This window comes from Platalea leucorodia (genome assembly GCF_965183815.1).
Source record: "Platalea leucorodia genome assembly, chromosome: 8".
In the NCBI taxonomy this organism is placed as follows: domain Eukaryota; kingdom Metazoa; phylum Chordata; class Aves; order Pelecaniformes; family Threskiornithidae; genus Platalea; species Platalea leucorodia.
Window position 1 is genome coordinate 22,403,991 of NC_138830.1, and position 117,102 is coordinate 22,521,092.

The 117,102-nt window shown below is 39.7% G+C and overlaps 1 protein-coding gene across 2 annotated transcripts; it reads right to left on the bottom strand.

Moving 5' to 3' along the window:
• Positions 1-5,952: 5,952 nt before the first annotated feature.
• On the bottom strand, positions 5,953-61,769 carry PXYLP1 (2-phosphoxylose phosphatase 1; the record flags this gene model as incomplete). Of its 2 annotated transcripts, XM_082320505.1 has the most annotated exons (6): positions 5,953-6,922; positions 9,537-9,676; positions 20,098-20,224; positions 21,150-21,311; positions 44,351-44,482; positions 61,684-61,769. In XM_082320505.1, the coding sequence occupies 5 exons, from the start codon at positions 44,427-44,429 to the stop codon at positions 5,991-5,993; spliced, it is 1,440 nt and encodes a 479-aa protein (XP_082176631.1). In that variant the 3' UTR covers positions 5,953-5,990. The 2 variants fall into 2 exon arrangements, with proteins under 2 accessions (XP_082176631.1, XP_082176632.1); XM_082320506.1 differs by lacking the exons at positions 44,351-44,482; positions 61,684-61,769 and adding an exon at positions 26,709-26,802.
• Positions 61,770-117,102: the final 55,333 nt, after the last annotated feature.

A 117,102-nucleotide genomic window follows, 5' to 3' on the forward strand; every position in this document is an offset into this window, starting at 1 on the left:
GCACCTGCTCCAGGGAAGATGTGTGCAGGAATTTTCAAGAGAGGCCACTTTTTATATTTCTGTTATCTATTTTTCTTCTTTTATCCTGCATGTCCTCTTTTGCAAGGGCCTTCAACAGCAACAACTTTAGCTTGTAAACTTTTCCTCCCCACATTCTCCAATGAACATTTTTCAAAGGCCTCTTAAAGACTGACAAACAGATATATATATATATTTTTTTTTTTCCCTCTACCATAAAGACTATTCTTGGAATGAGATCTGGACTGCTTTACATTTCGCCATCACTCTTTTTCACTCTTCTTTTTTACTTTCAATAGAAGAAAAACTTCTAATGATGATTTTTGTCAGGGGATCCTAAAGGAATAGCTTAGAAGTAGTTCTAAATCACTTTTGAAAATGGCTGTCCAGGACTTTTGGAAACAAAGGACTTAATGGTATTTGTTTTCCATTTGAAGGAACTTCGCAAAGTTCAGAGCCTGTCATATCTCAACTACTTGAATAATGACATACCACACACATGTGGCATAGCTTCTTTCATGTCGAAAAGGGGAAGAAACCAAACCACAAGACAAGCAAACTACCCGAGACCGAACCAGCAAACTGCCAGGGAAATAAATACTCTGTTTTATAATTCCATATACTAACTTCAAAAATTGCTCTGCTGAAAAGAGGAGGACTGAATTTGGTACAGAGGATACTACAGAGCTGTAGTCACCTGGAGAATACACCTGTGTACAACAATATAAACGACTTGCTTCAAAATAACCATTATAGTCGTCATCATTATTCCTACTTCACCCCACAAGGTTTTGAGCGTCTTAGAATCATAGTTTTGAGTATCTTCTATGAATAAACAACCATTCACTTAAACCATGGAAAAGGAGGCCTCTTTTTCAGACTGCAGGATGAAACCCATCTAACAACTTACCTGGTTTTAACTCTACTTTTCCACAGCGATGCAATTTCAGAGCAAAGACATATTTTTTCCCAGTTTAGTCCACGCAAACCCATTGTTGTACAACGGAAAACCGCCACGAGAGGGCATTCTATCCTTTTTTGTCGTCGAATCTCTTGCTCTCAGACAGCATTTTCAAAGAAAACCTTTCTGTACTACTTTGCACCCGAAGATTTTGCATTTAGATGCCTTCTCAGCCCCTCCCAAATACAAAAATAGGATATGACAGCTCAAACCAAGCCATTTGACATCCATAATGTTTAAGGAGCATTTGAAACTAAAGCTATTATACCTATCAGAACTTAAAGGAATGGGGGGGAGGGGAAGAGAAACTGCACATCAGCACAACACTGAAAAATAAGCTGGATTTTTTTGAGGAAACACTAGACACATTTCACTCACGCTACAAGTACCCAACATGTTTAAACATCTGTTTCTAAATACTGTGTTTAGCACACAAACAACACATCCCACTCCTACATCAATTTCAAGGCAACAAGATCTCAAACAGCATTCCTTAAAGCAGAAGCTTTTACTTCTGCTCTATCATTTGATTAAACTGTGGAACTGCACAAGTCAATGCTTCCCAGTTGGTAGGTCTAATTCATCCCTATAGAAAGAGTATTCATCAATTCCAGGATAAATAAATTCCCACCAATTCCTCTTTCTGTTGTTCAGGTAGTTAAATTTATGATCTTAGTCCAAACATAAATCCACTTGCAATTGCAAAGTGAATCATAAATTAGGTCAAACTTTAAAACCTAATAATTAATCAAGTTTGATAATGCAGTTTGCTTATCATTTGGTCTCCATAGCCAAGTCAGAGGTTTGTGAGAAGGATCTCAGCCCTGCAGCTCTTTCTTTTAGCAGTTCCTGTGGCACTGGAGATAGATCAAGTCTTTCATTGCTGAAGACCCTCTGAGTATGTGGCTTAGAAGAGATGAGAATATCCTAATGAACCACACATATACAGAAGAATAATTAGCTTTTGGGTTTTTTTTTTTAACCTGAGAGACTTGGTAATGCCCATCCACTGACCCTCAGACATACAGGTAAGCAGGTGCTAGCAACATGGTAAGTTAGTTCTTGCTCACACTGACTGCTATAGGAAAAAAGGAAAATGATTTATGACATTAGCACAAAAACGTGAAAAGACTGAAAAAGATACATTTTGCTGTAACTGATCTGCATCCTCAGCCATCTGAACAATATGAAGAAAATTTTGAAAATTTTGCTCTAGATTTTCCTTAAATTTCCCAATCCATGTTTCTTACCACTGCCCTGACCCTAGAGGAAGGCCATTTTGACTGAAACAGCTATTGATGCTTTTTATCATGCCCAGTACAAGAGAGATGGAGCTACTGGAGAGTCCCCACTGAACGGCCATGATGATTAAGGGACTGGAGTGTCTCTTATATGAGGAAAGGCTGAGAAAGCTGGGACTGTTTAGCCCGGAGAAGAGAAAGCTCAGGAGGAATCTCATCAACATGTATGAATATCTGAAGGAAGGGTGTGAAGAAGAGGGATCTTTTCAGTGGTGCCCAGTGACAGGACAAGAGGCAGCGGGCACAAACTGAAACACAGGAGGTTCCACCTGAACATAAGGTGAGGGTGACTGAGTACGGGCACAGGTTGCCAAGGGAGCTTGTGGAGTCTCCACCCTTGGAGATATTCAAAAGCTGTCTGGACAGCAGAAATACTGCAATATTATAAAGGTATTAATTCTTGTTGGAGTTCTGGAAAAGTTCCATTGCCAGCAAAGCATACATATGTTTAAAATAAGCGAACCATAAGAACACACCGCAACGATCTGCATTTCCCCTAGAAACAGGAAAAGTTACTTACCTGTTAATTTTCATGTAACCTTATTTCTTCTTTAAAGGAAGGACAAAAGCATGCAGGAAGAGCAACAACTGGAAACGGTCAAAATAACGTAGGTGCCTTTTCACTATACTGCACACACATGGCCCTGATTGTAAAAACTGTTATAGACTGGAAGCCAGAAGACAAACTGACAAAGACAAGACATCCACAACTATTAAGTGCATTGTTTCTTTCACCTTGTTACATTCTGTTATGGCCACACACCTCTCTTCTTACTCATTTCTCTATGCAAAACGGTTACATTCAGCCTGTGCTCCTCCATTTATATACTGTATATTTGTTTGTAAGTCACTCAGCACCACACTAACTTGCTTAAAAACATTATGTTAAGAATCATTCCTTTATTCAGAGACCGTGCAGTAAGGAGAGACAGCAGGGGGAGTGCTTGGCATGAAAAAGGCTGGAAAGAGCATGAAGTATTCCTACACCCACTTTTCCACCCTCCTTAAACACAACAGAAGTTTACAGGTAACTGTAAAGCAAAGGCTGAGGAAGAGAACACGGAAATGAGGAATGAAATACCAGTTCCCATACCTCTCTAAGCCTAAAGAGAACTATGGCTAGAGGATAGCAATACTTCATATTCACCATTATCACCATTATTAGGGACACCCTTCAACATAGCAGCATTGATTGAGATTAGGCATCCAAAAAGGACAAATATTTGACATCTGGGGCAATCTGAGGAACTGCAGCTACTAACAGAATCTGATCTTTCTGCATCTGTCTCACTTTATTCTTGATGTATGAGTATACAGATGAACATGTTTCCTGACACCCAAGGTAACTGATTTACCTAGGGCGATAACCCCAAGGTCTCCTTGAGACTTCAAGTAGAGTGCTTATTAGTTGACCAGCAACCAAAGGTCCATAAAAATCAGTGCATTTTTGCTGCTCTACAAAAAAGTTAAGCTAGAAGTTTGGAAAACAGCTGCAATATCCATTAATATCTGGGATCTCAATGCTTCTTTGAGACCAACAAATGAGAAATCCGTTCAAATTCACACCTCCTCCAATTCATGGCTGCGTCTCAAAACCCCTACAACAGACAAAGGGTATCTTTCTGCACAAGGACATCAAAACAAAATACTTCTATGGTCTGTCTTCAGAAGAAGATGCAAAGTTGGATTCTATTCCTAGCACAGGCTTTTGAAGACACCAAGGCTGGCATTTGCAGAAGCTGTTAAGGGTTCAAAGTTTCTAAATAACACACTTGAAACCAATGATATATGCCTATGGTAATGTTTTCTGCACTTCAGCATCATTCCTGCAAATGGTCACCAAACAGCATCAAAGCTCCAACAGATAATACTCTGAAGAGCTATAGCTGCCTTTTGCGGATAGCTCAACAGCTTTTTGGAGTATTTGGTACTTACATTGGACAAAAGGTCCAGTTCACATAATTTATACAAAGGGAGCTCAACTTTCAGATTCTCTCTTCCTGTTTGTCCTCCAGCACACAAACATGTATGATGACTAACAGAGCTAGTCTCTTAAGACAGAAAGAAAACCTTTCCAGAAGTTACACATTCTAATGTGGTACAAAATCCCCAAATTTTCTATGATGATTTCTGTTTCAGTATTCATGAAATTTTTACCTGCTCCTTCTCAGACTGGGAACCAGAACATATTAAGTGCAGAAGTTACTAATGCAATGAGCAGCTTAACAATACACACTTACCTTGTTACTGCAAACAGCTACGGAAGTCAGAATAAACATAACACACAAGTTTACAAAGAGTCTCCAAATTTTATTTAAAGAAACATGTTCAAATGCAGCATTGAAAACAGAGAGAGTGGAATGCCAATAGTCAGAGACTTATGCTGAGTTATGTTTTCTTTGATAAACTAGCACCATTGAATCACAAGTCACAGACTAAATTATTTCTAGAGGTGTAAAACACCTCCACCATTATAAAATCTCTGAGTTCTATTAACAATTGTTCTCAATTTACTACTCCTAAAGAGATGAAAGCAGTTTGAAGTACAACTTTTCGTATCTACTCATTGTTCAAGTTACCCATAAAAGACAGTTTATTCTTAAGTCTAAACATCCTGACCAAGGGGAAAAAATGTCTAAAAGTCAGCTTCACAAGTCTTTACAAACTAAACAAGTAAGAAAGATCTACTGTGTTATAAATATACACAGTACAATATGTACAAGTCTGATCTTACAAAATAAGAGCTTCCCAGTCCATAAAAATACTAACTCAACTACAAAATTTTCTTAGTGTTTAGTCAAGCTGTCTCAAGCAGTCACTATATCAAATTCCTAAAACACTGACTTGTTCCATAGCACAGCAGCTTGAACATGTTCACAATGAGAAAGAGCCCAACACTTCACCATAAAACTGATTTCTAATCCTAATTTCCCACTCAAGTTCAGTGGCAATGTTAGTGTTTGCTATCTATTATAATGTCACAAGACCTTTACATATTTCTAGACTGTGTTCGAACTATTCAAAGTGCTGAAAGTGCAATCAAAGAATAGAGTTTTGTATCCATTTTCCAGTACACCCTTCTCTGGCACTGGCAACAATAGCCAAGTATTTATCGGTCTGTGAGGTCAAAAAGGCACACGCCCATTTGTACACGCTCAGGTAGGTATGCACAGAAACACACATGCACTTTGCTTTAAAGGCCTGCCCCTAAATATCAAAATGCTTCTTTTTGAGTAGGGAGCTTCAAGAATTCCTTACAAATGGTTTAATGCAGATGCCTGGAATTCATAAATACCTTGATAAAAACTGCTTAAAATGACTGAGATGGTGGTGAAAAAAATGGGTTTGGCTTTAAACTTATGGTATCCAATTATTGCTCTGGAATACAGAGAAACAAAGTCTATGCTCTCTCACTCTTTATCAAGCGACATCCAGGTTACAGTAACCTATGTGATTTATCATTTCATTACAGTTAACACAGCATATGTGAGCATACACATATACATAACACTCCCTCAGTATTTGTTCTTCTGTTGGAGACCATCTGCAGTTTGAATGAAAATAAAACTATTTGAAGAATGTTTCAAGCAATATCCTTTTGTACTTACACATAAAAGTACAAGAAATAACAAAACTGAACTGTGCCTCAACAAGAATACAGACTTCCACCGATACGCAAGTTAACATTGCTTTCTTTTCACTTTCCTTCCCTACAGTGGTCTTCTACGACATGCATCATAATAACTAGTGCTGTTAAAAGCTAAGAACATATCCCTCTTGGCAAAGTTAACAAATTTTTCTAGTGGGCACATTGGCTTGTTGGAACGTTTATAATAATCCTTGCAAAACGAGGTCTGGAATGTGACATCAGCGCCGTTATACAGGATGCGGATAAAGTGTTCTTTGGGTCTCTTCCCATCCTGCCACAGCTCAAAAACTAATCTGGCAGCAAATCTTGGAAATCTGGCCTCTGTAATGCCCAAGGCACTAAGAACAGGTGACAACGTGACATCATGTGCAGAGTAAAGAACAAATACTTCTTCTTTCTTGCCTTCTGCAATACGCTGCAGGCGATTAACAGTCTGGTTGAGGAGAGGATGAGTAGCCAATAGTGCATACAAGAAATAAAGTTTCTTTTCCTGTCTTTCTCTCTCATCCTCCAACTGGTGTCTTTTGATTACTTTGAAGTGTTCCATACCAATGCAGCCACTTTTGGTACATGGAAAACTGACATTGTGGCAAAAATAGCACAAGAGAGAGTCTATTGGGTTAGAAGCTCTCAACTGCCTGGTGGGAATACCTACAATCTTCGCCATATCCACATATATTTTCTCCAAATCATTGTTTTTCACCCGTAAACTGTACTGTCTGCGCTGTTCCTCTTCTAGGTAGTGGTTTCGCATAGGACAGTCGCAGCTTCCAGAGCAAAAAATGGTGCTCCACTGATGCCTCATGTTAATTTTCTTCCAGTCAAAATCTGGCAAGAAAGCATAGAGCAGCGCCAACGCACTCTGCAGGGTTCGACTTTTTCCTGTTGTCTCCAAGTAGAGCTGTTTTGCTGTCCAGTCACTCAGAAGCAGTTTATGTTTTTTTATATAAATTTCTCTTAACAGTTGTCCATTTCGCAAGTGTTGTACAACCCCTGGAAGACATTTTTTTAAAGAAGTTAAAACACATGATTAGAATCTTCTTAGTTTTGGAGAAAAAATAAAATACATAGCTAGCAGTCTTACTGATAAATGGACAATTAGTTAACAGGTGATGAAATTCAAAACTGTACTTCACCTATGCTTGACTATTAGGAAAATTGCATGAAATACGAGGTGCTTGCTATTCTTCAGTATCTCTCAGATTCTAGGAGCTAAACTGAGATATAGATAGAAAAAGCTAGTTCCATAAAATTTGTTTAAAGCCTTAGTGGTTTAATGTTTGATCTGTGGACTAGAGACACAGACTGAATGTGTCTAACATGATTATAAAAGTAAGGTGGTTATGGAGGTGGATCCAGACTGCATCTGAGTCAGGTTTCCAGACAGGCGGTGAATGCTGTGCTCCCTGCAAATTTATAGCAGCCAGTAAAAATACCAGCAGTCAGGAAATGAATACACAGAATGTAAACCAGTGTGTAAATTCACAAAACAGAGTGGTGAGGTGTGGCAATCGCATCAAACCTCATTCTCCATCTTCCTTCAGGAAGTATTCAACCTGCTCGGTAATTCTTACGCTAATGCTTTGCCTTTATCCAGCTGGAAAGGAAGAAGGTGCGTATCCTTCTCACACGCCAAAACCTTTACTCCAGCATCCACCTTGCATGTGTTATCCTCTCACAGCAAAGCAACAGGCATGAACCCTTTATGCACTAGAACATCTATATAACCTGCTACAGGCAACAGGAGTCCCAAATAGTAACTCAGTTACAAGCTGCATGTAATGATCAATCCAGTTTCATACCAACGTGCTGTGTTAGGAAGAGTTCCTTGCTAACCTGACCAGATTTCTCCTGAGGTCACTTGGCAAGACTTGACGCTGGCCTAACACAAATATTGCTTCTGATGGGATCCTAGAACATATGAGGATTTGACAGGCAATTTTTGGACTAAAAAATACAGGAGATTCCTGGAAAGACAGTTGTCAAAAGGAAAATGGTGCTAACTCCCCAAATCTTTAGCACTATGTTCATTCTCTCTAGTGAGTCTCCAAACCTGCTGACTACCCAGATCCACTGTGATAGGCTCATTCAGTCATTGGTATTTAAGATAAAAAGAGCAACACAGCTAAAAGCAATGTGTGGCAATAAAATAGAATGGATCAATGTCAAAATTTGAAAAGACACAGGACAAGAGAAAAGTATGATTAATGTGAATTTTCAACTTAAATTAATGAATGTTGATAAGAAAAATCCACATGTGACCAGTCCTTTTCACAAACACACTTCTACTCAGTTGCACAACAGTATGTTTCCACATGTTTGTGGGAAAGCACTTCTGTATTTTCACTTTTGGTGCACTGATACAAATACATGCAGAAAAATAAGCGCAGAAAACAAACACGCTGTCTTCAGTTCACAGCAGTTCAGCTGGCTATTCTGGGTGGAGAACACAATTCCAAGAGCTGTGGAGTCTGTGAAAATCTGTTTCTTACAAAGTGGCAACTTCCTTCTATACTTGTGTCTTCTTACCTTTTGTTCCTTTCATATTTTCTATTGCCTGCTGACAGCAGTCCCAGATCCTTCCCAACGGCCCTTTTATCACTGCTCTGATCCAGCACTACCTCCACTTTCCCTCTCCAATCTCAAACCCTTTGTCTCTTTCTAATATTCCCAGTGCCCACAGCACCACAATACTCCTATGTCTCTGCTTGCTTTCTTCTACATACTCAAATCCCTGACTGCAACACTCCCAGTTACTTCCCATCTCCTCTACCCTTTTGGCATAAACTAAAGAATATGTTCACTAGCAGAGTTCAGCAGCCTTTCTCTCAGTGGTAGTATTGATGAAGTCTCAAAGCTTCATTTTTTTAAAGAAGTTGTTTGTAATTTCATTTCTGATAATTTCATCTTTTCTCCCAATAACTAGCTCAGTAGAAGTGATAGATGGAGTAAGAAAATAAACTTCATTTTCCTGTGGCGAAAATACACATAAGTAAATATGCCAGAAAACATGCTTTGTTATTACAAAGCGGGGGGCGGGGGCGGGAAGAAAGCGCTAGCTGTTTAAAAGTTTTTCAATTTCCGTAATACAAGCATCAAATGCGTCTGTTACATCTGAATCTCTTGCAGGGGACCCAGTAGTTGCATCACAGGTGAAAACGGGCAGCTAAGTGATTGTTCTTCAGTTCCAGGGCCATTCTGAATTACAAACCACTCAGTAATAGAGTACCTGATCTTCCTCAGGAGGGATTGAGCAATGCCATTGTTCACAAGGGTGACAAAGCAATTTTGTGGTGTGGAGCAACCTCAAGAAAAGGTGCTCTGACTTGTTACAAATAAAGTTCAAAGAGATGTCAAGGGTGATCAATGTGTAACAGAATGCAAGCAAGCTATAGGATAAAGCATGGTTTCTAAAACTGTCACCACTTTTACAGTAGAGAGCCTAATACTTTATTCATATCCCAGCATAACCTAGGCAATGACCAACATTATAAGCTTCCCATAAAAAAAGCACTTATTTCAATATAAAGAAAAATAGAAGACCCTTTTCAAGCAGACTTGTATTTAACAGAGCAGAGGAAAAGACAGAGCTGCTATGGAAACTTACCTGTCTGTGTAAGCTCTCCCATTTCACACAAAGAATGACTAGGGTAACGAGGCAGGCTGCTTAGGGAACCATCCATTTGGGCTGCAGACCCTTTGGACATATGTTTAATGAAAGCTTCAAGCTGAGGATGAGAAGGTTTCCTAGAGAGGTAAACCACAATGTGAAAACTTCCAAAAGCATATGGGAAAACAGCTCAAGAGAGTCAAGTATTCTAAGTATGCCAGCTCAGAAATTTCATGGTGTGAGATTATTTCCTACTGAGACAACATCTGCTCTTACTCAGGACATCTGCAAGTATGCAAAAGAAATCTAACTACTTACTAACTACCAAAGAGCTATAGAGAGACTGATGTCTTGTCATGTTAAAATTATGATACCTTTTGGTAAGGCTTTTGGAAAGATTTTTTTGGTTTTTTTGAAGGCAGTTACTAATATTGTTGTGAATTTAAAAAAAAAAATCCTTACCCAAAAAAATACTCTCCAGTTTCTGAAGTACCATTGCACTTTAACACCACAGCCAAAGGCACTACCAATCTATAAACGGGTTCAAATAACTAGTGTTTTAAGTAGATGATCTAGAAGGAATTCTCAAGTTTTGTAATGTACAATGCTGATTACAATCTCAGCCTTTATTTCCAATTACTTCAGGCTTCAAATCAAATAGCACATGTAGCGTCAATTAAGTGGTACCCAGAAAGTAGTATCTAGTGGCCCCATTAAAATTGGAAGTCATTGTTTTGGATATTGTACTATTATACAGCAAGAAAGAATCCAACACTGCCAGACACTTAAACAGATAAGATACCCCCACAATGCAAGTTATGAATACAACTGGAAAAGAGATATACACAAAAAAGTCTAGGTTAACTTACTGAAACAGAATTCAAGTCACTGAAAGAATGCTTAGATCTCCTAAACTGTTCTGCAAATTTCAAATACACTACAGAGTCAGTTCACTGTTGTACTGCTGTGCTGAAAACTACATATACAAAACAGTCCACAAACAATGTAATCAAAAGGGATTTAAACCTCTAAAAAAAAAAAAAAAAATCTATGATCACACTTCTACAACAGAAATACATTACATAGGGATTTCTTTGTCAAATGTCAATGTTCAACAAATGTCACACACTTTTGTGCAGAACTAAATCAGAAACTGTTTGGCAACCCAAGTCTGCCCCAGATGGTTCTCATTTTAATGGGACTTTCAGCCTGAAGACGGTAAATATTTTTTAAATGTTGCTCACTATAAACACACACACACACACACACACACACATATATATAAAGAAGATAAATTTGGTAACAGAGAGCTTTTACCGAAGTCTGGGGTTTGTGTTTATTGTTCATATTTACACTTTGCTAGAATGATAAACTGTTTTGATACAAAAACCTCAGGTCTAAAAAAAACTTTCAGAGGGAAAAACCTCAGGTCTAAAAAAAACCACAAGAGGGAGCAGTAACACTACTAAAGTATGAATAAGTGTCTGGAATCAGAGTTTACTAGGACAAAGACACTCATGCTTACATACAAGACCCAACTGAGAAATTCTCTTAAATGAGAAAGCACCTTTTGCAGTCATGCTCACAGCATGCGTACACAGGATGCCTCATAAGAATCAGTGCCTCTTTCAATAGAAAGGTAGCTCATTGTCCTATCATTTTGTAAAACTTGAATTTTCCAGTATTTACCTTAAAAAAAAAAAATCTTGGTAGGAAAAAGTTACAATAAATTATGGTACAACTGCCAGTAAGGAAAAAAGCAAAGTGAGACAAAAGCAAAATGAGAGAAAAATATCACCAGATTTTTTCATTTTTACTTCAAATTGAAAGGAAAACCCGCCAATTTATGACATTCTAAATCCACAGCTGCTTCTGTATGATTTTAACAACACAAATGAAGACTAATATTTGAGAAGCAGAGGTACATAAAAGAGGCTTTGTTCCTTTCTAAAGCGGTGGAGGCTTCCTGTTGTACTAAGCGTACATTAGAAAGCTTAATCCAGCTTCAGATGTGAATTTCAAACAGAACTTTTTGTAGATTTCATTATTTTTACAGTCCAGCAGTGTAATCTAAAAATGGAAGAATTAAGTTGAGAAAATTAAATTAAACCCATAAGCAAATAGCTTTTTAAGCTTATTACAGATGTAGCAGGCTGAACTACCAATTTTCTAAACTTTGCACTTTAAAAATTCTAAACACAAATAAATTGTCAATCATAATTTTCCTTAAACCCTGTTTACTTAATTAGCAAGTTTTGCAAATACATGTGCAAGAAAACTAAAAGAACTGCATTACCCATTCTGCTTCTTTTGCTCCTTTGCTTACAAAAACCTAAATTCTAACGGAATTAAACCTGTATTGATAAAACTGTCAGCAATCACTTGTGGGAAGGAAGAAGGAAAGCAAAAAGAAAAGTATTTATCAGTGCTTTGCAAAAAGATTTATCTAAAAAATTGCAGGCAAGATAAACTAACATCCAAGATAGAATGATAACATGTATGATAACTGATAAAATTATATGCCAATATATTAATATAGCTGTTCATATCCATATGTAGATGCAAGTTACTTAACTTTGGATTACATTATTTTTAAATTGAGCACAAGTTAAGCACATACTTGCAGAAGTGAATTATGAAATATGACTGTTAGATGTATTTCTGAATATAAATTCAAAGCTTACTACTTGTTAAATATATTCCAGAGGAAGAAAAAAATAAAAATCAAACAATAGAAATAAGAGCCATTCCGCCTGAAGGGGACATCTCAGGCTACAATATACTTCTATCCTGAATATAATCCTCATGTATGCAACCAAATTCTGAACATACCAGCAATTCTCCTGATTAACCCCGTACAACTGAGCACATAAAAACTTATTTTTCTCAACAGCAAAATTTACAGCACCACTCAGGCTACTAGCTAACAAATGATTCCCCCTCCCCGCCCCAAGATTTCTCTTTTATTTAGAATATGAATCCTCCTGTTGAATTGGCCAATTTACAGATGCCGCAGGAGATGGAGTTTCTAGGCAACACAGCTAAGACTGCTGGGGCTGTTTGAGCAGGAAGCAAAGAAAATTACTCAGTTGTAATGTTGAAAAGACTGAAATATCCTTAAAATTTCATTTCCATAAAAGTAACCAGAAAACAAAAATGGGCTAAAGAGATATCCTTCTGTAATCTGCTGGACATTACGACGGTAAGCTACTACACTTGGGAAATGTATTAATACAATAAATATTTCAAATTTTGTCAGAACATGGAATGGCTTTTCACCTAACACCACTAGTAATAGCCATACTTTTTCCTATGTTTGAACATTTATTTCCCATTTTTAATGTCTGTTAATTTGCCTTTTAATGATTTTATTTTTGTAAAATAAAATAAATTTTATCTGTAACAAAACTGAGGACATTTCTGTTCCCCTCAAACAATGAATTCAGCTTGTCTTTCTGTTATTTACAAACTAAACACTGGGATAATAGATCCCAGATTTAATAGTGTAGTTTTCATGCACTAGCATTAAAATGGACCAATATTTAAATCCTTATTCAACATTTAAATAAGGCCTTAAAAAGCTTTAATACCAAAATGTCATCTCTTTATTGCTACACTGTAACCAGTGGACATGGAAATAAAACATACTGTGCAACTATTTGAACTATATGTGTATTTCTGCCAGCAACTGAGTTGACATCCTTCAATAAAAATTTCCTTTTTCCTTGAGGAGTTCAGATATGAAAATGTAGAAGTTTTGTGGTTTTTTTTTTTTTTTTTTTTTAATGAGAAGCAAACACTAACTTACTGGTTGTTCTGAATTAGCACAAAGTGCGAAATATAGTACCAGAGTGAGCATATGCATACCTCAGAAAATCTGCTGATAGATTCTAGATAGCTTAGCTATAACAGCACAATATACTGTGCCAGAAACATGCATGAAAATACATTTATTGCATCTATTATATATGTGCAAAATTATGAAATGTAACTCATGCAGCTCAACATCAAGCTGAAACATATTATACAGCAAAGCCTCAAATCTCGCATAGCAGCACAGAAACTTTGTTATACCCATGAGATTAACTGAATTCAAGACTTCAAGGTCATGAAGTTCCTGAATGGGAACTGCTATGGGAGACAGTGGGGCTTTCTGCTCGTGGGTAAAAGTGATGCTCAGACTGTTTGACTGCATGGAAGCCTCTTTTGGTAAAAGGTTAGCTCTTTGAGCTAGTTGCCTTTGTTTAAAAAATAAAATAACAACAACAACAACAATAATAATAATAAAGAATCACAGCATGAAGACCATTGCTAGACTCGACAGTTAATTCACAGAGCAAGACGAAAATCGTCCTTGCTTCTCAGGGCTACTTGTCTCAGGACCACTCAGGAAAATATTGCCATTGATTTATATTGTCTATTCGCAAAACATTTTCTTCCCTAGTGATCCTTGTGAGCAGAAACTGCTTTTATTAAAGAATTAAATAGAAATCAGATCTAGAGCAGGGTTTTGTTCCTCCTTTAGACCTAAGCTGCAAATCAGAGCCAACAAGGTCAATTTTGGTAAAAATTCCCCACCTCTCAATCCTTACGTTTATTAATTTTAGGACTACTTTTGATGAAAATTAATTCCTTGATAGGAACAGGCTGAGATTCTTTTAACATTCTTTCCTATCCAAGCTATTGGACCACTGAACTATTGCCTTATTTCTACTGTGTATACTGTAAAATGAAGTACAGTGTAAGCTTTGTTTCTTCAACAAACCTGATGGTCAAAAAAACCACAACATTCAGTCTGTCCTCCAACACATTAAACTGAATACTCTTTTGAACCACCTACAAATATCAGACTACATATCTATAAAAATTGCCAAGTTAATCTAATTAAGATGAAGTACAGTATTTAAGAACAGATGTGGAACGACATTATCTTGACAAGACTACATGCAACTAGAGTTTATTAAATAATTTACATGTTCATAAAAATTCAAGAGTGCCATAAATCTTCACCACCATATAGGATGCTACAGACAAAAAAAATACGTTGGTCAAGGTTATGATTAAAAGAGAAACTGCAATAGAAGAAATACTTTAATTATTGAGATCAATTATTAAGAGTCATTTATTTAAAAGCTAAAACTGAATCAAGCAGAAAACTAACAGCAGATTACGGATGTTTTGCAGAATTAAGAAGGGGTAAACTTTTTATTCATCTTACCTCTGTTACTGCACAGTGCTGTCCTCTGACAGCACTATAGAGTCCTGCAGGAGATCTATATGCCTCAGGAAAGAACTTGTGGAGGTGAACATTGATACAAATGAGATATTGATTATTTTTTTTTTTTCTTCCCAAACGGCATTTATCTATGCAAATGTCACTTTTGTTAGCAAATGCAGAATTTGCAAAAGCCGAGAGCAATAACTTCTCACAGGGAGCTGCAGAACCCTCAGGGTGTCAGTTGGTGAGTAAATGTGACAACGCCAGGCACACACCAAGCTTCTGACAAATGAGCATTACCTTTTTGTAATCGTATTATACCAGATTCTGTGTGCTAACTGTACCAAAAGCAAGTCCCTTTTCTCTTCACTTAAAATGCAAAAAAATGATTTTATAATTTCAAGCAAAAATAACCTGTGCGTTCTGCGAAGTTCAAGTAGACAGAAGTATTAGATCAAAGGACCATACTGTTTCCTTTTTAGAAGGCAAATGAATGGAAAGAACCACTAAAAACAACAATAGATTATTGTAGTCTACAAAAGAGATCCTTAAGACAGCATTAGTACTGTTGGGGCTTATTTATTCATAAAGGTCTTACAGTTTTTACATTTTTATAACGAACTCTATAGTGATCCAGTCTACTTCACTGCTCTCTGTGTCTTTAGAGAAGTCAGAAGAGGCCTCAGGAGCCCTTTTTTCACCTAATTCTGGTCTGGATCATGTTTTGACCTCACTCCTAGGCAAATTCACACCTCCTTTAGCTCACAGTATGATACTTGCCTCTCCCACACTTTTCTCTCTCATTTTTCTGGCAGTTTCAAGATGTGCATATTGAACCTAAAATTCAAATATTTGTTACGAAGCTTCTTATGATTAACATCAACACCTCTCAAAATGCCTTAAAGCATATGCTAATTAACCTAGCGTACTATCAAATTATAGCAGTCTTCTGAAATCATTTTAGCATCTTCCAAAAAGCATTTCTTCTCTATCGCATACAAATTCAATGAAGAAACATTGCATATTCTTTTACTTTTGACACTATAAATGTAAAATACAAAGGGAAAAAGAAGCGGGAGATTAATTTATCCCCCACCTTAAGCAAACACTACAATGAAAGGATTTTCATAACATCATTCAATTAATTTTCTTGAGGTAAAAAGTATATATTATTCAGTTCCCTTTGGAAATTTGCATCCAGAACAATGAAAATAGTAATAATAATATTAATTGAAGTTTTAGATGGAAGAAATCTCCAAAGCATTTAATCCATTTGCTTATATTCACTCCATGCTTATATGTCACAATCCATAATTCACAAAACCGGAGCGTGACCTCAAGGCTATTTTGCATACCCATTAGAAGTCCATGGGGCTGGAGCATAATCTGCTTAATTAATGAATTCCATCAGCTGAATGCCAAGTCAAATAAAGAACAGACTGAATATGAGCAGCATACTTATTGGAAACTAAAGTCCAGAAAGCTTAAACGAGCCAGACTTTCAATCAGACATATCAACTTAATTACACAGCATCAAGAAACCTTCAGTTCAAAGGTAGCAATTATATACCTTGTAATATTCTCAATATAAATACGTTTACAATCAAGCACCGAATTTACATCACAAAGGAATATAAGCCTGACAGCCAAATGCCGCAAATAGATTCCTGATGTTAAAGTAATAAATGTTCCATTCAAAACAACAGCAGAAACAGTAACAATTCTGGCTTTATTCAGAAAGGTCAGCTTTAACACATCTAGACAGAATGGTACAGAGCCAACTCCTTTAATCTTTCTGCTGCCCTTTCAAAGTTGGCCAGGAGATTCTATTTTAAATAAACTTCGTTCTCAAGGAGACAAGGTCGTTTTGGTTCTCCACTCATTTTTAGTGGCTGTAAATGGTAGTGGCTGTGTCATCTACACATGGATGTTCTAATGCTTCATAAATCAGTTACAGCCAAGGGTATCTACACTGCTGGTCTCCTCACATCATGACACTACGCCCTCTTAACTGCTTGACTTGGCCATTCTGTTGGCAGTGTCAAAAGTTGCACTACTTGCATGCCTTTTATGGATAGTTTTCCTCACTCCAGGGCCTTCATGTTGTATTCCTTGCCTGAAACTGAAGTGGAAATAGCTATAAAAGCTTCTCTGACAAATACAAAACTAAGGTCTCCTGTGTAATATTGAGAAATACAACTACTCATCCAACTTTGTCACTTGCAGTTAACACCTTTGCATAAAGTTTTCTTACATACATTCTAACATGACAGATACTGAGCAAGATCAGGACATCAGAGCCTTTAAGAACCCCAGAAAGAATCTGGATCATATTTCTTTACTTAGTATTCCATGCTGAAAATAATCTCACCCCTTTAAGGTCATTAAAAATGTTATCACAGATATTAGCAAATTATTCATTTTTCATCTTGTTAGAGAAATTAATTGCCCACTCAACACTATGGCAGAGATATCTGGAGTTTGGTCTCCTGTTGGCAACCTCAGGGCTGTATATCTAATTTCAGAAAGCCAGCTGGCTTGCAGCAGCCAAAGAACACTGTTGGGGTTGGGCACCTCTCAAAGAATTCAAACTTCTCTTGGAGGATGTTAGATAAGACCACTGAATGCCACTTCTTGACAAAACAAGCATTTTGTTGGAAGTTGAAGTATGAATAAAGAAAAGAAGCAGCCAACATGATGAAGTTGTGTTTGTTGGTTTTTTTTAAATTGTATTATGTAAAAGGTCCCAGACCACTATCACTTATAAAAGTTACTCAGTATAGTCAGAAAATCAGATTTTTTGGATTGTATTCATAGGCAGGCATTCCAAAAGAGTAGTCTCCTTTCAAAAAAGGAGGATGTGGTTTTGTTCAATGTCTGATTTTGATACTTGTACCAAGCAGCTAAGAAAGAGGTAAGTGCATATATACACTTTAAAACCAGTGAAATGAGAAACTATCTGAATCTTCTAAATTCCAATGCCATGTTAGCTATAAAAAGCAGATTCCTCATGTCTATTTTGCTTCCCATTTTACTCTTTAAAAATGTATACATACATTTTTGTATGTATACTTGTATACATTGGAGACAAAAGTGTATATATGTGGAATATTGTATTCTTCTGTTTAGAGGAAAAAAAATTGTAAATTTTCCTCTGTTTAGATCTTCATACAAAATGTAGGCACATAGATAGGGTAGCCTGAATATAACTTAAGAGCTGCTGAGTCTGTTTCCTATGAACAGGTAGACACACAGATGGGCTAAAACTGATGACGGTTTCAAACTTTTGTAGGGTTACCCCAGCCACCATAACAGTAGCTTGATTCAGCAATAATGGTTACTTTCCAATTACTCATACCAGAATAGCCTTACAACACTGACTACAACTGAAGAGAGCTTTACAAGCTTTGCAAATTTCAGGACATCTGCTAATAACAAGGGCAACTTCTTTTATGCAGCCAGATATCTGAAAGGGAAAGCAACATATTTCAGCTTTCTTCAGCGAAAGATCCAATTTGCTGATCATTTTCTGCCAGCCTTTGTGTCCACTACCACATGTATCTAGTTAGCAAGCCTCTTTAATCAAGCTTCCCATCGCCTTTACAAGCATGAGATGAAGCCATACTTAATAATTAGTTTCAGGTATTCTTTCATATCACTTCAGCATGTTTTAGCAACATTCCTACTGTGCAATATTCCTACTGCGTTTGGTTTTTCATATACTTGAGCCAGAAATTGACGCAGGACCAGATATGAAAATTGGTTCGCTTTTCTAAATGGAACTGCCATAGGCTAGCTAATCACAAACCTAAGCGGGTACCATAATCCATCTTCTCCTTCAGAGAGATTCTTTTGTTAAAAGCCCACTGAGGAAAAGCTGAAAGGACAGAGTATTTCAGATATAAAAGATAAAATTATAAATGCTGCTGATGACAGGAAGCTACTAAAATTTTAAGGAACACGGCCCATGAATCTATCAAAACAAGAAACACGCATTTGATATATCTAAGTCAGAAATGCACTTTCACTGTGCCATTAACACTTTCAGCATGACAGAGTAAAGCCACTTCTGAATAATTCTACACCAGAAAAGCGAGAACATCATCTCTTTGAAGACAGATTCTATGCTATTCTGGAAAAAGGTATTTATGGTATATCTGCACTGCTGTGTATATCAGTAGATCAGGAGACCTAATATGCCTCTTTTCCTGAGTAATGCTATGCAGGTACACAAAGCAGATGCAGCCCCCACTCACTGAAATCTCCACACCTGACGCTGTTGAGTTGGGCAGCAGTATAAAGCTGTAGATTTGCCTAGAGGTTTTGCTAACACATCTGATACAGTTAAAAGAAAAATATCAAGAAAAACTAATTATTCGGTCAGTTCACTGGAAAGTCCTCTATTGGAAAAAAAAAATACCACATATCCTACTTAAAAGGAGAAAAAAACATATGTAATCAAGCAAGTTAGGACAAAGGTTGGTGATTTACATCACCACTGTTTATTTCTACGCCATACTTCATCTTTATCAATGAATCAACTCTAAACAAGAAAGAAAGGTTCTTCCACACGGAAGAGAAGCAATTCAAACTATATCTACAGCTCAAACTGGTTCAGGTATGAAGACAAGCATCAGCAAGCTACAAAGACATGATGGTAGACAGAAACACAGTATATTGAAACAGAAAGGTAAATGATGTTTTAATGGCAGTCAGACATAAATCACTTATGTATGACAGCCCTAAACAGCGAGTGGTAACTACACGAAAACAGTAGTTTTCAAGTAGCAAACAGTGCACTCCCTGTTTAACTTGTATTTTAATATTTAAATGTAACCCCCCCATTTTTTCCTTAAAAGTACTTTGATACAAATCATTAATTTAAGAAAACTCTGATAACCTATATTTCTGAAAAATAGAAAATAAAACACAAATATTAATTTTCCTACAACAGTGACCAACTGAGATCTTTTCGTATTCACACAAAAGGAAGCATGCTTAGCTGAAATGGAAGGGACATCCTCACACGCTGCACTTACATTTTCAAAATGTGTAGAAGCTTATCTAAGAGGAATGGTAACGTAAATATTCAATTAAATAGCTTTTGCTTTTTACAGAAATGCCAAGAATTTCTTCTGAACTGGTAGCAAGTAATTGTTCCTGTTTCAAAGGAAATATTGTACACCACTGATAGAGCGTTGGTTTTTTTAAATCCACCACAATACACAAACATCAGAAATCACAACATACTTCAAGCTGCACAAGTTTTTTCCTGAAGAGGAACAAAATAATTATCAAGCAAAACGCGCACTTAGTAATGATAAAAGCCAAGAATTTTACCTGCTAGGCAGCAACATACAGTCAATGTCAGGTCTCTTTGTCTTGGGAATGGCATATAGCGGATACCTATCGCCATGTCGAATCAACACTTGAACTGATACTAGCTTAAAATAATGAGGTGCATTACCTAAAGCGAAGGGGATAAAAAAAAAGAGGAAAAAAATGTGAAAAGTTAAGTGAATGTTACCTAAATCTTTCCCCTGCATACTTTTTCCTTTAAGAAAAAAAGCAGGTATAATTGGCTTGATAGATTTGGTGTTGCAATGAAAGAAAATCTCCATAAGAAATGATAACTTACTGTCCCAAGAAAGATTTCACTTTAAGTTGCATGACAACTTATACAAGACTCAGGTTCTTAGCACATTCTTCATAGTATATCTAAAGTCCAAAAACCATACAAGAAATTCTTCAAACACTGATCTCTGCCAACGCAATATGGCTACTCTACTCTTATGATGCCTCTCTTCCAGATCCCTATCATAATGACAGATTTTGCAGCATGCCTAATTTGGAGCTTTTTGATACACTAATTTGTGATTTATTTTATATGCATTAGGGGGATATGCTAATGAGGGAATTCATTCAGGTTAACTTGCTGCTGCAGCCACTATAAAGAACGCAAATATGTCTTCTAACTGACTATGTCTAATCGTTTGGAGTTCCAAAATGAATTACTTCTGATGGTGGGGTTTTTTTCAGAATTCCAAGTCAACTGTGTTTGAGATGTTAGTAATACAATTTGCAATGCAGCTGACTTAGAATAAGCATTATAATTCAAATATTAAATATCTATATCACTTTCAATTTTAGGCCTCTAGTTGATCATTGACTAGAAGCAGAATGACTTCCAAAAATCAAGACAACAGAGAGGATACAAAGGGAAGGAAAGAAGAACAGCATATTTTGAAAGATTTAACATAATTCAGCAAACAGCTGGTGTTTGCTGTACCTTCTCCAAGCACCAAAGGTCTGACAATGCACAAAGTTATTGTTTCCAATGGCAGCACGTAGAAGCAAGCAACCAAAACGTCATTTGCATTCACAAAGCTTACCTTCCATGCTGCGTTCAGCAATGGTGGGAATATTGCAGTAAATATGAGCTTCATAAACAGGATCTATTGCAGGAGGCTCAGTCAGCAAGTCAGGCATTATTCTCTTTCGGCTTTTAGGATTCAAACCATCTTCCCTGATGGGGTTTACCGGGATTAAATGCACTGAAAGATACAAAACACACAGCACATACCTTTAGGAGGCTTTAAGGACATATAGGACTATGACTTTTTTTTTTTTTAAAGTAATTATGCACAAAGACCATGGTTTACCTGAAAGGATGCTACTCTACAGTTTAGATCTTTGTTGTGAATTTTTCATGATTTACATAGTCAAGAAGGCAAGCCCAGAGAGCTCTTTAGCAAAGTCAATGCTTGGCTAAGAGCGCAGAAACACATCCGGATGTACAACAACTCTGCCTTTTGCACTCTTCTTGGAGCTGCTTTTTCTGTCAGTCTCTCATGAAGCTCTAAGAGCATGAATAGGAAGAAAAGGCCCATAACAGGCCCAACTGTCTCTCATCATTGTAACTTAAAAACTGACATTGAAGGACATCAGCAAAAGACACAGCACAGTTATGATGATGGTACTACAAACCATTGGGAAAACAAAGCAGTCAAGATTGAATGGGCTGGATTGTCCATCATTTTCCTTACTAATCCCTGCCCTTACATGGCTACCTTGCCAGCCTTAAACAGTCTGACTTATCTAAAGAAAATGCACACAAAATGTATTTGTTGATATGTAACTGAGACTATCACAAAAATGTTAAATACAAAGAAATGCAATTAATGCTTACACACAGCAGGGAAATTAACAGAAATACCACCACTAGTCTTCCGACATGTAGAAACACGCTGAAGCATATCTGAATTTAAGGCCAGAGTTGTACTGACAGTGTCTTTTTACCTTGTCTTGATGTGAAAGCACTAGTTATTTTGTGAGCCTTACAAGACTACACTTGTAATAACGAATGTCCACATTTTTTTTTCTATTAGTATTTTCTGATATTTGAACAGGGGCAGATTTAGAGGTGAAAATGAGGAGGAAAAGTGTTCATAATTTTACCCCTGTTAGTCTTCTGTGGTGAGAGAAAAAAAGAAAAAAGAAAGAAAGAAAGGAGAACAAATTTCAAAGCAGAATTTTACTAATTCTTCTGGGTCAGTTCCTCAGTTGCATCTTGACTCTCAGTCCTAATTTTAGAGGAGAATTTGTTCTGCAATAGAGAGTTGTGCGGACAAAGAAAACCAATGAAGACAGCAAACTGAAGTGAAACACACAAAGATTTTAAGAGCACGTAGCCATTAATACAACACAGACTCTTCATTCTTACACTACAATACACTACTATAAATATTTTTATGTGGTTTCTCTTTGCGTGCCAAAACCAGAATGCAAGCATTTTCCATACCCTTGCTAGTGCTGTTGACATGGCTAATACCCGCAAAGTGCAGTGACTTTAAACTTTTCCTTAAGCTGTTTCAGATTTTGCATACAACTGCCCACAGGACAGTGCTGGGCAAGGATATAAAACCGTAATTTTGACTTTGGTCACTTAAACTGCAGGGCTCAGCTGCCATTCCTGCATTTATTTATCAGATTCATTTTTTAGCTCCTTCCACGTTATTGTGAGACACTGCAAACCACTGACCAAGAAACTCTAGCAGTAACACAAAGCCTTGGCAATATCTATCAGAGGCTTATAACTCTGGCTTGAAGAGCGCTTGCAGCAAATTTGTATTTGGGGTATAAATCCCAAACCTAAGAATGTGTTACAACAGTTGCTGGCCTTTGCAAATAAACAGCATTACAAGACAGTAGTTGCCTAAAGAGTATAAATGGGAAATTACAGCAGTTATATTGGTCAAGTTTCCTAGCCAGAAAAGGCTAGGAGCAACAACTCTCAGCTTTCTGTTATTTTCTCTAGAGCAACCCACAACATTGCTACGGCTCACTTAATGAATGTCACAAAAACATACAGAGTTGGCTTAAGTACTCATGGAGGTAATGTAACTCAATTCAGCTTTGACCCATGAGTGTTTCAGAAGACAGGGGAAACCATACCCCAATAGCAACAGCCACGAACTCTGGTGCTAAAATTTGGTTGGGAGATTTAAAGGCAAAATAAGGAACCTAATTTTTTATCCAAGGCAGTTTTAACTACAAAAAAATGAACAGATCACATTTTTGCACTGAGACTATTAACTACAGCAGTCAACAGATGCATACATTATCTTATTAGGATCACGTCCCTACGATTCATGGGACCAAATATTTTGTTTGCAGATAGCAAATCTCATTTCTAATCAAACCAGTTGAATAAATACTTTAACACTGCCAAATTTAAGAATAAGGAAAAGCACTAAATCTTAAAGAGAAGAATCTACTCTATTTAAAATATCAAAAATAAAACTGAATATTAAAAATAGCACCTACAGAATTATCAGATCACCCGTTTGAAGTTTAAAAAGCCACTGACAAAACACCCTTAAAGGAGATTCTTAAATCAACACAGCACTTATGGGTGCAACATAAGACTATTTTGTGGACTAGAAATGGACTCAGAGATTAGCACCAACAATAGTTCATGTCACCAATTTAAAAAAGATTTTATTAAAAAACTATCCTTTTCTAAATCCTGCTAACTACATTTATTAATTACTTAGTAAAACCTGGTAGATATTGCCCTTATTGTATAGTGAATAAGCTTGGCTTATACCAGGGAAGAAGGGACACAACATTCCCCCACTAAACTACTACCACCCTGTCCACGTCCAAGTATCTCAGATTAGGGATTGGGCTAAAGGAGCTTCTAACTTTGAACCCACCTGGAGCATAACCATGTTGTCTGGATTTCTGAACATGTTTGAGCCACCTGATCTAGTGAAGAATGTCCCTGTCCACGGCAGGGGAATTCATCTAGATTATTTTTAAAAGGTCCCTTCCAACACAAACCATTCTATGATTCAATTTAAATGATTCAAATTGTTTGTAGGTTTGGCAAAGAAAATAATCAAGAAGGTCAAAAAACTCCAGTCACCTAAATAAGAACTATCATAACAAATGGTATTTACTTTTAGCACACTGGAATAACACGTATTGGGGGAAACAAAAATTTAAAAAATCAACAAAACTACCTATGCAAATAAAAAAAAAAAAAAACAACAAAAAAACCCCAAACCAAACCAAAACAAAAAACATATGATCTGGGCACCAGTCTAGGCAGTCCACTGGAAATTTCCACCAAATGTATACACGTAAAAATAGCAAGTATTTCAGAATAGGGGGAAAACAAGACCAAGGAGAGATGAATTCCCATTGGAAAGCTGCCTTCTGTTTGCTCAGCCTTATCAGCACAGTGACCCTGAAGAGCTCACCCAGCATGGCTGGTCCTCCTCTCCCCTTGTTAAAGCTCCTCACAAGCTGGAACAATCCTGCAGTTTCCATGCTTTGGGATGAGGACCCCAAGTGACGCAGCCCCCCTTCCTACTTCTGCCTGGTCCGAACAATGACAGAGGTAACTTCCATACTGACAGCTAAAGTCTCAGCTATCTCTCAAGTGCTTTCTCATCTTCTGCCATTCCCTGGACATCGTTAGTGATTTACATTTATGATGTTTTCTTCTTTCTCCCTCCTTTTTCACGTCAAGGACTTGGGCTTCATGCTCCCTCGCTGTCTTCATTTATCCTGCTTCCTAGCTGCCAAGTCCTCCTCTGCACACCTCATCCTCTCCAGCTCCCTACTGCACGGAAGGCTCGATTTGTTCCTCCATTTTGGTACCCCTTATACTACATCGAGCAGTTATTTAAAGCTCTTTGAAGAGCTGACTGTCTCTCTGTATCCAAGTATTAACGTACTGAAAGTCCTCCTCTGCAGTGTCAATCCCACCTTTGTCTCCCAAGTGGGGTTTCTGGTCCCTATGTAACCAGGAAACCTACAAGTAGTATTGGACTGACACAGCTCAGAGGAGGAAAAAAAGAAAAAGAAGAAAAAAAAAAAGTCGTCCCTCATATGGAGTTGAAATTCATCTTTTTACCAAACTCTATTCTGCTCTTTCAGCTGTAAACCATTATAAGATCTGAATTCTATTATGCAGTTTTCACACAACTTTTTATAGTTTAGCACTATTTTATATGACTTGTTCTACTAGTTCACAGTAACATGCACTTGCCCAAACCAGAAGTCTGCCAACGTGTATATAGTCATACTTAAATCTTTGATTAAGGGAGTTTTTGAACAGGATCTTTACACTGTTGTGCCTTTCGAAGCTTGTGTTTTACTACAAAAGGAACACAACAATGTAAACCAGAAATGAAACAGATGATTTTGATGCATATCCCACAGCCAGGGCAGTTAATAAAACATATCTGAAACATATTTGGTGATCTAACTGGAAACTTTGCCAACACTGAAACGATACAGAATATGTACATATTATTACAGAGGTAGTTTGACAACAAAAAGAGAAAGAAAATACATTTTATTTCCCAATATTCATAAACTTATTTTTAAAAACTAATGCAGCTACATAGAAACTACTTTGAAACATTAATTTTGAAAAAGTTCTATCTAGGAAAAAAAGTAGAAGGCTTACAGAAACAATAAAATGAAAGAGACCTCAATGCAACTCTGCTCGGTGTCCCACCAAGTTAAAATTGTTTGAAATACAAAGTAAAACTAAACACATGGGCTGGTATCAGACAAAAGTAAGACCTGATAGAACAGTCAAACAGCAACTGCTGTCCTGTCAGAGACAGGGGGGACTGCTCACACGGTAACTTAGCTAAATACTGCTGCAGAATCATGCCAAGAATTTTTGCAGCTCCAAACCGAGATATGATTTTGTTTAAGCGAACAAAATCAAGAGGAAATAAAATCCAAACTCTGATACTAAGTTTAATTAAACAAAAAACCTCCAGTAATTTTTATTTTAAATGAAACCACTTACCCTACAGAACCTGAAGACAAAATTTTAAATGAAGTTAACAGTTTGACTAAGAAATGTCTTTACGAGCAAAACCAATGGCGCCTGAAATATTATGATGTATGGTTTTATTCTCAGTGTACATTAAATATGACCTATTTAAGGATCAAGAAGCTAATTCATCTGACTTCCATACCTCCCCAGTTCCTCAATGTCACAAAATATACCAAAAAAGACAAATATTAGACAAGTAGTTTCTAAGTGAGAGAGACAATCATTCAGAAGTGCTTTCGGTAAAATCATAGTAACAATTACTACATAGCAACAAATCCCCTCTGGAAGTATGTCAAGTTTATCAAATCAACTATTGTACTCAGAAGCCCAAGCAGGGAGCCAGTCTGATATGAATTAGGGCTACAAAACTGACATGAATTTGACAGAATTCAGTACAGCAGAAAAAGAAACACAAAGTAAAGTGCAATTCATATAGAAGAAACACCAAATTAAATGCTAAATCACTCCATTACCGGTTTCTTTCCCTCCTGCAGTCCTAGTTTCAGCTGGAAAAACAAAAGGTATCACCACTGTTTACCAAGAAGAAAAAGATTTATCCATGAAAAAAATCACTAACATTTACCTAAAACCAGAAAGATAGGCAAGAAAACCATTTTCCATTTCTGTTTTCCCTTGTAGCTCCAACTAGTCTGAGAAGCAGCAGCACAAGTAGCCATGTTAGTCTCAATTTTCTGACTAAGCCAAGACCTGAAGTTTTCACCTTTTATAAAACAGGAGGTTCTTTCAGCCCCATGCAAACATACTGTTTAAAACAGTCACATGGAAATGAAGCCACACAGCAGAAATGAAAAAAAAAAAAAAAAAAACAAAAACCAACCCACTGTAAGTAACCTTATGCTAATGGCTAAAGAAAAGTAAATGCGCATGTCAGAGAGCACAAAAAGTTATTTATCCCTCCTCCACCTTTCACGTCCCCAGCCCTTTCTGCTCCTAGCAGGGCACTAGCAAGGCTGCCTAGCACAGAGGAGAACACTCAGGCTTCTGAAATTCTGGTGATGAATGTAGACTTCTCTTCTAGTTGCTCTCTCTGAAAAAAAAGGAAGCTAGAAAAGAAGTGTAGGGAAGAACAACCAGAAAGAGGAAGGAATGCTTCAAAACAGATGAGATGGGGGAAAAGGTGAAGATGCGTGCAGCAAGAAAAACAACCTGGAAAAAAGCAGCTAAGGTGCACACGGGCTGAAGAACATGTAGTGCAACACCGAAGGCGGGCGCCGTCAGTCGGGAAGCGAGGCAGCCTGGTGCCGCGCTGCAGGAGATCCTGCCAGCGTCCTGCCACCCCGGGCTGGATCCCTCCTGTCCTGCCCTCAGCCTGAGGAACACCTCCCTAGGGCCGCTTTCAGAGCTCCACTTGGGATTGCAAATGCATATTTGGACTTCATTGAAGTTCAAACGCGCCTGTGTGACACACAAACCACCTTTTTCATCTTTTTCTTTTGTACAGCTAAATAAAGGCTTTGCAAGTCTCAAATTTAAGATCGGTATTAACAGTGAAGGCCTTCATCCATAATGCACAATGCCACAACCGCTAATGTGCTGTATTTGAATGCTAAGTAATCACACAAACAAAAAAGGCTTATTAGCCTCACACTGGTCAAACTATCAAGTACTATTAAGAAAAACAACCATAAAAAAAAAAATCTTTAAAAAGGCTTTCTAAGCCTATGAACATAAGCTTCTAAGCTTCAGATTTTATATTTATATAAAAGATAAATGGAGCTACTAAACTTTTATGTAAGTTTGTCTTAGATTTTCACTGTCTTTTACTTTATTAAGAATGTGCAGTTTAATTAAACAAAAAAACTCCAGTAATTTTTATTTTAAATCAAATCACTTGCCCTACAGAACCTGATGACAAATTTTATATTTATATAAAATCTGTCCACACTGAACTTACGAAGAAGTGACAGTCCTCAGTATCTCTGCGGTCTCTATCCCTTACCCATCCACATCTGAGCGTACTTTCACCACATCCCTGTTTCGCCTTGCATTTGCCCTTCCATTTTCTCCACTTCTGCTGTGTCTTCTGCCTGTTCAGGAGCAAGTGGAGCAGGGGGCCCCTGAAGCACAGATGTATTCTCTACAGAAAGCTCCATATGCAACTGCTGCTCTTTCTACTGCAGAGCAGGCTCCAAGCTTCAAGTTTTTCTTCCTACAGTGCTGCTAACTTCGCTGAGCACCACTCCAAAGAAAAAAAGAGTGAAGGGAGCTATGGGGTAGGTGGGTAACAGAAAGAACAGCGGGGGCTGGGGGACACACACTTAAATTTAACCTAGAATAGCAACAACAAAAAGCTCTGCCTTGACAAATCCCTGACAAGCTAAAGAAGGTTCCTTGAACTGTAATTTCTCCGCAATACTTCAACCTAGCAATAGTATGTTTCAAGGACACATAGGTACAGCTTTCAGATTGGAACTGTGGTGGGGCAGCAGAAGTAAACACTTCCCTTCTTATACACTTACAAATGTTATCAAACCAAAGGTCTGAAAATGGATGACCCAAAGTACAGATTCATCAACCTCATTACAGAAGCAGACAGGAATTTCCAACCTCATGGTATCCACTGAGCAGTCAAATGGGAGCAAACAGCGAACAGAGCACAGATCCCTTCCTCTGAGTTTCCAAGAATTTGCAAACATTCAGCACTAGTGGTGAGTTATGGTCCGAGAAGTGCCCAGACACATATACCTATTTGACACACATTCAAGGTTTTGGATTGCTGCTGCTGTTCGTCCTTCTGTAAGACAGATCATAGTAATTTAGAGAATCTTCAAGGAGTCTGTTGACTTACAGCACAAGCCTATTGCCAGCACCCTACGTTTCAAGTTCTAAGACAGACTCTAAAAAATATTCAGGAAAAGTATTTATAAGTGTAGTAAGCAAGTAGCAGGTATCATTGAATAAACATTCTTTTCAAGCCTGTGCTTCTAATGAAAAGCACTGAAAAATGCTTGCTATGGCAGCCTTGAATACATGCACTTCCTACTGCAGAACCCCAGATTTCTGCAATAGCCTTCATTACAGCATATTTTGACACCAGAAGTTAAAGCCCACTAGAAGAGTTCTATTGATCCTATCAGGTAAACACAGACATATCCCTTCCTACAGCAAAAATATCAATTACTTTTGAAGACAATGAGGAACCCTGCAGCAGACTTGTGGAACAGAACATCGTATTTTGAATTCTTACGTATAAACATTAACCTGCCAAGAGAAATTGATTAAATTCACAAAGTTGGTTGGTTGTTTTTTTTTTTTTTCCATTTTGATGCACTGATTCTTGCAGGGTAAATTTCTGCATTACCTGGGAACATTAAAAAAAATATTAGAATATTAGAAAAGTGCTGCTTTTAAAATTCTGTTCTTTAGTGCTATGTTTGTATTTCGTCATGCTCCTTAAACTACATCGTCTGTTTCAAAGTGATGACACAGTAGTTATAGTCCCATTTCCTTCCCAAATTATTTCTTGTGATCTAATAAAGACAAGAGGTGGATTTCCCTTTTCTTTTATTCTTGCAGACCCAGTTATCACGGAGCCTGAAGCACCAGTTCCCTCGCTGCCCGCCCTCCACCCAGAGAACCCAGCCACAGTCAGTCTTCAACCCCAAACACGGTGGGGACAGGAGCAGGGCAGGCTAGATGAGGAACCACTCTCCTCCAACTGGAAAAATGCTCATGGGAAATTTTAGTTAAGATTTAGGATAAACAGATATTGGTTTTTTTCATGGCCAAAGAGAGAACTTCAGCATTACCTCAACTGTTCTTCAGCAAAAAAGTATTCTGCAGCCCCTGGCAGGAAAGCTCAGCCCATGGTCACATATGCTGCATGACACAGTTTTTAGAACTGTCATATTAGTATAACATTTTGTCTATGAGAGGAGTGGTGTCATTCAAATTAAGGTACATCAGTAATGACTGTTCCCCAAAACTTCACCTGAAGCCTTCCTTCTTATTTTAATTACCCAAGACAAAAGCAGCAGCCAGTCACGGTCCCCACTTGGGCAGAGTCTCCCTAAGGAAGCACAGCACGCACCCCAGAACGGCAAAACCTAGACAGCAGCTTGCACGATTCTGCATTGCCCACAGGAGTGGGCACATTATTACTGTGCTAACATTACTCAGCTTCAGCATTAAGTTATCAGCATTAAGTTGACCACTACAAAACATCAGCCCAAGCCACATTTGCTGTCAATAAATACTTAAAAGTAAAGGCGGTTCAACTATCTTTTGAAGACTGCCAAAGACAACAGTAGAGGAAAAACTGCAGCAGACAATACAACTAACGAGCAACAGCTATAGCAACTTGCTATTTTTCAGCTCACAGTGAAAATAAAACAAACACTCTTTCTGTTTTGCCTGCAACACTTCCTCTGATACTGTTTGTAACCCGAGGAAAATCACCTGTCCAAGGCTGAGATGGACAGATCTACTGCAAATAAGAAATTTAAAGAAATGCTGCCCGAAGTTTTCTGTTTTCCATTATTTTTTTCTAGTTCCTTAAGCTTTGATTAATTTTTTTTTGCAATAACTTTTCTGTACTACAGGGCATTTTTTCCCCTAGAAGTCTGAGCCACTTTTAATTATTTAAGTAAATAAAAATGCTGTTTCTCTGTTTAAAAGTGCAGGAAAAAAGTTTAGAAGCATCCTCAGGACAACTGCCAAAAGTAGCTTTCTGTCCACAGAGCCACAGCTAGCAGGTATTGAGCCAGGGCCTTATTCCTTATCAGATGCAGGGGAAAAGGCCAGATTGCCTTGTCTGTGTATTCATGTTCAAAAATAAGTAGAGCAACTACACATGACCACCATGCATGGTGGCTCTACCAGCTTTAAACAACTCACGCCAGGATTTCTGAGAACAAATCTCTTATTTCCAGCTGCATTAGCTGCATGCTTTGCTGATTTTTTACAGCGTCCCGATCTGACTTACACAAGGAAAATAAATATGTTAAGAAAAATCTTTTTTGCACCAAAGTACAACATGGCAGGCCTTGTAGTGTTATGTTTTTGAGACCAAATTTAATCAGACACGTTAAATTATGCAATGGGTCCTTGCATTTATTGAGTCCAGATGTGGCTCTGAAAAGAGCTTTATAGTTTTAGGAGGTGTGTCCCCCCAATTGTTTTTCAATTGACAATTCAGAAGGGCATATGGCACTGCTTAAATAGCTTCCAGGATTTTCAGCTTGAGAACAATAACACAGCAATGCTGCCTGCAAGTCCGAGCCTTTTCAAGTTCTAGAGAAGACAGTTATTTTCTACTTTTCCTCCCAAAGTGAAAAATTACTCTCTATATATTATTCTATTTTCCTGCTCCACTGAGACACTACATTGTTTAACATGGAAAAGATTTATATTTCCATCAATTAAATACACTCCTTCCTTTAAAATAAATATATATCCATCATAAAGCTTTTCCTTACCAGCTTCTCACTAATTACCTCACTGCTTGGCTCTCCAGTCGATTTGAAGGCACCAGGGGAGGTTCCTACTAGACATCTAGACAAGCAGACAGATTTCCTGCTCTATAAATACATTACTCAAGTCAGATACTACTTGTGCTCCCAGTTATTTAGTGGCAAGATGCAAGAAAAAAAGCCTCACCACTGGTTATGATGAAGCAGTTATGTTGCCTACCCCAGGCTCGTTAGGATTCACAATGAGAAGTGTTACATAAACTGCACCACGGTGCTATAAATGAAGTCATTCCTACCGATGTATCTGCGTGGCTGCCACGTCTCATCAGGCTGTGTCATGACTTTGACTATATCAAATCAGTATCCTGAAGGCTACCAAACAAGGCTTAAGTATACAAAGAATAAGTAGGGGGTTTTTTATGGCGTGAAAGCATGATTTTTATAAATACAGTACATCCAGCCATTGTTACTTATCTACCAAGATTCATGAGCACTACAATAAGATTTTAAAGCTCTGTCCTGCTTCTGTCTACAGACCTCAGCAACTGGTAAATGAACTGATCCAGCTGAATTGTCCTGGAACAGATTTTCAAAACAGCTTTTATCAGCTGTGTTCGGAAACTGTTGGCGACTCCTCCCATTTCCATAGTATTGTCTCAAAATAAAGGTCAACATGCAAAGGTAGCTGCAGGACACAATACACTGAATGCTACTGCCATAATTTGCCTGTGGGTGGTGACCTTTGTTTTTTCTTTTTGTCCTGTATATTTTTTGGATCTCACAAATACTGGAGTGGGAAGCTGTGCAGCAGTGTTTACATCATGACTGAAAAAAAGACACTTGGCAGATTCCACTTGCGAGCTGACCACAAACATAGAGGCCAACTACACAAAGTGTTCGACAGAGTAGAAGAAAACATGGCAAAAACTATATTGTCAGGAACATGGACTGCAAATCCTCTGACTTCTGTGATCTTTTCATCTACAGCAGCTGAGAATGAGAAAAAATATGCCCCATACAGTAGAGTTCAAGACAGTTCAATGGTTGCTCCTGTTCTGTTCTCCAGCAATCTGCCGCTAACACTTTACATCTTTGACAAGGGCTCTCTGCTGCTGAAACATGTATGCTCCCCTGTGCTTATTCTTAAGGAATTCACTAACTCTTGCTACTAAGTTCTAGCTTCTCAAATGGATTTGAAGAGGAAGTGTGCACAATTGTTTTCTATTGTCCTACATAAAATGGTTTTTTCCCCCCTTGAAAAGACCAAATGATAGGAGCATATCGTCATCTAGAGCTTCCAGTGCATGTTGTTGCCTCTTTTCCTTAGGGCTCTCCTTAGACAGCATCCCAAAATACTCGGAATAGCTTCTGAAACTCAAGTCGACTTTTATCAGGGCATGTACTAGAACATCCAGCTATTGAAATAGAAATCACAAAATACATAGGTAAAAAACCAAAGAAATAAAAGGACTTAAAAGCACAGCCCTTACTCAGCCCACTACATCTTTACAAGCATTGCTCCCCTGGTTTCAGAACACCAAGTCAGCGGCCTTTTGGGCTGCAACAAATTCTGTACAGCTGTTCACTAGATAAAGCATCTTTCTGTCACCTCTCAACAGAGCTGCTTTCTGCACTTCTCGGAAGTATCTCTGTGTCTGCACATCTGGGTCAGATAGAGGAATCTCTCTTTCTCTCAAAGGGCTACCACCCAAAAGGCAGGAAAACCCACCATGCCTACAGTTCAGCCATAGCCTCTGCAAAGGCACAGGATGCAAACCGGTTACTATGTTAATGTCATCAGTCAAACACAATCCACAGACATCTGGCACTTCCCTGCATCCGTGACCTTCCAAGATCGAAAGCCTTACACATTCAAATCAATATTTTAACTACTGCATTAAATTAGCACCTTTCTGTTTGACATCTAATCCCAACTGTTTTCTGCCGACGAACTGACCTGCTCAGGGAAGCGATCTCAACACCATATGCCACTGCTTACCCAAGCCAAGCCAGCTCACTTGTTTGTTCTCGTCAATACCAGGGCACAGAAAGCTGCCATGGATTTGCTAGCAGCAAACCCCAAACCAACATATTTAATACAGTAGAGCCTGACAGATTTTTGTGCTGGAGAAGCCAGTATTGAATAAAGCTGTTAGTCTCAGAAATTCAGAAGAGTCTTCTCTGGATCAGAGAACCATTGATGTCTTTGGGACATTTGCCGTAAACCAGCTTAGAGGAAGATGGTGAATCATATTTCTTGTCTTCATCCAGTATTAACATGCACAGTTGGTAAGCCCAAAATTGCACCAGGTACCTAGGGTTTCCAGCTCTTTTAATCCAATCATCTCACAAAGAAAATCATAAAGGGAGATCACTTGTACTTTCCAAGACTTCATATTTCACTACAGCAAGTCCACAAAAGCCTCAGTCTTTTAAATACAAAACTACTTAGACCCCACCTCATTAACAAGTAAACCACAATGCCATTTAATATGTGCAAGTACTGCTTTTCTCTCAGTGAGTGAGCTTTGAAAATTTAAAAGGGAAGTAACTTCAGGAACAGAGATGACTTTAAAAAAAAAGTAATAAAAAACACAGTTCAGGTCAGTACACAACTAAGCTAAGGAAGAATCCTAGGAACAATTTTTTTTGCTTTGAAAGACAGACATGCCAATCCAAAACACACCTGCAGTTATCTGTAAGGCATGAAAAAGGAACAGCAGAGAACTGAATTAATGAGCTTTTGTTGAGTTGATAAGGGTAACACAACTGAATTTTTAAACAACAAAAAAGAATTTGCTAATAAATAAATAAATCACCTTATCTACCACAACAGAATAAACTAATCATTTAGGTTGGAAGGGACCTCTGCTAAAACCACCTGCAACTTAGAATGATAGTACACAGACTAAAGCTTGGTTATGACAAGGCAGCTCTTAAAAGAAAAAAAAAAAAAAAAGTCCAAATTTCTTCACTGTCCTATGTCTTAATTAGGAAATTAGCCATCATCAAGTTGATACTCATGAAAGTACAAACGGCCCTTTTCTGAGAAAAGATTAATGGACATAAAAAGGCAAGCAACTACTGGCTCGTAGAAGGAAAAAAGAAGGAAGAAAAAGTGGCATAGGAACAAGAGGTATACTCCATACTTAAAAAAAAAAAAAATCAGATAATTTCTTAAAGCTCTACAGGAAATCTGAGCTACTTATTCAATGTACTATTGTCTGCCACTGCAATGCCAGACAGCCCTAAGCAATGGTTCCAAAAAAACCACTACTGATTTTGTAACAGACATAAACAACCTCACAGGACTGTAAAATGACTGCAATATCTGAAGACGTAGGAAAAAAAAAATTGAGTCACCAGAAGAAAACATTGCTCAATCATCTTCTATTAGTTCCCCCAAAAGTCTTCACTGCGCTCCCACAGACTTTCATGCAAGGAAACTAGCTATGCCCATGGTTATTACAGTTCAACTGCAACAGAGCTTCTAGCAGTTACATTGGTACATCACTGATTTGCAAAAAAAAAAAATGAGTAGTCCAGGTCACTAAGGAATACACCCACTCCTCAGGGAGTCTCTTGGTCTAGAGATAATTCCACCTTTTGGGCCTCCACAAGAACAAGATATGAGAGGAGGGCCGTTGCCTGAAGAGCGCTTTAGGAGGAGCAAAGGCCTGACTCATGTCTCCACAGAACAAACCTATAGGTTTCTCTCACACAGTCACAATGAACAAAATGATCTTAAAGGTCTTTTCCAACCTAAACGATTCTATGATTCTATGAAAATTTATATCCTTCCTCATTTCATATTTTACCCTCATTTACTCTTAAAGCCCCATTCCGGTGATAAACCCAAGTATCTTAAGATAGCAGGACTCCGTGGTATGTAGAAAGACAAAGCTATTCCCCATGTCCTTGAAAGAAATGCAGGTCACATTTGTTTAAATAACATACAGCTACATATAAGTCATCTTCTGGTGGAACCTAGTTGTGGCATTATTTGCAATTAGTGCAAGAGCCCAGTTTGGCAGGAACAGGAAGGATTTAACTACAGCACAGGTATTTCAACAAAGATAGCTTAACTACTAGCAACGGAACAGAGTTCATCCCAGGTTAAATGTACGGAGAGGGAATGAAGATCAATGCATTAGTCTAGGTAAAGACTGACAGAAATATTAATTACTGTAAGCATAACATTTTTTTTCTCCTACTGATAATATTAATTTTCCTTTGTTGTTTACTATCCATTCAAAACTCAAACAATTAAGGACAGGTACACACCTATGAGACTGTCCCTACAAAAAGTTGCTGACCCTTTCACATGTTTAAAATAATTGCAATATGTATCACTATAATTATTAGAAGACTGAAGCACAGATTTCAACACTTTCAAGATTTCTTGCAGGTATTTGGACCGAGATTTGAGTTGGATTTTGAGAGAAATTATGTTAAAATGCTTATTATTTTCCAGTCTTGTTTCCTTCCCTCTAGGATTTAACCTAACACTGTAGTAAGGATTTGCAGGAGCCTAACTAATAACTTCTGCTAGTTTTTGTGAAGTATTAGGCTTTATTTCAAGTAGCCTTCAACCATATGTTTTAACAGCTCATATCAATCTCTGCTTAAATGCAGCTCAACTAACCATCATGGATGAAGCCAAAAATATATATTTAAAGAAGATTTATGAAGTTCTGTAGCCTGCCAAGTAATGTCTACTGGTCAAATCCTGTCTGAAGCAACTTAACCTGACCTATATTTAAAGGAGATATTTAAAAATGATTGCTCTATTTCTGTGGGAGAAAATAAGACTGTCCCATAGTATCATTCTCAAGTATTCATCGCGTGTCCTCCCCCTTCAAGGGTTCATTTCTGGACTGGTACATTATACCACCACTTCTGAGAATCACAAAAAAGTTATTTAAATCTCCAGTTACAACATAAAAAGCATCTTTAACAAAAATCTGTATATTTACACTTAGTTTTCTTCATTCATTACTAAAACGTACACAGCCTTGGATATATTATTTGTGGGTTGTTTTTCCCTTTAATCTTAAATTTAGATTAAATTAGTACTTTCAAAAAAACCCAGGGAGACTTCTCATTAGTGGAAAATCTGCCATGCTTCTGAGCTTGAAGGCAAAATTCAGGAAGGGAGATATCTGATCTCCTTTTAATTTCGTATGCTGGTAACACATGACAAAAACAAGTTCTCTGCATCAAGAATTCTAAAGTTGTGGCTTTTTAAATATAGTTAGTTGTATAAATCAGCAAAATGCAATACTCTAATTTTTCCTTCCACTGAAGAAATTATATTCTTAAAATACAAAACGTGAGTAGTTATTGTTTGTTGGTAAGGAACAGTAAGAGACGGTAAGGAATTCACCTTAAAGAGATGGTAAGGATATGTAGAAACAGCTTGTATTATCTTTTTACTGAATACCTTGGGTTTTTTCCCCCTTCTCCTTTAGAAACGAAGTTCTGAAAAAACAACTCACCCATTTTTTCCACAGACTTCACATACCCCAGCTCCCCTCGGCATCCCACTGGCAGTCTCTGGGCAAGGGGCTGCGGGTGCAGCTCACACCCCCATTCTGGTGCAGTGTGGAGAGAGGGGGTGGTGGCAGCTCTGCAGTGCCACAGCTACAGCTTCACAAGTTGTGGAAGCGCATCCTGCTTTGCAAATGGAAAGGCTGAACAGGGATGCTACACCCCCTCAGCTTCCACCTCTATTCACACCTGCAAGTCCCCACTGAGCGTTTGGCACTGGCACACGCTCCCCCAGAGCCTCCTCCCCAGACCATCCGAGCACCCACTGCACCACAGCTTGTCTTGCAGTAGGAGCCAAAGCAAGCAGTGGCAAGGATACCGAGCTAAGTGCCAAACGCTTCAGCATTGCTCTTGCACAGCTGTATTGGGCCACCAAGCAGGGATGCAAACAGCAGCAATCCCACCAGAGGGGCTGGGATTATTCAAGCACACAGGCTTCTAAGAGGGGCTGTGCAGCCACACAGCAATCGCCTCCTACGGGCAACATCCTGGTGGGACTGCATATAGTGCCCACGCTGTCCTCATAAAATAAGAGCTGCCCGCAGCACTCCAGCCAATAAAATAAAACTCTACTACTTTTCCTTGTGGAGAATCCAGATTTCTGTTTCCTATGACTCATCTGTAAAACCAAAACCTCCAGTGCAAAAGAAGATGACAGAAAGTAGAGGGAAATTATTACTGGAAAAGCAACTTGTCATCTCCAGACATGCTGAAACACCAGCACCCAAGCCTGAACAATTGCGGCAGAGAAAATATTTAAAAGAAAAAAACCCAAACAAAACAAAACTCCCCACACTTTACACAGGAACCAACACCCTGCCAGGGTAGCTGCCGACATCCTAAAAAGCAGTGGCAGATACCAAAATTCTTTTTATTGAAAGACAGGCCTGAGGCACTGACCAAAGTATCAAAGTATTCAGGGAAACAGACTTCAAACCAGAAGAGAAGCTCCACATGCAGGTGCTGCCTGAGAGCCAGGGACTTCGCGATTCTGCAAGAGCCTGAAAGAGGCAGGCTGAAACGGAAAGTCCGTAATTTATGCCTGCACAGGGTTAAATAGCTAATAAAAACAGAGGCTTTCCCACTATGGTTTTAGTCCTCCTCTGTTGACTGTTACTTTCCTTAAGCTTTCAGTAAATGGAAACAAAAATAAAAAAGAAAGTAAACCAAAGGTATTTACTTTGCTGGGAAAAAAAAAAAGTATTTACATGTATTCGATTAAAAAATAGAAATCCACAGTCATTGTCAAGTAAACTTCACAGAGATTACATATGGCATCTTAACAGCTAGCTTTTGAATTTCCCTCCGGTTTGGTGTATTCAAGGTAATTCAAAGATAAATAGTTGAGATATCCTAAGGACACCCACCTTCAGGCTTCCACAGTCAGTTACAGGTGTTCTAATATACTGCAGAGTCTGTGCTTGCCCCGTAATTGGGTTCTCATGTACCACACCAATCTTAAGGGGGAAAAAAGAAAGCAGCTCTTCAGGCATACTTGCAAGCTCCGGTTCCTGAGTTGACCTAAGGGACCAATGGACCAATGGAATTAACATTGACAGGGTCCTAAACTATGCTTTTTTCCCTCAGTGTGAGGCTGCAGGACCACAGCCAGATTCTGACACGTCCCTTACAACACACTTGAATCTAGTCGTGCTGCCATCCTCAGTCTCTGTACTATAGGAACTCCCCCAGCCACTGCGTTTACAATCCCTTTGCACTGCTCTGGGCATTTTACACAGCACAGAGTAGGAAGGAGGACCTCAACCACTGCAACCTTTTCCTCTGGCAAAAAAGAATAAAGTATCCCAACTTGCATTCACTCTATTTGTACAGAAGTAAACCGCCCAGTTTTAGTCAACAGCATTACAGATAATATTTACAGAGACAAAAATACAGCCCACAATCTAGCGCAGGTCATTTTTCCATTCTGCAGTTTTTCTGACAAAGCAAAACACTGAAGTCTCTTAAGAGAAAAACAACATTTTAGAACAGTCTAACTGAAAAGTCTATCAAAACCAGTTTTCCTTTTGTCTCTAGTAATGAAGTTTTAAATTGTTTTAGAACCATGACTATTTACAAAGAGGGGGAAAATAAAAACATGTGTGAAGCGATAAATATTACAAGGAAAATACTTCTCTAGTCTTGTCCGTAGATCTGGCCCAAAACATAAAACAAGAGGGAACCAATGACAATTCCCAATAAAACTTTAAGCTGCCAGTCATATTTGGTTTGGAAGTCAACCAGTCACCCTACCAAATGGACTTCCCAAACAAAAACTCTCATCACTGTAACTAGCCACCAGAGACATCATAGTAAGCTTTCAGTCAGGAGCGGAATGTTTTTGGAGTTTCAACTTTTAACACTGTCATTTTTCTATATTATTTAAAAATTAAAACATGTACGAAATTTGCAGACACTTGCCATTGAAGAGAGTTTCCCTTCATTGCTGATCTGGTCCAGGTTTCACACTGTACAGTTTATTAAAGGCCAAAATGAATTTGAGAACACATCTAGCTCCCAGTCTTTTGCTTCAAAGTCCAGGCCAGACAATTATATGAAAGATGCCTAGAACTATTAAGACTAGTGCTTTTTCATGAAGTATAAATTTGTTTTTGAAAATCTTCTATGTCCCTACTAGAACCAATAAACAACCCTGGCAAAACTATGAATAGGTTTTGGAATACTCTAGTGAAGCTTTCAAACATGTCTCAAATGTCATTCTTCTATCACCTACCACCAAATATGTTCAGAAACAAAAACTGAGGAGTTATTTATGTAAAAAAATAGCCATAGCTTGAAAACAGTAGCACTTCTTGAAGAAAGTTTCCTTGCCCTACTGCTCCAAGTGAAATACCCAGGGAGCTGGCTAGCACCCCAGGCAGCCAAGCCTGGCACCCGATGCAGTGGGAACCAGCATCCGAAAAGACTGAACTCAGACCCCGTGCCTTTTGCTCACGTACGAGGGCATAAAGAACACAACTGTTCAAGTCCCTCATTGCCCAAAACCTATGTGACAGAGGACTCTGGCAGTAGGAAGGAAGGTATCTTATGGGATCCACAGCAACTACATCACCTTGAAGAATGACTATTATAGTTTAAAAAAAAAAAAAAAAAAAAAAAGTCTTTTCTCCAACTGCTTGGCAAAGTGCAGTCTGCTTATATGACTCCCTCTCCTCAGGACAAGGAAATGAAGATATTTCAGCTGTACCAACAAGAAATGTCAGAGCTGGCATTTGATCCAGCAAGCCAATCAGGCACACAACACTTGACAAACGTGAACTGACTGCTCCACAGAGCTGCCTTCTGTATCTCTGGTACCATGGCATTGCAGACACAAGGCAGAGGGTAGCTTCTGCTCTTGTAAAAGTGATCCTTGCCAACCGGTCCGTGTCTATCCACTGCAACTGTTGGTGGGACAGAATATTTTTAAGCACTCAGAGCTGTTAGTTGCCATCAAGAGAGATTTTGGGGGAAACTTTCTCAATGATTTAGCCTGCAAGTTAAGCAGTATTAGTATCTGTGTAGAGCACCAGTCCGGGGGGGGGGGGGGGGGGGAACAAAAAACAAAAAACCCAAAACACAGGAAAGCAGACTAATTTAGATCAGAACTCAGAAACCACAATAAAAGCGAGAGGGACCAAGAACAAACATCAAAACAGGACAAAGTTTTCTATCAATCCTGGGTCCATCCCCAGCCTACCAATACTGAAGACTCTGAGGTCCAATACTGATTGTTTTCCCCAGCATTTCTTTCCTTGTGTCTAAACCCGAGATGTGACAACTGTTAGCTCTGAAACAATTGCCTTGGGACTTTGTCTTACAAGGAAGGACGGACTTGCATTAGGACTGCTGATTCTTACAACACCCATCACCTCCATTTCATCATGGCTGTAGAAATCACTGCTCGTAAAGGAGTTCCAGACCCTTCACAGCACAGTCTATTAAAGTAAACCGGCATCAATTTCTGCTTGACTGGGCTGCAAACTACTGCAAGTGATTCCTGAACCCTCACAGCTCCAGCATGGGACAGACTGTAATCTTCTCAGCCATCCCAGTGTGGGCTGGTTTTAATATTGAGTCAGAATCTACAGAAAAACAGCTGAACTTGGCCTTCATTACGGCCTTCACTTCAGAGTCAGCTACAACTCGCAAGTCTGGCTCCAAATTGCCACTGTTCCAGGTGTGGACAAGAGGGGATAAAATATCAAGCATTTACAGGAGTGATGCTATGCCCTAAGGTAGAAGTTTAAAAAGGAAGATAGGTACCATTTATGTAATTATGCATTTATTGTTACTGTTTCACTTTTCTGAACAAATTTAGCACAGAAAGGAAGAGACATTTTCAACATTTACTGCTTAGAAAAGCAGTAGTATGTTTTAAAGTGACCAGCCCTCCTCCGCAAAGCTGTGCGCTGCTTGCTAACAGAGAATCACAATCTCACAACAGCAGAAAACATCTGTTTCCACTCCAAATGCTTCAGGAGGTAACTCCCTTCAATTAAAAAAAAAAAAAAATAATAAAAAAAATCAGTGGCATGGGCATTTTCCTGAGTTTAAATGTAAAAACTCTCATTTTCATTCCATCTGACACAAATTATAAAGCCGTATAACCAAAATTTTTCTCCAGGCAGCTCAGAAGGGATCAAAATTTGGAAACCAAGTTTTACAGCTTGATGAAAAAGAAAAGAAGGACCTTGCTTTCAGAAAAGAAGTTTTATACATGAAACAAGACTACATTACTATCACTTTGTGCAACAGTGAAAATCAAATCGTGAGGGATGCATGTCTCTGAACTGTGTCATGTCTTAAGAATAACAGATTCAGTGCAAGGAAGGACCTTCAACATGGCAATAGGAAACAAATAGTAAATACAGATCTACCGCGTACATAGTGCTACAACAAACAGACTCTGTATTTGAATCCGCAGTTAAAGAAAGCTCATCCCTAAAAATACACGCAATAATTGGAATTTTGCTGGTTTTCCAAAAAACAATAAACTCCAGACTACTCAAAAGGAGACTAGAAGACCATTCGCTACGTCCCACGGAGCTGGACACTTAAATTTTCTGTCCTTCAATGTTCTACCACAGTGAAGTGCTCCATATCATGCAGTATCAGAGGGGCTGACAGACATTTTCTGAAAGATGTTCTGAAATTTCTCAGGTGAGGGTTACTGCCTTATTGAGTCAGCACGTCACCATGTGCTAGTAGTTGGTCCACTTTTATCAAAACAGCAATTTTATGTATTCATATTAGTCATGGAGACTGACCAAATATTCTGCTCTAAGACAGTACTGAAACTATGCTTCCATTAATATCGTATCACAAGTATTTCCCTAAATATTTGCATGCTCATTTCATTAAAAGCTCAAGTTCGGAATCAAGTGCTTCCTTAGTTTAACATTAAACTAGTCAGGAACTATAATTTGGAGAAGACTAAAAATTTACAGCTATGTTTAATTTGAAAGCAGCTCACCAAGCACTTGTAGGTTCTAATATAACTTAGCAGGTATTTGGTTGTTTTGGGGTTGGAGGGGAAATACTGGTTTTGGCTTTAAGACTTTGCCTTGGTTTTTAAACTCTCCAAATTCCATCTGGTTTCCAAAGCGTTACATGGTGATAGAAGAAGGGACTTTTGTCTTTGCTTTGAGGATGGTCTTTCTTCCAAGTTTGAATTAACCTCTCTACAAGCTGAAGCTGGTAGAAGTTAAAATATCAGGTTACCTGCATGCCACAAACTACTGGGTTCCTGCTAGCCAGTACTGCAGTTCTCATTATGTAAAAATCTCTATATGTATTTTGGTATTGGCACTAAGCTTCATGATGGCTGCTTGCTGTAGCTTAAGTGCTTTTTAAAGCACCCCTCAAACATCTTTATCTCCTGGAATTCCTCTTGCACAAATGTTATCTTCTAATTAAGTGGAAAATAACTTCCTCTTTTGATGAAATGTGATTCATTCTCCTATATGCCTACCTCCTCATCTCTAAATAAAGCTCATATTTGTTAATAATTCAGTTTCATATTTCAGCTGAAGTTCCTCTAGGACCTTCATCCTCTACACAATTCATAACCAATCATATAACATCAAGGGCAGACCCATAAAGAGCCTAAAGGGCAAAACAAGCTGCAATCAGACCCACTGGCATGTACCCATAGGAGGCTGAAAAGGCAATTCGGAGCCACAGATCCCTGTATTACATGCACATCAGTTTAAACACACAAAACATAACAACATAAAACCACAAAGTTTCTTTCCCTTTCCCCACCCCCCACTCCCCCTCTTTTTTCTTTTTTGTTTTTCTTTTTAAGTTGTCCATCATATGCAAAAGACATGCTAAATCTAAACTAATCCTCGGGGGGGGGGGGGGGGCAGGGGGGTGGTGGGCAGAGGTTTACACTGTGCAAAAAAAAAAATAATAAAAAACCAAACATAGACCAGAAGGACCACACTCTTTACATTAAAACATGATGCAAGACAACAACAACAATGAATGTTATCCTGTACTATGGATAGGCATTTTTCCTTGCCTTCTAACAGCAACTAATTACATCAGCATGTATTAGTATATATTAGATTTACATCACTTTACCTAGCAAATGTTATGATTCATGAACTAGGCGATAAGCAGTCATAAGGCACAACGCTCATTTGTCAACATTCACTAACCTGCATTCAGCACCACGTTCCTGCTTATTCGTCAGTAAATGACGGCCCTCTGGTGACCCATGATTAATTGATCTGACGCACAACATAATTTATCTTTTCTTAAACAAACCGGTCACTTGTGATGAGCCAATTCAACTGTTTAAAGTTTCCTAATATGAGGGTACAAATAAGGAGAAGTTCCAACACTCAACCCTCTCACAGTACTTTTCTCAATCCCGCCTGGTCTGATGAAATGTAAAATAGGAATTGCAGCAGGTTTTACTCAAATGTGTTTTGTCTACTTTCACGGAAGAATGCAATCACATTCAATTACTTAATTGCACTACAAAATTAAGATTTTTTTTTTTCTAAGATAGCCTGATTTGAAAAGTCTATAGTATAGATTCCTGTATGGTGCACAAAATTATTTTTATTCTTACATTTATTTTCCAATTTTTGAAGAAAAAAAAAAAAAACACAACAAAACAACAAATATTTAAACACAGAAAGAATGCTTAAACAACATGTAAGCATGGCCATTTTTAAACACACCTATAGACCACTATATATAGAAAACAAAAGGGGAGGACACTTACAGAATTGTAGACTGAGGCTCAAAAAGGCTAACAAGGCTGCCAAAGCCAGCAAGAACAGAAAACGGTTTCGGAAAAGCATTATTATTCGTTCAGCTTTCTTTTCATGGTTTCATCTTCATACATCAATGGTTCCTGCAAACAACAAAACATTGGCAAATATATTTCAAATGTGGAAGCATCAGCTATAGCCAAGAAAATTCAAATACCCTTTTGACAGTGTCAAGTTATTTATTAAAGACAAGCACATGAGGCAATTCAAATCGGCAACAACAGTATCAATAAGTTGTCTTCACCCTAGTTATGAGATTAACTATATTTCCACAAGACAGAACTTTCAAGTAAATAAAAAAAAAATTGCCATTTCCCATAAAATTAAGTTTTCTCCTGCTAACACAAGGTTAATGTTCATGTCATAACATTATCAACAGTTCTTTAACAAAAGTCCCTTGCCCCTGTGCAAAGCAAATCACAACATGAATATTATTATTTAAGGGGTCTCAAGAGCAATTTGGTAGATCATCCCTAGAAACAAAATAATCCTGTCACATGTTAAAAAGGTACACACACACACACACACTTTCAAATATAGGCTGAAAATTAGTTTCTCTAACTGGTAGCCCTTTTACTGATACAAAGTTCACAATTCTTATTTAAGAGAACTAAGAGTAAGAAAAATTACCAATACCACTAAGCAGAAAATGGGAAAGTATATTGACTCAAGATTAACACCTGGAATAATTCTGTGTAACAATATTTTTAAAAAACTGTTTTGACAAGAATCAGAACAATATATTTCAAATCAATAGTATTTAATACAACTTCAAAACTCAAATAACTCATTGCAAAAGTTAAAAAAAGACAAAAAAAATCAGCCCTCTCCTGAAAATACCCAAACAAGAAGCATGCGCTTTTAGTAGAAAACACACTTTTCCTTGCAAAATGACATCTCAAAGTGCACAGAATTTGCTGAAGTGCCCTGTTTTCACAGATGTCCATTTTCCACTGGAAGATGGCTCTATATAAGGGATGGGGGGGGTTGTTCTCACACATGCACTTTTTTTTTTTTTTTTTTAAAAACAACCAGCTGCTCTTATGTGCCAGAGAAGCCTTTTCCTAGCACTGACAGCGTGTTGCAGGAAATTGGTTAGTCTTGAAAGAAATCTTCTGAGATTCCCAGATCCTTTGAACTGAGCTCTGTTTATGACAGCACATCCAAGCATGTTGACAGAAAAGTACTTTTTTCCCCCACCAATGTTTCTTTTTGCCCCAGCACTTACGTGCTCACAGAAAGAGATCTCTCTTGCTTCTTTCCTGCTTTTGAGAATGAGAAGGCTGACATATACGTGCAATTGATACATATTTGTTTATCAAAACTCTTTTGCACTCCAAAAACTAACCATCTTAGCAAGATTTTCATCTCTGTCTCTGAGTGCTGATAAACCATGTAAAAATCACAATCTCAAAATTCAGAATTTTTTTCCCCCAATTAATTTTCTCATCATTATTTGAAAATGTCTCATGAATCACTGAATTTCTTATTTTATCTATTGTGGTTATTCTTAAGAAGAGTTATGGGATCTACAAGTTGGCCCAAGGTGACCTCCATAGTACAAAGCAATGGGACCCAGAGCATAAGTGGGGATCTTCCAGAAACGAAGGCAGTGGGGCTTGCAGTAAGTGAAATGTATTATGCATGTATGCTTTGCAGGACTGAGGTCTTTCCATCTCATTTTACTTGGAGAATTACCTTTACAGTTTCTGGAAACTCTGGAAAAATGGAAAGAAGTGGAGATTCTGAGAAGCAAGAAGCCAGAGCTATTACAGTATTTTTCCAAAATGCCAATAGCACCATTAATGGCATATGCAAGCAATAATTATAAAATAAAGCTTAAAAAAAAAAAAAAAAAAACAAAAAAAAGAGAGAGAGAGAAGGAACGATCTTAACAGTCTCAGTTTCACAAAATCATAGCTTATCCTGGAACATGTTAATGAAAGGTATGCTGAAACTAAACTGAACTAAACCACTGAAACCAAACAAAGCTGCCAAGGGTAGAAGGTATAAGGATTAGTGTATACAAAACACCAGGAGAGAATAAAGCAGTTAAACCAAACAGATGGAAGAACAGAAGGGGAACCACAGGAAAAAGCAAAATTAGACTTAGCAGGGAGGAGAAGGTAAAATCTATTAAGAAGCTCTCAGGAACAAGAGGTCTTGTGCACAGTCTACACTCATTAATACTGTTGCTGCATAAAAAAAAGTTGCCACAAAAAAGGAAAAATTACAAGACTGGAAAAAAGGAGATCATACACACCTCATATTAGCAAAATGTTTTAGAGAAAAAGCTTAATTAGCTTTAAACCTGAATTGCAAGATCAGAAGTTTTAAAACATTTCATTTTAAATGCAATATTCAAGAAATTATAAGTAAGGTGGAAAGATTTTTCTTTTAAATATACTTTAGCCTGTTAACAAATTAAAAGTTGCTGTGTTACAACTTATGAGGAATAAGAACAGCTCCTGTTAGGTAACTGTTAAATAAAAGTCTGTCAATACAATTTGTCATCAGCTCCTACTTGCGATCAAGCTGCCAGGAATCAGGTGAACGTATGTAAGACCGAGCACTGAAGCGTCTCCTCCTCCGTGCTGGCACACAAGGTATTTCCAGGGAAAAGCAGCACTCAGTCAGCACGTATTAAGTGAAGACAGCACAATAAGCATTGTGAGCACTCACTGAAGTGAGCATTTGTAAGCTAAAAAAGATAAAACTGAGCCGGGGGGGGTGGGGGGGGGTTGGGGATAAAAAGCTAACCAACCTTATCTCCCCACAAAACTATTTTTATATGCAGACGGATCAAAAACTAAACCACACAGAAAAACACATTTTGGGTCTTCAGAATATACTACCACATAGCAAGAGGCTGCAGCATTGCAGAGCATCTGCTGCGAACGTGACATTTAGAGAATATTGATCTTTACTCTGCACACGGGCCAGAGTGCAGGTCATGCCCCAGCCTCAGCATGCTGCAAGCTCTCCGTGCTCAAAGGTCAATTCTATCAACAACTGACAACACCGCCTCACTAGTCTCCAGGTATGGGCCTTCGTTCTTTGCTTTGGAGATAAGTACTTATTTATTGCTTTGAAAGGTGAGTAAGCACCATATCGCCGCAGAGGGGGTGCAACTCTGCACGGGGAGCAGGAGTGTTCTGGCAGCAGCTTCTGACGTGTGCCAGAAAAGCAGTGATTTATGCTCATCCCTGAGAACAGGTCTTTTGCTCAAGATCAAAGCGGTCTCAAGTTGCGCCAGGGGAGGTTTAGATTGGATATTAGAAAAAAATTCTTCACTGAAAGAAGCACTGGACCAGGCTGCCCAGGGAGGTGGTTGAGTCCCCATCCCTGGTGGTATTTAAAGGCGTGTAGATGTGGCACTTCAGCACATGGTTTAGTGGTGGACTTGGCAGTGTTAGATTTATGGTTGGAGTCAATGATCTCAAAGGTCTTTTCCAACCTAAATGATTCTACAATGCTATGATTCTATGAATGCAGGACTTGATACAAGATGACCTACAGAACCCCAAACTTATTTCGGCAACGCTAATTATAAGCATGACACACGTAAGCAGCCTAGATATTCCGAAGGATAATAAAGCATCCTTTATCAAAATGCAGATAATTAAAAGGCTACTTCTGAGCCACCTTTTGCTGCGTACCTACCTACCCACAGAATTTATCTTTTTCTTTTAACCATGATCCAAAAGTCCCAACTCATCAAAACATGCCAGAATGACTCACAGCATTTAGAGCACCCTCAGCTCTTACCTAATCTCACAAGACGGTGCCAACTCATGCTAGTGTAAGGTGCTAGGCTACTGCATGCTCACACAAGGGTAAAAACAGTCTTACAATTGAAGGCCAGGCCAGGGAGTCAGGAAACTAGCCAAGCCTCTGCTAGGCTCTTGGAAAAATTTGGTCAAGTCACATTCTCTGTTTTAGGCCATTTCACTGGAAAAGTTAGTAACTACCTAGAAATGCTGGGAGAGCAGCATGTCTGCTAAGAGCCTAGACTAAGCACACAGCTCCCAGCAGACGAGCCAGCATGACTAACCTGCTTTTTGCTCAGCACTAGCTGGTTATTGCTAGCTAGTGCTCCACATGGAACCTCCCCCCCAGCACACCCTTCTCCTGTGCAAAATATAAAGATGACATTTTTTGCAGGGTTGACTAGCTAAACTATTTCTTTTGATTATTTTAAGTCAGGCCCTGAAAATAACTTGACATCAATGCTTTCAAAGTGCTTGTGAGGTTAGACATGACACTAAACCACCACCGCCAAACTTATGTGCCACTTGACTGATAGTTACATCCTCTAAATCACCCGTATCCATCTAGAATACAAACCTACTATCTAGCATGAGGCATAAGCACATTATTACACTGACTCACCATGACAGCTTAAATGAATTTACTTGATTAAAATAGCATGTCTCCATAAATAATCAATAGTACTCTTCAAAGTCTGCCTCAATAAAATTACTGTATTTATCTGATGTGGTACATCAAAATGACATTGCCTACTGAAATACAAGCGAGCAGAAGTGGTTGCAATGAAACAGCAAAGAGAAATGGTGACTTTGCCCAAAAAGGAAGGTAGCATTAAGTCTGTACCTAACTGTATGTCAAAGACAGATAGAGGTATATTTTGTAGCAAGCTTATACAGCCTAGGAGGGAGAGCAAAAAGCCTATAAACAACATAAGGTTGATTTGGAGTAATATTCATAGATAGTTTTAGAAGAAGTCACAGGAGAACGCAGGGACCCACTTACTAGTCTGATGTCTCTACACTGTGGAAGCGAGTTTTTAATTGTAATTGCTTTTTGATGCATCTTTTATCTTTCATCTACATCTGCAGGCTTATTTCCTGACAAAACCTGTTTTGAAGACATCTGAAATGAAGGCGACAGCTCCTGATACAGTTATAATGAAGACTTCTGCCTTTACTTTAATTTTAACTCATGATGCTCCATCAATTATTCCCCAGCCTTTTGGCAGCAGACTACCAGGCAGTACATTTTTCATCTACTAAAACCCACAAGTCCAGCATCCAGACATTCTCAGACAGCTGAAGAACTTTATACTCTTGAATTGGAAATTGCAGAAAATAGTTGTCTCAGCAAGTGGCGCAAGCCAAACCTTTTCTTTGGTGCTTCAAAGGATTTGCTTTTTTTCCTGCAGGAATGAAAAATAGTGGCTGGGATCTTGTGGTTATGACCAAATCAACCAGTGCTACAAAGATCTATGGCAAGCACCAGAACAGAGAAGAAACGGGAACACTCAGCAGAACCAATTCTCCAGCCAGCACAACCTGCTTAGTTAACTCATGCTTCTAATCGTCACGTTGAGGAAACCCTCACAAAACCCCTGCAGCTGACGGTAACATCAGCAATTTAAACTGGACATATGATTCCTGCAACACTGAAGTTGCATTTTGCGTAGCAACACAAAGTAACAAAGCTAGGATCTGCAATATTGTTAATCATAATTCTTCATTTTCCCATTGGAAAGAAACAAGCATTCAATTTTTTTTTTTAAAAGCGTTTATGAGAAATAGGTCACATCACTTGGTGTAAAGAACTGCATTTCTAAGAAAGTAAAACCAGCTCATCATTGAAAAAACTAAATAAAACCTCCTCAGTAATGTTACTCATGTTAGCCCACCCCATGACTTAAGCTGTAAGTTAGTAACCACAGGAAACACAGAACTTGACTGAAAGTACAAACAGGTCAGCAGCCTCATAAAAAAAAGTAAGTGAAGATAAGGGAAGCCATGGTAAAAAAAGGCAACATGTACCACTCCAGGGTAATCATGCAAGGAAACAGCAGGAAGCAGCACCTATCCAATATAGCATAGCTACATGTTGATGTGTAAAAATTAATAGCTACTTATAATTTTATTTTCAAATTAGTTAACATTTTAGCAGCAAGCATCTGATTAAAAAAAAAAAACTAACAGCTAAGTTGCTAAAGTTTAATATACTTTAGTATTTAGAACATTAAAATATCTACATCTAAATTTCTCTTTTCTCCTATTCCAAGTTTCTTCCTTGTCTAGTCAGCTCCAGAGTCCTCATACTGGCACAGCTGGTCTTGAGATGTGCAAAAGCTATTGAAAATGGCACAGTTTGCCCAGTCTGTCAAAGCAACCAACACAAGCTCTCACTTCATTAAAGCTAAAGGATCAAACAGAGCTCTTACTCAAACAATTTTGTCCCTCTACAGCACTCATTATTGTCACTGTGCTGCAAATCTACCACTGGATTTAATAAATAAAGAGTTGCTTAGCATTCAGAAGTGAAGGGACCATTAGCCTTACTGAAATCTGACCACACCTTGAAGATAATCTGCTGTTCTCAAAATAAAAGGTCCACTTGACTCTGAGATCTTAGCTTTTAAATCTCAAGGTGCACAAGCAGACAACATGGTGAACATTTTAAACATCTCTTTCTCCTCACCAGCTTTCAGGTTTGAGCAGGACTGTCACACAGTTTTATGCTGGAAATTCTGGGAAAGCAGTCTTCAGCTTACAACTTTGGCTTATATCCTTCAAAGGACAGTTTCCAGCTTTTCAATTCTGTCCTACTCAGATCACCATTATGAGTTGCCTTCTTTCAGAGATCAGCAGCTAAGAGAAGCAAGCAGAACAAGTTTTTACATAGTTTAGGTTTGCATTTGATTTTTGTCAGTCCAAGTCCTTTAGAATATATTGCTTTTATTTAAATTAGAACCTACAAGTCTATGATTTTGGGCAATAAACACAGTCATGCAGAGACATCTATATTCAAGTTATGTTTAGGGCATTAATGTAGTTAATGTAATGTAACATTATAACATTACAACTACCCTTTATGTGTTTCCCAGCATTGGAAGTTGACTTATTTTGCAGCCAGAGATCTCCTGGTTTCTGGAATTTCCATAGACTTAATATCAGTTTTCTGATGAAATTATGCCCATGTTTTCTTGAACAAAGATAACTGGGAAAAAAAAGTGTAGGCACTGTTAAAAAGCATAAAAAGATCATTAAGTTTTTGATTCTTTTATCTTTTTCACACTGCTGGTTTTGGCTGGGATAGAGTTAATTTTCTTCATAGTAGCTGGGGCTGTTTTGGATTTGGGCTGGAAACAGTGTTGCTAATACAGGGATGTTTTAGTTACTGCTGAGCAGGGCTTGCACAGAGTCAAGGCCTTTTCTGCCTCCCACCCGACCAGCGAGGAGGCTGGGGGTGCACAAGAAGCTGGGGGGGGACACAGCCGGGACAGCTGACCCCAACTGACCAAAGGGCTATGCCATACCATACGGCGTCATGCTCAGCATATAAAGCTGGGGGAAGAAGGAGGAAGGGGAAGATGCTTGGAGTGATGGCGTTTGTCTTCCCAAGTAACCGTTACGTGTGATGGAGCCCTGCTTTCCTGGGGATGGCTGAACACCTGCCTGCCCATGGGAAGCGGTGAATGATTCCTTGTTTTGCTTCGCTTGCACGTGTGGCTTTTGCTTTACCTATTAAACTGTCTTTATCCCAACACACAAGTTTTCTCACTTTTACCTTTCTGATTCTCTCCCCCATCCCACTGTGGGGGGGTGAGTGAGCGGCTGCGTGGGGCTTAGTTGCCGGCTGGCGTTGAACCATGACACGCACTTCCACACAACACCATTAAGGTGTGTCGGCTTACCTCCCCTGTACTCTGACCACTAATCACCTTGCAAGGAACCACTTCTAAAACCAAATGCCTCTGACAATTCAAACGAGTTTTTGGAAGAAATACCATAATTGTGACTTGTAAATAGGCTTTTTATTCAGTAACATTGCAAAATCACACTTAAAAACACTTGAACACCAAAACAGTATTTACTTTTTTTTAAGACCAAGCACAATAATTTTTGACATGTAGTCACTAAAGGGTATCAGTACTGCAGTTATTTTTACATAATCAATAGTTCCTAGGACCATTAATACGAAAAAAAAATAAGTAAATGCATGAACCAACTTAGAGATGATGGAAACTATAGTGCCAAAATGTAAGGTACTGTAAACATCTAATTCCTTTGGGATGATGCCATTGCCGTAGACCACTCTTTTCCTTCTCCAGTCTCTCTGCTGTTCCTAAAATTATCAGTATATGCGAGAGAAGTTCTGAACAGCTGCAATCCAAATATAATTTCTATTTCCTGCACATCCTTCCCTTAAAAATAAATAAAAACATTTTAAATTGAGTCTCCTTTCCCTGTCTTCCCAGAACACTTACCCCTTTAGAGATTCAACTTGGAGACAGTTTGCTGCCTTCATGCCCAGGCTCTGGCAGCATCCTGACGGCAGAGGCATTTTTCCTCCTACCAGCTTCACTAGCCTATTTATAAAGAACACCAAGTGTTCCCATCAGCCAGGACACAGAGATGACATGCCCCTGCCTGCAGGAACTTACAAGAGTCTAAATTAGCTCTGACTGTAAACAAAGAGGAAAAGCAGGATTGCACACAGAAACAATTATGGAACTTTTTTTGCAACCTGCCTGTAGTCTCCTTTATGTTCTGCTTTGTGCCAGATTTAGACATCTGTTTAGATCAGAGGACAAAGTGATGGTCAGCATCAAAATTCGTGCTCGCCAGCTCATGCATTCTCTCTCTTTTGGTTAGTACTGTTAGTCATACTTGTTAGTCACCGGTGCTCTGCCATATCACTTCCCTCCGGGAGGCTCAGAGCCGAGACAAGAACCTCTTCTGCTGAATTCTGCTCCGCATTAAGGGAAACACACAGGTAAAGCTCCAACGCTGCACCCACAGGAACCGGTGAGCTCCAGTCCTTCAGTAGGGATGTATGTTGGCAACGACTGTCTGAGTAGTGACTTCTCCAATTAGAATGCCTGCCCTTCTACAAGGCTTCTGGGTTCCAAATTACAGGTGTCATGCTGATCCTGCTTTCCATCAGCTGTAGAGAAGCATTCCTTTACTTTTAATAGGTGCCACACAGTTTTTCCCCTCATTGCTGTTTTCCAGAGGAAAACAGGATGACTTATTCTGTCCTCTACCACTGCAAGCTGTCCCCACCCTTTAATCTGGTTCCTTTTACAGAGTCTGTACCTCTACACATTTTCAAGTCCCACCTACCCAACTGATTACTTTTTTCTCACCCTTCCTAGCAGGTTTTGGATGATCTTAATTCTGTCAGTACCTGTATATTAAAAAAAAAAAAAAAAAAGAAAAACCACCACAAAAAAACCCAAAACCTACATAATCATATATACAACATATCCTTATACCAAAGGTATATATAATACACATGGTATTTCTCTTTCCTTGGTTATTCACCAAAATTGCTGTAGGTGCACAAGGTAGAAAGAAGTCTTATTCTCTTCTGGTTAGCCAAACGTTTTTATTTAAGTCTGTATTTATGTCACTCTTTGCAAGCACTAAATGTGACCCAAGGTTTAATTTTGCTATTGCTGGTTACATCCAGCATAGGATCCATAAGATTGCATCTGTAGGGCACATCCAGGGAAGGAATGGCGACAGCTGCTGTGATGCCACACAATGTATCTGGGTTATCTTGCTGGGCTTGTTTCTAAACCAGTATGCTGCCAAGCAAGCCACCAAAACATAGGAATGAAAACAGGCTAGAGCAGATTTCCGTTGTGTTTTCCTGCTCCAGAGTTTACAGAGATCAGGTGCTAAGCCCAAATATGCCCTCACTACAGCTCTTGTTACAATCAGTTAACACTGCTGTTATTTTTCAAGTTGTAACGGATGTATAATCAATCTCTACAAACATGAGAGCAAAACATGGGCCTTCATACATCCTTGTGTTTCACACCTATGCACTTTAACAGAAACAAAAATCTAAACTAAATATGCAGTACCTTTCAGTTTTTCTAATTACAAATACATAATAAAGATTTGTTATACTCCTATTAGATAAAAGAAAGAACATAAAGCCTACCAAATAACATGAAAAAGCATCACTGAAAGCTGATTAATGACCACCTCTTCTGTAGCAAACAAAAAAACTTTGGAAACAAATTGGAGTATTTTGAACAAATAGTTTTGTTTTCTGTCTGACAATAGAGAAAGTGCATGTAAATATAAAACTTTATATTTTCTAGGTCACATGCTAGTCTGCCTTTGACCACTGCTTTGAGGACAGGGTTTATACAGAAACATTTTTGCTGCGGCCTTATTCACTGCTATAGATAAAAAATTTTAGAAACGTGTCCTTGCACCTCAGTAAGATAAGAAAAGCAGCCCCATGAAAGTTCTGCTACCAACAGCATTAAAAACAAGCACGTGCTGCTGCCATGTGCATTTTTATAACATTTCAAAGAACCAAAATTTCTCTTGCTGTTCCGTTGCCAAACCTCCTTTCCCTCATCTCAGCCTATCAGGACTATTCATTTTATACTACACCGGCTACAATCCTGCTCAAATGAATAAAAAGCTGAAAAAAAAAATTTCCCAGCTCTAAGGAACCTACATATTTTAGAGTACCCAAATGAAGACTGAGAAAGATCACTTCATTCAACAGGAAGAAACCCGCAGCTCTACCACTGCTGTAAGGTCTCATAGTGCAGCAGATAGACTGAAGATGGATGTGGTTTTGAATTTGAAGCTGCACTTTGAACAGAACACGATACAGCATGGACCACTTCCTTCCAAACCACAGAGAAGCTTCACTGTTGTGTTAAGTCTGTCAATAAAACCCAGTCTATAATAAAATCTGTCAAATTACAAAGCTTTAAACAGTCTTAAATAACTTTGGATCACAAACCATTCCCCTTCTTAAAAAGTCAGACTTCATGGCATGCCCAAATCACAAGTACTGAAAAGATGACTGCAATTCCTTTGCTAGCTTAATACATCTTCTCTCATTTTCATATTCCTTTTAGGAATTGTTGAAAGTTTCCATGCTTTGGGCTTTGGTTTTCCAACTATGATGATTTTATAGGTCTCATTGGTTTACTTGTTGGAACAGCAAATGTATGACAGCATGAAATATTTCAAGGAGTAGGTGTCCTTAACTTTGGTTTCTTTTGGTCCATTTAAACCTTGAGTTCAAGAGATGCTTCCATTGAGACAAACTTCTCAATAAGTGCTTTCATCTGGCCTTGACTACCTCTTTTTGGTTGGAAATAAGGTCAGTGTCCTACAGCTGTATACATTACTCAGTAGAAATCTGAAAAAAGTTGAAGTCAGTAACAACCCATGATTCCAGCACGTCACTGTGAAGGCCCTGTGGAAACAAAGTTTTAGTATCTAGGAAAATCTGTCACAAGCCCAACTCTTCATCATCCACTTCAGGAATGTCACCATATTCCTACTCCTTTTCCTACGCAATGATAGGTCATACACGTCTCTGAACTGCAGGGAAAGTAAAAACAAAAACAAAGGAAGTTATTTTACTTCCTTAAAGGAAACCGAGCAACTCTTTTTTAACATTATTATGAAACTTGAAAGAAACCTTATGATTTTGATGGCTCCAGGCCAGAACTGAATCTTAACTGGCAGCTAAACCACTCCAGAACATACAGACAATTAAATAATTCTTAAAAAACACCACCAGAATGTGCTGTTTAAAAATTATTTTAAACTTAAAATTTTAAAATGGTATACCATATGCTCGTAATTGCATGAGTATAGATCCTAATCACACACAGACCACAGCCAGTGGGTGATCAGATAACATCACAGCTCTAAAAAGCACACAAAGGCAAAGCAGTTAATGTGTTTAAATTGTTATACGTTTTTTTTTTCAGTTAAGCTTTTACTTTTTACAGTTTTAATTGTTTGAACAATTCCCTCTCTTACTATAACACTCCCCTCTGCATGCATTTCCAATATAGACCTTTGAACATGCCTCTGAACAGGAACATTTCTATTCTATTCTTGTGCTCAAGCTATATTTTGACCCTCATCCCAAAATACTTTTTCTCCTGACTATGGCCCTGCTATGAGATCTGTTCCATCCCATCATCATATGCCAGGTCACCCAACACTTCCATATTCAACCACCTCTATACAATCACAAGGATTCAAAATTACGGGGTAAATGTACACTTCTGTTTCCTGTCTTCCAAATGGAAAACTTCTGTTTCTCTCCACAGGTTATACTGTTACCCATTGCAGCACCAACAGCTGGCAGCTCATACCGGAGAGGAGAAAAAAAAAAAAAAAAAAAAAAAAAGGAAAAAAAGACCAAACAGACTTTATTCAGCAATTTTGTCACCTTCCTGCAATCTAACCCCAGAATGGTGATTACACAGATGCATTAGCAGACAGTCAGCATTTTCTGCTGCCCTTTCTTCCCCAAAACGCTTCGTACAACTGCCAACTTGCCTGGCTGCTGGACAGCCGAATGGGGAATAACACAGGCAACATACTGGGAAAATTGCCGTGCTGCTGGCAAAAGGGCGTGCCTGGTTTTTTTCCTTGATCCTCACGGCAGCAGCACAAGCTAACCCCTAGAAACACACCATCTTACCGTTAGAGACAACCTGAACACAAAGGTGCAAGCAGGGAAGTTACTTCTTCAAAAGGAAAAATAAATATAGGTTTAGGTAAACGGCACTGGCACTAAACATGATGTCCTAGCATTTCATTTGAAAGGCTCACTGCCCACATTTTTGTTGCTTAGTTCCACAAAGTTGTTTTCACAATTTACTGGCCCAACAGAAGCTCCTCATGAAGGTACCCAAAAAGTCTTCATAGACAGAAATGCAAGCTTGTGTTCAGACTTCTACTTCAGGGGCAATCAGTAAACCAACATCATAACCATAGATGTGAGGAAGATGAACAAAGCATGAAAAACATGGCAAAGTACAAGATCCAGTGTCAGCATTGCTTTGTCCTTTTAAAATAATCATTAACAACAGAGTGCACCAGGTATTCACAGGGCCTCCCTTTTATCACCAGAGACTATCAGCATTAGGAGAACATAGTATAGTAACTTCCACTACGTAAGTAATCCTGGAATTTATCACAGCAGACGTTGAGACAAAGTTACGGTGTTTATTTTTTTATTTTCACAAGGGAGGCCATGAATCATGTGACAGCTCCCAGGGGAAAACTGACCTCATTCTTGGGCCATGAAAAAGTTTAAGGTGGCTGTAGAAACTATGGATGAAACAGCTGGAAAACAGTCAATAATTAGTATTTCCAAACCGCATTTCCGAACAATGTCTTTACCATGTGGCACAAATAAGCCTAATTATTTCAGCTTCCAAAAATCAGTTATTTTTAAGAAATATGCCAGCTATCTAGCTTTTCAATGCCCAGTTTACCTCTCTAATCAATACAGAACAGCCTGTCACTCTTCCTCTGAATCCTTTGCCTGTCATCAGAACCACTTAGTGCAGAATCACACACCATCCACCTTTGTAGCCCTCCTGGAAAACGTTCCTATTGTCATCTTGCACAATGAAAAAAATGCTCTTTTTTGCTGCTTAGGATGAACCATTACATTTATGATTCAGGCATTCTCTGAACACAGTAAAACGACATTATCTGTTTTTTTTAAAAATAATCATGAACACTGATTGCCACAGTACACCTTCCCACTCTTTATTTCTTCACTGAGCAAGAAAATGTCTCACCCAGCTGTAATCAGAGACCACCTAATACTTTTAAGGCAAACAAGAATATTAATTTTGAATTCTAACCTAAACCCAATGCCACAAAGCAAGCCACATGAGCAAAGCTCATGTGCTCCTGGGTAGACATAACTCAAGACACATGTATCCTCCACTACAATTTTTTAGACAATAAAATTTGCAAAACTTTCTGCCCTAAATGGTTTGCAAAAACAAATGCTTGCTTAAGGGGACTCCATTTGGGTTCCACCAAAGTGCAGCCAGATTTTAACAGAACATGAAGTGTGTCATGGTCTGTACGACATTTCTACTATCTTTCTGGAAAGCTGCTACATAATCCTTCAGTCATCATCATCCTGTATGTAGCTTTATGATCAACCGTTTCTATTTCTGTGTCATTTATACCGTATATTGGCCTGCATTCATTACAGAAAGCATTTTGGAAAGCATTTCAAAGAAGAAAAAAAATACGTATTTTAAAGCACAATCTTTTTATCAGCACTGCAATATTTTAGTACAATTCCAGTAAAATTACCAGGACACTAAAACCCATGCAAGTAGAAATCTTGCATGAAATCTACATTTGAAGTCTCCTCCCAGGCATTTGGCATTTATTCCCTTTTTGCCACACAATTTAAGTTTTCATTTTTATATATAATTTATCACCCAAGCTACAGTATTTTTAAATACAACCTTCTGATTGTGAATCAACGCACAGCTCGCTTACCAATTCCCTCTGCCAGCGAGTCAAGATTAAAGGCTATGTTCAAACACTTCCCAAATGCGACGCACTGCTTGAACAGTTTTGACCCAAACCACACTGTTTGTCCAACATTTGGACCATTGAGGTTCTTTTTAAGCAAATCTTTCCTCACCGTTGAGGCTGCTGTCTAGCAGCATTTGTGCGTGCTAGTCAAGTGCTTGCCAGTGCAGTTGAGCTGCCATACTGTTTTTTTCATGCATCGCATCAGTAACTATCTTGCGGACCCACCAGGAACTCCCCAAACCTTCCTGTATTACCTGTAACAAACTCAATCTTCTTCGATCCTCTCACACTTCCTTCATCAAATGATTCCTTTAACACCTAAAGCAATAGCTGCATGTTTTGTGTGCGCATCCCAATACTCCTTGAGAGAGCACCTTCATCACTTTGGTAGAGGCAGACTTGAAGACACCACCCTCTTGAACAATTAAGGTACCACCACCTCCTTTGTAGCATCCATCACAAAGCATAAATCTAATCATATCTAAATAATAAAGCATATGTTAGTAGGTGGCTTAACATTTAATTTCTGCACTCACTTGATGTATGTTTGTGAGCAACATGCATCTCACGGTGTTTTTTTGCAAATTAATTGCCAATATTTTTTTTAGTTAAAAAAGAATAAAAACCTTGGGGAGAAGAAGAGAATATGCAACTAGAATTGACCATAAATCTATATAAAAGCCACACTTAGGACCACATGAATTCATCATTCATCTTTCCAGCAATAATATACAGATACACTTAAGATACAACCCTTTTTATAACTAAAAAAAAAAAAAAATTAAAAAATAATCTGCAACTTCAGCAGAAAAAGCATCCAGAAAAATTCAACCAAAGTCTAGTTTCAAAGGTCTCCTATGAGATTATGAAAATGAACAAAGACCTACATAAGAAACCTCACAGGACGCTTAAGGTTTCTTTTGTCTAAGGAGGTTGTGAGGGAAGATACGTATGTTAAAATATACAACTCATTGTAAAACCACTGGAGAAAGCAAACTTCATGGGGGACAGTAGTTTTGCACACAGCGAAGCACCGCTTTTTGTGTGCGTTCATTCCAAGGTGCCCGCTTTTTAAACTAAAAAAAGTCCAAAAGACAAATGAAGGCTGTTAGAGACAAGCAAGTTCACAACTATGAAACTGAAACAATATAACTAAATGCCTGAAGTCTAACCAGAGGTACACCTCTCCCTAGGTACATAGGTCCAGATACATAGCTTTAGTTACACCAATACAGTTTTATAGCTCTGTTGTTGTCCGACCTTCACACGAGACCCTGCAGTTCGTCAATACTTCCTTTTTTCAGAACAGCGGACTCATTTAGTACGTATTGAATCTTACAAAAGTTAATGTTTCAGCACTACTGAGTTTACATAAAATATTTAAGAGAGTACAATTAAAAGCCATTAGAGAGAGGAGCATATGTGTTTTAACCATGTGCGCTACTTTTAGTTACCTTTTTGAGAAGATTAAAATTAAGCAGCTTTTGCTTTTCATCCCACTCACACCCTCCCACTACAAATTCTGTCTGAGCTAATCCTCCTTCTACAGACGTCAAAACAGGGCATAAGTATTACAGCTACTTACTGCCAATATGTGTTGGTTTAATATCCCATTACTATTGTAATACTGGCACAATAACTTATTATATGTGACAGCTTTTGCAGTTATTCAAGGATAAAGCCGCTTACCGTGTAGTTTTTTCATCCACATGAAACCATATCTGTAAAATTTGTAAAAGGGAAAATCTAAGGTCCGAACTAGATGCTCATCTCAAACTATAATGCCAGACAAAATAAAAGGTTTATAAGGTCATCACACACACTCTTCCCACCCTGTCATTTCCATTGTCCCAGTCTTTATGTAAAGTGATCTGCCCAGAAATTCAGGTTACGGTATTTACAAATACACTGTTTAAGCCCTTACTTCTTAGCATTTAAAAAAATAATTTCACAGATTTTTATTTTTAAAGTGCAACGTTCTGCATGCAGGCCAAGACGATCTCTGTGTCCGAACACACTTCCGATGAAAAGTCCATGCTTGTCAAAAGGTTCAGGATTATTCTTCAGGAACCTGCAGTGCAGAAATACACTAAGAAGCCTGTTCGAGGCTCCAAAAATATTTAGGTTAAAGTATATATGACGACAGGGACCGCTATCAGATACACTAAAGACAACAGGCATCAAAAAAAAAAGATAAATTCAAGTAAGTTACTCCACTCCAGCCACAGTATATCAGCCAACAATAGACGACAAAGTACCAGCGCACTGGAGAAGCACAGCAGCTCTGCAACAGTACTGTTTTATTTGCCAGCCAAGGCTGTTAGATACGAAGTCTGTCATCGCAGGGACGCTGAGGGACTGGCGAGCCCGTCTCGGGCTCCTGCCTCGCACGATGCGCGCACGCACGGACGGTCTGAAGCCGCTGGACTGCAGGGACGGCGGACACACACCGAGTTCAGCCCGGGCACCGCGCCCTGCGTGCCCGCCTGCGGGCACCATCCGAGGCGAAGTTTCCCCGCCGCGGCCTCGCGGCGGGGCTGGGCGCGGGGGCAGCTCGCCGCCGGCCGAACCCCCGCCCGCCGGGCCGGTTCAGCCCGCCCGGCCGAGACCGCCGCTGCCCGCGGCGCTTCTGCTGCCCCAGGTCTCCCCGGTGCGCGGGGCAGGCGGGACGGGAGCGGACCCTTCCCGGCCCTCGGAGCCGGGCACAGGGCAGCCGCTCCCGCCGCGCCGTAAACGCCCGGGCCGCAGCCCCTCTCTCCCCGGGCGTCGGCAGCGACCGCCCGCCGGAGCCGCCGAGTATTTAACGGGGGGAGGGAAGCACGGCAGATACGGCCGGCTCGCACCGGGGCACCAGCCCGAGCGCTCCCGGGCAGCGCACCCGGGGCGCCGTCCCACCCGCCCGGCCGGGGGGGGCACCCCCGCCCGCAGCGCCCCCTTACCTGCCCGCCGCGCTCAGCACCTCCTCCTCCTCCTCCGCCGGGGCCGGAGCCGCTGCCCGCCGCCACGCCACGGCTCCGGCTGGGCGGCCCGCCCAGCGCCCGACTCCGGCCAGCACCGCCCCGCGCCGCCCGCCGGCGCCCCCTGCCGCCCAACGCCCGCCGCGCGCGGGGGGCGCCCGCCCCGCCCGGCCCCGCCCGCCGTGACGCCCCGCGGGGCGGCGCTGGCTCCGCGGGACCCGCCCGGCCCCCGCACCCCGCCTCCCGCGGCCCGGCGGCGGGCGGGGGGGCACCGCTGCTGCCCGCGGCACCCGCGGTCCCCGGGCCGGCCGCCAAGGGGCCCGGCGGTTTCAGCCCTCCGAGGGGGACTTCTTTCATGCCCGCAGTTGCGGGCGACCAGCGAGAGGCTCCGTGACCAGCAGCGGGCAGCCGCTCCGACTGCCCCCGCATCACCGCCCCGTTTCTCAGCTGCCCGCTGCCTCCAGCGTTTGAGTTCCCTGGAGATGCGGCACAAACATCTAACGCGGCTGCTAGCGACCCCGCTCGCGAATTCTTCTCATACTTAACTTACCGGGGAGCACAGCTGGAAGTTGTCATGGCCCTTTGTAAGAAACGCCAATTTCAAGTCCTTGTCAAAGGAGAATTCCACGAATTTCAATAAAAAAGATAAAACAAACATATTCCCTTGTATAACTGATGCAAGTGAAGTCATTTTGTAACTTGCAAAGTATTTGCCAGGATTTGTTGCCAACAAAGAAGCTCCCAGCTAATCAGCCTTTCCCCTCATAGGAGCAGATTCTTCTTTATCAGCGGGAACGCTTGTTTAATCCTACAAGCTGATCTTCTTTCAAATACACCAATTTTTCATGTACCCCCAAAACAGATTCTAACATTAATTCTGCAGATTTGGGGAATGCCTTAATTCCCTTCACACACCTACTTCGACATGTCTATGCAGAACCTATGCAAATACTGGGTGATCAAAGTAGATGCACTGACACCAAGCATTTGGCACCAGCGTTTATGGCAAATGGCTGTAGGGGTTTTTTGTTGCAGTCAGGAGTCACCTCAAAGAGCATATGTGGTTCACATACTCCTGTGGTTCCACCTGCAACCCTGGATACTTCTGCCAGCTTCCAACTGCGTTGTCACGCTGCTCTCCCAGCCAAGCTACTTATCTGCGTGGCGTCTACTCTTGGGTCGTGGCAACCGGTGGTCGCTGCCCCGTAAACAGCAGCATGGAGCCAAATTTGCTTGCTTTGATACTGCCCATCCACAGAGTGAACTTGCCTAGCAAAAAGATGGGGCTTGTTTTTCTAGCTAGACTAGTACTTTTGCCTGACTGGTATGATTTCACCTGGAAATGTGCTGAGGTTCTCCATCTTCTTTCCTTTGGGGATAAGAAGTAGGAATTAATTTAGTTCTAACCAACAGACTGCACAGTGATGTGGAAAGTGGTCATCCATCTGCAGATCAGAAGACCGGGGCCTTTACCAACTGCTGCTCTTTAAAAACCATGCCCAGAGATGCTCAGCAGCATGGTGACGGGCCTGCCAACTGACAGCTACCCATCAAATACACAGACGCTGCTGGTCTTCCCTCCTACCAGCATCACATCAGATTAGAGCTAATCCATCACAACGATGATCTTATTTGTTAGAAAACCAGTGCCAACCATCTGAAAAAGAATGGTTTGCAGAAGAGCAGCAGACAAATTATGGGACCCTAGGTGTGGAACAGTGAGACTTCTGACTGCTGTTCACTAGACCACTTTAGGGCACGTTAGGATTGCATAGTGCCCGACATCGGCACAAAGAGATCCGGACTTTCCCTACCCAGAAAGCAGAATGTGTACTTTACAGAAAAATCATCTCCATATGGAAACAATGATTTACCATGATACCAAATGCTTGCCAGGGCAGTTACATTTCCACCTCTATCCAGAACAAAGTGCAATTCACAAAGGATTTGGGATTCAGGAACTGTCAATCTGTTCTCCATGTAATAAAAGGATTTAATTTTCTTCACAGAATGTTTTTGCTTTGTATTGGTTGTCTATACACACAAAAGAAATCAACTTCGTTAAAGTCATTATGATATTTATAATACAAATCATTATGATATTTATAATACAAAAGACTATGTACTCAAAAGTTGTTAATAGCCTGAAAATTTCTCTGCAGAAACCCCATACACTTGGATTTTAAAGATGAAATTGGAGGAGACAAACTGAATACTTGCAGGGCAGAGCAACTGTAACTACTGTCTTTGGAGGAGCCTTGGAGTTATGCACAGTCCCATACCACTTCACTCGATAATCTCATCAGTTGGACCTACTTTCTCCTCTACGTGCCGTTATGCATCCAATGAACTCATACTGCAAATATCATGTATCATCAGAATTTGGGCAAGTATTGTAGGGATGTCCTTACAGTAGAGTGAATTAGCTATGAACTAACAAAAATTTTGTTGCATTAACCAAACAGTAGCCACGAACATGTATGGATGCTAAAAATGTGAGCTCATTCACTAACATCCACCAGCTGCTACTGAGACAATCCACGCTTACATGTGGTCAAAACACTGTAGTGTTCCTCGGTCTGACCTCAATCCCAAGAGGTAAACTGACAACCTGAATAATAGAGGATAGGTCATGGTGAAACGCAGCCCCATCACCCAGGGAGGACAGTTCTAATTTTATAGTTTACTTAGATTGATCCTAATCCTGGTGCTGCTTTTTTTTTTTTTAAGAAAAAAAAACAGTTTCCAACTGGATTTTTTTTTTTTTTTACCCAGTTTCCAACTGGGTTTTTTTCCCCTCCCCCTCCTTCATTTCTAGTCACAGAGTCAGAGCAACTACACATCCCTCTGTTTGCCAGAGTTCTTGAATAGGAGATTCTTGGGAGAAGGTAAGGGTTGGATCAGGGCTCTCCTGCAGACAAATTCTAACACACATAGTACACAATCAGTTACATTTTACAGTATAAATTAATTCAATTCTCTGTTTAATCCAACAGCTAATACTTTTGCAAGAAATGAGAACCAGAAGTAAGCCCAAAGACTTGAATCAAAATACCAGCTAGATCCCAGCTATTGCTCCTAGAAGCGGTGACAGCAATGGAGCGCAGTACATAAGCACAAGGGAGTGGGAAGAGAGAGAAGCAAGTCACTGCTCTACAGACAAGTTTGCAGTCAGTTTTGCTCATAAAGGAGGGCTGTACATTTGAACTCCGTGAGTATTTTATACGAGGTAATATTTGAATAAGGTATTTCAGTTCTAGGGTTACTTCTTCATTCTAACAGTTTCAGGCCCTACATATTTGTAGGGGTTTTTTTTTCTTCTTTTAAGAACACAAGAGTTTCAGCGGTCTGAATCATTCTTTCAGTTCCATTGTTTGACTTTGGCTGCATTTCTCAGCTACATGCCTGAATGCTTTAGAGAGTCCTTACTCTTTATCTAGCAAAAGGTCGCTTCTGACAATACCCCATTCTTAGCAAGCACTGTTTTCAGTTTGCTAATTACTGACTGAGATGCTTTGTGTCTCAGTCCTACTGCTTTTAAGGATTTAAAGAAACTGCTGACAGTTCTGGAAGGAAACCCTTTTGAAAACAGTTATTTATGCCTGCTTTTTGCTACCACATACCTGAAGTCTGATGTCACCTCTTTCAGTTGCTTTGTGCATGTTCCTGCGTCATTCCAAGTGTCATGTGGCATATCTATCCAATGCCTGACAAAGTTAGCCCTGGTTTTATAGCTCTGAGTGCCTTGAGGACTTCTGTATATTTCAACATTATATCCCTACAGCCTCCTGGGATGCCAATATTGTTACCCATTAAATTACCCCACTCCGACTCTCACTGGATCTTTTGGAATCTTTTAATAATGCCATAACCATTGCTCTAGATATAGTGCCACAGCCACTCGCCCAGATTTCTATAACTCTTCTGTCACATTACAGCAGCTCCTGTTTTCTTCAGAGGCTGCCTATTATCTTATTCATCAGCATTTCTACATATATGACTTTACAGCATTTAAATTATCTCTACAGGGAGTCACTCAATTCAACCCGCAAACATGCTATTTTGCAGCGTATTGTGTTCATGTTCAATGTTATGTTTTCATCTCTTGCTCTCAGGCTTAACTTCCTGATAATATCATCACACTCAGCCTCATCAGTTTCAGCAGTAATCAAGCAATCAGCAATTAAAGTACATACTAGGAATATTACCACATATTTCATTATTTTTCCTCGACTCTTTCACTGGCTGATTAAACCCCAAATAATAATTACAAATTCTACATTGTTTCTAGGTGGTATTAAACAGACACAGCAGAAGATGCCTTGTCTGGCTGTACTTGCCAATATTCGCCTTTCTTCTGGATAGCATCATAAAAAAACCTGTTTATTTTTCAGGGTTCACAGAAGACTGCTGTTTGCATATGACTATGTCCTGGACTATAACCAGGTATATAATACTCCTTCATTTGCAAAATCACCTGATTCAGTTGCAGGATTTTCAAAAATAAATTAGGAGCTCTGAACAAATAGAACTTGAATAGTTAGTTCAGCCCATTACTTCCTCCTCCTTCCTTTTCCAACCCCCACTGTCATGCAGCTGGATGCTTACTAACCATGGGATTAAAATACAGGCATCTCATCCCAGCAGGTCCACATTTTATCCCAGCAGGACCCTACACAGTCACAAGAGGATTGCCAGTGCGTGGCAGAATAACAAAGACCAGTTAATCAAGTCATTCAAAGACAACGCAGTCAGCTACCTGTGAAGGTAGTTTTAGTGTTCATGGGATAGGTATCACCAAATGGCAATATTGCACATCACATTCCAATTGTGCTTTTTCTAAATGTGTAAACAGGGTGTCGTATTTTGAAGAAAAGAGCTTGTTGTCACTTCTTTATGGAGAAATTACTGCAAGCAGCAGAAACCACAAACTAAATTTGGGGCCGAAATTTTTGAAAGAGGAAGTCTGTGTGGGACCACACTCATGGAGGAATGTGTGCAATATAAATAGACTTTATGAGTATGCTAAGAAAATACCCATACCATGCATTGCTGATTTCTCCCCAACAGAAAACCAAACACCTGTTTCCACTCTGCAGAGGTTCAGCAATAGTCTTTGTAGCCAAATTTCTTCAGTATGGACATGCCAGCATAAGACACAGTATGAGAACCATAGCTCTCATTTCACTCAGTGCCACTAGAAAGGAAGCTTAAGTGGCTTCTTTTTTTGGCTTAATGCCTTATGACACATCATACACGAGTTCTGATCAAAGAGCTCCTGTTCATAATTCACACTTCAAAGCAGTTTTAACTAAGATCCTACACTCATTTGAGAGCATAAACAAGTGACTCGAACTCTAGCTTTTGTTACCATCTAAGATCTCTTTTCATGAGTATTGGTTACATTGATAATCAGTTCTTCTATTCATAGATTTTTATCCAGGTGTTATTCTGAACACCTATCTAAGTTTGAATAGCACATATGATGAGATGTGGCAGACAACTTCTTGAACAACAGCCCTAAACCAAAATTAAATGTTAAGGAACTTTGCTCTTAAATCGCTCTGCTTTGCCTCTCCAAATAGTAGTGAGCAGTGTAGGGCTATGAGATGGAAACCAATTTGGAGAGAGCACCCTACCTTTGCCACCCTAGTAGGTGCACTATTTGGCTAGCTTATTATTTCACCTATTTAAAGCTCCATTTGGTAATTTTCCACTAGGATTAGCTTCTGAAAAGAAATTCCACAAAGGGTTTAGCATAGTCCTCTGAAACACAGGTCTCAGATTGTCTGAATATGTATCATTGCTTTTATTTGCATTTCAAACAACTCAGATGAAAGTACAAATGCCCAAAGAGGCAGCAGGTGCTTAGAAAAAGCCTCAAGAACAACCCTTAAAATAACTGCATCCATACACAACTACTCTCCAGTATCATTTATGATCCCAAACAGCTCCTTCTGCCTCCCCGGAATAAGGCAAGGCATTATTACAGCACTTAATTGGTTCTAGGGGTAACCAAGTCCAGCTGCTCTGTCTAGCTAAGCAGCACAGCTGCCTTCTCTCAGTCCAGAGGAGCTGAGGAGAGGGAAAAAAATGGAAAGTACCCACCACTTCAAGAGCTCCATTCCCAGGGTCTCACAAACCTGACTAGAATCTGGATTGGAATTTTAAAGAGATCCCTTAGGAGCAGCAATCGGCTTCCTAGGCAACCAGGGTGGCCGCATTGCTGCGCTGCTTACATGGAGATAGGAGGAAGGGGGTGTGGAAATATATATATACATATATATATGTATAAAATTGCCCTTATACACTCACAGGAGGGTTTCCTAGTTCATAAATATTCTTGCTGCAAGCTGTAATTTTAGTTAAATTCAGACTCAACTTGCCAAAGTGGTAGGCAGTAATGTTATTCAGAGTGACAGCTTTTAGCCCTTCTGTTGCTGGGTGAGTTGGGACCAGATGGTTAGATGCCAGCAAAACTGGCTTTAGAGTGTCTGAACGCTTCCCTGCGCTTGAGGAACACCCAGGTACCTCGCTGGGGAAGACTTCTGACCCTTCTGGTGAGCAGAACTAAAGAGTTGTCCATGAAGCTAGGTGAATTTTAAGCACATTATATTATTTCCCTGTTGTATTTAGTTCTCAGGGAAACTGCCAACTTTAAAGGTCTAATTAGGGAAACCTACCTAGAAAAAAAGCCCTCAGCACTGACATTATCACTCCCAACTTCCTTATTAGCCCATCCTCTGACATGCTTCAAACCTGCTCATGAGGGGCCCCAGCCAGACACAAAAAGGGATGGCTATTCCTCCTTAGTCATTGTCCTTCTATTAAAATGAATGCCAAGGGCACCCATATAGCAAATCTACATCCCATACTGCTGTCCAAAATCTGAAGATGAGAAATGCCTTGGAATACTTAATGAAGACACACATAGAAGCTCATGTTGACATACAAATATTATTCATACTGTACCCTTTGTCACCAGGGAGTCAAAAAATTCATATGGAACAGGACACATCAGTCTCCTTAGCCTATAGTCAGTAACACCAGTTTGCATTAAAGCCAGCAGGTACAGCTGCATTTGGCATACTGACCTGATGTTCCATTAGGGAAGAATGTATGCATGAATACAGATAACACGGGTGGGTGTACCAGAAACAACATTTAAATAAGAATATTAACTCATTGCTACTTGAAGTATGAATAACACCAAATAATTTTGGTATCTGAGTATCTTAGCTTCCTATTTCTGTGAACAAATCCATTGGCTGAGAATAGAAGACATGTATAGTCTGGAGCCATGTCCTAGCTTAAGTAAAGATAAAGAGCACCGCAACATCCACCTTCCCAAAGTTTTAATCCTTACTACTTAAAATTAACACTGACTGATATATTGTGAATCAGCAGAAGGCTTCTTCTACACATGTACATGCACATACTGCTGTATCAGATGAGCTTCCAGTATGGACACATACAATTGCTCCAAGGCAGGAATAGTAACATACTAAGCGGATATAAAGCCAGACACTTCAATATAATTTATTTCTAACTTTATTTAATATTCGTGTCAGGAATACACCACATTTTTAGGGCTCAATTCTTCTGCATTAACATACAGAAGGCACTTCTCCAGTGTTGTAAATAAGAAAGTGGGTAGAATGTAGAGAGTGAATGAGTTGTGTAGTGTTTTCTCAGCGTGAGAGAGGAAAAGCAGTCAGTGTGGCTAAGCCAGGCTTCTCTGTTTCTACGCCCACATAGGGCGAGGATTTCAAGTATTCATTTCCTCCTCACTACTTTAAGGTTTGTCAAATGAACAAATACAGTAACCTTAAGAGTACCTCCAACCCTAGGAGAACTTGCTTTCAGACAAGGAAGAGAAAAAGCCGTATTTTAATATTTGATTCAACCTGGATGACCCCGCTGTGAACACCAGGGATGAGCAGGCAAAAGTGACAGTATTCTGAGATCTAGATAAGGAAACTGCAGTTGTAACACTGCCTGATTCCTTTCAGGTCATTTAAGCTTTTTCTATTCTTACAGATCTTCACCTAGTACATTCTGGGGAGAGAAAAAGAAAAAAAAAAAATCCCCATTCTACTCTATACCTATGAACTCTTTAGCCAGTTAATTCTTAATCCTTCCCTTGCCTTTTTTAAGGGACTAGAATACTTTGCTTTTCCATGTACAGGTTTCAGATACTGCACGGCTGAAGCTTCAGGGGTCAAAGCCAGAGCTAATTCATCAGAATTAGGTTTTGACAATATAACTGAAATAGAACAGAAACTGGGAAATAAATAGCAGCCGAAAATAAACATGCACACAGTCAGATGCATGGACTTTGAAGAAAGAATTTCTAGATCCCAATAAGCTTACTTCAATACTGAGGTGATGGGCCAGAGTGTTCTACACTGCTTAGGCAGCTCAGAACAGCTGAGAAACTATCAAGCAGGGCCCTCTCCCAGATGTGAATTCCTAAGCCCATTTCTAATATCATTTTTCCTAGGAGAAAAAGAAAAAGCGTACTAGGTCCAATCCTCGCTAGTAAAGCCTTAGACAGATCTTTATTTTTGCTAGAACATGAAATAGAATTCGCAGATCCAAGAATCATGATTTGATAAGGTGTTTACAGTTTCTTGCTGTTCAAGTTTTGTTAATGTTTTAGTAATACGTTACTACAGACTCACAGGTCATAAGTGTCCTTAGTTCCCTGAATTCTAGGGCTATTTGTTAACGTTGTCTCCATACTCCTTTTTTTAAGGCTCCCCTTCTTTCCTCTGAAAATGTAATTTAGCAGCACTTCTTACATAGGGGGATAGTTCCACTACCTTCAGCAGAGTTACTGCTGATTTAAAGCCACATAAGTGATATCAGAAAAAGACCTACTTACCTCAGGCTTCTGAAATCCTAGAGTCAAGTACCTTTGACACTGATGACTTCATTTGGTGCACACCCCATTCATACTGCTTCTAAACTGCAGCTGCCCACTGGGGGTGTGAAAGGGCCAGCTGCTCCCTATGGGGCAGGGAGCGATACCACCGCCAGCAGCCACCCGGGGCCAGCCCCACAGGACCCCAGCAAGGGGAGCAGGGCAGACCCGCAGGTGGGGACCAGGTTCAACCAACAGCCCAGATCCTCAGTTGAGTTTGTGGTGAGGAAGCAGGTCGCAGGTCAAGCCAGGAAGTAAATCCACAGGTCAGAATCAGGCCAAGTGATTGACAGGCAGGTCCATAGTGACAAGACATGCCCAAAGTCAAGCCAGAAAGTCAGCCCACAGATCAGTGGGGTCCATGGCAAGGCAGAGCTATAGCTGAACTAGAGACCAGCACCACCCCACCACCCTGAAGGTCCCAGACTGAGCTTAAATGGGCTGCTGTGCCCACGGGCAGGGGTTTGGGTGGGGGCACTGGGTGAGGCTGGTCAGGAATATTAAGGCCCATTAGCGCCCTTAGGGCCATAACACCTATTTCTTTCCCATATGAGGTTTCTTGTTTACAGTCATGCCCAGTGACACCTTCCTCACTGAATTGTGTTGTGTATTAATCACTTCTTTTAATATTCTACAAATAGCATCACTGGCTCTCAACAATCAGCTCTTAGGATATTTCCACCATCAGTTCAGACACGTGTGAAATGTGGCAAACACGGGCAAAAGAGGCAAAGGGCCAGGATACTAAGCTGAAATGCGACAGTAGGTCAGGAGAATGACGCCTTCCCACAGCTGAAGATCCAGTACATACAATGGGATGGCAACAAAATCTACTTCAGTGGGTCTGACAACTGCTTGAAAAACCCTGTAACTTTTGAAGTGCTCTGTAAAATGACAGATACTAAAAAGGCTACTTGGAGATTACCCTTTATTGCATATGTCATAAGGGGCAATGTAATACTTTTATTTTTGGTATGTTAAAGACAGCATATTTTTTTTAGGTTAAACGAACAAATAACAGACCAAGTGATGGTCCTAGAGGTCACCCCTATCTAGCATGAATACAGACTGTGTCAGCATTCAGTGTTCATGAAGAGTGCCTGCCAGTATAAATCATTTATCATTGTCACTCTGAGAACTCATGTTTGTTTGTTTGTTTTTTTCCCAGAAAATCTGTGACTTCTTTCTAATTTGTCTTGTTAGTTTTTGCATACAGCTAGCTAGCATGTTTCAAGGGCACGACAAGACCAAGAAAAGATGGGAGAGTATTGAGTCAGGAATGTTGAGAGAGACAAATGAGTTATGCACTGTGTGATGATAAAAAAAGACCATTTAATAATAGTCACTGCAGAGAATACCTAAATAACACAAATTGTATGCATGAGCATCATATTGCCCGTAATGAAAAGAATCAACCAAGCAACAGTCCAAATGCTTATTAGCTCAAGTACGTGTCTGAAAACAAACATATTCATATGAATGGAGCTGTCAGTAAGAAACTGATTAACCCCACGATCCCAAATGAAGAGCGACCCAGCTGCAGCAGTCTTAAGAGCTTCATTGTCAGATATAGGAGAGACATGAAGATTTTTACTACTGCTACCCAGAAAAAGCTGCAAGCCCCCTTAAACATGAATTAGGGATCATACCTGAGGGATCACAGGTCCTACCTAGGGATCAAGGCCTGAGGGATCCATCAAACTACTTATTTATGTATAGCATGGTAAGGAATACCTACCATGGACCTTACCAACCAGACAGACTGGCAGAGCATGAATACTCTCAGTGTGTCACTTGTTCAAAGGCCTACAAACATCTCCTGATTTCGAACCTCCTCTCCATGTATGTGCTATGGGAGGGCTGGGGTTCAGATCTGTATCCCAGCACCAAACAGTTATACACATTGTGAGCTGTAGCCCGAGTGTGGAGAAAATAGAGCAACTTGCCTCTCTCTCACTGACAGTCATTAAAGTGAGCTCTCACTGCTTTCACAGCTGCAGGAAACCAGGGGACTATTTGCCTGACAGCCTTCAAGTGAAGAGAGGTTTCTATTTTGAGACTTTCATTACCCTTCCCCACTTCCAATAGTTTGATATTCCTCTCCAGAAGCTTGAAAATAATATTAGCCACTGAAATTTATCCTTCATTTTTTTTCTCAAAAACTGATGTTCTAAAATTGAATTCAAAATTGAAATTTTGAATTTGAAACAGCATTTAAGTGATTTTTTTTTCCTGCATGAAATGGCAGTCTTAGTAGATTCTTAGAGCTTTTACAGTAGCCTATATTGGTTGTGCTTATTTTGTACGCTGATTTCAGATACACAAAGAGGACTCTGCCATCTCCCCAGTGACCTCAGTGGGGTTATTTCAGGTTTACATCAGCATGACTAAGAGGAGGAGAATTAGCCCTTTTAAAAAGTCAGATAGCAATGAATGCCTCTTGCCCACAGCCAAGTGCAAGTTTTGAATGAAGAAAGCGTTCTTACATTTAATACATATTTGAGTTCCATTGAACTGCTGCTAATATTAGGTACATGTTTAAAGACTATTTAAAAAAAACCCAACAATTTCCTTTAAATTAACACAGATACAAAGCAAGCTGCCTCTTACATTCTGCTCTCAGCTATGCTGGTGTCAGATTTACTTCACCTCCCTGCATGAGAAGGAAAACCAAGCCAGATGGGACTTATGAAGATGAGCTGAGGTGTGTCAAAGGAACAATCAAAACCAGACCGGCCAACTATGCCAGGTAACTCAGGTAAGTCCTTTTAAGGCTTTATGGCCCTTTAGGGGGGGACCATGTGCAACTGGGAAAAAGGACAACTAAAACCAGACCTACACAGGGTGCGCTATGAAACTTGTCTTTTTTTTCTGACTACCTGTACTTAAAAAAGCAAAGCCACTGTATAGGTCTCAGTCAGGTTCATGGGTTAAGCTTTCTATGAGTAAAGTGAGATTGTACTGTTTGCATGTGTTTGTTTATTTGATAACTTGCACATGAGGAGCAAATGCTGTTTCTTAACAGATTATACAACAACCTGTGTTTCTCTATGGGTACTGTCTAATGTTTAGAGGCCCCTATTCATAATGCATTGAAAGTGTGTTTTCTTTTTGATTTTTCTAATCTGGCAAATTAGAAATCACCTGCAGAGGGGAAAATATGTAACTGTAGACTTTTAGTATGTCTTCAAACTCTTCCACTAAATAATTTGTTGATTAAATGTAGTAGCCTTCAGCCTCTTAACAGCTTTCTCATTGAAAATGGTAAGTAGGCAGCAGAATTGGTAAAAGACATCTTTTCCCAAAAAATCTATCACCAGCATTCTTGGGCATATTTTTTCCCCTCTCATGTACATAATTACTTACTCTTATAACAAATGTGCAGTTCATAGTCCAGTCAGTGTAGGGTTCAATAGACTTTAGGCCCTTGTGATTCTGGCTCTCATAATACAATCTTTTAAGATCTAATTCATCACAGCACTTGTCACAGCAAGCAATATTGTGTTAAGCCCTGTTTTGTTCTCAGCCAATAGATGAGTGGGGTATTAAACCACATATAGACGAGAAAGCTAATTTAACACTCTGGATGCTTAAACAAATAAGCTTTTTAAAAGAGATGGTGATTTCATATAGCTTTCCTACTGCTGATAAATAAAAAATGACAGTTTTCCTCTCCAGTTTTAAAGCTAAACATTTCAGTTCTGAACAAAGAAGGTGGGTAAACAAGTGGCTTTGAGGACAGCAGAAAAACATTGCTATTCTTTGCAATGAATGCCCTAAAGCGTGAAAGCAGAATACTCTGCATTGTATCTATGATACTGCTGTCTCCCTAATGCACAAAGGGATGGCACATGGGCTCACACAACTTTGCAGTAAAGTAGCAGGGATCCCAATGGTGTTCCCATGGAGCTTTCATTAGAAATGGAGACTCATGGTGTGTTTAATCTCATCCCCTGAAAGACTTTGCTATGTGTCAGTTGGCAGCAGCGCATAAAGATTAGAACAGCACTCTGGCAAAGTGGGTTTAAAGTTGCACAATTTAGTGTAAACTAGCACCCACCCCTAAAAAAAAAAAATCCTAAGAGAAAAGGAAGAAGGATCAGACTTCAATCCACCAAATATAAGGAGTCTGAATTATGATGCCTCTGCCTTTCCTCGGCATATCATTATTACAGGACAAACTCCTGTTGGAGTTGCAGCCCATATGTCACATGTGATTATGTACTGTTCTTGCTGTCAAAGTCAACAGAACATAGGCACAAAGGCATTCATTAGTGAGCACCCTGATAAAACACAGATGAAACTTCAGACTCGAATGAGCCGGAACAGTAGTTGTATATTGAGGAATTTCTTGCCTGAAGAGGAAGACACAACTTCATTGTCTGCCTGCTCTAAAAATCTGAAAATGATCAGGTCAGACAGATCTGCCCACAAGGTTATTGTTTTATCTTATATGATCCCAGGTAGTGCCTCTGAAACAGCTGTTCGACAAATTTTCTCTCTAAGAAGGCAGTGTAACAAAAGACCGCGCCTAGTATCTCAGCTTTGCCTCTAATTATTTCAGTTTCTCTTTGTGTGTTTCTTTCTTCTGATACCGGTTACAGGTATAGCTGAGAAATTATTTTGTTAACCCAGAATCCTACAGGGTTAGCAAACTCCCCATACCTATGCCATCTTGCAGAATTTTATCTTCAGGTAATTTGTGAACAGATGAAGAGCAGAAATATTACTTCACACCAAATATGGATTAGTTTGACTACTTCTTGAAGTTAAAGAGTATTATAAGAGAAGAATTGAAATCAATCTTTATTCCTGTACATTTTAAACATTTTTTAACACATTGCCCAGTCTGGTGCCATACAGACTTTTAACTTGAAGGCTTTTCAAATATAAGTGATGGCAAACATGTTTCAGCTCTATAATTGCTTTCTCTTCTTTGTCAGAACTAGTAACAGAACACAAGTCCCGTATCCAATAATGCTGATATTAAAATATGCTGTAAAAAAATTTTTTTTAGGCTAGCGATTCTTGTTACTCTGGCAAGTGACTATTTCAGCATCAGCCAGTTATTCTGGCTGCGAGAATAACTCCCAAAAGTTTCCTAAGTGTCCACAGTAGTATAATATTCTCTGCTTTCAGTTTTGCTTCTTGCTTTTTGTCTGTTGGTTTTCCTTCATGAGACAACAGTATAAAGGATAATTTAGTATTACCAGTTACAAAAATATGTTGTTTTCAGTCCACTGCTGTATTTTATTTTGATTGCCTTTTCAATTATCTCCAGATGGATTCTGTTAAAATGTTTTTAATTGTACATATTTTGTTTGAAAAAAACATTGATATGTGGAATATGAGAAATCATTGTTGGAAGGAGTTCTTCAGGCTTAAGTTCTTCAGTTTTAGCCAATGTTTTGTATTTCCAACATACATACATTGTATAACCTGAATGGTGTTCCCAGAACTTTGTGCTCAAACTGAGCTCCACTGGGAAACTGCTAGTAAAGTAATCAGTACTTTTTGTAGACTGTATCTGTCTTGTCCACTGGTGATCTCATTACAAGTCTGAACAAGATACATGAATCTCTCTCAGATCTGCTGGCTTCTGGCATGTTGAGAGAGAAATCGTAAGAGCTAATTAATACCTAAGGTAATAAAATAGACTGTTCTGTGATGTAAATAAGTGAGATATACAACGGAAGTTCTGCTCACAACTTGAAGCAAGCAGATCAAAAATACAACCATGCCAAAGATCTTTTCCACTGCTTCCATCAGTTGATTTTGTTTGTTTTCTGCTGATTGATTTAAACATCTTGTACTATTAGTCTTTATCCATTATGGATATAATAGGTATTAAAAGAAATTGGTAACTTGATCAGCAGCTGTCAGGTTTCAGCAGCCATTGCGTTTACTGTTTTACTTCTGGGAAAAATAGAGGAACTGCTATGTCCTGCTTCCCAAAATTGTCAAAAGACAAGGTGAAACTCCTTATTATCGGGCATGTGTAGGCTGGCTGCAGCTGAACAGTTTAATAGCAACAGACAGAAGCAGCCATGATATGTCTCTACAGCAAAATAGGGATATCATTACATTGGCACTTACCTTGCTGGTCTGCTAATGCTTGCCATGAAGATGTGGCAGCCATCTCTGACAATAGCAAGCTCTAATATGGCTGCTATTCTGTGCCGGAGAGCATGCCACCAAATCTCTGCTGCATTCTTACTGCTGCTGGCTAAATTAAAGTTACCACGGATACAGCAATCATGCTGTGATCACTGTAATATATTTTATTGCACTCTGAGAGTATATGCAGAGAGAAATACCCCAGTACAAACAGCCCCTACGCACTGAATACTGCCCTAGACTTGATTTGCCAAAAAACAAGCTGAGTGCTTTGAACATTACCTGAAAAACTGTGTGAATATTGCCTCAGCTTTCAGTAATGTCTATAATAAAGGACACAGAGGAAAAGGTACGATCAATTAGAAGTCCTCTCTGGTAACTGCCAGTTGACACATTTACAGTGGAATCAAAACTTAAATTGCCCAAAGCACATACAGGGCTTCGACAATACCCATTTATGCTAAGTCTACCTGGCAGTCAGCAACTACTGGTGTCCCTCAGGGATCAGTGCTGGGATCAGTACTAATGTCTTCATTAGTGATTTGGGTAGTGGGACAGAGTGCACTCAGCAAGTCTGCAGACAACACAAAATTGTGAAGAGCTGTCAACATGCTGGATGGCAGGGCTGCTCATCAGAGGGACCTGAACAGGCTAGAGAAACAGCCTGACAGGAACTTTGGGGAGTACAACAAAAGCAAATGCAAACTCCTGCATCTGGGACGGAATGACCCCTTGCAACCCAGACAGGCTGGGGCCAGCTGCCTGGGAAGCATCTCTGCAGAAAAAGATCTGAAGGTCCAGGTAGACAAGTTCACATGAACCAGGAGCGTGCTCTTGGATCAAAGAAGGCTACCTTCAATCTGGGCTCTATTAATGTAGCCGGCAGGTCAAGGGAAATGATCATTCCCTCTACGAGACCTCTCATTCCCACTCATGAGACCTCTCTGGGATATAATGTCCAGTACTGGGCTCTCCAGTACAAGAAAGATATTGACATACTGGAGTGAGTCCAGTGGGTGGCCACCAAGATGGTTAGGGGGCTGGAGAACATGATATAACAGGAGAGGCAGAGAGAAGCGGGCCTGTTCAGCCTAGAAAAGACAACGCTTGCAGGGAGTCCTTACTGCTGTCTACAGCTACCTGATCGGAGGGTACAGAAAAGATGGATCCAGATTCTTCTTGGAGGTGCACAATGGTAGGACGACAGGCAACAGGTACAGATTGGAACATGGGAAAGTGATTAGATATAAAGAAAATATTTTTGCCATGAAAGTGGTCAAATGCTGGTGCAGGCTGCTGAGGAGATTGTGGAATCTCCCTCCCTCCTTGGAGATGTTTCAGACTCAACTGGACACATGTGGGCACAACCTGATCTCATTAGACCTGCTTTGAGCAGGGAGTTGGACTAGGTGACCTCTAGAGGTCCCATCCAACCCAAATTATTCTATGACGCTATGATTCCTAGGTATAGAAAGAAATGCTACAGGGAGCTGTTGACAGCTAACCTGCACATGGCAGGAAAATAACAGGAAGAAAAGCAATTTAAGCACTTATGAGCCTGTTGGTGTATCTTCAACAGGTTTTAAGACTTTAGGATACATTTTAAAGGCAAGAAATACTGAAGACCAAGTGATGAATGGACACTGAGATAATATCCCATAGCAAATTACCAGCAGCACATCCTTCAGGTCATCCTAGTATCTTCTTTGATAAGAAATTCCAGGTAGTTCAGACCTGCTGCGTTTAAATAGCACTTTACGTTGGACGTTTTTCAGTCTGAGGAAAATGTTTAGTACAATCAGTATAAGCCAGCTAGGGATCTGATTAAACTAAGGAACTGATAATTTGTGCCAAAAAGAGAAGACTGAAAATTGGTTCCTAGCTGGTCTTTTCAAGGTCTGATATTGGGACTACCTCTCTCTTTAATATTTAATTTTGCCATTGCCATTACAAAGATGCAGGAGGTAATATTTGTCAACGTCAAAGATGGGCCGTGTTATCAACATCAGAGAGGACTGAAATAACCTACAGAATGAAACGAAAGATCTTGGGGATGACAGCATAGGAACTGGATGATATTTAATTGCACAGCATGCAAAACCATGTATTTAAGGAATTGCAGCCAGCTGGAAATGATTAAGGAAAAAGATCTGGACATGCTGGCAAATCACCCGCACTCTGTGTGGTGAGTCAAAGGGGTATGATGCAGTTGCACAAGAAATACAACTCAACAAAAGGCTGTAATTTTTACTGACTCTTTTGATATTTCTAGATTTCCTCCCAGAGAGTGAACCCTGAATATTGTACAGTTTTTCAGAACCAGCTTTTGAATTTTTAGGACCTTTTGGTTTCCCATACAGAGAACAGCAGATGAAAAGTGTGTGTTTGCGCACAGAGGGAAAGCAATGGAAAAAGAGGAAAGACAGGGGAAACACTGAAGCAAAAATATAATTTTTAGGGCTTGTGATTTTCTGTTTGAATAAACAGCCATTAGTTCCAGAAATATGTCCAAAGACTACTTTTGAAAGATTTTGGAAACATCAGTTCCACCAAGTAAAGTACTGCTACAGTAAGTGATTTCAGAGGGTATGAATACAGGGATAGCAGGTGATGTCTTACCAGCTTCTCTTTTGGCAATGTTGTTATTTCTATGCTAGACCTACAGGAAAGATTCTGCATGCTTGAAGTATTCAGACAATGTTATTCATAGGCTGTGAAAGCCAGAAGTAACAATTTTCTTAAATTGAATCATATTAATAAGTTCTCTTATTTTGCTCTGATAGTTTCTTATTTTATTATTACATACATTATTAACTATGCTAGCAGCAGGACATAACAAATGCAAAATACTTGTTCAAGAACACTACTGTTTTCAGCAGGGAATAATTAAGAATACATTTCAATAACATTTAGGATTCTAATGAATAAAAGATAACTCATGCAGGCAACTGAGAGGCCTGCATAATTTTCTCCAAGGAGGTTAAAATGCATGATGAGTGCCTAATTCATAAGGAAGCACTTTTGGGTCATATATTTCAATAGCAGACAAGATGTGATCAAGGTTCAGGTAACATATAGGTTTGAAATGTCATCTTTCCTGCAGGAAGCCTTCAAAAGGATGTCAGAACTCTTCAGTGTAATTCACCTGAAAGGCAGAAAATACCTCCGAGAGGTGGAATTTTAGAGCTTCAGCACTTTGCAAACAGGATGTGTATCAAAACCAGAAACTTTACTTCTCATTCATGGAAGCAGTGATTGCATTTTCCCAGCTGGATCTGAGTTGGTAAACAAGCGCTAAGCACAACTGTGCTCCCATCTCCATAACAGCAACATAATGAAAGCAGTAAAGAATACGACCATCAGACTGGCTTTCTTTCAGACCCTCCACCATTCCTCTAATTCTCCTAATTGCCAGATGCAGCTATTTAGTTTTGTATCCCAAAATTGCCTTGCTTTTACTTCTTCTAGAAAAATAACAAAGGAGGACAAAATGTGTTTATGTGGCTCAGTCCATTCAGCCCGCCTGTCTAATTTGGTTTAAACTTTGCTGTCTGCAGCAAGTGTAGGCTGTAGCAGCATCGTCTTAATCCTCTTGGATTCCACACCACAGTACGGTAACAGCCCGACCAGAAATGACTCCTACCTCTTTATTACTCTTCATTTCAACTGGCATTCTGCATGCATTTTGGGAGCAGGGGGTGAGATTGGGGTTGTGGGGAGATAACATAACAAAGAAAGCAAGTGCAAGGGCTGTGATTGTACAGAACAGAGGCTTTAGATAACCAGGATTGAAAAGACAGGCATTGTACATGGATCCACACACAGTGCTGCCCTTACAACAGCAGATCTCAAAATTATCAGAAATTTCTAACGAACAAAGAACAAACCAGATTAGTTTGTTGGTTTGGGAGTCTTTAGATGCCTGTCTCTCAGTCACTTTGTCTGATAAAAGCAAATGCTGAAATTCAGCTCTCTTGGCATAGCCTCCTCCCTTACGCAACTCCAGCTGAACAGTTTTTCAAAATTTTCAAAAATTCCTCTTAAAGCTTGAGCCAAGCCTAGAGAATATATTTTTTTGATAGATTACAACTGTCCATCCCTACCAACTGAGAAGACAGTAGCTATGACTCCCTGTGAGGCACTCTGGAGTTTTCAGACTGGCATTAGCATCTGGGAGGTAACCAGGCACAGCCAGGCCTCCAGTGCAGACTGACGCTGTTCAGGGCTGGTGCAAGACACGCAGAGGAAATAAGAGCCTTTGTGTGGCCCATTTTATTGCCTATAGAATGAGAACAAAGAACTGCCACTTTTTGTCAGTGTTGTGCAAAATGCTTTTCAACTCATAAATCTGCTCGCCTGGCAGCCTGCTTTGTCTGTGTACATTCAGAGATTGCAACTAACTAGTTTCATTCCTATTCCAAGTTGGGATAAGCTACAACAGAGCTAGATTTAAGGCAGCTTTATCCTTCTACCTCTGTGCTGTTGCCAGGACTACAGATCACAGAGCAGGTTTTGGCTAGGTTGGTTCCTGTGACGGATGGGCACAATGAAAGCTCTTCGGTCCCTCTGGGTGCTTCTTTCCCTTTCAGCATAGCTCCCTTCCTAAAGCAAGCCCTTTCCTTTAGCCCACTACCATGTCATATGTAAGTAGGTTGTTTTCATTTGTTTTATTCCTGCCACCCCATTTGTTTCTCTTTCAACCCAATTTCTTCTTCCTGTTATGAGGGAGACTAAATTTCTGTGTCCAATTCTGCATGCTGTATTTTTCTAAAAGATTATGACTATTTCATCTATGGGCAGTGATGTGAATTCAAGCTACTGATCTCCTGGTTCCAGGGGCCTCCAGGTTTCTAGGGCTAGGTGATGCTTTTCCAAACTTTTTAAGCTTTCATGGATTTAGAGCAAAACTTGGAAACATTATCAGAGCAAATCCCACACTTAAAAGCCAGAAAGCAAGCCAAAATGGACCTAGAAGCATTAGTTTAAACCCCTCAATTGACACGTTTGTTTAAAGTCAGTATTCTAGGTGCTGCTTGGCCACAGGATATGTAATTAAAACGGTGTTTGTGACAAGGAAAGCAAAACCCTCGAGGTTGGTCTCCCTTACCCACACTCACTAACTGCAATGATTTAGCCCAAGGAGTATGTGGTGATGCTTTTACATCAGAGCTTTTGAGGGTATTTTTTAAAGAGCAAGCATGTGGTGGAGGCATATCAGGCAATTCAACATTGTAATATTGTCTGATCTCCACCAGCCAGACTCTGCAACCAGCAGCGGGAAACGGGGCATCAGCTGGCAGCTCTAAGTTCATATTCAAAAAGGCTGAGGTACATCTTGCAAGCCATCTGTGGCCTGGTCTCGGGGGGACAGAAAACACACAGGAGTGCTTTGAATTCTAATGCGTGCATTGACTTCTCAGTGCCCTCTGCACTGGCACCCTATCTCCCTTCATGCTCAAAGTCATTTACCTCATACTTGCAAATACAGCTAAGGATCTACACTAAGTCATCACAGTTCAGCTGAGGCACAGCGCTTTGTAATATCCTGACCATATAACTGCAATTTTCCCTTTTCCCCCCATTCTCTGAGCAGACAGAGTTTCTTGCTTGGAAATAAGAATCTAATGAGGACGCAGCAAGAGCCTCTTTGCTAAAAATGGAGTTAGGTAGGCACCAGATAATATTTCTCTAGTTTCTGAGAAACGCTATACAGCACAGATCTTAAGACATTAGATACCAGAGGCCAAGCAACAACTTACTTGATGGATCTGTCTTTTCATTGACCAATCTAGGGAAATCATGTAAGATTTGCCACTCACTGACCATTTCCTGGAGATGTTTTCATGGGAAATTGTTACCACTCCTGATAAATATTCTGCAAATCCCAAACAGGGAGAGGATGACAAGGGAGAAGGGTTCCACTACAAGCAGAATAATTACGTTAGACTTACTGTGGTGCAAATGAACTCAGCATTTGGCCCTAAGCCTCTGTTTTAAAGATCTAAGTCTAAATGTCTTTCTGAAAACAGCAGTTACAGTACTTTCCAGCAAATTAGGCAACATTCCAGGGGTATACTTGGGTTTACTGGAAATGATCCTTTAATTCATGGTAAATGAAGGACTAAAAATTATGATCAGGTCAAGAGACATAAGGTCTGAGGTGCACTTCAGAATGTAGATCAATAGTCAGAAAAATTCAAAATAGACTCCCAGCTAAGTGTCAGTGCAGATTTTCCTCATGAAATGAATAAAGTGCTGCTCTATTGGCAACCTCATTATTCACTACTTAGCAGATGCAGTAATGACTTTAGGCAAATGTGAATATTGAACCTGAAAGGTTCTAGTACCATGAGCAGGAAATGAGCATAAATGACAGTCGCGTTATGTCGTGGCCCCTCAGAGGGCCAACAGAGCAGAAAACAGGAACTCAGAATTTGAGCAAATTGTTCTTCTAAAGCAGAGCTGCTCTGAGAGCAGGGGGATGGAAAGTGAACCAGAAAAACCCCGTGAAGTTCCTTTCCTTGTTTACCGTGTCTTTCTTTCTTTGAGAGAGTAGGGGCCCTGTGAATGTGACCCATTTCTAGTAATGTGCAGGGGTGGATGGATCGCATAGACTCCTACTTCCCTACTACACCACTAATGGGGAAAAACATGAACCATATCTTCCCCCATAGGAATGCCAAGCTAAGCAAGGCGTAGAGTATGGGAAACACACATTGGAAGTCTGCATGAAACATACCACTGTATATAACTGCAAATTGTATTTCATCAGCCGATGACCCCTGTTTTGCTTAAGAGCCTGAATAGCTATCTAGGCAGAGCTGGGTTATTCCAAGAGACACTGTGGTGCTCACTCTGGTTCTGGCAGGTCAGAGCAGGTTCAAAGCTCCCCAAAAGAACAGATCAGACTAAATTTTGCTGGCCCAAAACCCCTTTGAGCAGCAAAACCTCAGTGCCGTGATAAAGCAGGTTTGGAGCGGCAGTGAGACAAGGCCAATGGTATCTTGTGGAACAGATATTGTCAGCAGGGTTTAGGAGGAAAGGGAAAATGACAAGGAGTCATTTGGGATCTTGGGATAAGCCTGAGGACAGCTATGAATTGCAGAGTCAGTCAGTAAGGTTTCAGACAAGAGCCCTCACATCAGCAAGCTTTGGAGGCTTTGTAGAAGGCTTTGAAAGACTTATAACTGCTTCTTCTGGAGATCCAGCTCCTTGCTCTTCATTGTCAGTTCTGTGAGGAACAACTGCTCCACCAGCAATGCCTTGAGAGAAGCTGGGGCTTACTCTGTAGGCTGAGAAAGAAACGGGGCTAGGAGGAAGATATCTGCCCATTTCCCAAAGTACTCTCTCCTTCAGCAGGGGCAAGGATTGTCTCTCTGGTTTGTGCTAATCCCAGCCTCCTTCAGTACAGGTACAGGAGACAATCTCCCACCACCCTACACTACCAGGTTGTTCGCTAGTACTTTAAACTGTTAAAGTGGTAAATTACTCAGTTTGATAACTTCTCCTGAAAAGTGGAAGCCACTCTGCTGTGTTTCAACTAAGAAAAACATTTCTGAGGAAGACGAGAGTGTAAGAAACTTCAATTCTTTTTCAAGACTTGACAAAGGAGGGAGCAGGGTCTTTGTGAGGAAGCTGGCTCTGGAAGATAGATATAGAAATGTCCTATTGCACTACGGATATTTAATGAGCTATATCACATGTGTATAAAAGAGATGTCAGAATAAATTAGATGGGGCATACTAGTACTTTTTTAAAGAAAACAAAGGCACAATTGTCCTTTTCCTTCAAGGAAAAAGAATAGACGAAGTGATAACTTGCACTTATTTGAGGCAGGTAATGAATGTCTCACCATAACAAGGTGCAGTCTGTTTAAAAGATTATGTACACGGTGCTTTTTCCTGCTCCTGAAAGCTCAGAAAAACCTAATAAAATTACAGGATGTTATGAAGTTTAAGAATAGCTATGGCTATGGTTAAGGATACTGCTGCTATTTAAAGTGCATGTGTATGATTAAAAACATTTCAGAGCTCCCAGATTCTCAGATGTCTCTGCAGGGTAAATGCCACCTTTATAATGATGAAGCAGTAGTTTGCCATCTTGAACAATTGTCTTAAGCAGTTACTCAGGAAGCCATTTCAATCAATTGGCTCTAACATTTCAATCACTACCTAAAGTTTGAATAAAGTTGTCCTTAAAACTTTCCCATAAAAGTGGTAATTTGCAAAGAATTCATAGCTTTTCGGATGTGGCTCCTAGTGCAGGCTGCACTGTAACAAGATAGCAGGCTTCAATTAATTGGTGTTTCTTGTGGTTCCTTGGACTCTAATAAGACTCGACATGATGCTTTGAGATCATCTGGGGGTCCTTACAGTTCTAATACTATCTAGTTTCTTAAATCCCTCTGGCATCTTTGAAATGAATGTGATTGGAATAAACTGAGATCTGTCTCACTATTTGTTATACTTAATTGCTGTCTGTCCTCTGAATACTCCACAAAGGGCTGGATGAAAGGGGAATGTAGTAGGCCAATCTCTTCCTTAATGAGACCGGTTTGCATAGACAGGAATGCAGAAAAGGAAGTGAGAACTGGAATTCTGTCCGTTTTCCCTACTATTTCTCTGAAGTAGAAAAATTTTTTTTAGGCGTTGACAAATCTATGGACACCTAACAGAATTCAAAAACATCAGACAAGGAAAGGTGAGGAAAACAGTGTTTTCTGAAGCCTTCTGTAATACACTGTGATTTCATTGTAAGATAAATGTTATTCACAAAACAACTCTATTTTATGTTCAATGCTGCAAGTAAAAGTACCTGTGAAGAAGCATTTCTAGAATTAAATGATGCAGCATTGAAAGGCTTAAAATGACTATTTGCTGTAAACATATATTGAAACATCTACCAGCCAGTGTTTGTAAGTTTTTCAGCTTCTGACAGGTGAATTTTTTTCACAGGGGTAAACAGTCATCTTCAAAGACAGTAGGTTTGAAGCGGTAGAGTTTTTATTTGTTCTTGGTTAGTTGGTTTTTTCATGGTGTGTTTTTTTTTTTTCCTAATGTGGTTAGGAGGATTCATGCTTCTTCCAAGGTAGCTAAAGTTTGTGAATGAAGGTCAGTTGCCAGCTTGGGGAAACAGATCTAGAAAAAGTGAAATTAGTTTGATTTAAAACCAGTCCTAGCACCTAAGTTATTCAACTTGGACCTCTGCCATGAAATTTCTTACCAGATTGTAAAGAACTGAGGCCATGGGTCCAAACACTTGAAGTTTAAAGAACTGCACTCTAATTAGGATCCAGATGTTGTGGAGAGCTCCCTTAACACTGCAGAGTTAACACAACACCAGTCTTGGAGGACAGTGCTGTTGCATAACAGCAATCCTCATGTAACACCTCCCTTGTCCATTGTGCCTGAGACAAGTTAAGGTGTTAGTGCTCCTATAGAAACACACTGAACACTAAGGAATACATAAGCAAAACTTAACTGAGCAATTCCTTTAGTCCTCTGGTACAACGAAACTACCTTTCTAGTTGTGCAACACATCCTGCCCTGTTGCTTGAAGTTGTATTGGATTCTCTCATGTGGACAGCTCATTATTTCCCTCCCATTACTCAGTGTGAGTAAAATTAAATTACAAGTATAACATTAACTGGCTAGTGAGATAAAAATCCCAGTTCTTCCAAGTGCCACAACTTGAGCCTGTTGTATTTCAAGCCTGGGAAAAAAGCAGTGAATTTCAATGGCATTAACATAGGCAGAAGGACCTGTCACAACCACCAGCACTGATTCTCAAAAGCAAATTTCCTCTGCCAAACAACTTATGTATTCTCAGACCAACAAACAAATTAAAGGGGAAACTGAAGCAGCTGAAGACCGCTCCAAATTCTGTCCGATTCTTATTTGGTTGCAAATGAAAATGCTTGTCACAGTATGGCACAGAACTGTCCTCAGAAATGTTAGATGGAGGTGTCATTTCACAATAGGTTGAGGGAGGCTGCTTTGGAAGAAGCCATCGGTTTTATGGCATCTGATTTAGTGTCATGAGAGGAATGTGTTGCAGATCTTGGCCTGTATTCAGTTTAAAATTGGAAACACAAGAACTATAACTAATTTAGCTAAGGGGAAGCTACAGTAAACTGTAAATTCTAGAAGTAGTTGTTTGTATGATGTGTGAGGGGGAACCTTGCTGTTTGCTTCAACTCTACTGAGCAGAGTGTTTCCAAAATGAAAAAAGTGCACGGGGAGGAACTCCCCCCGGCCTCCAGCTCCCTTTCTAACTGCCTATCCTTGTAAATTTTAAATGCCTTTTGAAGGTCATGGCATGGAAATTACTAAATGGGGCTGCTTATGTGGTCTCCTAAAAACCACAGTGTACATCACCATTGTTTCATCTGTGTAATTTCCTTTGCACACCGGCTACTATTCGGCTATGCTTAAAAAAAATCAAGCAACCCCACCCCATCTCTCACTGTTTCAGTGGACATCTCATCACTTGTTTATATCCTTTTTCTGTGTCTGTCTTAAATGCACAAGCAAAATATGCCGTTAATAGGAACCGGGGCAAGCTTTTCTGTTTTCAGGATGTGCTAAGTCCAGAAACACTTGGCATTTTGAAAAATCAGCTTGATAACTAAAGATCGCCTGCCCTGCCTCCCTGTGGTTAGTGCGCTCCACCGCACATCACAAGGCTGAAGAGCACAACGCGTCCTGCGAACCCCTGCCAGGTTCAAAGCAAAACCCCTCCTGCAAGGGTTGCCTGACCAGCTTTTTTAAAAGGTTGCAGTGTTATCTGCTCTGTGCAGATGGCCCATGATTTCTCTGTGGATTCTCTTTAGGGAGGGCTGGCTTAGCAGGATGCAGTGCTGGATAGAGAGAACTTGTACTGAACTAATAGCCTGTACACCTCTGGAAAAGGCAGACACCTAGCAGAGCAAACAAGCTGCCAGGCCTGTAAATGGAAATTACTTGTGTGACCGCATATGTGGTCTCCTGCAACCACTTCATGCATCGTCAATGCTCCATCTGCGCCCCTTCCTTTACACACTAGCTAGTGCTCAGCTGTGCATAAAAGAAACACACACACACACACACACACAATTTGTAAAGAGCTCTCTAGACACGGCTCCTGTCTCTGGGCTGGCATGGCCCTACCGAGGGGTTGAGTAGCGGATAGCTTGCCAGCAGCTCAGTAACTCATTTCTCTGACTTGCTTAAGGCTGAAAATATTTTGGAATAAGCAAAAGGGAATTCTATGTGCTGTGGAAGCCAAAAGCTTCATCAGTGGCAAACTCACACATCACTAATCCTGGAGTTTCTCTGATTATGAAGAGATATTTAAAAATACCAAGTAAAGTAAGACACATTCTAGTGTAAATTAGCTGAATTCTGATCTCGACTAACTGAATTAAAATTATTCTAAATTAACATATTAATTTCACAGAGTGAGGCTTTTCAAAGGAAGCTTTTATAAATCTCTTGTCTAGAATTTGGTTAAACTTCTCTTTTTCCAGTCTAAAGCGTGATTATAACACTGGTGTAGTATGCTTGTTTGCTTTCTGGAATAGGTTAAAGGGCATTTGTTATTATTAGCCTTTCCCTTTGTTTTACAACAAAGAACACTTTAACGAAATTACTATGAATACTGAAACACTTCGCTTGGACATTTTAGAACAATTTTCATTATTTGCATAAAATAATCACTTGTATTTAGAGCATTTTCAAAACTCTCTAATTCTCTTGGCTCACTGACGCTTGAATGGTAACTCGCAAAGGGTGATGACCTATGTAGCTGATTTTTCAGTGTTTAAATACTGCAGATTGGTTTTAATATTTCTGAGAGCTCTTGCAAGGTCTGAGCCTAGTCTTTCTTCTCTCCACCACTAGAGGGCGAGATGTTCTCACATAACTGCTTAGCAAAAGACTAACAAAAAATGTGTACAAGACGTTAATTATAAAAGTACATAAACTTTCCTGAAAACAAGAGAACTACACAGATAAGAATAAATACAGTCCCCAAAACTTAGGCAACACTAAATAGTTAATAGGTACAGGGGAAAAAAAAATAGTATCTTGGGAAACCACATAATCTCTTCTTTACCCTAAGATCCTATGTCTGCATTTTTCAATTATTCTAGAGTTATCAAACTAGAACAAAATTCTTCTATAACTACAAATGAATGACAATGCCCTGTGAGATGTATGTCTGTGTCTGAACTTCAGGAAAATAGTTTTAGTATACTATTTTTTGTTCTTTGGGAATGAATTAATGCCCAAAATAACAATAGATCATGAATAAACAGAACTTCTACGCATAATCTCCTATCTGTTAATGTAGTGTAATGAGTCTAAATCAGATTGCACAGATGTAAGGAGATTTTTTTCCTCTATGTTTTCATTAAGTATTTGCTTAAAGGCTACAATAAGGGTTTTCCTCCCTCCAGATTCCATTCCCCCCTCAGTATTTGGACAACCTGACTTTCACCAAGCACTGCAATCTGCAAATGACTGTCCTCTGAACAAGCACTTTAAGGTTCTAACACTTTATGAATGTCGTATTGGCTTTGATATTTGGGCACATTTTGATGGACCTGTGCTGGCACCAGCTTGCTTATTCTACAGTGCAGTCTTCCACATAGGAGCTATCAGCCAGCCGCTTGCTGTGAGATACAGGTGTCATTAGTATCGCCATTTTCATGTCTTTCCCAGAGACCGTTTTCCAGTGGATTGCCATTTTAAACTGCAGTTAAAGCACAACTCTTCCAGCAGACCCCCAGAGGAAAGGCAAGCAGGAGAACTGTTTCACACATAGGTCTAAAGCACCCTCAGGCCCAAAGTGCAACGTGGAGCCAAGAAGTACACTTAGCACTGGGGGATGCATTCTGTTGTTGGTCATGTCTTTCTCTTGCATTGATGATCCTTGCCAGATAGAATTTTTTTCAAGGACTATTATCTCACTTTCAGGGAGATAATTTAATAGTAATTCCCAGAATTAATCATACATACAGTTCCTGGGGAAAACTCTTGTCTCTGCTTTTGTAACATTCTAGATAAATACTAGATGGCACTCAAAATTGCTGCAAAAAGTAACAAGTTGCAGAAACTTTTTAAAACCAAAGAAACATTAGCTTACACAGCAATATCCTTACTGAACAGCTCTTCTACAATTTAATAGGAAATGAATGAAACATGGCATTTTTCCACTACATTGCCTCCAGTACTGACTAGTTTTAAGTTTGTTTTCAAGTGAAAAACAAACATAAAATGACAATATTTCTCTTTCTAGGACTTTATAATCTTTTCCTAGAAAGTGACTGATTGCCACAGAATGACAGGGCTTAGAAATCATAGCAAGGAGCACAGTCTGAGAGCTGCAATGGAACAGGGAGATCTGAAACACTTGACACTACTGACAACTCTCAGTGACGAATCTGCTTTCTAGCTAGAGTAAGAATCTGCTTTACCTAAAAGCAAAGCAGCTGATTCCTACCATTTGTTTACATATTTCAGCTAAATTTTCACGTGTTAATCTGAACTCTGAAGCAGAAAATGTGAATGAAAACTGAGAAGTGAAGTATAAGGATCTAAGGGTTTATTTTCAAATAACACAATTCAAAATAAATGAGAACAATCAAAAGTGCCACCCTCAAACAGTTCATCATCTGAGTCTCTCTAGTAACCAAGTAAGGTCAAGAGACTGCTTCAGTGTTTTGTATAAGTGCTTGAGGACCCAGTAAAGACATTAAAATATATACATATGCTCCTTATCCTATTTATGTAGCTAGTAGAAAAATAAAACAAATAGACTTTCTATGTAAGACCGGCAATACCATTAGTATAGGTGGTGCAATTGGGAGCAGACACTGGCTTGAAGGAACGATAGGGAAAAACATAAATAGAAATGGGGAGTGGAAAGAATGTTCTTTCCTGCCTTGCCATTCAGTGAACTGTGATGGCATTTTGTTGCCATCAACAATGGGGCTGAGAGCTTAGCAATGTGGTCTGAAGGTAAGTGATAACTGGATGAGGAACAAGGCATAAGAATACCGCAGCCAAAACAGGTCATCCATAAGTCATCCAGGATCCTGAGTATTTTTAACAGAGGTACCTACCATGTTGTAGATTAAGAAAAATTACTTTATTTGCTCAGTAATAACCCCTGAAGGCAGAATATTAAATTCTTGCAAACTTACCATCTATTTTTTGAACAGGTTTTCTTTTTGAACTCATGTAATAGAAGCTTTAAATACATACCCATATTTATAGATGCAGATACGGCAAAATCCTGTAAACCTTTTATAAGTAAAACATCTGGCTATCCTAATTAAAATAAATTTATACAGTAAAGGAACCAAACAATTAGCTGTTGGGATTCCACGTGGAACTGGGAACACACATAGTAGTGACTTCAAGTGTTTCCTCTGCAAATGCATCTCTACAAAATCAAATTGCCCATTTTTAGAGCTCTCTTCTTCCCATGCACACGCCACTGGCAATGAGGAAACACCTCTTCAGTGAAAGTTTAGTACCTATGGCAAGAAGAAGGAAGTATGCAACATCTTGTTGCTATGCTCTATATCCACCCACCAGCTATGCACATGTAAGAAGATATATTGCATACTTCATAAGAGATAGATGCAAAAACCAGCCTATCTAAAAGCAAGCTTTAAATTATAAAAGGCACATACAGTGAATAATGTTCAGACAACATTTCATCCTGAAGGCCAGAGTGTTCTCAGTCCTTTTATGGATAACTCAAAATAGAAAGAGAATAGCAGGAGCTCTTGTCACAGTATATCCTAAAAGGCCACAAACCTTTCTAGGCAGTCCCAGGTTTTCTAAAGGCACAGAAACCATGTGAGAAGTGGGCTGAAGTCACCTAGCTCACCATGAGGCACTGGACCTCTGAGGAGCTCACTTCTTGCCCTTAATTCCGGTGCACTGGAGTGAATTCACACCACTCCAAATCACTGCTGCAAATATTGTCATGGAAAGAGCCTAATGGAGTAAAAGGAAGAGTGTTACAGAAATTAGCATGCAGGCAGATTAAGAGTCCAGATTTCTAAAATTTGTTTATGCACTCTAATCGTAACTTACTTTCTAGTCTTGATTTATTTCTGGCTGTGGTTTTCTCTGGCCTTAGTTTAACTTGTCATGCTTCAGTTCACCAGTCTGTAAAGCAGGTTTTTAAAATGCACCACAGCTAGGTAATGGGCCTTTTCAGGGTTTGGTAAGCACTCAGCTACTTTGAGAAAAGGTTACTGTGTTAATTAAAAGTAGTGTTCTTGTGCATATCTTACTTGGGATATTTAAACGGTCCATTCTTTCATGGAGCTTCTACTACTATAAGAAGAAGGAGGGAACTGAAACCACCAAAATAACAGTTTCAAATAATACTGAAAACCAGAGTTACGAAATCTGGTGCTGATGTTGAAACCTGGATAAACTCGTTCATGTTCCAACTCCAGTTTTCAGGAGACAAATTGCCTCCACTGCAATTAGCATTAATGTGTGGCATTTTGGCAGTATTAAAAGATGAACAAATACTTGAGCAAAAATGTGAATTCACCTATGTTTTCACCTCAAAAAGAGTTCTCCCCAGATGAAGATAGGCCAATAAATACTTATGGATAGAAGTGAAGTAGTGAGAAATCAGTGACACAATTGGTAACTCAACACATATCACCTATCCTGGAAATTTTTCCTCCAGCGCTACCTAAAAATATTCTTCATGATCTTAAGGCTTGAGTCTTCATTGAATAGTTTCTTCATGCCTTTTCTATAATCAATGAAAAACAATACAGGGATTTTAGTCATTAGTCTGAATTTCCTTTCTTAAACTTCTACTTTCTCTGTGTCCACACGTGAAGATCTACATAGACTTTGAACACGTAAAAGTAAATCCAGAGCTGCAGATTAAGTGCAATCTTTCTCCTTTCTCCATCCTAAAAACTGGAAAAAAGGCAGCAGGAAGAATTCTAACATAAATAAATGTATAGCATCTGAAAAAATGATAGAAGAACTGTAAATACATAACACTAAAAACCTGCGTACAGTAGTCATTGGAAGGACTATCTTAGGGCCAAAGATAAGGAAACATCTACCAGTTTTTACGTAGTCAAACTGTACCATCAGTTTTTCAAGTAAAATTTCCAATATCCTTTCAAAGGAAACGTTGCTGCAGAAAACTCTCTTTCAGTAAATCATTGGTCTGTAATTGTGGAATCCTTACTGGAATCTGTGTAGGCAGAGTGGAGATGTAGCTCAAACCCTGAAAGATTAAGTTAGACATGATTAATGTCATCATATGGAACAAGTATCTTTGGAAAGTAGGAAGGGAAGCAATGACTGATCTTCCAGATTTGTATCAAGAATTGGGATGTGAAGCAAGACTTTATTTAACAGAGATACACGTTGATCTCTGCTCAATGGAAAGTGGCCTGGAACTGATACAGATGCTCCCTCATGTCTTCACTGGGCAGTCAACTTGTGTGAAAGAGTGAGTTAGAACGTTGAGTTAGAATCAAGTTTTAGGTGTGGGCAATATAGGGTAGGAGGAGGACTGGATTGAGATGAAGTCCTATTTAGTCCGACTTAGTACAGTTTTCCATTTAAATTGTTTTCCTGTAGTAATAATAAAGGAAAAATAAAACACATCTGTGACAATAAGATGTATGTTACTCCCATGAGAGAGTCAAACAATTTTCAGAAGTAGCTAAACAACAGGCACTGATAAGAACAACCAGGATTTCTTTCTCTTTACAAAGCAGTGTTTCTAGAATAATTCCCCTACTAATGCTTTTGTGAGTGGTGCTCTGAACAAACTGGTCTTAAAGGGTTCTTGCTTGTTCAGATGGCCTACGCTGAGCTTCTCTGGCCACAAGATTGAGTGGATCTTTTAATGAAACAGTTGTTATAATTCACTGACAGATTTCTCAGTAACTGCTGGTAGTAAGCTCCTTTCTAGTGTATTACTTATACCTAGATCAGGGAGATAATTGATCCACAGCTCCATCAAGACAGACTGTGCAAACAGAGATGACTTGCAGCTTTAGTTGTCCAGGGTCCGGTTCTTTACACTAAGCGTACTGGATGCTACTGCAACACCACAAAACAGTCATAAACCTAGACATCCTGTTTATGTGGGATATACTTTCACCAAAAAGCATCTACTACCTTCCAGATACCTCATCAGATGGACTGTCCTGAAGGGAAATAGTGAGATAGAAAACGTGTCTCACCACTGGCACTTATAAGGAAGCAGTCACTTCAAGTACAGCAACAACGCAGCTGCTATTTCATCTCCTCCTGCCAATTCATAGAATCATAGAATGGTTTGCGTTGGAAGGGACCTTAAAGATCATCTGGTTCCAACCCCCTGCCATGGGCAGAGACACCTTCCACTAGACCAGATTGCTCAAAGCCCCATCCAACCTGGCCTTGAACACTTCCAGGGACAGGGCATCCACAGCTTCTCTGGGCAACCTGTTCCAGTGCCTCACCACCCTCATGCTAAAGAACTTCTTCCTTATATCTAATCTAAAACTACCAGGATAAACCAGTAGACCAGGTTTCTCAAAGCGAGTCCCATGGTCTAAGTAGCTGAACCCCTGGCTGTGGCACCAGTCCTGTAACCACTTGTTGATTTGCTGGATTCGACTGACCCTTTCAAACCCCTTCCCTTTGACGGGGAGGTTTGATGAAGAAACTATCTGCACTCCAGAGTCCCTTATCACTGCTCCCAGGGCTCTGTAATCCTTCTTGATACTCCTCAGACCGCTCCTGGCTGTATCATTAGTGCCCACGTGAAACAACAGCAGCAGGTAGTAGTCAGTGGACCATACAAGGCTTGGTAGTTTCTTGGTGACATCCCTGATACGAGCCCCCGGAAAGCAGCACACCTCAAGAGAGAGTGCATCAGGTCAGCAAATGGGTGCCTCTGTACCTCTCAGAAGAGAGTTGACTACTACTATCACCCATCACCTTTTCTTAGTTGCACTGGTTGTTATACGGGGAGCAGATCAGGCTGCTTTACTCCACTCCAGCATCTCTCCTGATATATCCGGTCTTTCCTCTTCGGTCTGCAGAGCAGTGAAGCGGTTCTGCAAGGGCACCTCAGGCTTTGGGCAAAGTCTCTTCCTCTCACCGGTCCTTGCTGTTGCAAGCTTCCATTCTTCCGCATTACTGCCCCCCCACCCTTCTGTGTGTGCTGGTGGGGAGGGAAGCTTTTGGCTGTTTGGCTATGGGCTGTGGGTCCACTGCAGACTGTGCTTGGAACCAGCTACCTAATCCCTTCTAAGCTTCCCTGTCTCCTGCAGCTCAGCCACCTGATGCAGGAGGTCCTCCACCTGGGCACACCTTTTGCAGGCAGGTCTGCCTCCTGTCCCTGCCCCAGGAGAAAGGTCTAGGCACTTCCTGCAGTCTGAGGTCTGCACTGTGGCCTCTCCCTTCAGCAGCTGCGTCTGCGTGGAGGCACTGGTCACTGCTGGGGCAGATGGTGTAGACCCCCCCAACCGGAGCTGTAGCCTTTGTTCTCAGATGAGTGCCCACCATTCTGCCTTGAGGATCAGGTCCCTAGTGCTCTCCAGGCTGCTTTTTATTAATATGGGGATGGTTGCTGTTGCTTGGCCGACGCCCAGGCTTCATCAGTGTGCCCCGTGAGAGCTGCCAGCTCCTGGTGGGCCTCTCCGCACTCCTGGCATTTCCCTGCCTCAGGAAAACCCCCTGTGCAACGAGATCTGCCACTCCGCTGTGGATCAGACCGGCTCCAGAGCAGCTCACCTCGGCGACAATTACTGATATAAGGGCTTATAATACACAAGGCATAACTGCTGCCTAATTCAATCTGAGTAAATCTTTAGATGCATTTTTGCTTCCTGTATCTGAATCTGAGGAAATAAAGCTGTGTGCTCAATTGCTTTTCTAGGACTCCGATTTCTGAATGGAATATAAAGAGGAATAAGGTGGAAAATATTTTGCTTAAAAAAAAAAATCATCATCTTGCTGCTATATAAATCCTTGCTTTGCCCACATCTTAAGTACGGCATGCAGTTCTGGTCTCTGCATCCCAAAGACATAGATGAATTAAGAGAAGGTAAACAAAAGGGAAACCAAACAGATCAGAAGGATGTGCAGTACTGTTTCCTAGATGTGCATAATTTCCTAGAGCTACATTGTTCATCGACAGTTTTTACAACCAACAGCCCTCTGTTCTTTAACAAGGCAGGGAGGATTGTTTACCACTTTACTTGATAAAAGGAAAGTATTCCCACAAGCATAAGATTGACTTTATATTTTAACTTTGCTAATTCTTTCCTTTTCTCCATCCTATTTGTTTTTACGTGGTTTTCCTAATGTAGCATATCTCCAAGAATGGTGACTGATAAATGTCTGCCTGTGAGTGATTCAAACTAGTGTGGTTGCTTCCTGAAAATCAGATTTTCCTATTAGCTTAAATCAATTAAAAAGAGCAGAGGGTTCTAAAACTCTTCCCATTCAGTCTCCCTGAAAGTATTTTCTCTTCTGGGAAAGCTGGAGTACAGGCCTCAAACTTTACTTCCTCCATGTTTCTTTGTGGAGAAATTCAAGTAAAATGAATGGAAGTTGTCTATATACAATTCTTCCAAACATGCAAAATAAACAGAAATCTTAGATTGTTTGTTCTAATCCACATAATCTAGTATACCTTCATAGGGGGGGTAACAAAAATGTTGGAGTAATGTGATTTTTTTTTTTCCCCTGAACCAACAGTGTCCCTTTTGTTTCTATTTTCAAATAAATGACAGTATTTAGTATTAATGACTCAGATCAAAAAAGGACAGAAGAATACAACTGGTTGGACTGAGAGCCACTCCCATGGAAGTGATACTGAGTGTCATGGATTTGATTTTGAATAGACTTGCTCTCACTTTCTCTAGAGCATGCATTTTGCATGTTTCCGCATATTTGAGGAAATCTGACTCTGCTTTCAAGAAGCTGGATATAAGAAATCAGAAATTCACCTGCACAGAAGTAGACACTGTCTAGATAAGTGTGAGATCCAGTTCCAAGACTTTCTCAATGCCTCGCACTTGCAGCACTACCAGCTGCAGTTTTCATTCTTCCATACTGCACCCAAGTGTACAGTTTTCCTCAGAGCTGGCATGAACTCTTCACTGATGTTTTTCACAGAAAGGAACTGTTCTGCCAAAGTTATAACCTTTCTTAAAGACACATCTATTTTACTTAAAGAAAAAAAAAAATTACAGGAAAGTTTCTGAGATCCAAGATAGGCCTGATTACCTCTGAAGGTCACATAACTGATTTCTTTGAGCCAAAAGTGGTGGCTACAATAAATTAAAATATCTGTAAGGTTTTAGGGTCTGTATCAATGAAGCAGGAAAACAAAATGCTGGAAAGTTGTCAAGTGAATTGTCCAGATATTCTCCAGGCAGGGCTGGATTTATGAACACTAGAGGAAATTCTGCTGTCCCTTAGGTACCAGCTCAGGTGCAAGAAGTGAAGCATGAAATCTAATTACCCTGAGCTTGCAGGCTCCATAGCATCAGTCATAAAATTATTCAGCCTTTTTGAATATTTATCCTCCTAACTGGATTGATTAATTCCAGTGACTTCATTTTTAAGCCCCCCCCAACAGTATCCAAATTCATATGTACAACTATTGGCTATACGAGTAGGCCAAATTCACTACTGTGAACTGGACATGACTTCCAAAGTTAGTAGAACTTTAAGGAACTTTAACATTTTGCAGGTTGGTTTGGTTTGTGGGTTTTTTTTCACTAATGCGTTAGGTTTCTCTACCTCATGAGAAGAGGATCAACACTGGTCCTACTCTGAGATGAAAGTGTTTTGACACAAAGAACTGGACATCACACCAGAATTAAGCAAGTCATTTAAATGAGCATCACTGCACAGAGTACTAGATGCACACTGGCTACTCTGGTGTGGTATTTCAGCTGTGAGACCAGCTTCAGTAACACAGTAGCTGAGCATCACAACCTCGGTATCTGGGGATGCTGGAAACTATTGCAAAGGAGGTTAAGAAGGTTCAGGGGTTGCACACACAACTTGTTTATTTCAAAGTCCAAAGTTTGGTAGTTGTTTTCATTCATACCATTTATGCCACTGCATATATTCTGGAATGAGACTTGTTGATCAGAGCAAGTGAAAAGAGAACCTGTCCCAAAACTAAACATACTTTCTGATTTCTAGCAGAACAGAGCAGGGAACTAGAGTGAAAAAAATTCTCTTAAAAACGTAACTGAAATAATAGCATTCTTCCCATACCTACTTTCTATCAAGGGTTGCTCTCTTTCCCAATCTGGTGGCCAGGTAATGCCATCACAGCAGCATATTTTGTGCACAAAGTGCCTTTGTGGTATAAATAAAACCAGGTATCAGTGAGATTAGATTATACCAGAAAGCAGAACTGCTGTTGTCAGAACAACTTCAGCATGCCCTTGGGATCAGCAAAGCATGGGTCTTATTTTGTTAACACTATGAGAACCAGCTACACTATTACATTTCCTTCCCTTTTTGGTCTGCAAACAGCACCACCATGTACACTGCCTACATACCTCAACATTACCAACGTATTCCCCATAGGACTGAAGGGAAATAGCACAAGTTTCTGATCTTTGAATCACCAAAATGAATCTTTTTCCTTGCCTTGCTGTTAACTCATTCCAAGAGCTGAGCAAGTCAGGCAGATCTCAGGCTGAGTCAAGGGAAGTTTTCAATAAGCAGTTGCATCTGCCTTAGTTGATATGCCTCTAGTTAAACACCTGCAATAACACCTGTCTCGTAAATCTTGGTGTTAAACCGAGTGAAGGCAAGCAATTTATGTAGTTTTGCTTTATGTTTTTAGACATTTGGAGACTCATGCTGTGAGGCATGTTTTCAGTCAGAAATTGGTCAATGTAAGATCTGTGAATACGAATGCCTGAGTTCAAATGGTTCTTCTAGGCTATCCTGTTTTGCAGAAAGGGGGAGGGTCAAAGCTAAGTTGTGAGCAGCTGAAAGTAATTCCATTTATACACTTGCAATATTTATTTATCCTCTATGAGAGGATAAGTAGGTTGAGCCTACTTAGTCTTACCAGTTACATTTGTCCTAAAGTATTCTTGGTCCATTTAGCTGTGACCATGGCTGATCTGCTTAGATACAGTATCACACAAGAGTAGCATAAAGCTGCACCATGAGGTGGCCCAGGATGCGGGCACGCATATTTCTATTTCAGCTACTCCTACCCAGTGTAGGCAGCCCTCTCTGGTGATGCAGCCTCATAAGCTTCAATCCTATCTCCTCCTGAGATGCAGCAAATGTCCACATTAATTTTGGCATTATCCTAAATGCTGGCACAATGATTTTTGCTCAGTCTGCACTTTCCAGAGACTCAGGACTCTTCTGCATCCCAAATTCTATTGTAAAATGACTGTTCTCCATGACCAGTGTAATACTGTTTTAAAATAGATTATGAACTTCCATCTCTGATGCAAATGCTTCACGTTTGATGTTGATAACCCTTGGACAGCACTTTCAGATGCACTTTTAACTATTGCAGCTAACTGGAAAGCTCTCATGACCAACTGAGCACTATTGCATTGGGATCCAAATGCAAGACCTAGCCCATTTTAGCTATGTTTCACAAATAGGTTTGTTCATTTGTCCTGTCTCTCTGAGGAAGCAGAATCCCTCCCTGCCCGCAAAGTTATCCTACAGACTTTTCAAATGGGATGAAGTGACAAAGGACAAGATCAGAAGAGCCATTGAAGTTACACCCAGCATTAGCGATCACCTGCTGTCTGCATGCCCCATGTCACAAGAGGATATTTGAGACATTTCACCTGTAGAGGCAAAAAAAACCCCAGACAAACAGGAAGCCTTGTACACACCTAGCATAAAATCTGTATTTGTCTGAAGTATTGCTGGCTTATGAACTGCCCCTCTCTTTTCCTTTCTAATGACTCAAACTTGGTCAGCAGAAGGGATATGGTCCTTTTTTCCTGTGCTGCCATGCACATTTTTAACACTTTCATTTGAGAAGCACTTGAGAAACTGAGCTCTGTAGTTTAATTAAACAGAATATCAGTGACTACAACTGCTTGGGTGTGCGTGGATTTGACACCCTGGCAGACAGTATTACAGACAGCTACCCCAGACATCTGTGCCGACACACCTCATTATTAGAACACAGTAATCCTGCTGCTGTTGTCCTGTTCGCTGCTGTGCTGGGGCAAAGACAAGCCAAACAGCACGATGGTTGGTTGGGACTAGAGTAGGTGAAGCACTTCAACCTCTGGGAACACAAACCAGCCCTAGGCTTCAGAAAAGCATCCATGAAGCTGCACATCATTCCTTTGTCCTTTTTCTTTCTTGCTAAAAGATAAGTTTCATGTCACCCCAGCCACGACTAAATCTACTTGATGCTTGAATCTCTATGTGACATCTGATTATTCTGATATTAAGTTTACATTGTTTGAGCCAAAATCTGCAGAAAAACATGGGTAGCATATGAACAGAAGTTTTCTAAGCAGCCATTATTTGGAAAATGACATCTCTGATCCAGATTTCTTTATGACTCACACAACAGGGATTATATAATTTGTTACTAATATTAGAAATGAACTGTGGGATTATTTAAAAAAACTGCCTGTTTCCATCTTTACATAAACAATAATCTGTTAGACTAACAGGTGTATACTTTTTCAAATTCCTTGAAGAGTTAATTCTGTGTCTAATGCTTACAAAATACACAAATTCCATTTCATATATACTGTTGTATCAAAGCCCCATGAAGTCAGCAGAAACAATCCTGTTGACTACATGGGCTCCAGATGGACTTCACAGAGCACAGTTTTCAAGCCCTTTCGAAAGGACCTTTGCTGGAGCAAAGAAGGAATATAGATGAAACTACTGTTTTTCCAGATTATAACATGCATTATGTCTCAGATTTCATAAAATATGCTGTCAAATTGTTTGTGCCTATCCACATATTTAGTCATCAGCAGAAACAAGTAGCAACTTTCCAAAAACTACACCGTTGTTAGGCCCTCAAGATAAGATCTGCTTAGTGGTGGTAGTAGTAGTAGTAGTATAGCAGTAGTAAGTTTTTAATTACCTGATGCATATTTAGTACACAGAAGGTACTGTTACAATGCTTTTGTAGCTATCTGCCCAACATGTGCCTTACACACCTATCTCAAGGGTGGTAGTGTTTCTGGTTGTTTTACCTACCCCAGTGCTGAGGAGCCTTGAAATGTACCATCTTGAGCTTTTACACTGCCTTCCGCAGCATTGCTGCTAATAACAGAAGTGGCTGTTTTTCACTAAATGATTTTTAAAGCATTTATAAAACACATAATTGCATTACTGCTTTTAAAAGGGCTACAGTTTTCAGCTCTACCTTGCTGGAAGACAGCATGAAAGCCTAACACTTAGTAAAGCACGTCCTTGTCTGCTTCTAGTCAAATACAACTCTGCTACAACAAATTAGTTTTAGTCCCTTTCTGCCACAGGTTGGGCCTGCTTCTAGCTGAAGCTGGGTTCAAAGGGAGTTGGTAAGCACAGTTCAAAGCTTGGCAGATAGTAACTTGAAAGCAAGATGGAAGACAAGAAAGTGAAACAGGTGAGTGTGGGAAACGTACATTACAGCTAAAAAACAGTTAGCATCAGCCAAAGTGACTATGTGGATGTCTTTGTGCTGGATGGTTTTTGAGCATGTAGGATCAACTACCACATTCAATACATGTTGTTGTGGATTTGCTTGCTTTGATGGGAAGCTGCAAGGACTTTGATAACTGGCTGAAAAAGAGATTGCTTCCAGTACAAGTTCTGCTTTGCCTTAGCACAAGTTGTTGATGGAACAATTTTCTTCAGATCTGTTGCATGTCAGATAGGAGGCTCAACATAACAGCCAAATCCAAATCCTGCTACGTGTTAAAAGGAGGGGAAGCCTACATTATGGCTTTCATATTATTTCTGGCCTCAAGTAGGACTTCTGGATTCCCATTTTGCAATTTTTTTGAAGAACTGATTATTCCTCATAACCTCTATGTACTTTTCCTAGATAAGCTCAAAGATATATCTCGTGCTGAGAAATGTACAATTTAACTTCGGAACGAAATACAAGCTTTCCATAAAGATGCAATCAAACTCTTAAGGGAACTCACCACACCACAGGGCAGTCAAATCCAAGTGCCCAATCTTAATCTTAACTTCATCCATATCAGACTCAGAACATTGCTTCCTTCATCTCTCTTATTTTTCTATGCAGACCGTACAATAACTCCTTCTCCTCTTTTATTCACAGCACTGATATTTTTAGCAAAGCTTTTGCCAATGCAGATGAAAACACTGGGATTGTTTTGCACTGCTACCATGGATGTTCCTCTCAAGGATATCAGCAGGCTGTTAGTACTAGCAAATCCAAAGTTCAAACAGCTGTCTCCGTAGCATTATAGTTCTCCATAAATTCCTTTTTGTTCTTGAAATCAAAAAAGCTAGCCAAAACAAAGCCTCTAGCCACTCATTGCATTGAAGAGTTCTCCATTTTCTGAGTTTTATTTGTTCTCAGGATTTTCAGCTAAGGAAAATACTTTAATATATAATCTCTCATATTGGCCATGGTTCCATAAAACAAGTTCTCATTGTTTTAAAATTTTTAAGTTCTTCCACTGCTTTCCATAAAAAAAACATTTTATCTTGCATAAAAAACAAACAGTGCAAGAATCATTTGCCAACAAAAAACAAACCACTGAAAGAAAGTGAAAGTGCTCAATGCTCATGAACAAAAGACCCAAGCAATAACACAGCATCTTGGGATTCAGGCTGTCTGACTTTCCATCCATCCACTACTTGACATTTTCTCGCTCCCTGCTTGTGTTATAGAGGTTATAACCAGAGGCTACCAAACTTTAGCCAAGCTAGCCTCTTCATTATCATGTGTTCTGGCAATTCTGTCACTTAGAAATGACTACAAACTATAAAGGTTTGGGGTTCTCAGCAGAGGCAGTACTTGCAGAGAAAAACTGCCTTTTAGAAAAGCAATGCAGCACAGATAGTACATAACAAATGCACTGTGACGTCATGGCAATGACTGTGTGTGGCTAGGAGAGGGGAAAGTGGCAAGAGTGGGGAAAAAAAATCCAGAATCAATCTTTTATCAATGCCCTGCTGAAACACCTACGAAGTTTAGTACCTTCTTTCTCTGAATTAATACAGGGCTGAACTGTAACTACTCCACCTGTCCAGCAGAGCAGTGCAGGACTGTTCCCATGCTGCTGTGCACTCTTCCCCCAAAGGGAAGAACTGACTGACAAGTGTGGGGACAGAGTCTCCAACCACCCACCTGTCCTCCGCTCCCTTCCAGCTCAAATGCTCCCCATGGAGGACGGCTGGTGAGTCATAGCATGGCCACAGTCACCAGCCAAGTAGGAGAACAAAAAGACAGGAAGGGGAAAAGTCTTAGCTCATCTGTCTTATCTTCTTGGAAGTGCAAGCTGGGTTCCTGGATAATAGGGTTTTAAATACTTCTTGGGAAAGCAGAACCTTTTAACTGAACCTAAGCCTTATGGATTTTGCTGATACCAAAAATAGGTTTTCACTTTCTTAATTCTTCAAAGTCCATCTCAATATAAATAATGGTACAGCACTAATCCTCCTGTCCCTTGGCGTTCATACCTGTCAGAGATTTATTGACAGTGTATTTACATTCAGTACTGCACTACAACTTAGCCAAACTCAGACTTAGCTCTTTACTATTCCTTACTATCCTGTAAGAATTATAATAAGAATATCTACTTTTAGATTTAAATTTCCAAATATCAGACTGGCAGTTTTAGCACAATTACAGATCACTAAGGCTTTGTTCTGCTAGGTTTATATATATCATAAATTCAGGTATACTGGATGCAAATGCACGCCTGCAAAAATAAAAGGTTATCACAACCTAGTTGAAAAGCAAGTCTTGTATATTTTGATGAGAGTTTGGAGACATACCTTTAATGCTGATCAATGCATGTCTGACTACGTAAGTGCCCATAGTATGTCTCATTCAAAATGCATGGTTTATAGGACTTTATGAAAAGAGCATCAAGCGATAGAAGGAAAGGTAGAAACTGGCTGCCTTTGCTCTGAATCTTCAGGAATAACTCACCAAACTTTCCCCAAAAGCATCTGCATAGTTATGGCTTTGGGGTCAGCAAGTGTGTTTGAACCACTTTCTTACAGCTTAATAGTAGGAATAAGCTTACTCGTAGGAATATTTTAAAAAGGAAAACAGGAAAAATATGCTACGCGCTGAGCTATTCTCTTCCAATATAGCCACACACTGATACTGGTTTTGCCATATGCAGGTATCTACTTCCACTACAGACGATAACTTAAGTAAATTAATATCACAATAAAAACAAAAGTTCATGCAGTTATTGAACTGTAACAGTAGAGAGCAGCCACTTCACAGTTTCACTGCAGTTTTCTCCATGGTCTGGATTGTGGCTAGCATAGAGTTAAAACAAGGAGTGTGGACAGAGCTCCAAGCACTAGAAAGCCAGTTTGTGCTGCTAATTCATTTGGGGACTCTGCAGGAACAGTTCCATCTTCTGCTATAATATGTTAATATAAATGGATGTGTCAGACATTAAACATAATCTGTGCACTTGCTGTAGGCAGTTCCTCTTGCGGGGCTTTACCAGAAATGTTATTACAACGAGACTCCATTTGTTCCAAACCTTGCCTCCATCACTGACTAGGCACAGGAACAAGAAGCCGCCTTGCTTTGCATACTTGGCTTGAGTTTGGAGGAAGGGACAGACAGGAAGAGAAGAAACATCAGTGCAGAGACAGGAAGGCTTTTACTGGCTTAGCACTTACAAACTGCAGCCTGTCTCTTTGCTCCTGCCAGGAGGCTGGAACAAGAGCTTTTGCTAACCTCTGTACAATCAGTAAGTTTCCACTCTCTAGCAGCATGAGCATGCATTTTTGCCTCCAGGAGGAATGTGAGAGCATCATGTGAATAGGAGTGGTGCAGAGTCCAAAGGGCTCCACCAGACAGTCACTGATATTGACGAGAGCAACATACCTAGATTAAGTTGAAAACATCATTGAAAGGAAAAGGATTTTGCTTATCAAGGCAAATACAAGAAAGGGAACTGTTGTCAGTTATAACTGCTGCAGTTCCAGGTCATGGGAGCACTCAGCACGGAATCACTTTTTTGAATCCATCTGGTTTTATCTGAGAGTAAATGCCAAGGAAGGAGGACAGGCAGTGTCAGGCCTGATCTTAGCTGTCCTACTTCTCCCTGAATTTTCTGTAAATTTAGAACCTCCTAAAAGCTGTCCTTCTCCTCTTGTATAAGATTTAGTAACTTCTTTCCTTTTCTGGAAAGTTAACTGGTTAGACTCCCTGCATAACATCTAATACTTAGTATCATGTTCTCTTTTTTTTAATGTTAACAGCTTCTGAAAATGATACGAAATGGTTATGAAAGCCACTGCAGCCTGTCTTGAACCAGCTATAGCTTTTTAATTTCCTGCACTGTGGTTCCTATAGGAGCAAGAAGCTTTCAGCAATACCAGACACAAAGTCTTGTCCGGCAGAACTGGTCTTGTGGCAGATGGCTCAGCTAACCTGCACTATGGCATGGTAAGTATTTCACATACTTTGCCAAATGTATATTTCATATACAAATGCCAAATGCATTTTTGGGTGATAATTTAATTATTCCAAAGGTTACCACTCATTTCCTTCTGAAGTTCATCTTAAATATTTGACAGCACTAGCAAGACCATTCCAACCTGCTCATCTGAAGTAAGCTTTACCTCTGTAGGCATTCCCTGATGCCCACAACAAACTGCTACCATAGTATTTTAAAAAGGCTGTTTTGGCCATGTTTCTTGAACACCCCCTCAGTAACTGAAGACTAATAACTGGACATTCTGGTGGTGATTTGAAAGCCTCTCATCAGCCTTGAATACTTCACCTTTAATGGTGTTACTGACTTGACTAATTCTGGTGAATGCCATCACACTTGTCTGATGGCACTGCTGCTTTTAAAGACCCTGGGGTTAAGTTGTTGAGCAAGACTTTTGTGGCAGTGCCAACATCAGTTTCATGTAGGTCCCTCTAGCTGGACAGTTTAGCATCTCACCAGCACATGTTAGGACAGGCAGAAAGGTCGCTAAGGTTCAGCTCAGTCACGATGGAGGCACACCCTAGTTATCTGTGATTAAAAACTGGAGAGCTACCTCACGCTTTATGTAGGGTGATAGTGCACATATTGGAAACTGTGGGTGGCAACAAACTAAGCAGCCAATCTATGGAGAGGTGTTACGCAGGAGCATGCTACATTGGTGTTACTGGCATTCTCTGCTGTCAGTGTCTGCACACTCACAAAAGGACAGAGTAATTTCCAAAGTAAAGAGCAAGTTTCTCCCACTGCCCCTATGAAGTTTGATCACTTAGTTGGCCTTTAGAGTGTAGTTCTGAAACATATTTCTGTTGAACCATTCAAAGAGTACTACAGATGACGTAACTGCTGACTGCAAATCTCCAAGTTGCTTGAATTCAACTACATCCTTAAGCACAATTAAAAACTCCCATGACATTGTGGCAAATCTATTGCAATACATTTAGGCTGAAATATATTGCTCGGTATTTTGAAGATATTTCTTACTCTGCATCTGGTAGCTCTAGTTGTTCTGCCTTTCCAATTCTTCTGGGCAGGGGGACTTGCAACAGCTACTGAGCTCACCTACCAGGAAAGCCAAGTGGGAACAAATATGACAGCTCTTCTAGCTCCTACTGTCACCACAGGACCACAGCAGTAACAAAAGGGAAGCCAAAAGGGTAGAAAGCAAGAATAGAGATAGATGCCAAAATATCAGGTGTTTGGCCTCCTATTCTTTTCTGTTACAGGCTGGAATAAAGGGAATCATATCTTTCGGGTAAGTACCTTTCTACCAGCTCTTCCTGAAGTAGGCAGAACTTCATGTATCTAGAGAACTTGTAATAACCTGTCTATTTAATATTAGGCAATTTAAACAGTGCTCAACACATCCTGATTAGAAATCAAGTGAGCTAATCTACCACAGAGGTAATGTAGCATTATGTCTGGGCTCTTATCCTCAGAAGTACTTAATAAGTCATGTTACAGGATATAGTGAAAAAAACACAGTCTAGCTGGCTGGTTCTCTAGGACAACACTGCAATAGAAGGACAGACCCCCACACCTCCCAAATCATCTAACACACCCAGTGTGTAATGTCACATAGCAGAATCTGTATTCTCGTATTTGTTTGTTGGTTGCTGTTTCTAGTAGGGCTGTGGCTGGAAGAAAGTGCACAGCTAAACTCGGACACCATTACCCAATTCATCTTCCTGAATTGTGCCTCCACTTTTCAACAGTGACTCACTAATAGGCTAGGTATGCTAATATTTACAGCTCACCTCAAATCATTTTCAACCTCTTATCTAACCAGTAAGTTTTCTCGAAGATGTTCTATGATACAAGCAGGATCCCTGCTTTCAAGAACTACTTTTGCTGATAGCATTAATATTTATCCCTTGCAGACTAGTCTTAGCCAAGACAATATGGCCTGCTTTTTAGCAGTGCCAGTTATCTGCAGCTCTTCGATTTCAGCTCGAATTGGAGCTGGACATTGGAATATATGTAGTATTTCTAAAGACTAACATCTCTTCAAGGAAGTGCGTGTGATACATAATAGAGAAATAAAAACAAATTATAGATCATATGCATGTGATTGTACCGGGATGATTTAGAAAAGATATAAAACATCTGTCCTCAAATGTTATATTCTTTTTAAAAGTCACTTTGGAAATCTTTTAAAAGTCACTTTGAAAATGGCCTAGGAATGGAAGCTTTACAATTATGATTACTGACATTTGGCTTTGTAAACTTTACTGTCTTCTCCCTCATCTGAAATTCTCTGTGCTTGCTTTAATCCCAGCAGTGATTTCTCTTACTTACAAAAAGAAGTAGTAGCAGGTCGGTACCTTAGACTGACTCTAACAGGGGAGGGGGATTTGTTAGGAAGATCCAGATATCTATCTGCAAATTACCTTTGGTGCATTCACTCAGCCCTCGACAGTTCCTAGCTGTATGCGCTCTCGGAGCTCAGTTCTCCACAACACTGTTCTAATTTTATGTTGGCATAAGAGGCTGTTAATAAGGCTGAAACACGGACAAATCTTTTTAGTCGCATCGTCTCCAAAAAGGTGAAAGATTAAAGGAGGAAGTTATAACAGAAAATAACAATCTGAACAATTACTTTAAAAAAAAAAATCTACTTTATCTAACTCACACTGAAGACAGCACTCCTTTTACACATGTTGGGCATGAGGTGGCATGTACTCTAGCTGTCCTGGGTAATACTGGCACTCCCTGATCTGCCTGCTTATAGCCCTGACCAGTGTCCAAGGGTACTGCTGACTGGAATCAGAGCACTGCTGAATAAACTTTCTTCCCTCTGCTTGAGGCTACAGCAAGCAAGCAGGAGCCTGGCTGGTGACCATTCTCTGCTTTTCTGCCTCTGCAACTCTTCTGTGCTCTGATTGATTTAGGAGAGAAAAGAAGGCCCCACAAATAAAGAATGAATTCATCCTCACATTCAGCTGATCCTGAATCACAGCAGCAGCTCTCATTTTGCAGAGCTTTTCGGTGCTGCAGCAAGTAAAAGGGGAAAAGAACGTGGCATCTCTTTTCCCACTAGACTTTTCGTGGTGGTAGCAAGGTGCCATTTGTTTTGGAGAGAAGGAGGAAGGTAGCACAGCCACCCCCATTTTGGGAAAAAGACCACATGTGCAACTCACACAATATTCTTGAATTCAGACTTCTGACCAGAATAATCTCCAAGTACTTCTTCACTATTTACTGCTTTATAGATTTCAATGCAAGAAAAAAAAATCTATTATAGTCAGAAAGTTAACACAAAAATAGCCAATCACCCATACAATCCATGTGAATTTATCTACAAATCCAGACATCTCTGTATGAATAACCTTTGGTATCATTCACTCAGCCTTATTCCTGACTGTAGCTCTGTACACAAACCTCCCTCTTGGGTGTGGAAACATATGTGGCTCCATCTGTCTCACAGCTGGCTATGCCTTCTTGCATAATAATTGCGCAGTATCAAAAACAATGTAAGAAATCACCATCAACTACCAGAGTGTGTTGCGTTTTGGCTCTTTTCTAATAAGATGCCTATAAATTTTCTGAGCTACAGCCAAATGACTGCATCTGTTGTGGAGCAGAACACAACCCCATAAAGCCCCTCAGGTATTTCTCTTTCCTCCGCAAGCCCAAGACTACAGGTCCTTAGCATCAGAACAGCCAACCCACTTTCTAGTTTTGAGGACAAACCACTTTTCAACAGACATTCTGATTCAGCATATACTTCACTTGCTAAACAACAGCCTCAGTGACGGTACTTCTGACTACTGGAGGAACCATTGTTTGAGGCCTATAAAACAAGGCTAGGAACAAAAATATCCCCCTTGCCCTGAAAAAAGATACACACAACAAAACCACATCTGAGCAAGATGAAACCAAGGTATTTACCAAGTCTATTGGATTACAAGGCAGTGGAGGAAAAAAGGATATTTACATGAAACAGCCTGGATAATGAAGGTCAATGATAAATATTGTAGTTTCACCCCACAGAAGAAATTATCATTGTTGACAAAGACACTTGGGAGATAGCACACTTAGGTTCCATTTAGAGTCTGGGGAACTGGAAGTGGCACATTGAGGTTTGCTCAGTTTTATTCAAATTGAAATATTTTGTTCACACATACGTGCATCACAACCAACTTTCATTCTGAATGAAGTCATGCTGATATAATTGGAACAAACACTGGAAAGTGAATGAGGTTGAAAAAACCACTGCTTTCTGTAAAGCAACATTGATGTTTTCACTCAAAATCTACACTCTGCTTTCTATAAAACAAGTTTGAATATTGACAGTTTCACTGGCCATGTTTGTGATATATTGGATATAAACATAACCAACGATTTGGCAGCTTGCTCTAAAGCTAAATTCACACTCCCATTTAAGAAAGGAAAAGGCTATTGCACTGGAAGAAGCCCGATGTTTATCCTGCTTTTAATTGATGTCTCCATTATCTGACCTCTCAAAAGACTACAAAAGCAAACATCACAGTACATGTTTCTGACTCGCCTAATCTCTCCCTGTCTGGGCTGATTTATTGAATTCAGTTGAAGATTAGCTAACACTGAACTGTAACTGATTACATTCAGTGTGAATTAGGTTCCATGTAGAGTCTGAGGAACTGGAAGTAACATTGTTTGAGCATTGCTCAGTTTTATTCAAACTGAAGTGTTTCGTTCACACACACGTGCATCATCTCCAATTCAGTGTGCCAAGTCACTTGGTATAGCCAAAATCTGTGGTGCTTAGTGCCTGGCCAAAGATTATTAAAGCCAATTAAGTCAAGCCTCTATTGAGATTGCAACCCGAATTCCAACTATTGAAGTTCTCAGAAACTGTAGTCAAAATAGTGGATGTGCTTATCTGACCTGGTGAAACATAAGCCTGTCTTCTGATCACCTAACAGATTTTTTTTTTTTTTTTGGGGGGGGGGGGGGGGGGGGCGGAATTTTGTTGGTTGGTTGGTTGGTTGGTTGGTTGTTTTTTTACAGAATGCTGCCTAATTGTGTATTATTGACATCATGGGACATGCTCCTTTGCAGCATTATACACCAGTGTTGTTTAAACATACATGAGCAACATACTGGTATCTGGTAAGCAGTGACAAAAATGAGGGAAAAATTGGATCTATATTTCTAAGTTATTCTTCTATCTATTTCTTTCCAGAACTAGGCTGAGATTGAAAATTAACTTCCACAGCAACCCGTTCTGATATCACAAGCAAAACTAAGTACATTTACGAAATGACATCAGCAGCTGGCAGTGCTGGAAAATTCCTCATATATAAAGGTTTCAGGATATATTTGTCATATGATTTCGAAAACAGAGTTCCTCCTTTTAGAAAATCTATGAAATTCTTAAAGAAAGAGAAAAGCATATCCTTGGATCTCCAGTCCTTTCTAATATGTGACTAAGTCACATAAAAAAAAAAAAAAAAGTATCTTGGACTCACTCTAGGATGGAATTCTTAAAGGCAACTCACAGAATTAGGAAACAAAAATCCCATCTGTTCACACTAAATATAAGTTACATGAAATTGAAAGTCTCACTTCTAACATTTAACATATGTTCAGATCTCAGGATTCCTACCCTCCTCTCCCCTAAACAATTTAAACATATCACTGCAATTGGTTTTGGTAACTCTCTTGCATAATTCGGAATGACTGTTTCCTGTAAATGCCACATGCCTTTTTTCTTGTAATGCTCACCAGTATATTTTGAACTGCTTTTCACACATATTTCAAAGGTGGTTTGGACATACTCTTTATGAGGGTTACATCAATAGCTCTTTTGTAGGATCTCAGCCTGATAATCGTAGGGGAGTTGGATAATAACCTAGAGGGTTTGTTTCGTTGTTTTTTTTGTTTGTTTGGTTTTTTTTAAATGAAAGGCAATCAGTGTTCTTACTGTGATAATTCCTTGTTACTTGCCAAGCTCTGAGAATAGTACATTCCTAAATTAAGTGTATGTTTACCTTAAGGAAGCAGCAGATATCAATCTTAGATCCAACTCACCATTAGCTTACTGTTCTGGAAATAATTGTTGCAGAATAGACAGTAACTTTTCCTCTAAACACTATGAATTCAGTTTTCTAAGAAGGAAGTCAACTACCTGAGTACTGTTGTTCAGTGCTTGTTCCTTAAAAAAAATCACTAGAAGATAAAGCCATTCAAAAGAGATATTTACACATTGCTAAAATACAAACTGCCATTTCATTATTAATATTTATCTCAGAACAAAGTCAAAATAAGAATCCGCTGTTAATATCTCCACCACCATCCAACAGATGCAGGGTCTACATATAAATTTGACAGTTACTCGAATAAAGTTGTATGCTTCCCCTCACCATCCTCCTTTACATATCAGAATGGACCATATCCATTTCTGAGGATGATTCTAACACCCAGAATGATGACATTCGTCATTGGAGTGTTCTTATTATTGACACCATAAAAATCAGTAACAGACTGAAGGACAGTGGGATGGAGCAGTAAGAGCTGGACTGCTCCCTAAGGGAAGGCTGGGGGGGAGCCAAGGACAACCACAACACTGGCTGGGCAGTGAGCTCACCCACAGGGCACAGTCCCACAGCACCCAAGGTGGATGATGACAACAGGTCCTGTCAACGGTCCAGTCATCGTCAGGCAAAAGCAAGGCAATAAGTCAGATCCAAGGTCAAACTGTGAAATACAAACAATAATTCATGAACAGGACTGGGAACAGGTACATCATCTGTGATACAGCTCAGGCCAGGATTGAAGGGCCAGGTTTAAGCTTAAATAAGGCTTTTGGACCCATGGGTAGGTGGTGGGTATGCCCTATAGCTGGATCCACACCATCTCTTCTAGGACCTACTGCTGAAAACTCAAACTCACATTGGGTTCTTCAAACTTCAACCTTTTCTCTCTGACACTCTTTCCCACCTCTAAAGAAAATAAAGTTGCAGTACAGAGGTTCATCTCACCCACTCTCTTAATTAAGTCTGTACCATTATTACAGTGGGGCTGTCCCTTCCTTTCTTTGCAATGACAGGTGGTGGCTAGTAACTAGAGCTTGATCTATAGTAACTCTTAGTAACTTATAAAAAAAGTAATTCAAAATATCTACTCTAACGAAAGTAAAATGTAAGCCTCAAGTTACACAGCAAACTTCCCATCAGACTCCACTTCATATAAACGTGGCCAAATATCTCAGAACTTCAACCTTATGCTCTAGTCTGGGTAAAACACAGTAACAGACAAGGAACCAAACTGCTACTGATCTATCCTCAGAATTTGAAGGACAACAGGAAACAAAATCAGTACTGTACTACACAGCTGGATTTAGGAACATTTGAATTCTGTTTGGAGATACTTGAAGCACATGTGTATTACATAATTACACACAGACTTGGCTTTGTGAACACATAATAGACTGTTGCTTTGCTCACATGGCAAACTAAAATTAAGATAAGATTCAAATATAACTGGAAGAACATTGTGGGAAAGAATAAACAGTATATTCTTAGCCAGAAATTCTTGTCTTTTGAGAGATGGAAATTGAAAAGATTCTTTTTTTAAAAAGAGAGATGGAAAATTTCATAGTATAATTAAAAATAGGGGTTTTGAAGGGTAGGTCACCAATCACGCTGGGTTATACAGAATTTCTATTTCATTTATAGGGAGAAATACATCCTGTTAGACATATGTTTCATCATGAAATCAAGATAATCAATGAAATTTCCTCATCACTTTATGTCACAGTTAAAAATCAAATATAGTTCTTCCCACCACAGTTACTAATAACCTAACTCCAAATCCAGTCAAGACTTGAAAGATGAATTTGTCAAAACCACCTCCATCAGATCTCACTACTATCACTTCACAAAAACCATTGCTATTTCCACAAGGCTGATAAGACCAAATCCATCCAAGCTGCAATTTCACCAAGGCTAAGGGGCTTACAGCATGATATGAATGCAACTACTTGAGGTTCTTTGTGTCCAAACTTACAAAAAATGTGCAAAAGATTTTCCAGAGTATTTTCAAAGAACTAGGGGAAAATAACTCATTTGATTGGATTGTATTTGATTAGAGAACAGGTTAAAAAAAAAAAGTGAGTTTGTGCTCCACAGGAGAGGAAATAACAGCTCTGAGAAAGGAATAGTTATTGGGGCTTTGTATCTGGGGCTGTGATGTATCCCCAGAACGTACATGAGCCTATGTGTGCTATATAAACTCCAGAACAAGTGAGGATTTCATCTGTTTGACCTGATGCCCTGTCCCAGAGCTACCATTAATTGCTCATCATAATCTTGTTAAGATGGTCTCAAAAGTCAAGTAAATCAGTATTCCATAAAGTCTTGAATAAAATAGATCAACTTGTAAGTTTCCTTTTTCACAGCTAAACATCTTTTAAACCACTATTATAAGTGCCTTTTCTAGGCAAAGGTATCACTCCCACAGGTTGTTTGGTGGCAGAAAATCAACTACAATCTGATAACCTATCACCCTTTATAAAAAAACCAAACTTTGTTCTCCTTCCCCCCCCATTTCTGGAAGTAAATGCAGAGACTGTCAGAAGATTCTGGCACATGATGAGCCATTTCCATAACCTACAGAAAATAATGAAGACTTCATATATTGAAAATAAAATTTGAAACAATATTTGCCTCATTAGGATAAACAACCTATTAACAATGCTCAATATCTTCCATTTGTAGCAGCAGCTAATCTAAGAGTTTTCATTTTAATTATGGTTGCTGCATTTCAAAATTGAGGCTCTAACTGAGCTTAGTGTCATATGCATATCATCCAGGGTACAACCCAGGAAACAAAAACTATATGGTACAGCTATGGACGAAAACTTCAAATGCATTTGATCTCTTGAAAAAAGCAAAACCTCCTTGCAATACTTCCTTAATTGGTTCATTAGCAATAATGAAGCTTAGGTCCCTAATGTACACCTGAGTCAGCAAATTCCTTGTCCAGGCTTAGACAAGCTAGAGAAGTAACATCTCCTCCAGATGGAAATTAATTATTAAGCCACATTTATCAAGTGAGAGCAGCAAGGTGGCTGACTCCCTAGGCAACTGCTAGTGGCCTGAAAACACTTCTATAGCCTTCAGGCACATCTAAGATCGTTGGATTTGCTCAGTTGTCCAAATCAGGCTGCTTACATTAAACCCTAAAGGCCAACACACCACAGAGACCAACCTGCGCAGCTGTGATCGCTCCTCTCCACTTATACCCAGCCTCTTCCAATAAACACAACAGTGAAGTGTGGTCACTAACCACCCTACTACTAAGCTCCCTTGTTTTGTTTACGCTAGCTGTGCAAAACCTATGCAGTCACACATTCACCTTTTCTAAATGAGTTGCTCTTCCTTCTGCCTTTTTATGAAAAACTGCAGAGGTTCTACTTCATTCTATTTAGGATTGAGTAAATTTCTCAAAATCTTTGAAAATTTTCACATCAGGAAACTAATTTCCAATCCATGGGACATTGTTTATGCACCGCTGTCAAAGTAAGCTAAGGGCAGAAGCTCGTGCTTTAGAGATGGGCTGAAACAGAATTGCATGAGGGATTCACATTTTTCAAAAGAGGGATGCCTTGGCAGGGTAACCTACCCATCTCACAATTTGGGACTCATCTGAGCATAGGGTGCATACAGTACTTTAAATCTTCCGTTCTAGACTCCAGGTGCTGTAGAAAACCACATCACAGACTCACTTCCTTTTCTCAACCTGAGTTTATTCATGACCTCTGGTAACTCTGCTAATATGGACCTTTAGCTTATGTAGTATTTCACTTTTCTGCTCCCTGTAGTTTATTCCCTTGACATATTTATAGGCAGCAATCATATGTTGTCTTAGCCTTTATTTACCCAGTCTAAACAAACCAAATCTTTTAAGTGTTCTCTGATATGATAAGCCGTCTATTTTCCAGATAACCTGGATGGCTCTTCTGTACACCTGATTCAGTTTGAATATACCTGTCTTGAAAACTGACAGCCTAAGTCATGCAAAGTGTTCTCCACAGCTCTCACAAGGGCCAAGTACAATAGAATTAACTACTTCCTTGTCTCTCCAGTAAGTATCTGGATGTTCCCAATCCTAAAAACCAATTTTCAACACATAAGGCTTATACCCTTCCTAACAAGCACCTCCAGGTACTATGATAGATCCTGTCTTCACTTTTTGTTTGCAAATCAGCCTGCCTTCTGTTCTTTCTCAGTCTTACATATACCACTCTCCCAGTCCTCATTTTCATGCTGTTGATACCCCTAACCCTTTTTTAGAAGAAGGTCAGCTGCTCCTCTCTTCTTCTTTCCCTACTTATTACCCTTTTTCCTCTGTCCTCTTCTGCTTTATCTTCTGGATGTTTCCAAAGAGATTCTGTAAGCTACAAACTTCAGCTAAACAAGCAATGAGCAACAGGCATACAAAGGTATGTGTCCTCAAGGAACAGAGGCTGCTCTATTCTCAAGAAAAAGAAGGCCTACACAAAGTACAGAGGAAGTTGTTTACCACAGTCTCCCTGCTGGTTTTCTTGGTCAAAAGGTTATTTCTAAATCCATCAGTGATCTGTCTAATGGTTTCGGTTAAACATCTGACTTGTCTCATTCTACTTCACTATTTGTGAAATGGAGTTAAAAATACATTCATATACAGATTGATAGAAGAGTATCAATAAAAATGACAGTATTTTTTTAATTTCTCAGAGTTAAGTGGTCAGCTTTTGCTAGGATGGAATAGAGGTCCTCCCAACTATTGTACTTTACACCATTACACCAATTCTGCCATTTCAAGAGAGCAGTATAAGCACACTCATTTTATTCACTTTCAGAATCAGTACACTTTATGAGCTAAAAACATTCCTTGTAATGTCTTCCTTGATTCCAGACCCGCAACTTAAAATATGCCCAACACTTGGCAACAAAAAACCTAATCCCGTCATTTATTCTGGTGGTATTTATCACTCACGTCTGAGTTGCACAAGTCAGAAAATGAGTTATTTATAGGACAATCTTAAGATTTTTGGTTTTGTATGTCTAAAGTTCTTTTCTCTTCATTGAAAGGCTCTCTGAACATATTAGCAGAGAGAAACTGAACACTATGTGAAAGCACAACCATCATCTCCCTCCATTTTGAACAGTTTATGGAAACAAACTAGAGAAAATATCAGGAAAATGGTATTTAAAAGAAAAAAAAAAAAACCTGTCGATCTCATATATCATGTACTAAAGAAACCCATCCAGTTTCTTCCCAGAGGCTTAGTTGACATCTAAATTTAACCCTTCTGCCAGGTCTTCATTAGCAGTAATGAAGCAGTTCAATTTCTCAGTATCATTAATAAACACCAGGTCAAGCCTCATTTCTCAGCCAGACTTACAGGGAAATTAATGCTGGCTGTTTAACGAGCTGTACTTCATCTCCTTACAAATGTTGAATCAAATGACTTTTAAAAATGCACTTCATAGAACACAAAAAAGAATATGAAAACAGGAAGCCTTAGTCACCCACTATCCCTTTTCCAAAGCACAAAAATTGTAATTTAAAGTCTCCTTTCTGACTTCCCTGTGAGAGCAGGTCACTGGTTTCCCCCTTGGAGCAACACCCCACTCACACTTTGTTGCTGCCAAGTCCTAGGGCTTTATCTCGCTTCATGTACTTGTAACAAGGCCTCATCTGTGCT